The sequence below is a fragment of the Oncorhynchus mykiss genome, chromosome 7 (genome assembly GCF_013265735.2).
Source record: "Oncorhynchus mykiss isolate Arlee chromosome 7, USDA_OmykA_1.1, whole genome shotgun sequence".
Lineage (NCBI taxonomy): Eukaryota > Metazoa > Chordata > Actinopteri > Salmoniformes > Salmonidae > Oncorhynchus > Oncorhynchus mykiss.
This window is the reverse complement of record NC_048571.1, coordinates 5,197,704-5,341,882: the sequence shown is the minus strand read 5'-3', so window position 1 is coordinate 5,341,882 and position 144,179 is coordinate 5,197,704. Positions and strand designations below refer to the sequence as shown.

Here is a 144,179-nt window from a genome sequence, read left to right as displayed (position 1 = left end):
CCTGTCAGGCCTGGTTCTGTATAGTAGTCATTTAACACAGCCCTGTCAGGCCTGGTTCTGTATAGTAGTCATTTAACACAGCCCTGTTGACCCCTGTCAGGCCTGGTTCTGTATAGTAGTCATTTAACACAGTCCTGTTGACCCCTGTCAGGCCTGGTTCTGTATAGTAGTCATTTAACACAGCCCTGTCAGGCCTGGTTCTGTATAGTAGTCATTTAACACAGCCCTGTTGACCCGTCAGGCCTGGTTCTGTATAGTAGTCATTTAACACAGCCCTGTAGACCCCTGTCAGGCCTGGTTCTGTATAGAAGTCATTTAACACAGCCCTGTCAGGCCTGGTTCTGTATAGTAGTCATTTAACGCACCCCTGTCAGGCCTGGTTTCTGTATAGTAGTCATTTAACACAGCCCTTTAGACCCCTGTCAGGCCTGGTTCTATATAGTAGTCATTTAACACAGCCCTGTCAGGCCTGGTTCTGTATAGTGGTCATTTAACACACCCCTGTCAGGCCTGGTTCTGTATAGTAGTCATTTAACACAGCCCTGTTGACCCCTGTCAGGCCTGGTTCTGTATAGTAGTCATTTAACACAGCCCTGTCAGGCCTGGATCTGTATAGTAGTCATTTAACACACCCCCGTTGAACCCTGTCAGGCCTGGTTCTGTATAGTAATCATTTAACACAGCCCCGTTGACCCCTGTCAGGCCTGGTTATGTATAGTAGTCATTTAACACACCCCTGTTGACCCCTGTCAGGCCTGGTTCTGTATAGTAGTCATTTAACACAGTCCTGTTGACCCCTGTCAGGCCTGGTTCTGTATAGTAGTCATTTAACACAGCCCTGTCAGGCCTGGTTCTGTATAGTAGTCATTTAACACAGCCCTGTTGACCCGTCAGGCCTGGTTCTGTATAGTAGTCATTTAACACAGCCCTGTAGACCCCTGTCAGGCCTGGTTCTGTATAGAAGTCATTTAACACAGCCCTGTCAGGCCTGGTTCTGTATAGTAGTCATTTAACACACCCCTGTCAGGCCTGGTTTCTGTATAGTAGTCATTTAACACAGCCCTTTAGACCCCTGTCAGGCCTGGTTCTGTATAGTAGTCATTTAACACAGCCCTGTCAGGCCTGGTTCTGTATAGTAGTCATTTAACACAGCCCTGTTGACCCCTGTCAGGCCTGGTTCTGTATAGTAGTCATTTAACACAGCACTGTCAGGCCTGGTTCTGTATAGTAGTCATTTAACACACCCCTGTCAGGCCTGGTTCTGTAAAGTAGTCATTTAACACAGCCCTGTTGACCCCTGTCAGGCCTGGTTCTGTATAGTAGTCATTTAACACAGCCCTGTAGACCCCTGTCAGGCCTGGTTCTGTATAGTAGTCATTTAACACAGCCCTGTTGACCCCTGTCAGGCCTGGTTCTGTATAGTAGTCATTTAACACAGCCCTGTTGACCCCTGTCAGGCCTGGTTCTGTATAGTAGTCATTTAACACAGTCCTGTTGACCCCTGTCTGGCCTGGTTCTGTATAGTAGTCATTTAACACAGTCCTGTTGACCCCTGTCAGGCCTGGTTCTGTATAGTAGTCATTTAACACAGTCCTGTTGACCCCTGTCAGGCCTGGTTCTGTATAGTAGTCATTTAACACAGCCCTGTTGACCCCTGTCAGGCCTGGTTCTGTATAGTAGTCATTTACCACACCCTTGTCAGGCCTGGTTCTGTATAGTAGTCAATTAACACAGCCCTGTTGACCCGTCAGGCCTGGTTCTGTATAGTAGTCATTTAACACAGCCCTGTAGACCCCTGTCAGGCCTGGTTCTGTATAGAAGTCATTTAACACAGCCCTGTCAGGCCTGGTTCTGTATAGTAGTCATTTAACACACCCCTGTCAGGCCTGGTTTCTGTATAGTAGTCATTTAACACAGCCCTTTAGACCCCTGTCAGGCCTGGTTCTGTATAGTAGTCATTTAACACAGCCCTGTCAGGCCTGGTTCTGTATAGTGGTCATTTAACACACCCCTGTCAGGCCTGGTTCTGTATAGTAGTCATTTAACACAGCCCTGTTGACCCCTGTCAGGCCTGGTTCTGTATAGTAGTCATTTAACACAGCCCTGTCAGGCCTGGATCTGTATAGTAGTCATTTAACACACCCCCGTTGACCCCTGTCAGGCCTGGTTCTGTATAGTAATCATTTAACACAGCCCCGTTGACCCCTGTCAGGCCTGGTTCTGTATAGTAGTCATTTAACACACCCCTGTTGACCCCTGTCAGGCCTGGTTCTGTATAGTAGTCATTTAACACAGTCCTGTTGACCCCTGTCAGGCCTGGTTCTGTATAGTAGTCATTTTACACAGCCCTGTCAGGCCTGGTTCTGTATAGTAGTCATTTAACACAGCCCTGTTGACCCGTCAGGCCTGGTTCTGTATAGTAGTCATTTAACACAGCCCTGTAGACCCCTGTCAGGCCTGGTTCTGTATAGAAGTCATTTAACACAGCCCTGTCAGGCCTGGTTCTGTATAGTAGTCATTTAACACACCCCTGTCAGGCCTGGTTTCTGTATAGTAGTCATTTAACACAGCCCTTTAGACCCCTGTCAGGCCTGGTTCTGTATAGTAGTCATTTAACACAGCCCTGTCAGGCCTGGTTCTGTATAGTAGTCATTTAACACAGCCCTGTTGACCCCTGTCAGGCCTGGTTCTGTATAGTAGTCATTTAACACAGCACTGTCAGGCCTGGTTCTGTATAGTAGTCATTTAACACACCCCTGTCAGGCCTGGTTCTGTAAAGTAGTAATTTAACACAGCCCTGTTGACCCCTGTCAGGCCTGGTTCTGTATAGTAGTCATTTAACACAGCCCTGTAGACCCCTGTCAGGCCTGGTTCTGTATAGTAGTCATTTAACACAGCCCTGTTGACCCCTGTCAGGCCTGGTTCTGTATAGTAGTCATTTAACACAGCCCTGTTGACCCCTATCAGGCCTGGTTCTGTATAGTAGTCATTTAACACAGTCCTGTTGACCCCTGTCTGGCCTGGTTCTGTATAGTAGTCATTTAACACAGTCCTGTTGACCCCTGTCAGGCCTGGTTCTGTATAGTAGTCATTTAACACAGTCCTGTTGACCCCTGTCAGAACTGGTTCTGTATAGTAGTCATTTAACACAGCCCTGTTGACCCCTGTCAGGCCTGGTTCTGTATAGTAGTCATTTACCACACCCTTGTCAGGCCTGGTTCTGTATAGTAGTCAATTTAACACAGCCCTGTTGACCCCCTGTCAGGCCTGGTTCTGTATAGTAGTCATTTAACACAGCCCTGTTGACCCCTGTCAGGCCTGGTTCTGTATAGAAGTCATTTAACACAGCCCCGTTGACCCCTGTCAGGCCTGGTTCTGTATAGTGGTCCTTAAACACACCCCTGTCAGGCCTGGTTCTGTATAGTGGTCCTTAAACACACCCCTGTCAGGCCTGGTTCTGTATAGTAGTCATTTAACACAGCCCTGTTGACCCGTCAGGCCTGGTTCTGTATAGTAGTCATTTAACACAGCCCTGTAGACCCCTGTCAGGCCTGGTTCTGTATAGAAGTCATTTAACACAGCCCTGTCAGGCCTGGTTCTGTATAGTAGTCATTTAACACACCCCTGTCAGGCCTGGTTTCTGTATAGTAGTCATTTAACACAGCCCTTTAGACCCCTGTCAGGCCTGGTTCTGTATAGTAGTCATTTAACACAGCCCTGTCAGGCCTGGTTCTGTATAGTAGTCATTTAACACAGCCCTGTTGACCCCTGTCAGGCCTGGTTCTGTATAGTAGTCATTTAACACAGCACTGTCAGGCCTGGTTCTGTATAGTAGTCATTTAACACACCCCTGTCAGGCCTGGTTCTGTAAAGTAGTCATTTAACACAGCCCTGTTGACCCCTGTCAGGCCTGGTTCTGTATAGTAGTCATTTAACACAGCCCTGTTGACCCCTGTCAGGCCTGGTTCTGTATAGTAGTCATTTAACACAGCCCTGTTGACCCCTGTCAGGCCTGGTTCTGTATAGTAGTCATTTAACACAGTCCTGTTGACCCCTGTCAGGCCTGGTTCTGTATAGTAGTCATTTAACACAGTCCTGTTGACCCCTGTCAGAACTGGTTCTGTATAGTAGTCATTTAACACAGCCCTGTTGACCCCTGTCAGGCCTGGTTCTGTATAGTAGTCATTTACCACACCCTTGTCAGGCCTGGTTCTGTATAGTAGTCAATTTAACACAGCCCTGTTGACCCCCTGTCAGGCCTGGTTCTGTATAGTAGTCATTTAACACAGCCCTGTTGACCCCTGTCAGGCCTGGTTCTGTATAGAAGTCATTTAACACAGCCCCGTTGACCCCTGTCAGGCCTGGTTCTGTATAGTGGTCCTTAAACACACCCCTGTCAGGCCTGGTTCTGTATAGTGGTCCTTAAACACACCCCTGTCAGGCCTGGTTCTGTATAGTGGTCCTTAAACACACCCCTGTCAGGCCTGGTTCTGTATAGGGGTCCTTAAACACACCCCTGTCAGGCCTGGTTCTGTATAGGGGTCCTTAAACACACCCCTGTCAGGCCTGGTTCTGTATAGTGGTCCTTAAACACACCCCTGTCAGGCCTGGTTCTGTATAGTGGTCCTTTAACACAGCCCTGTCAGGCCTGGTTCTGTATAGTGGTCATTTACCACACCCCTGTCAGGCCTGGTTCTGTATAGTGGTCATTTACCACACCCCTGTCAGGCCTGGTTCTGTATAGTGGTCCTTAAACACACCCCTGTCAGGCCTGGTTCTGTATAGTGGTCCTTAAACACACCCCTGTCAGGCCTGGTTCTGTATAGGGGTCCTATCCGCAGACACATTCAAGTTGAATGAATGGATGTTATTCAAGTTCACTCAACAGGGGTTTCCTGGGCGTTCATTCATAGTTTTGCTGAACGAGTGTTTCACTTAATCCATACTGTTGTGTCAGAATCATTCAGAGGGCCTCAGTCTGAGCTCTGTCTATGGTGAGGCTCCCCACCTCTGTACTAGAACAGAACTGCTAAGTTAGCAAAGCTGAGGAACAGGCTCTAGAGGTGATCACAGTGGTTCAGTGTCCGGTCTCCTACAAAGCTGAGGGACAGGCTCTAGAGGTGATCACAGTGGTTCAGTGTCCGGTCTCCTACAAAGCTGAGGGACAGGCTCTAGGGGTGATCACAGTGGTTCAGTGTCCGGTCTCCTACAAAGCTGAGGGACAGGCTCTAACCTCACACACATGGTTATGGGTTTAACAACAGTATCCACCTCACACACATGGTTATGGGTTTAACAACAGTATCCACCTCACACACATGGTTATGGGCTTAACAACAGTATCCACCTCACACACATGGTTATGGGTTTAACAACAGTATCCACCTCACACACATGGTTATGGGTTTAACAACAGTATCCACCTCACACACATGGTTATGGGTATAACAACAGTATCCACCTCACACACGTGGTTATGGGTTTAACAACAGTATCCACCTCACACACATGGTTATGGGTTTAACAAAAGAAGACACCTGTATCATGTCAGATATAGAGTTGAAATGTATTGCAAAGTAACAATGTTTATTGTAACCACAGGAGCAGGCAAACGACAGGTCAGGTCAGGCAGGGGTCGATAATCCAGAGCAGAGACCAAGGTACAGGACGGCAGGCAGGCCCAGGGTCAGGTCAGGCAGTGTTCAGGCGGCTGAGAACAAGGTCAGGACAGGCAAAGGTCAAAAACCAGGAGGACGAGAAAGAGAGACTAGGGGCAAACAGGAGCTGAGACAAACCACTGGTAGGCTTTAACAAACAGAGACTAGGGGTAAACAGGAGCTGAGACCAACCACTGGTAGGCTCTAACAAAGAGAGACTAGGGGTAAACAGGAGCTGAGACCAACCACTGGTAGGCTTTAACAAACAGAGACTAGGGGTAAACAGGAGCTGAGACCAACCACTGGTAGGCTCTAACAAAGAGAGACTAGGGGTAAACAGGAGCTGAGACCAACCACTGGTAGGCTCTAACAAAGAGAGACTAGGGGTAAACAGGAGCTGAGACCAACCACTGGTAGGCTCTAACAAAGAGAGACTAGGGGTAAACAGGAGCTGAGACAAACCACTGGTAGGCTCTAACAAAGAGAGACTAGGGGTAAACAGGAGCTGAGACAAACCACTGGTAGGCTCTAACAAAGAGAGACTAGGGGTAAACAGGAGCTGAGACAAAACACTGGTAGGCTTTAACAAACAAGACGAACTGGCAACAGACAGACAGAAAACCCAGGTATAAATACCCAGGGGATAACGGGGAAGATGGGCGGCACCTGGAGGGGGGTGGAGACAATCACAAGGACAGGTGAAACAGATCAGGGCGTGACAATTACACTTTATATACATCACAGAAGACTGAAATATAACAAAACATTTTGACAAAAGAAACCCTGGATTTCAAATCAAATCAAATTTGTCACATGCACCGAATACAACAGGTGTAGGTAGACCTTATCGTGAAATGCTGAATACAACAGGTGTAGGTAGACCTTATCGTGAAATGCTTACTGACAAGCCCTTAACCAACAATGCAGTTCAATAAATAGAGTTAAGAAAATATTTACAAAATAAACTAAAGTAAAACATTTAATAAAAAGTAACACAATAAAATTAAATGACAATAACGAGGCTATATACAGAGGGTACTGGTACTGAGTTAATGTGCGGGGATACAGGTTAGTCGAGGTCATCTGTACATGTAAGTAGGGGTGAAGTGACTATACAAAGATAATAAACAGCGAGTAGCTCAATGTAAATAGTCCGGGTGGCCATTTGATGAATTGTTCAGCAGTCTTATGGGGGTAGAAGCTGTTAAGAAGCCTTTAGGACCTGACCTTGGTGCTCCGGTACTGCTTGCCGTGCGGTAGCAGAGAACAGTCTATGACTTGGGTGACTGGAGTCTTTGACAATTTTTTGGGCCTTCCTCTGACACTGCCTTGTATACTGTGTATAGGTCCTGGATGGCAGGATTTTCAGCTGGTTTAAACAATATATGTTTATTAACCCCCAGAGTCGATTGATGCACCGGTACGTCAACATATACGGTACATAACAAACAAATCCCTGTAAAAATCAGTCAGTTAAAGATATTAGAGATAAGTGTTTTTGCATGGACTGCCTCTCAAACCACCTCATCCACATCTGAGGTGAAAGGTGACAGAGAGGTGTTTATCAGACCTCTTCCACATCTGAGGTGAAAGGTGACAGAGAGGTGTTTATCAGACCACTTCCACATCTGAGGTGAAAGGTGACAGAGAGGTGTTTATCAGACCACTTCCACATCTGAGGTGAAAGGTGACAGAGAGGTGTTTATCAGACCACTTCCACATCTGAGGTGAAAGGTGACAGAGAGGTGTTTATCAGACCTCTTCCACATCTGAGGTGAAAGGTGACAGAGTGGTGTTTATCAGACCTCTTCCACATCTGAGGTGAAAGGTGACAGAGTGGTGTTTATCAGACCTCTTCCACATCTGAGGTGAAAGGTGACAGAGAGGTGTTTATCAGACCACTTCCACATCTGAGGTGAAAGGTGACAGAGAGGTGTTTATCAGACCTCTTCCACATCTGAGGTGAAAGGTGACAGAGAGGTGTTTATCAGACCTCTTCCACATCTGAGGTGAAAGGTGACAGAGAGGTGTTTATCAGACCTCTTCCACATCTGAGGTGAAAGGTGACAGAGAGGTGTTTATCAGACCTCTTCCACATCTGAGGTGAATGGTGACAGAGAGGTGTTTATCAGACCTCTTCCACATCTGAGGTGAAAGGTGACAGAGAGGTGTTTATCAGACCTCTTCCACATCTGAGGTGAAAGGTGACAGAGAGGTGTTTATCAGACCTCTTCCACATCTGAGGTGAAAGGTGACAGAGAGGTGTTTATCAGACCTCTTCCACATCTGAGGTGAAAGGTGACAGAGAGGTGTTTATCAGACCTCTTCCACATCTGAGGTGAAAGGTGACAGAGAGGTGTTTATCAGACCTCTTCCACATCTGAGGTGAAAGGTGACAGAGAGGTGTTTATCAGACCTCTTCCACATCTGAGGTGAAAGGTGACAGAGAGGTGTTTATCAGACCTCTTCCACATCTGAGGTGAAAGGTGACAGAGAGGTGTTTATCAGACCTCTTCCACATCTGAGGTGAAAGGTGACAGAGAGGTGTTTATCAGACCTCTTCCACATCTGAGGTGAAAGGTGACAGAGAGGTGTTTATCAGACCATGAGACATCTGAGGTGAAAGGTGACAGAGAGGTGTTTATCAGACCTCTTCCACATCTGAGGTGAAAGGTGACAGAGAGGTGTTTGTCAAACCACTTCCACATCTGAGGTGAAAGGTGACAGAGAGGTGTTTATCAGACCTCTTCCACATCTGAGGTGAAAGGTGACAGAGTGGTGTTTATCAGACCTCTTCCACATCTGAGGTGAAAGGTGACAGAGTGGTGTTTATCAGACCTCTTCCACATCTGAGGTGAAAGGTGACAGAGAGGTGTTTGTCAGACCATGAGACATCCCCAAAAATCTGTCTTCTCACAAAAAACGCCTGGAGCATCTGAACGGTTGGACCTATTAAAAACGATTATGACTACTCTATCTCACAAACACAATGATGTGTTCATGATGGGACTCGTCTGAAGGTAACCGGGACTGGATTAAAACAACTAATAGGAGTCGAAGGTAGTTTGTGCCTACTCCCGAAAAGGGGTTAAAAACTATATGTGATTTAGGACTGACACTTCCAAATCTTGTTTCTTATAATAGATTTTTTGACAGTACTTTTTTTCCATGTCTGAATGTGTTATTCAATTACTTTCTATCGGCTTTAGTACTAAAGGCAAAAATATACATTTCTGTCTGATAAAGCTATTCCTGGAATACCTGATAGTTATGTCAGAACATGAGAGAGAGAGAGAGAGAGAGAGAGAGAGAGGCTGATTCTTCTGTGACTATAGAGCAGCCCCCTCTTGTGGCAGATCTCGTAACTTCATCTTCCTGGAATCAATCACATGCAGCATCACTAATGGAGGTCTCTCTGTCTCTGTCTCTCTCTGTCTCTCTCTCTCTCTCTCTCTCTCTCTCACACTCTCTCTCTCACACTCTCTCTCTCACACTCTCTCTCTCACACTCTCTCTCTCATTCTCTCTCTCACTCTCTCTCTCAGGGTGTTATCTAAGTTGCAATGATATCAAGCAGCTACATAATGATAACAACTCAAAAACAGCCATTTCCTGAAAGGACATTAAAAGGGATGGTTTACGATGTTATTGTTCGTCCTGTCAGTCATGACACTAGAATATTAATCTCTGGTGTAACAGTGACAAGTGAGGGAACTCCTCTGTGTTTTGGCCTGAAGTCACAGACACTTGATATTCGGGTAAACAGCCTGTGTCCCAAATGGCTTCTTATTCTCTATAGAGTGCACAAACGTTGACTAGGGTTCATAGTGCTCTGGTCAAAAGTAACCTAGTGCACTCAATAGGACATAGGGTGTCATTAGGAACGCAGACATTGTCACCTGATCCTGAGGCAGACATGGAGGGAGTGATACGGTTACGCGGGCGATGCACTGAAAGCCTGAACAGGTTGAACAGGTATCCTTCCACCACGGCCTAGGGGCCACACAGGAAGTGACTCTATAATACTGGAGGTCAGTCAGGTAAACACAGACAGAAGAAAGAAACACCCCATGTGACTTTTTGGTCACTAGGCAACACCTTTTAGCAGTTTCATCTCTCTGGATACTCCTGCAATACACATTCAGTCCAAAATAAACGACAACTCCATTCTGAGGTAAAGAGATTTAAAAAATATATATATAGTGTACTGACAAAATGCAAAAAGTCCATTAGTTGTTTTGTTTTAGTAGACCAATAAAATGAAACCCAAAGCATATGATGATATAGTGATATAAAATGAATGAGTTGAACAAGATGGAAAACCCCCCACAATCCCTTTCAGCTGTTCTCCTGCTGATTCATTTACTGAGACAGAAATACAATACTGGGGACTGCAGGTACTGGGGTCAGATATCTGTTATCATATTGTTGTAATAACAAGTTTAATAATCAACTTTGCCTTGATCTGATCGATACTTATCTCCCTTTAGGGCCCAAAGGTGCATGTCTTGCAGTTTCCATCCTGCCTGTAATAGTCCCTGCGTCTGATAAGGTGTCAGCTACAACCTAGAGGCCAATTAAGACCTGCCGTATATTTTTTAAATCATGTTCCCCTGCTGAAGTACAGCTGAAGTACAGCTGAAGTACAGCTGAAGTACAGCTAAGGACACAGGAAACCAAACCGTTGGGAATTGATCTGTTAAAATGAGTTTCCTTCCCTGTGTTAATAAAGTAGTTCCTTATAAACAATCTATTAAAGGCTTATTGACGAACAATAAATATATTGTTATAGAAATATAAAGTATTTTTGTTAAGTGTTATAAAGTATCTATGTTTTGGGAAAAGTTTGCTAAACATTTGCAGTGGTGCATTTGAGATGACTAACTGTTAAAAATCCAAACATTTGTGCAGTCATTTCCTGCATTGAACAGAGCTAATATCAAATCAAATCAAATGTATTTATACAGCCCTTCGTACATCAGCTGATATCTCAAAGTGCTGTACAGAAACCCAGCCTAAAACCCCAAAACAGCAAGCAAAGCAGGTGTAGAAGCACGGTAGAAGCACGGTGGCTAGGAAAAACTCCCTAATACATTTTAAGTTTGGTTTGAGTTCCTTTTAGGGCATGTCCCAAATGGCACCCTATTCCCTACACAGTGCACTATGGGCCATAGGGCCCTAGTCAAAAGTAGTGCACCACATAGGGAACATGGTCAAATTTGGGACAAAGTCTTAATGGATGTTTTTATGGCCACACAGTACTGATGTACTTTAGTGCAGCTGGACCAGGAGATCAGGGTTATACGACCTAGCTGCCATCAGCTGTCTCAATAACCTCTAGTAGTACTGGTAGCTGTGTGGATATTGTAGTATATAACCACGAGATTCAGCCGCGGGAGGCTTTTTTCTTCAGCTGATGGTCAGGGGGTCAGAACATAATGACACATCATTTGTAGACTGCAAATTGACAGCATTTTGAATCCCAGATATAATATTTGAATACAACGTAATCATTTCAAACCTTGCTTACATTTGTACAGTATAAGATCACATACATCTCTCACGTTCGTCGTAATGAGAAGACCAAGGTGCAGCGTGACCAAAGTTCCACATGTTTTTAATAAAGAGAAACTCACCAAAACAAAAACAATAAAGTTTAAACGAAACGTGAAGCTACTGGTGTGCACTCAGGCAACTCAATGTAGACAAGATCCCACAAACACAAATGAGGGAAATGGCTACCTAAATATGATCCCCAATCAGAGACAACGATAAACAGCTCTCTCTGATTGGGAACCATATCAGGCCAACATAGACATACAAAAAACCTAGATGACCCACCCTAGTCACTATCACGCCCCAACCAACACAGAGAATAAACAGCTTACTATGGTCAGGGCGTGACATATACGTGGGAATAGATTTCCAAAATTAAAATCACTTGGAGCCGTTTTGCTGGTGCTTTGACAGTATTTTAAGTAAAATAAAATAAATAATAATTGGCTGAGAGAACTTGAGGGGACATATAAAATCCCTGTGGGCCAAATTCGGCTCGCGGGCCACCAGTTGGGGAACCCTGCGGTATATATTGTTTTTATATTTATTTATTGTCATGTGTTCAATGTGTTTCCACTATGTGCTGCAAAATGAATTGCCCCCTGTGGATAATAAAGACTCTACTCTACTCTGTTCTACTCTACTCTACTCTATTCTACTCTGTTCTATTCTACTCTATTCTATTCTACTCTACTCTACTCTGTTTTGTTCTATTCTATTCTGTTCTACTCTGTTCTACTCTACTCTGTTCTACTCTGTTCTATTCTGTTCTACTCTAATCTGTTCTATTCTATTCTATTCGACTCTACTCTGTTCTATTCTATTCTATTCTACTCTGTTCTATTCTACTCTACTCTGTTCTATTCTATTCTATTCTACTCTGTTCTATTCTACTCTGTTCTATTCTACTCTGTTCTATTCTATTCTACTCTACTCTGTTCTATTCTATTATATTCTACTCTACTCTGTTCTATTCTATTCTACTCTGTTCTATTTTATTATATTCTATTCTACTCTACTCTGTTCTATTCTATTCTACTCTACTCTGTTCTATTCTATTCTACTCTGCTCTACTCTGTTCTATTCTATTCTACTCTACTCTGTTCTATTCTACTCTGTTCTATTCTATTCTACTCTGTTCTATTCTACTCTGTTCTATTCTATTCTACTCTACTCTGTTCTATTCTATTCTACTCTGCTCTACTCTGTTCTATTCTATTCTACTCTACTCTATTCTATTCTACTCTGTTCTATTCTATTCTATTCTACTCTGTTCTATTCTAATCTACTCTGTTCTATTCTACTCTGTTCTATTCTATTCTACTCTACTCTGTTCTATTTTATTCTGTTCTATTCTATTCTGTTCTATTCTACTCTACTCTAGTGTGATGGGTTTGGCACACACACACACACACACACACACACACACACACACACACACACACACACACCTCAAACGTGTACATGTTCACTGTCTCAGCGCAGAAGTTACAGCAAGACTTAGAAACTGTCAGTAACTTCAAGACAATGTTATAGTTGTAGAACAAAGGCAATGTTATGTTTGAGATAGTAGCCCATCTGCCGTGCGATAGCTGGCCCTCTGACGTACACTGTACCCTTCTATCCACCCATCGGTGTATAAAGGACAAGATACACGCTGGAGTTATGACTCTGACCAAAGGGCGAAGACAGCTCTTATAGTTAGATATGAGTGAGTAAGAAACTGAAGCGGTCTCAGTGTGACCGTGGAGGACATTCATACAGGATGTCTATGACCAGGCTTCTTCTAGTGGGGCTGATTGCTGTGGCCTGTGTGGCAGCACAGTCAGACTTAGAGAGAAGGGCACAGGAGTTTCTGGACCAGTTTGATGGGAACGCTACTCATCTCATGTATCAGTATTCCCTGGCATCATGGGCGTACAACACAGATATTTCCCAGGAGAATTTAGACAAACTGGTGAGTTTTCTGGTAGATTTAAAGTGGCACTAATGAAAGGCAGAGTTTCAAAGCCATCTTCAGAGACCTCCTATGGCCTATAGCTGGGGGTCCACAAGACTGAATTGAGAAACACGGTGGATCTATGGTTCTGGTTCTGAACAATGTCAATAATGGTATATTGCTGTCAATTTTGAATTAGTAGGCTACATCTCAACACATAACTCCAGACAGACAACTAGTTATTTGATATGGTCTATTGTATTGTATTGTTAATATTATGAATCAAATGTAATTTCTGTCAATGTTTTGTTAATGGTTTCAGGGTGTACAGAGCACAATCTGGGGAGAATACTACAGCACAGTATCCAAGGAGTCGGAGAAGTTTCCAATCGATCAGATCAGTGATCCATTGATCAGACTCCAGCTGATTTCCCTCCAGGACAAGGGCTCTGGGGCCTTGTCCGCAGACAAAGCGGCACATGTGAGACACATTCTTTCACTGCTACCTCTCTTCTATTAGTCTGACTGTCCTCATCTCTTCTATTAGTCTGACTGTCCTCATCTCTTCTATTACCCTGACTGTCCTCATCTCTTCTATTAGCCTGACTGTCCTCATCTCTTCTATTAGTCTGACTGTCGTCATCTATTCTATTAGTCTGACTGTCCTCATCTCTTCTATTAGTCTGACTGTCCTCATCTCTTCTATTAGTCTGACTGTCCTCATCTCTTCTATTAGTCTGACTGTCCTCATCTCTTCTATTAGTCTGACTGTCCTCATCTCTTCTATTAGTCTGACTGTCCTCGTCTCTTCTATTAGCCTGACTGTCCTCGTCTCTTCTATTAGTCTGACTGTCCTCATCTCTTCTATTAGTCTGACTGTCCTCATCTCTTCTATTAGTCTGACTGTCCTCGTCTCTTCTATTAGTCTGACTGTCCTCATCTCTTCTATTAGCCTGACTGTCCTCGTCTCTTCTATTAGTCTGACTGTCCTCATCTCTTCTATTAGTCTGACTGTCCTCATCTCTTCTATTAGTCTGACTGTCCTCATCTCTTCTATTAGTCTGACTGTCCTCATCTCTTCTATTAGTCTGACTGTCCTCATCTCTTCTATTAGTCTGACTGTCCTCATCTCTTCTATTAGTCTGGCTGTCCTCATCTCTTCTATTAGTCTGACTGTCCTCATCTCTTCTATTAGTCTGACTGTCCTCATCTCTTCTATTAGTCTGACTGTCCTCATCTCTTCTATTAGTCTGACTGTCCTCATCTCCTCTATTAGTCTGACTGTCCTCATCTCTTCTATTAGTCTGACTGTCCTCATCTCTTCTATTAGTCTGACTGTCCTCATCTCTTCTATTAGTCTGACTGTCCTCGTCTCTTCTATTAGCCTGACTGCCCTCGTCTCTTCTATTAGCCTGACTGTCCTCATCTCTTCTATTAGTCTGACTGTCCTCATCTCTTCTATTAGTCTGACTGTCCTCATCTCTTCTATTAGTCTGACTGTCCTCGTCTCTTCTATTAGTCTGACTGTCCTCATCTCTTCTATTAGCCTGACTGTCCTCATCTCTTCTATTAGCCTGACTGTCCTCATCTCTTCTATTAGTCTGACTGTCCTCATCTCTTCTACTAGTCTGACTGTCCTCATCTCTTCTATTAGTCTGACTGTCCTCATCTCTTCTATTACAGGCTAGTCAAATACTCACGGGAACAGGCAACATAGCATAACTTGTTGTTCTTTTTGTTGTTGTTGATGTTGTTGTTGTTAATGTTGTTGTTGTTAATGTTGTTGTTGATGTTGTTGTTGTTAATGTTGTTGTTGTTAATGTTGTTGTTGATGTTGTTGTTGTTAATGTTGTTGTTGTTAATGTTGTTGTTGTTAATGTTGTTGTTGATGTTGTTGTTGTTAATGTTGTTGTTGTTGATGTTGTTGATGTTAATGTTGTTGTTGTTAATGTTGTTGTTGTTAATGTTGTTGTTGTTAATGTTGTTGTTGTTAATGTTGTTGTTGTTAATGTTGTTGTTGATGTTGTTGTTGATGTTAATGTTGTTGTTGTTAATGTTGTTGTTGTTAATGTTGTTGTTGTTAATGTTGTTGTTGATGTTGTTGTTGTTGTTGTACTTCATGTCAGCTGAACAAAGTGATGAATGAGATGAGCTCCATCTACAGTACAGGCACGGTGTGCAAGAGAGAAGACCCCTTAGACTGTCAAACCTTGGAACCAGGTAAAGGCCAGAGTCCCACATGGCCCTGGGGGAAAGTAGGACACTAAGTAATGAATAGGGTGCCATTTGGTATGGGTACAAAGTACCAACTGTCAGCTCGGCTGTGGCAACCTGACTTTACGACCGACTGCCCTTTTACGGATGTCCAAGGTCATTGACTGAGTCCCAAACGGCACTCTATTCCCTATATAGGGCACTACTTTTGACCAGGGCCTTAGTAGTGTCAAACGTAGAGCAAAATATAGGGTAAAAAGTAGTGTACTAAATTGTGTACCAGTGGGATGCAGACCCTAGACTTGAATAAAAACTGTATATCGCAAGACTACTAGTCACTCTGTCAGATACTTCAACAACAAAAAACCCTGGCGAAAAACTCCCCTAGTTTTGAAGGAATAGTATTTATTGTAAAACCTCACTTCAGGTTTTGGATGTTTTGGATGTCTTGGATGTCTTGGATGTCTTGGATGTCTTGGATGTCTTGGATGTTTTGGATGTTTTGGATGTCTTGGATGTCTTGGATGTCTTGGATGTCTTGGATGTTTTGGATGTTTTGGATGTCTTGGATGTCTTGGATGTCTTGGATGTCTTGGATGTCTTGGTGAGGGAGATGGCTTCAGAAATCTGAGGTCAGATAGTGGTTTAATGTTGTGTATGAAAAAAGGAACCCCAGCTCAATGATATTCCTGTATGCGAGGATACATAAAATAATAACAAAAATACAAGGGAATGGACAAGAATACTGGTGTGCTGGAGTTTCTCTTTCCAATATGAACTAGCCTTTTGTCAACTGGTTTACTGCTGTGTCTAACGTCTAGGGCTGGAGAGTATAATGGCCAACATGGACAGTGACTACTATGAGCGTCTACATGTATGGGAGGGCTGGAGAGTGGAGGTAGGGAAGAAGATGAGGCCTCTGTATGAAGACTATGTGGACCTTAAGAACGAAGCTGCCAAACTCAATGGTAGACCTACTAATACTACTACTACTACTATACTGCTACTACTACAACTACTATATACTGCTACTACTACTACTACTACTACTATACTGCTATTACTACTATGAGTACTACTACTATACTGCTACTACTACTACTACTACTACTACTACTACTACTACTATACTGCTATTACTACTACTACTACTATACTACTACTACTACAACTACTATACTGCTACTACTACTACTATACTGCTATTACTACTACGAGTACTACTACTATACTGCTACTACTACTACTACTACTACTACTACTATACTGCTAATATTACTATGAGTACTACTAGTATATTGCTACTACTACTACTATACTGCTAATATTACTACGAGTACTACTACTATATTGCTACTACTACTACTACTATATTGCTATTATTACTACGAGTACTACTATTAGTACACTACCATACTACTACTGCGCATCTACTATACTACTACTACACTACTACTACTACTACTAGTATCATAGTGCTACTCCTACTACTACTACTGCTATAATTACTACTACTATTACTACTATACTAGTACTACTACTACTAATACTATTACTACTATATTACTGCTACTACTATTACTACTATACTAGTACTACTACTACTACTACTACTACTACTACTACTACTACTAATACTATTACTCCTATATTACTACTACTACTACTATTATATTACTATTACTACTACTACTATATTACTACTACCACTACTACTGTACTACTACTACTGCTAGTGTATTACTACTATACTACTACTACTACTACTACACTACTACTATATTACTACTACCACTACCACTGTACTACTACTACTGCTAGTGTATTACTACTATACTACTACTACTACTACTACTACACTACTACTATATTACTATACCACTACTAATATATTACTACTATACTACTACTACACTGCTACTATATTACTACTACTACTACTACTACTGCTAGTGCATTACTACTATACTACTACTACTACTACTACACTACTACTATATTAATATACCACTACTAATATATTACTACTATACTACTACTATCTTACTATACTACAAATAATATATTACCAATATACTACTACTATATTACTACTACTACTACTACTACTACTGTACTACTACTACTGCTAGTGTATTACTACTATACTACTACTACTACTACTACTACACTACTACTATATTACTATACCACTACTAATATATTACTACTATACTACTACTACTACTGTACTACTACTACTGCTAGTGTATTACTACTATACTACTACTACTACTACTACTACTACACTACTACTATATTACTATACCACTACTAATATATTACTACTACTACTACTACTACTACTGTACTACTACTACTGCTAGTGTATTACTACTATACTACTACTACTACTACTACTACTACTGTACTACTACTACTGCTAGTGTATTACTACTATACTACTACTACTACTACTACTACTACTGTACTACTACTACTGCTAGTGTATTACTACTATACTACTACTACTACTACTACTACTACACTACTACTATATTACTATACCACTACTAATATATTACTACTACTACTACTACTACTACTGTACTACTACTACTGCTAGTGTATTACTACTATACTACTACTACTACTACTACTACACTACTACTATATTACTATACCACTACTAATATATTACTACTATACTACTACTATCTTACTATACTACAAATAATATATTACCAATATACTACTACTATATTACTACTGCACAACTACTATACTACTACTACAAACCTGTCCAACTACTACTACTATATCTATCGCCACAGATTATGAGGACTACGGAGATTATTGGCGGTCCAACTATGAAACTATCGATGACAGCCCATACAACTACGCCAGGGGCCAACTGATGACCGATGTGAGGCGCATTTACAAAGAGGTACGTTGTCGACTGTTGTGGTGCTTCAACTACACTGAGCTTTTCTCACATACAAATGAAATGTATTGTTTTTATGTAGCAAAAACACTTTTAATAAAATATTATTGATACTATTTTGTATTATTGGATGCATTTGTTATTGTATATATTACTGTATTGTACAAGTTAGGGTTTTACTTTCTAAATGTAATCCGTTACAGTTACTAGTTACCTGTCCAAAATTGTAATCGGTAATGCACATTTTGGATTACCCAAGTGTAACGGATGTGAAACGTCTAGTTTAGTTAGCGGTGGTGCGCGCTAAATAGCGTTTCAATCGGTGACGTCACTTGCTCTGAGACCTTGAAGTAGTAAGGGCCGCGGCTTTTGTGGAGCGATGGGTAACGATGCTTCGTGGGTGACTGTTGTTGATGTGTGCAGAGGGTCCCTGGTTCGCGCCCGGGTATGGGCGAGGGAACGGTCTAAAGTTATACTGTTAACCAAACTCAATAACGTAATCCGAATCCTTTCAGTTACTTTTAGACACTTAAGAAGCACAGGTTAGCGTTTTTTCGTCATGAATCTTCTTATGAAGGCAGCGCTGCAAAGTGGCCACTAGCTGGCACAGCCACAAAGTCATCAAATCTGATTTTAAACCTAACCCTAATGTTAACCCTAACCTTAACCACACAGCTAACCCATAATGTCTAACCCTAACCTTAACCACACTGCTAACCCATAATGCCTAACCGTAACCGTAAATTAAGAATATAGCCCATCTAGCTGAAATCGCTCAGTTCTGCCTCCAGGACAAGACTCATCCCAATAAACGTCAACCATTTTATTAACGTCAATCTGTTTAAAGAGGCATTAGAAGAAGACAAAAAATATTATTACCAATTGAACAACATCTACTGCAGGATAAGTTCATGTTAAAGTTTACATAGCTGGCCATATATGGATGTTAAATTTGACTTAATGGGTTGGTTATGTAGGCTTCTTCTAACCCGTTGCTTTCTACTACTGTATAGAATATAATAGGATTAGGCTATATTTTTACATTAAACACCAGAGTCTGTCATATTCCTGTCATTCCAATTCATGTTATACCCCTTGATCTTAAAGAATAGGACTTGGAAATATGTAAATATAGATTAGTCAAATAGTTTTACCCGAATATAACCCAATAACTAAGGACTAATCAGCCTACTCTGTTGTTTATGATTTTGTTGTCATCGACGACTGATTGGGCTTTCTCGTGGTCCACTTAATTATTATTTTTATTTTTTTGCCAATATGTAGAAAAATACGACGGGGGCGTTGAGAAGGGAGGAACTGCCTCAAACTGTTATTCCATAGGCTGGGATCCGCACTATGAAGTGGTTGCAAGAACGCATTTTATACTGGCATATTCATTACGCCGATTCTGTTGCAAAACGTTTCTTAAAAGGAAGCAAACTGGACATAACGGGGAGGGACCTACCTCAATTTGTCCAATAGAAACGATTGTTTTGCTCTGTTTGCTTCCGTTTGGTTCTGTCACAAAAACCACAATTGATAGGCAGCTTAAACTTCTTATATTCAACCATTATTGGGTTAAAATACACATATACATTTGTGAACAGCCACCCACATTCACAACATCCACAATCCGTAAGGCGCAAATAGCTAAATGAGATCGCTGCAGTGTGACTCACATCCATGCGTTTGCAGCCTAGATATCAGTAATAAGTGATGTCCATATCGCCCGTTGAGCTACACCACTGTTGTCATCCTGACCTCCATGCGTTTATTGAAGTTGGATAACCTTTGAATGCCGACAGCAGTCACTCCATCAGAAGACATAGTTTGGACTGTAGCATACAAAAACATATTCCTGCGATCCATCAAACGCATTTGTTGTGTCATCATAGTGGTCTCTAATTTGTGGTCAGACTCGCTCAGGCAGAACAAATAAAAATGACCGAGGTAAAGACAGTTTAAAGTTGGATATTCGCGCTTTCAAACTTCAATGGCTTTCAAACCATTTGAGCCACAGACCTCCAAATAAGTGTCATGATGTTGGAAAAATTGCGCGCACCAGATTTGGACATTGATTCGCTTTCCAAAGCTAATAAACATGTGAAAATGTGAGCAGCATTTTGTATTCCTAGTTGGATTAGTTAGGGAGCATAAACAAAGTACAAACTTTTTTTTACATTTGAATTTCAATAGCTCCTTGGTCATGTGACTTAATGACTTCAAACAAGGTTCAGAATGTCCACTGACTACCCTTCTATATTGCACACCCTTTAGTTTGTCCATTTTCATCTCACAAGATATTACATACATTTTTCTAAATTAAAAATGTATATCTTACAGGCCTACATCTTCTCTCACTTCGTTGGTGTGTCACCTCACCAAATCTGAATACCATGATGTTGACATATTTGCTATATTTGCTCGGCCTTTTTTGTCGTCTAAACATGTATTTGGCCTTACATGACTGAAAGGTGCCGAAGCACAGAGGTAAGGTGAGGCTTTTTTCAGGCTGTGACTAGCTTTGATATGCTTGTATTTGAATGTCAAGGTGCAACATGGGTTGACCTTATTACATTCAGAATACAGCACGTCTGTCCGTGGCTGGTGTAGATTTCAGGTACCTGGTAAAGGCTTTATTTCCTGCCACCTGTCCATCTTAATAGAAATGGAAAATGACTTTGCCCCTGGTCTGGTCATTCTTTTAGCACGGCTCACTTGTTCTGTCCCTCTGTCTCCCTGGAGTACTCTTTGTCACTTTGTGCTTGTATGTCATCTTTCCTGTCCTCTAGAGTCTCTTCCTCACCTTCTGTCCCTCTGTCTCCGTAGTACTCTTCATCACTTTGTGCTTGTATGTCATCTTTCCTGTCCTCTAGAGTCTCTTCCTCACCTTCTGTCCCTCTGTCTCCGTAGTACTCTTCATCACTTTGTGCTTGTATATCATCTTTCCTGTCCTCTAGAGTCTCTTCCTCACCTTCTGTCCCTCTGTCTCTGGTGTAAGGATCTAGATGGTGTTGACTGAATTTCTGGCCATCATCAATATTTCTCTTTCCATCGTCGTCTTTATTTGCCAGTTTCATGACACGCTCTGTTTCCAATGTGTTGTTAACTCACCGTGTTGTTGTTGTTGTTGTTGTATGCTTTCTGTAATGTCATTAAAGTTAATTCATCACTATGTCAATACATTTCCGTCACTCAATACACAAAGCTATCAGAATGTAAGTTGATCACCGCACAGGAAAAAACTGTAGTTTCAACGTGTAGTTGTGGTGTGAATGTTATACATTTTGGTGTCACACAAAAAGACATAGGAATGTATTTTCCCAGTTAGAAATAGTAGGCCATGCATCAAATAACTATTTTCATCAGAAAAACAAACCCTCAAAATGCACTATTGCATTTTGTATACGTTGTCTGCAGGTGGCTTGTTGTGAATGCTCTCAAATATCAAGTCATTATCAGGTTATGTAAACTGCGTGCAACGTAGAAGGATTTGTCTTAATGTACAGTATATGAAAGTGATGCTATGAAAAAGATTCTTTCACGTTATCAAGCTCACTCTGACTGACAAATCACTGCCTATTACTGTGATTAAAAAGAGCATATGAAACATTGTTTTTCATGAGGCCTACCTGTGTGCCTTCCTTTAACATCTTCGGGATCAGTGCTGTCCTGGGAAATGTTCTTGTTACGTACAACCTAATGCTAATCGCATTAGCCTACGTTAGCTCAACCGACCCGCGGAAGGGACACTGATCCCGAAGAAGTTTTAAGCACCTCTGTTCAAACACCTCTCCTGTCCTTGATCCAAACCACATACAGCCATTTGCAGATCTTTCAGTGTCCATGTGAAAGATAGTTATTGCGAGGCTGGAACATTTGTTAACTTAATTTTTATTTATTTTTAAGACCAATGTAAAATGAAGGCCTGCAAAGCTTTCAGATTTAATCTAATAACATGAGATGAAAATGGACAAACTAAAGGGTGTGCAATATAGAAGGGTAGTCAGTGGACATTCTGAACCTTGTTTGAAGTCAGTAGGTCACATGACCAAGGAGCTATTGAAATTCAAAAATGTACATAAATCATTTAAAATAGTACGAGGTGTAAATGGACAAAAAAAAAAGTGTGTGCAATGTGTGTCTATGCCATCGGGTTATCTACAATCAGTTTTGAAAGTTGTAGGAGTAATGGTTAAAGAGCTATTGAAATGTGAAAATTTTAATTTGTCACTATGTTGACGGTCCCTAACTTTCTGTTGGTGGACGTAAGGAAAACTACAGGCGAATGAATATCTGTCGAATATCCAGCCTGAAACTGTCTTAACCTCGGTATAAAAAAAAGTGTCCCTTTTTTTCCAATGCTGATTTGAATGTCATTGAGAAACAGAAACGTGTCAAATAATTTGTTTGTTTCCTTTCTAAATGTAAAAGTAATACTAGAAGTAATCATATCTGTATCTGTAATCTGATTACAATATTTTTGCTGGTAACACAACGAATTAGAGTTAGATGTTTGGAATCCGTTATATGTCATCCTTTACTCCCCAACCAGTGTGCTTTATTTGCATTATGCAAATCGGACTTGCCACATCAAAGATATTGTGTTTTTATATTTTATTGCACACCATCAACTCTATTGTGTCTTTCCAGATCCTCCCCCTCTACAAAGAGCTGCATGCCTATGTGAGGTCTAAGCTGCAGGCCAAACACCCTGAACACATCCACCCAGAGGGGGGCCTACCCGCACATCTACTGGGTAAGGTCACTGGACAGGGCTCAGCTTTCGCTCCAACACTGCTGGAACATGACTGAGTCAGTTTATGAAGGTCTTCTCTCTCTCTGTCTCTCTCTCTCTCTCTCTCTCTCTCTCTCTCTCTCCTCTCTCTCTCTCTCTCTCTGTCTCTCTCTCTCTCTCTCTCTCTCTCTCTCTCTCTCTCTCTCTCTCTCTCTCTCTCTCTCTCTCTCTCTCTCTCTCTCTCTCATTACCTTTTTCAGGTGACATGTGGGGAAGGTTTTGGACAGGTCTTTACCCCATCTCAACCCCTTTTCCAGAGAAAACCGACATTGATGTGACGGAAGCTATGATCGCACAGGTTGAGTGAAAATAAATCATGAATCATGAATCATCAATCTGCTATTGTACGTATCCAACATAAACGTTGAAAATTGTAGACTAGGAATCGTGGATCTGAAGGAAACAAGTGTGACTTTAATAGTGACTTCTGTTACTTTCAATTCTTACCTCCTAAAATACCCTGTGAGTTAAACACCTTTTCTCTATTTCCCAGAAATGGCCTAAGGACAGACTGTTCCAAGAAGCAGAGAAGTTTTTCATGTCGGTGGGTCTATACAAGATGTTCGACAACTTCTGGAAGGACTCTATGCTGGAGAAACCTACTGATGGCAGGAAGGTAGTGTGCCACCCTACAGCCTGGGACATGGGGAACAGAGAGGACTTCAGGTAACAGGAATCGTATTCATCCTGCATTTAACTAATCTAGCAGGTAAGGGCATTGGGCCAGTAACCAAAAGGTTGCTGGTTTGACTCCCTGAGCAGGCAAGGTGGAAAACTCTGCTGTTCTGCCTTTGAGCAAGGCACTTAACCTCCGACAACAACTGCTTCCCGGGTGTTGATGACGTGGACGGCGATTAAGGTCGGCCCTCCGCTCCTCTCTGATTCAGAGGGGTTGGGTTAAATGCTGAAGACACGTTTCAGTTGAATGCATTCAGTTGTACAACAAACTAGGTATCCCCTCTCCCTTTACTTAGCCCAGGATATGCAGAGTGACAAGCCTTACGGAGGGACAGAGAGGACTTCAGGTAACAGGAATCATGTCCGTACTGTATTTATCCCTGGATACACAGTAAGTAGAGCCTTATTGAGGGACAGAGAGGACTTCAGGTAACAGGAATCATGTCCGTACTGTATTTATCCCTGGACATGCAGAGTGACAAGCCTTACGGAGGGACAGAGAGGACTTCAGGTAACAGGAATCATGTCCGTACTGTATTTAGCCCTGGACATGCAGAGTGACAAGCCTTAGGGACAGAGAGGACTTCAGGTAACAGGAATCATGTCCGTACTGTGTTTATCCCTGGACACGCAGTAAGTAGAGCCTTAGGGAGGGACAGAGAGGACTTCAGGTAACAGGAATCATGTCCGTCCTGTATTTATCCCTGGACACGCAGTAAGTAGAGCCTTAGGGAGGGACAGAGAGGACTTCAGGTAACAGGAATCATGTCCGTACTGTATTTAGCCCAGGACATGCAGAGTGACAAGCCTTACGGAGGGACAGAGAGGACTTCAGGTAACAGGAATCATGTCCGTACTGTATTTATCCCTGGACACGCAGTAAGTAGAGCCTTACGGAGGGACAGAGAGGACTTCAGGTAACAGGAATCATGTCCGTACTGTATTTATCCCTGGACACGCAGTAAGTAGAGCCTCAGGGAGGGACAGAGAGGACTTCAGGTAACAGGAATCATGTCCGTACTGTATTTATCCCTGGACACGCAGTTAGTAGAGCCTTAGGGAGGGACAGAGAGATTGCAGGCACTAACTACTGATATAGAATTCAGTTCCTGTTAGTCACAGCAGCATGTCATAAAGATATGAAGGAATTCTGTTGTGAAACATAAGTCATCAAGGTAAAAATCCACAGCACGTTGAACTGCTTTTCAAAATGCTGTACACACATGTAGAATTACATCGGATGGAGTTGATCTGATTTTGTAGGCTATACCTCCTTACACTCAGCATCAATTGTAATGATTAAATATTCATCATAAATATGAACTTATTATACGGTATTGTACTGTATTATATACTGTATTATACGGTATTGTACTGTATTATATACTGTATTATACTGTATTATACTGTATTATATACTGTATTATACTGTATTATATACTGTATTATACTGTATTATACTGTATTATATACTGTATTACTGTATTATACTGTATTATACTGTATTATATACTGTATTATATACTGTATTATATGTATTATAATGCATTATACTGTATTATATTGTATTATTCTGTATTATACTGTTTTATAATGTATTATACCCTATTATACTGTATTATACTGTACTTCCCTGACTTTGTCTACTTCTTAAATTTCCCCCATTTCCAGGATCAAGATGTGTACGGAGGTGAACATGGACCACTTCCTGACAGCGCACCATGAGATGGGACACAACCAGTACCAGATGGCCTACAGGAACCTGTCCTACCTGCTGAGAGACGGGGCTAACGAGGGCTTCCACGAGGCCGTGGGGGAGATCATGTCCCTGTCCGCTGCCACCCCCAAACACCTGAAGGCCCTGGGACTCCTACCAGGCGACTTCGTAGAGGATAAAGGTGACACCTGAGTAAGGGGTAGGGGCAGGTAGTGGTAGAAGCAGATCTAGATCTGAGGATAACAGTTAGACAACAGTTGTTGTTGTTGTTATAGCTGGTCTATGGAATACCTGAGTTACACCTGAACAGAATCAGGGTCAGGAACAGGGTCAGGGTCAGGGACAGGGACAGGGACAGGGACAGGGTCAGGGACAGGGACAGGGACAGGGACAGGGACAGGGTCAGGGACAGGGACAGGGACAGGGACAGGGTCAGGGTCAGGGACAGGGACAGGGACAGGGACAGGGTCAGGGACAGGGACAGGGACAGGGACAGGGTCAGGACAGAGCCAGGGTCAGGGACAGGGTCAGGGACAGGGACAGGGTCAGGACAGGGACAGGGTCTGGACAGAGCCAGGGTCAGGGTCAGGGACAGGGACAGGGTCAGAGACAGGGTCAGGGTCAGGGACAGGACAGGGCCAGGGCCAGGGCCAGGGCCAAGGCCAGGGACAGGGTCAGGGACAGGGCCAGGGCCAGGGCCAGGGTCAGAACAGGGCCAGGGTCAGAACAGGGCCAGGGTCAGGGACAGGGCCAGGGTCAGGGCCAGGGACAGGGACAGGGTCAGAGACAGGGACAGGGCCAGGGACAGGGTCAGGGACAGGGCCAGGGTCAGGGACAGGGTCAGGACAGATTCAGGGCCAAGGCCAGGGCAGGTATGAGCAGATCTACATGTATATCTGATGGGGATAATTGACACTGAGTGTTGTAGGTTTTGTTTCACGTTGTTTCATCAAAATGGCTCCTCTAGTGACTCCCTGTCTCGGATAACACCCGAGAAGTGCCCTACTCTTTGACCAGAGACCACTACACTCTGTTTTCTATACAGTGTCAGCATTCTAGATGTACCCTCTCTCAAACAGCACTTATTCCTCTTCCTCCCGCTCCAACGCAGAGACTGAGATCAACTTCCTGATGAAGCAGGCCCTGACCATCGTGGCCACCCTGCCTTTCACCTACATGCTGGAGGAGTGGAGGTGGCAGGTCTTCCTGGGGACCATCCCCAAGGACCAGTGGATGCAGCGCTGGTGGGAGATGAAGTAAGGAAGGACCTCTTCTGGAGCTTCTTCCGCTTGTCATAGGTCACAGTTGATTTAGCTTTAGCTGATGGGAGATAAAGAATCATAAACAATATATCAGTGTTGTATATCAATGTAAAGAAGCAGCTCTAGTGGAGGTTTAGTGTTTTTACCTCATAGTTGGTTTCGCAATACACTATAGGGACATCACAATGCTAACTATTGATGCTAACTCTGTTACCAGGAGGGATATGGTCGGTGTAGTGGAGCCCTTACCCAGAGATGAGACATACTGTGACCCGCCTGCTCTGTTCCACGTGTCCGGAGACTACTCCTTCATCAGGTCTCATCTCAACACCCCTCACATCCAGTCATTCTCACTACTCCTTCATCAGGTCTCATCTCAACACCCCTCACATCCAGCCATTCTCACTACCCCTCACATCCAGCCATTCTCACTACCCCTCACATCCAGTCATTCTCACTACCCCTCACATCCAGCCATTCTCAACACCCCTCACATCCAGCCATTCTCAACACCCCTCACATCCAGCCATTCTCACTACCCCTCACATCCAGCCATTCTCACTACCCCTCACATCCAGCCATTCTCAACACCCCTCACATCCAGCCATTCTCAACACCCCTCACATCCAGCCATTCTCAACACCCCTCACATCCAGCCATTCTCAACACCCCTCACATCCAGCCATTCTCACTACCCCTCACATCCAGCCATTCTCACTACCCCTCACATCCAGCCATTCTCAATACCCCTCACATCCAGCCATTCTCAACACCCCTCACATCCAGCCATTCTCACTACCCCTCACATCCAGCCATTCTCACTACCCCTCACATCCAGCCATTCTCACTACCCCTCACATCCAGCCATTCTCACTACACCTCACATCCAGCCATTCTCAACACCCCTCACATCCAGCCATTCTAAATACCCCTCACATCCAGCCATTCTCACTACCCCTCACATCCAGCCATTCTCACTACCCCTCACATCCAGCCATTCTCACTACCCCTCACATCCAGCCATTCTCACTACCCCTCACATCCAGCCATTCTCAATACCCCTCACATCCAGTCATTCTCACTACCCCTCACATCCAGTCATTCTCACTACCCCTCACATCCAGCCATTCTCACTACCCCTCACATCCAGCCATTCTCAATACCCCTCACATCCAGCCATTCTCAACACCCCTCACATCCAGCCATTCTCACTACCCCTCACATCCAGTCATTCTCAACACCCCTCACATCCAGTCATTCTCACTACCCCTCACATCCAGTCATTCTCACTACCCCTCACATCCAGCCATTCTCACTACCCCTCACATCCAGCCATTCTCACTACCCCTCACATCCAGTCATTCTCACTACCCCTCACATCCAGTCATTCTCAACACCCCTCACATCCAGCCATTCTCACTACCCCTCAAATCCAGCCATTCTCACTACCCCTCACATCCAGCCATTCTCACTACCCCTCACATCCAGTCATTCTCAACACCCCTCACATCCAGTCATTTAGCTTTAGGTGGTGGGAAATGATGAAGCATAGACATGTATCTGACCCAGGACTCTGTCTGTCATATATACTTCATAGATACTTCACCAGGACTGTCTCTGTCTGTCATAGATACTTCACCAGGACACGTACTGTACTTGACCCAGGACTGTCTCTGTCTGTCATAGATACTTCACCAGGACATGTACTGTACTTGATCCAGGACTGTCTCTGTCTGTCATAGATACTTCACCAGGACATGTACTGTATCTGACCCAGGACTGTCTCTATCATAGATACTTCACCAGGACATGTACTGTATCTGACCCAGGACTGTCTCTGTCTGTCATAGATACTTCACCAGGACACGTACTGTACTTGACCCAGGACTGTCTCTGTCATATATACTTCACCAGGACATGTACTGTATCTGACCCAGGACTGTCTCTGTCTGTCAAAGATACTTCACCAGGACATGTACTGTATTTGGCCTAGGACTGTCTCTGTCTGTCATAGATACTTCACCAGGACATGTACTGTACTTGACCCAGGACTGTCTCTGTCATAGATACTTCACCAGGACATGTACTGTACTTGACCCAGGACTGTCTCTGTCTGTCATAGATACTTCACCAGGACATGTACTGTACTTGACCCAGGACTGTCTCTGTCTGTCATAGATACTTCACCAGGACATGTACTGTACTTGACCCAGGACTGTCTCTGTCTGTCATAGATACTTCACCAGGACATGTACTGTATCTGACCCAGGACTGTCTCTGTCATAGATACTTCACCAGGACATGTACTGTACTTGACCCAGGACTGTCTCTGTCATAGATACTTCACCAGGACATGTACTGTACTTGACCCAGGACTGTCTCTGTCATAGATACTTCACCAGGACTGTCTATCAGTTCCAGTTCCAGAAGGCTCTCTGTGAGGCAGCTGGCCACTCTGGACCCTTATTCAAGTGTGACATCACCAACTCTACAGCAGCCGGGGACAAGCTCAGGTGCTCCTACCAAATCTGTTTGTTGTTGCATCTGTCATGTCTACTTCTAAGAATGCAGATTTGCCAATGAACAAGTAAACAAACTAACTAATCTCATTTTACAGGACGATGCTGGAGTTCGGGAGGTCAAAGTCGTGGACCAGAGCCCTGGAGACGATTTCAGGAAATGCCAAGATGGACTCCGCCCCTCTCCTGGACTACTTCAAGGACCTCCACGTTTGGCTCATAGAAGAAAACAGGAAGAACAACAGGAAGTCAGGATGGAGAGCAGCTGAGGACCCATGTGAGTACCTATATAGTCGTGTCCCTATCCATACTAGGGCACTATCTAGTGTGCATAGCCAATATATCGCTTCACACCAAGTAGTACAAAAGTACAGTGGACCCATGTGAGTCCAGATTCTGTATCTAGCTCACTATCCAGTATGCATAGTCAATACATTGCTCCATACTATGTTCTATGACATTTTAGATATAGTTAAAAGTGATATATTCTATAAATAATGCATATTTCCTATCTGTTCAACAGTCTCAGCGAATGCCTACAAAGTGAGGTTGAGTCTGAAAGCAGCTATGGGTGACAAGGCAGTGAGTACACTAAGCTGAACGTGGTTGTAAAACGGCTCCACTACCTTTTCGTTTGGACGATCTCTTCATATAATCCAGTTGAACTGACTTGAATTGTTTCTCTTCCAGTACATGTGGAACGCCAACGAGATGTACCTGTTCAAAGCCAACATGGCCTACGCCATGAGACAGTATTACCTTGAGGTCAACAAGACGGCAGCTCTTTTCACGTAAGTGTTTCACAATAAAAGTCCACCTAGACGTCACTCACTCTCAGCTTTGCTTCTCTTTATGTCAGTCACTCCCATCACATTCCAGAATGAAAATGTATGTATATATATTGTATCAATATTATTTATTAGAATCTTCTTGTGACATCACATCATTTTATTATCTTTGTTCCAGGACAGAGAACATCCACACCTACAAGGAGACAGCCAGAATCTCTTTCTACTTTGTGGTGACTGACCCTGCCAACTCTGCCGTGGTCATTCCCAAAGCTGAGGTAGAGGCTGCTATCAGGTAAAGGAGTCAACCCTTGAACGTGAGCTGATTACACATGCTAAAACAAACCTTGCCCGATCATATCTGCCAAACTGAGTGAGCGACACCACAAGACTGTCTGAAACAGAGTAATAACACTCTGTGTAGCATTCGTGATGTGGGTTCTGAAACTAAAGCCATAAACAAAGTTGCATTTTCCAACCAGCATTCAGTAAATCCTCTTATGGATGTTTTATTCCAGTATTTGTACATGAAACATTACCCATAACCCCATGACTCAAGCCATTGTTCATCTCACTAGGATGTCCAGAGGTCGAATCAATGACGCATTCAAACTGGACGATAAAACTCTGGAGTTCGAGGGTCTCCTAGCAACGCTGGCCCCGCCCGTGGAGCAGCCGGTCACCGTCTGGCTGGTGGTGTTTGGGGTGGTCATGGGACTGGTGGTCTGCATGGGCTGTTACCTCATCATCTCTGGCTTCAGAGACAGGAAGAAGTGAGTCTGGGCCATATTCATAACAGGGTTGATCATCTCTGGCTTCAGAGACAGGAAGAAGTGAGTCTGGGCCATATTCATAACAGGGTTGATCATCTCTGGTTTCAGAGACAGGAAGAAGTGAGTCTGGGCCATATTCATAACAGGGTTGATCATCTCTGGTTTCAGAGACAGGAAGAAGTGAGCCTGGGCCGTATTCATAACAGGGTTGATCATCTCTGGTTTCAGAGACAGGAAGAAGTGAGTCTGGGCCGCATTCATAACAGGGTTGATCATCTCTGGTTTCAGAGACAGGAAGAAGTGAGTCTGGGCCGTATTCATTATAGGATTGCAACCCTATTCATAAAGCATACCAGAATAAGAGTGCTGATCTAGGATCAGGTCCTCCCTGTCCATGTAATCAGATATTCATCATGATCTAAAAGGCAAACCTGATCCTAGGTCAGCGCCAACTGTGAGATGCTTTATGTTGTTTTAAGGAATGAAAAGAGTAGAGGTTCAAATACAGTTTGAACCAAACTTAATCCTAAAATCTAGTCGACCTAAATCAACAACTTCAAGTATTTGACACGTATTCGACCCAGGTCTGGAAGAGACTAATTAATTACTACATGTTTAATTAACAACCTCACAATTTGCAAAATGTTAATTTAAGCAATTTTTAAAAGACACATGACAGTTCTTTCTCTTCTATATCTCCAGGAAATCTGCAGCGAAAGCTGAAGAGAATGCAGAGAACCCCTACGGCGTGACCAACAAAACATTTGAGAGGGAAGAGGATGAACAGACAGGGTTCTGAGTCGCTGATTGTCAGTGTGAAAGTTTGACAGACGACTTGACAGATCTGAAAACCCCCTACAACAACAACAGCTCTTTAAAGAAGACCACATTAGAAGTAGGATCATTCGTTTAAATTATGTATAAATTCAAGACATTTGTAGAGTTTTAGAATATATTTTTATTCTAAATAAAAAAAGACTTAAGTCACAGAAAAACATAAAAGCATTACTCATCTGACTAAACGATCAATAACTGAAAACTACAAACAAATGCTAATTATTTGTGTATGATACATAGCTACTTCTCTCTGCAATAGCAGAATAACAGGCCACTGCTGCATTATTGTATTACAAACACACACACACAGTAATATCAGTACACATCCATTCTTTTCCTGGGCTCTGTTTCTCTACATTCAATGAATCTACAGTACATTTATGGTAGCCAGTATAGCCCACTCAGCAATCATCATTGTTTTCCAGGGACTCATAGGATCAATACAAAATTACATGGTATAAAATGGTGGTATAAAATGGTGGTATAAAATGGTGGTATAAAAACACACTACAGAAACTACATAGAGAAACATAACATGCAGAAACAACAAACCCTCATCATTTATGGATGACAAAGAAGAATGACTGGTCCCCCATCATCCCCTGGGGTTTCCCCAAAACTACTTTGGTCTCGTTAGAAGTGTGGATGAACCAGCCCTGGCAGTAGGCGGACTCAAACCGGCGCTGTTTGCTCATTTCAGCCTTCATGTAGAAGACAAACGCCTGGATCTCCTCATCATCCTTCCTGATGCTTTTCAGTCTGTGTTGGTCACAAGTCTGAAAGGATATGTACAGGTTAAAGATATTATTATTCAACAATTCCGTTTAGTCCTTGTGCACATCTACCGAAATCTGCTTTTAAAGCCTGAATGGACCTGTGCAGTATTGGGAACACTATTCACGACTCAAATTCAACATGGAATAACAATAACACAACAGAGAATAACAATAACAGGGAATAACCATAACACAACATGGAACAACAATAACACAACAGGGAATAACCATAACACAACATGGAACAACAATAACACAACAGGGAATAACCATAACACAACATGGAACAACAATAACACAACAGGGAATAACAATAACAGGGAATAACAATAACAATAACAGGGAATAACAATAACAGGGAATAACAATAACAACATGGAACAACAATAACACAACAGGGAATACCAATAACACAACAGGGAATACCAATAACACAACAGGGAATACCAATAACACAACAGGGAATACCAATAACACAACAGGGAATAACAATAACACAAAATGGAACAACAATAACACAACAGGGAATAACAATAACACAACATGGAACAACAATAACACAACAGGGAATAACAATAGTCCTTGGTCTCATTTCCTTTACTGACTACTATGAAGTTATTTGAAAAATATGCAAATTAGTGGTGAACTAAAAATACATATAGTAGCAATTATATTGAACACATCTTAAAGTCTTAATCCTTAACAGTCTATTGAACACATCTTAAAGTCTTAATCCTTAACAGTCTATTGAACACATCTTAAAGTCTTTATCCTTAAGAGTCTATTGATGCACATCTGTGTGTCAAGCTAGTGAACGTAATTTAAAAAATCCCCATCTAAATCCGTCAGCTTAAGCTAGAGATATTTGCATGGGCTGAGTCTCCATCCCCCACATCCGCCTGTGTTGCCCTTCTGCGTCTGCGGTGGAAGGTGGCCGAGCTCCAGCTGTGTTTGTCAGACCATGAGCCATCCCGAAAATCAGTTCTCTCACGAAAAACGTCTGTAGCATCCGAACGGTTTGGCCTACTAACTCTATGGAAAGATGACTCTCACAAACACGATGGTGTTCTCTGTTTTGCTTTACGACCCCCACAAGAGTCTTTGAGAATCGTCTGAAGGGAACTCATACAAATAAATGGAACGGAATTAGCTTTGTGCCAACAAAGATAAGGGGTTAAATATGTGTCCAAAAACTTCCTGACATCTCGTCGATATAGGACAGATCACTTCAAAACAACCATGTTATAAAATGATGGTATATAAAAAAAACTAGAGAAACATAACATGCAGAAACAACAAACCCTCTTCATCATTTATGGATGACAAAGAAGAATGACTGGTCCCCCGTCATCCCCTGGGGTTCCCCCAAAACTACTTTGGTCTCGTTAGAAGTGTGGATGAACCAGCCCTGGCAGTAGGCGGACTCAAACCGGCACTATTTGCTCATTTCAGCCTTCATGTAGAAGACAAACGCCTAGATCTCCTCATCATCCTTCCTGATGCTTTTCAGTCTGTCACAAGACATGATGTTGATGTTTTTGATGTTTTTTGACCATTTCTGAATGTTAGTCCATGTGTTTCTTTGGGCTATAATAGTAAAGGCCAAATTCAATATTTTATCAAATAAACCTAAAGATGTCCTAAAATTCTACATCAAATATCTAAATGATCCATGGTATGACCATATTAAAACAATTCCATATGTTAGTTTAGTAGATCCTGGACTAAATGTTGTGTTAAGTTAAACCCAGGAATGATCCTGGATAAAGTAAGGTCCATCTGGGTGAGAACTCAAGGTAATAAATGTCAGATTATTAAAAGTATTACTATGTATTTTGGGCACTAGACCCGTGGTAAATATCCCTTTATTATACTGTTTAGAAATTATTTTATGACCTGAACCTAAATACATGCAAATTATGTGAATTTCAAAATGCAAATATACCCGAAGCGCTCACCAACAATATAGTGCCATCTATTTTTAAATCTGTTAAAAAACATGGGAGCCTCTTAATTGTAAAGAGCAGGCTGTTGAGACTGAAGACAAATGGTCTCTGGACTACCAAGTAGCTCAGAGTTGTAGGAGTTCTCTCAAGATGAGTAAATGGAGTACTTTCCTAAATCACAAGTTCACGGGACACCATCTGGCCAAAGGGTGGTTCCCTGGACCGAGCAAGAATCAAACGCCGCCACAAAAAGTCATTTGAAATGAAACACGGTCGGGACCGTGACCAAATGCCTCCTGACATTAACATTATTTTCTAGTTTGGCTAATTTGAAAACACCAGACTTCAGTGGTTGAATCTCAAACACAACATGCATCAACTAGATGAGGAACTGGAGTCACAAAGATCTCAAATTCAAGACCTCATCCAACGGGCCGTATGCCTCCCCCGACAGAACACGCTCCGTAGTAGGGGAAAACTAACCAGGTGATGTCGACCAGGTTCACCGGTTGGGAAGAGAAACTGCTGTCAGGGGACATGTAGTGAAATGTGCTAGGCTAAACCCCGCAACTCTCCTACCTATCCCAACGACACCATCCATCCCTGCTGTCTAGACGTGATGGTGACATCGTCACTGCCAACCAGGACTTGTGTGACGTGCCTCTGTTAAATGCTGACTTAGTGTCATATACAGGTGGGTCATCCTACCTGGACCAAATGGGAAATAGATGGGCGGGGCCCGCGGTAGTCACAGACCACACATGGCTAGGGTCTGCTCCGTTACATCCTGGTACCTCAGCACAGTTGGCAGAGGGGACGGCGCTGACGCACGCGTTGATGCTGACAGAGGGATGGTGCCTCGATCTTCACCATCAGCGTTATTACGCAAAAAGGTACGCAGCATCATCTGGATGTGTGCAACAACAGTTCAACATTCCCCTTCTGCTACCACTTCTGTCAAGTCGTCTACGCATGCAGTTTTACACCAACATACCACACAGAACGCACTGCAACGCACTGCAACGCACTGCAGCAAGGCAAAGGCAGCGTTCCATTGGAAATTAATGTACTTCTGATGTACCAAAACGTCATGACGCCGTCGGTGTGATGGAGGCGTAAGAAGGTGACAATCTATACTGATTCAAGGTATGTGTGTGGTGTTTGCCAGGACTTCAGGAGGTTGTGGAAACGGCGTGGGTTTATGACGTTGTTAAACACGACGGTATGTATGGAGCGGTGGCGTTACCCAACGCTGGTGCCATTATTAAATGTGCCGCCCACTTTTAGGGCCGATTCTGTTACGAAAGGGGATGCCAGTGCTGACATGGCTGCGAAAGCAGCAGCGGCCATGGTTCCTCCCCCCCTCACGGGACTCACCCACGGTTCCTCCCCCCCTCACGGGACTCACCCACGGTTCCTCCCCCCCCTCACGGGACTCACCCACGGTTCCTCCCCCCCCTCACGGGACTCACCCACGGTTCCTCCCCCCCTCACGGGACTCACCCACGGTTCCTCCCCCCCTCACGGGACTCACCCACGGTTCCTCCCCCCCTCACGGGACTCACCCACGGTTCCTCCCCCCCTCACGGGACTCACCCACGGTTCCTCCCCCCCTCACGGGACTCACCCACGGTTCCTCCCCCCCTCACGGGACTCACCCATGGTGACTGTACATACTTCTACTGGTGCTGTTAATATGCAAAACAATGCCGTTGAAAAGTGGTGTTTGATGTCTTCAGGCTGAAAACCCGATGATGACGGCGTCTGGCGCCCCCCAGACGGCCGCACGCCACTCATACTACTTCCCCATCTTGCACACATACGTATAGTATCATGGAACGACGCATGAGTCCAAGGAGAGATGTGAGGAATGTGTAGGAAAGAATGGTGTTGTCCCAAATTTGGGCCAATTTGCAACAACAAAATGGTTAAAAAGATCTGAAACACAACATGAAAACAACCACTCCAGTTACTGGGATGGGAACCAGATCACTACCATTGGAACCCTTTGGAAAGCTTCAAATCAATGTCATCTGTTTACCACCAAGTGAAGGGTCAAAAATATTGTTTGTATTAGATACGTTCTGGGGGCGGAGGGGGTGACTGCCAACTTGACCTTTGAGCACAAGTGTTCCCGCCTCATCAATCAGACGGAGACCGCTCAGGCTCTGTAGGATGATAGTGCCACATGGTAACACTGTCTTGGGGAGGGACAGATGTGGTAAAAATGTGATATTCTGGGCATCCCGGGTGGCGCAGTGGTCTACGGCACTGCATCGCAACGCTAGCTGTGCCACCAGAGACTCTGGGTTCGAGCCCAGGATCTGTCGTAACCGGCCGTGACGTCCGTGGGGTGACGCACAATTGGCCTAGCGTCGTCCGGGTTAGGGAGGGCTTGGCCAGTAGGGATATCCTTGTCTCATCGCACACCAGCGCACGTCAACCAAGGTTGCCAGGTGCACGGTGTTTCCTCCGACACATTGGTGTGGCTGGCTTGCGCACTGTGTTAAGAAGCAGTGCGGCTTGGTTGGGTTGTGTTTCGGAGGACGCATGACTTTCGACCTTCGTCTCTGTAGTTCTGCCCCTGAACAGGCAGTTAACCCACTGTTCCTAGGCTGTCATTGTAAATAAGAATGTGTTCTTAACTGACTTGCCTAGTTAAATAAAATAGCAACCTTTTGGTTACTGGCCCAATGCACTAACCACTAGGCTACCTTCCCTAGAACAACTGAACATACCTGTTCTGTATATTCCCACTATCCTTAAAGAACTCGCTGAGTTGCATGAATTGACTGAGTCTGCCGTGCCCATATCACCCAGTTGAAGGCTAACCACCATTATACATTCCTCTGTAAATGTCAAGGTGAAAGCTGCAATTGGTTCCTTTAGCAGTGAAAGGGGGACTGGTGAACAGACTGACCTCTAGTAAACAACAATCCTGGGATGACTCACTGGTGGTGAATGCCTGTAAACTGACTGTAGTTGTGCTCCGTACCTTTCATATGGGTTATGACCCGATGTCTGTGCTGCCTAGTGCCGGGTGGTACAGAGGGCAGGTATGATGTCACTACTGATTGTGAAAATGCTGGTAAAAGTGACCCCTTCGACGATGGACCGAGACGTCACTCCCTACCTTGTACCACTAGGAGCCAGAGGACTATAGCTCGCCTGAAATACCTGACCGCAATGTCTATTAGAGGGCCCTGAACCACCTGACCGCAATGTCTATTAGAGGGCCCTGAACCACCTGACCCCAATGTCTATTAGAGGGCCCTGAACCACCTGACCGCAATGTCTATTAGAGGGCCCTGAACCACCTGACCGCAATGTCTATTAGAGGGCCCTGAACCACCTGACCCCAATGTCTATTAGAGAGCCCTGAACCACCTGACCCCAATGTCTATTAGAGGGCCCTGAACCACCTGACCCCAATGTCTATTAGAGGGCCTTGAACCACCTAACCCCAATGTCTATTAGAGGGCCCTGAACCACCTGACCCCAATGTCTATTAGAGGGCCCTGAACCACCTGACCCCAATGTCTATTAGAGGGCCTTGAACCACCTAACCCCAATGTCTATTAGAGGGCCCTGAACCACCTGACCGCAATGTCTATTAGAGGGCCCTGAACCACCTGACCCCAATGTCTAGAGGGCCCTGAACCACCTGACCGCAATGTCTATTAGAGGGCCCTGAACCACCTGACCCCAATGTCTATTAGAGGGCCCTGAACCACCTGACCGCAATGTCTATTAGAGGGCCCTGAACCACCTGACCCCAATGTCTATTAGAGGGCCCTGAACCACCTGACCCCAATGTCTATTAGAGGGCCCTGAACCACCTGACCCCAATGTCTATTAGAGGGCCCTGAACCACCTGACCGCAATGTCTATTAGAGGGCCCTGAACCACCTGACCCCAATGTCTATTAGAGGGCCCTGAACCACCTGACCGCAATGTCTATTAGAGGGCCCTGAACCACCTGACCCCAATGTCTATTAGAGGGCCCTGAACCACCTGACCCCAATGTCTATTAGAGGGCCTTGAACCACCTGACCTTAATGTCTATTAGAGGGCCTTGAACCACCTGACCCCAATGTCTATTGGAGGGCCTTGAACCACCTGACCCCAATGTCTATTAGAGGGCCTTGAACCACCTGACCCCAATGTATATTAGATAGCCTTGAACCAATGTCTATTAGAGGGCCTTGAACCACCTGACCCCAATGTCTATTAGAGAGCCTTGAACCACCTAACCCCAATGTATATTAGAGGGCCTTGAACCACCTGACCCCAATGTATATTAGAAGGCCTTGAACCACCTGACCCCAATGTCTATTAGAGGGCCTTGAACCAATGTCTATTAGAGGGCCTTGAACCACCTGACCCCAATGTCTATTAGAGAGCCTTGAACCACCTAACCCCAATGTATATTAGAGGGCCTTGAACCACCTGACCCCAATGTATATTAGAAGGCCTTGAACCACCTGACCCCAATGTCTATTAGAGGGCCTTGAACCACCTGACCCCAATGTATATTAGAAGGCCTTGAACCACCTGACCCCAATGTCTATTAGAGAGCCTTGAACCACATGACCCCAATGTCTATTAGAGGGCCTTGAACCACCTGACCCCAATGTCTATTAGAGGGCCTTGAACCACCTGACCCCAATGTCTATTAGAGAGCCTTGAACCACCTAACCCCAATGTATATTAGAGGGCCTTGAACCACCTGACCCCAATTTCTATTAGAGGGCCTTAAACCACCTGACCCCAATGTATATTAGAAGGCCTTGAACCACCTGACCCCAATGTCTATTAGAGGGCCTTGAACCACCTGACCCCAATGTCTATTAGAGGGCCTTGAACCACCTGACCCCAATGTCTATTAGAGGGCCTTGAACCACCTGACCCCAATGTATATTAGAGGGCCTTGAACCACCTGACCCCAATGTATATTAGAAGGCCTTGAACCACCTAACCCCAATGTCTATTAGAGGGCCTTGAACCACCTGACCCCAATGTATATTAGAGGGCCTTGAACCACCTGACCCCAATGTATATTAGAAGGCCTTGAACCACCTAACCCCGCTTTTGACACCTTGTTGAGTCCATGCCCCGACAAATTGAGGCTGTTCTGAGGGAAAAAGGGGGGACTGGGGGTGCAACTCAGTATTAGAAAGGTGTTCCTAATGTTTGGTGTAGTCAGGGTATAGTCAGGGTGTAGTCAGGGTATAGTCAGGGTATAGTCAGGGTATAGTCAGGGTATAGTCAGGGTGTAGTCAGGGTGTAGTCAGGGTGAAGTCAGGGTGAAGTCAGGGTGAAGTCAGGGTGAAGTCAGGGTATAGGCAGGGTATAGGCAGGGTATAGGCAGGGTATAGGCAGGGTATAGGCAGGGTATAGGCAGGGTATAGGCAGGGTATAGTCAGTGTATAGTCAGTGTATGCTGTGACCTTGTGAGGAGTTATTTGTGTATCTGTAAAAAATATCCTCTCTTTAGGGAAGTAGTATTGAGAGTCTGTTGTACTGTTTTGCTGCCCTGCAATAAATACAGTATGAGAACCCAACTTGATACTCTCCTTTTGTAGTTTGGTTTGTCAGGGCCTTGCTAACATTAGTCTTAGCAGCAGAAAGCAGAAGGGTATGTGCTCACCCCAACACAGAGAGAGACTCGCTCTCCGTCCTTAACACACTTGAGGAAACAGTTAGAGCTGGTGAAGTTGAGCACCACAGGGACCCCCCGAAACTCTCCATCCACACAGTCAGACTTGTAGTGATAGATGGTGATCTTCTCTAGAATAAATCAATCAATAAACAAAAATCAGTAATCAGTTATTACCATAGTAACAAAAAACATTGGGATAAAGTTAGCGTTCGCAGTCTGTAGTCCAGACTGTCCATCATCAAGTTAATATTTGTACACTAATTACCATTGCAACGTTTCATAAACAGTTTTATAATTGTTATTATGATAAAAGAATAAGAAAATCGACGACATAATACAAAAACACAATATTTTATAACAAACCTGGAGTTGCTGACAAACTAGGAATACTCCACATCTTACGTGTGAGTCTACGCCGAAGGTACATGCGGCATAAATAGTTTTCAATAAAGAGGTTGTCCAACTGTTGTACTTTTTCCAAGTTGCCCATTCCTCGTGACACTGAACACAAAGAGAGAGAAACAAAACACACAAAACGGTCATCAGAAAATACAATGAAGAAGATGAGGAAGCACACCTCAACAAGCTCTTCGTTTGGATGACGTCATTGTTTGGGACCCATGGCAGAGCATTGGCGAAGCAGCACAATGAAATAATCCCATGGTGCTGAGAGTGGAGGAGATGTGGACGGGATCCAGTCTAGTTTATAACTATGTGGAGGAGATGTGGAAAAGATCCAGTCTAGTTTATAACTATGAGGAGGAGATGTGGACGGGATCCAGTCTAGTTTATAACTATGAGGAGGAGATGTGGAAGGAATCCAGTCTAGTTTATAACTATGTGGAGGAGATGTGGAAAGGATCCAGTCTAGTTTATAACTATGTGGAGGAGATGTGGACGGGATCCAGTCTAGTTTATAACTATGTGGAGGAGATGTGGACGGGATCCAGTCTAGTTTATAACTATGTGGAGGAGATGTGGACGGGATCCAGTCTAGTTTATAACTATGTGGAGGAGATGTGGAAGGGATCCAGTCTAGTTTATAACTATGTGGAGGAGATGTGGAAGGGATCCAGTCTAGTTTATAACTATGTGGAGGAGATGTGGAAGGGATCCAGTCTAGTTTATAACTATGTGGAGGAGATGTGGACGGGATCCAGTCTAGTTTATAACTATGTGGAGGAGATGTGGACGGGATCCAGTCTAGTTTATAACTATGTGGAGGAGATGTGGAAGGGATCCAGTCTAGTTTATAACTATGAGGGGGAGATGTGGAAGGGATCCAGTCTAGTTTATAACTATGTGGAGGAGATGTGGAAGGGATCCAGTCTAGTTTATAACTATGTGGAGGAGATGTGGAAGGGATCCAGTCTAGTTTATAACTATGTGGAGGAGATGTGGAAGGGATCCAGTCTAGTTTATAACTATGTGGAGGAGATGTGGAAGGGATCCAGTCTAGTTTATAACTATGTGGAGGAGATGTGGAAGGGATCCAGTCTAGTTTATAACTATGTGGAGGAGTGGAAGGGATCCAGTCTAGTTTATAACTATGTGGAAGGGATCCAGTCTAGTTTATAACTATGTGGAGGAGATGTGGAAGGGAACCAGTCTAGTTTATAACTATGTGGAGGAGATGTGGACGGGATCCAGTCTAGTTTATAACTATGTGGAGGAGATGTGGAAGGAAACCAGTCTAGTTTATAACTATGTGGAGGAGATGTGGACGGGATCCAGTCTAGTTTATAACTATGTGGAGGAGATGTGGAAGGGATCCAGTCTAGTTTATAGCTATGTGGAGGAGATGTGGAAGGGATCCAGTCTAGTTTATAACAATGTGGAGGAGATGTGGAAGGGATCCAGTCTAGTTTATAACTATGTGGAGGAGATGTGGAAGGGATCCAGTCTAGTTTATAACTATGTGGAGGAGATGTGGAAGGGATCCAGTCTAGTTTATAACTATGTGGAGGAGATGTGGAAGGGATCCAGTCTAGTTTATAACTATGTGGAGGAGATGTGGACGGGATCCAGTCTAGTTTATAACTATGTGGAGGAGATGTGGACGGGATCCAGTCTAGTTTATAACTATGTGGAGGAGATGTGGAAGGGATCCAGTCTAGTTTATAACTATGTGGAGGAGATGTGGACGGGATCCAGTCTAGTTTATAACTATGTGGAGGAGATGTGGAAAGGATCCAGTCTAGTTTATAACTATGTGGAGGAGATGTGGACGGGATCCAGTCTAGTTTATAACTATGTGGAGGAGTGGAAGGGATCCAGTCTAGTTTATAACTATGTGGAGGAGTGGAAGGGATCCAGTCTAGTTTATAACTATGTGGAGGAGTGGAAGGGATCCAGTCTAGTTTATAACTATGTGGAGGAGTGGAAGGGATCCAGTCTAGTTTATAAATACGTGGACATGGTGATTGTGATATGGTATTCATGACCAGGGTTTCACTTCTCTGTCGGAAAGGTCATGGGAGCCAGTAATGAGGGAAGTGTATTTTACATTACACAAAATAACCTGTATTTACTCAGAAATTATGTGATTAAATGGTTCATTCACAGTAATAAATATGAAAACAAAATATAGCTTCTATAAGCACCGCTAGCCACGATTTGGAACCAGTTAGAGATAAATACATTGTAATTATACTGTAATAAAATATAGCTTCTATGAGCACCGCTAGCCACGATTTGGAACCAGTTAGAGATAAATACATTGTAATTATACTGTAATAAAATATAGCTTCTATAAGCACCACTAGCCACGATTTGGAACCAGTTAGAGATAAATACATTGTAATTATACTGTAATAAAATATAGCTTCTACAAGCACCGCTAGCCACGATTTGGAACCAGGTAGAGTTCAGTAAGTACCAGAAAGTATCTGTTGTCACCATACAATGTCTTCTTAAAATGGCAGGCAAAAACCAGTTACAACAGTAGAATAAAATGCTGCAGAAGCACTGGTCGGTTGGCCATACCGATACTGTTAATAAAAGGAACAGCCTACTTACCAACCAGACGCGTTGAATCTTCTGAAGTAAGCACCAGAACATACCCAGGGTACACCCTGGTTAGATGAAAATGAAGGGTGGCCTGCTGTGGTCTAGCTTGTGGTTATATGCTGCCACTCCCCAGTGCTCATGTATTGTGTCTGCCTGGGTACGAAACCATCCCACTATCTATTGAACACAATCTTCTCCTGTCTTTCCTGTCCCCTCTACTCACTGTCCTATCAATTAAAAGTCAAAAATACAAGTGTGCTGGGAACTGCCCCACTGCTTACAAATACATATTATTAAAAGTTACCCAGGGTGACTTTGCTGGACTCTGCGACCATGACAACCTCGTTGAAGTTACAATCCGACTTGCCACAGTTGTGACAAGAGCTCCCGTCACCGCAGCCACGCCCCCTCACCACAGAGATTCTGGTGTTCGTCATGGCAACCAGGAACAGATCGTCAACCTCCCCATCGGCTTTGTTGACATCCTCTTCTGTGAGGTCCTCCATGGGGCGGTAGGAGTCACTTTGTTCAGGGACGATACATGACGTTATACATTTTATATGGAGATTTGTGTGAGGCCAGCGGTCCATTAAAACAGGGTTTCCCCAAACTAGGTCCCGGGGCCCCCTGGGTGAACGCTTTGGTTTTTACCCCAGCACTACACAGCTGATTCAAATAATGAAAGCTTGACGATGAGTTGGGTATTTGAATCAGCTGTGTTATGCTACGGCAGAAACCTAAACGTGCTCGGGGTTTGGGAAACATTAAATTACATTCTACACTAAATATAATATGTGTGTCAACACACGTTCCAGGAATATACAGTGAGCTCTAAAAACATTGGAGTGTGACATATTTTTTGGGGGAATTTGACTCTGTACTCCAGCACTTTGGATTTTAGATGATACAATGACTGTCAGCTTTAATACAGCTAATGTATTATTTACTATTCAATTCTACTGGGCACAAAATCATCTAAAAAAACTACCAAAACAAACAGCAAATGCATCCAACAAATTTGTAGAGTCACAAGTTTCATGTAAATCATTACGTGCCAGGAATATGGGACCACATACTTAAATATGTATTAAAGTAGTAAAAAGTTAAGTACATTTGTCCCAATACTTTTGGTCCCCTAAAATGTGGGGACTATGTACAAAAAACAGTTAATGGATGATTGACTGACTGATTGAGTGATACTGACTGATTGAGTGATACTGACTGACTGATACTGACTGAATGATACTGACTGACTGATTGAGTGATACTGACTGACTGACTGATTGATTGAGTGACTGACTGACTGACTGAGTGATACTGACTGACTGATTGACTGATACTGACTGACTGATTGACTGATACTGACTGACTGACTGATACTGACTGACTGACTGATACTGACTGACTGACTGATACTGACTGACTGACTGACTGACTGATTGAGTGATACTGACTGACTGATACTGACTGACTGACTGACTGACTGACTGATACTGACTGACTGACTGATTGAGTGATACTGACTGACTGACTGACTGAGCCCACCTCTCCAGGTCGTCCAGGTCATCCTCTCGTCTCATCTCCAGGCTGAAGCGGAGTATGGTGTTCTCCTTGGAGACCGGGTGGAGAGCCCTGGCCTCAGCCCCCTCCTCTGGGCATCTCTCTGGTGGAGGAGCCCTGCTGGCTTGGTGGACAGTCTAGAGAGATGGGAAGATAACAGACAATCTGAATAACAACACTGATGTCCTTCCTCTTCCTCCCTGGAGAGGTGAAGAAACCTGTGCACCATAAACAACGGCATCACCGCTGTCAATTTAAGGGACTTCATTAACATGGGAAACATATGTTGACATTGCCAAAGCAAGTGAAATAGATACAATTAAAATAAACAATAAAACATTTACATCACACTCACAATAGTTCCAAAAGTATAAAGACATTTAAAAAGTCATGATGTCTAGATTTACAGTGTTGTAATGTTATGCAAATAGGTCAAGTACAAAAGGGAAATAAATAAGCATAAATATGGGTTGTATTTACAATGGTGTTTGTTCTTCACTGGTTGCCCTTTTCTTGTGGCAACAGGTCACACATCTTGCTGCTGTGATGTCACACTGTGGTATTTCACCCAGTAGATGTGGGAGTTTATCAACATTGGGTTTGATTTCAAAAATCTTTATGGTTCTGTACAATCTGAGGGTGTCTCTAATATGGTCATACATTTGGCAGGAGGTTAGGAAGTGCAGCTCAGTTTTCACCTCATTTTGTGGGCAGTGTGCACATAGCCTGTCTTCTCTTGAGAGCCAGGTCTGCCTACGGCGGCCTTTCTCAATAGCAAGGCTATGTTAACGGAGTCTGCACAAAGCTTTCCTTAAGTTTGGGTCAGTCACAGTGGTCAGGTATTCTGCCACTGTGTACTCTCCGTTTTGGGCCAAATAGCATTCTAGTTTGCCCAGTTTTTTTGTTAATTATTTCCAATGTGTCAAGTAATTATCTTTTTGTTGTCTGATGATTTGGTTGGGTCTAATTGTGTTGCTGTCCTGGGGCTCTGTGGGGTGGGTTTGTGAACAGAGCCCCAGGACCAGCTTGCTTAGGGGACTCTTCTCTCTGTAGTGGTTTGCTTAGGGGACTCTTCTCCAGGTTCTTCTCTCTGTAGTTGTTTGCTTTGTATCCTTTTCATTGCTTTTTTCTGAATTTTGATCATTAGCGGGTATCAGCCAAATTCTGCTCTGCATGCATTATTTGGTGTTTTATGTTGTACACTGAGGATAGTTTTGCAGAATTAAGCATGCAGAGTCTGAATTTGGTGCTTGTCCCATTTTGTGAATTCTTGGTTGGTGAGCGGACCTCCCAAACATAAAAGGTAATGGGTTCTATGACTGATTCAAGTATTTTTAGCCAAATCCTAATTGGTATGTTGAATTTTATGTTCCCTTTGATGGCACACGTTCCTCGCCTCGTCTCTCAGATCGTTCACAGCTTTGTGGAAGTGACCTGTGGTCCCGATGTTTAGGCCGAGGTATGTATAGTTTCCTGTGTGCTCTAGGGCAACAGATGGAATTTGTATTTGTGGTCCTGGCGACTGGACCTTTTTTGGAACACCATTATTTTTTGTCTTACTGAGATTTACTGTCAGGGCCCAGGTCTGACAGAATTCCCCTGTCGCTCGCTCTCTCTCTCTCTCTGACTAATATTCAGATTAATGGGTTCAAACGGTGACTCAAAACATCAATCAATGTTAGTCACTTCTGGTAAATATCTTATTCATGAGGTTGCACCTCAGTCATGCAATTGTTATGAAAATGATCACGCCGCCCTCTATCATCAGCCCTCTATCATCAGCCCTCTACCATCAGCCCTCTACCATCAGCCCTCTACCATCAGCCCTCTACCATCAGCCCTCTACCATCAGCGTTTTCCTTCTAAATTGGGCTACAATGAAAATGATGTCATGGGTAAAATGTATTGGTTGCAGGTTTTTGGGCTACTTTTAAAATGCCTATGTAGGCTACTGTAGCCTACCATTTTATACAAGAAATATGTTGAAATGACAATATGACTGGAGTCATTGCAAATCAAGTAGTTTTTTTTACATTTATGGATAGCCAGGGGTTATCTCCAACATTCAGACATAATTTAGAAACAAAGCACGTGTGTTTAGTGAGTCCACCAGATCAGAGGCATTAGGGATGACCAGGGATGTTCTCTTGATAAATGCGTGAATTAGACACTTTCTGTCCTTAAAGCATTCAAAAATGTAAAGAGTACTTTTGTCAGGGAAAATATATGGTGTAAAAGTACCTACTTTTTTTATTTTAGGAATGTAGTAAAGTAAAAGTTGTCAAAAATATAAATAGTAAAGTACAGATACCCTAAAAAACAAAGTAATACTGAAGTATTCTTACACCACTGGATTTAATAAATAGGCTATATTATAACTTCAGTTTATTGTTGTTATACAATTATGAATGGCCATGTTTAGATAATGAAGTTGGATGTTATCAATTGTGATCATGGTCACAGTGCTAACTCAATTGTGATCATGGTCACAGTGCTAACTCAATTGTGATCATGGTCACAGTGCTAACTCAATTGTGATCATGGTCACAGTGCTAACTCAATTGTGATCATGGTCACAGTGCTAACTCAATTGTGATCATGGTCACAGTGCTAACTCAATTGTGATCATGGTCACAGTGCTAACTCAATTGTGATCATGGTCACAGTGCTAACTCAATTGTGATCATGGTCACAGTGCTAACTCAATTGTGATCATGGTCACAGTGCTAACTCAATTACCAATCAGCTGTTTGTTGTTATTGATTATATTGAAAGTAAATCAGTCAGATTAGACTACAGGTAAATAAATAAAAACACTGGCTGTTGTTGACAAGCATAGGTCTATCGTTCACATTTGGTTCAGTGATTGAAATTACGACCCCATCCTCAGTAGCCTATTCGGCAACTGAAGCACTTATTACCTTGAAAATCGCCTCGATATTCATGTTGAATGAATTAGTCTGTCAATTCGAACTAAGCAAGCTGCTAAATCGTTCATGTTACATCTTGCCTAGGCTACTGTAGGTTATCTGAAATGAGATGTAGGCCTATAAGCTACCTGCATCCAGCTACCCAAACCATGACGAAGTTGAATTACAATCATAAACCTGGATTTTAGTCATTAGGCCTAGCCTACGCTGATTGAAATGACAAGTCAATCTCGCAAAGTGGCCATTTATAATGGTTTGTAGTCTTAACATCTGGCACATTTTCCAGAAAATAGCCCTACATTCGTTTTTTAAGTTTAATAAGGGCAAATTATCTTTTCTCTCACAAAATATAAGATGAACGTTTTACATGCTCCTAACCAACTGAGCTATTTTGTTCGTTTGTTTGCGTTGTTTGTTACTTGTTTTTTTTACTTATTTTGTACATAATGTTACCGTCTCTTACGACCAAAAATATCTTCTGGACATCAGAACAGCGATTACTCACCTCGAACTGGAAGAAGCTTTTTCCTTTAACAAGTCCAACGAGATGGATATACTGCTTTCCCGGGAACAGGCCCAAATCCCCGTTATTTGCGTGAAGAAACGATGGGGGAAAAGAAGGTGCTGAGAATCCGTAGACCGAGCGAGTAAACTCCCACTGTTATCTGTTCTACTTACTGACATGCAATCATTGGAAAATAAAATTAATGACCTACGATTACGTTTATCCTACCAACGGGACATTAAAAATGGTAATATCTTATGTTTCACCGAGTCGTGGCTGAATGACGACACGGACAATATAGAGCTGGTGGGATTTTCCATGCACCGGCAGAACAGAGAAGAAGCTATGTCTGGTAAGAGAAGGGGTGGGGGTGTGTGTCTTTTTTGTCAATAACAGCTGGTGCGCGATGTCTAAAATATTAAAGTCGTCTTGAGGTATTGCTCGCCTGAGGTAGAGTACCTTATGATAAGCTGTAGACCACACTATCTACCAAGAGAATTCTCATCTATATTGTTTGTAGCCATCTATTTATCACCACAGACCGATGCTGGCACTAAGACCGCACTCAACCGACTCTATAAGGCCATAAGCAAACAAGGAAATGCTCATACAGAAGCGGCGCTCCTAGTGGCCGGGGACTTTAATGCAGGTAAACTTAAATCAGTTGGACCAATTTTTTTACCAGCATGTCACATGTACAACCAGAGGGGGGAATAAAATACATTTAAAAAAAAAAACTCTAGCCCAACTTTACTCCACACAGAGATGCATACAAAGCTCTCCCCCGCCCTCCATTTGGCAAATCTGACCATAATTCTATCCTCCTGATTCCTGCTTTACAAACAAAAACTAAAGCAGGAAGTACCGGTGACTCGCTCAATACAGAAGTGTTCCAGGATTCATCCATTGGCGTTGAGGAGTCATCGGCTTCATCAATAAGTGTATCGACGACGTTGTCCCCACAGTGACTGTGCATACATACCCCAACCAGAAGCCATGGATTACAGGCAACGTCGGCATCGAGCTAAAGGCTAGAGCTGCCGCTTTCAAGGAGCGGGACACTAATCTGGACGCTTATAAGAAATTCCACTGTGCTCTCAGACGAACCATCAAACAAGTAAAGCATATATACAAGATTAACTTTGAGTGTAGGGGGCAGTATTTCAGTTTTTTGGCAAAAAAAAAAACATACCCATTTGAAACTGCCTATTTCTCAGGCCCAGAAACTAGAATATGCATATAATTGTCAGATTAGGATAGAAAACACTCTAAAAAGTTTCCAAAACTGTCAAAATATTGTCTGAGTATAACAGAACTGATATTGCAGGCGAAAACCTGAGGAAAATCCAACAAGAAAGGTGCTGTTTTTCCTGAAAGCTCTCTGTTCCATTGGATGCCTTGCCTCCATTTAAAGGGATATCAACCAGATTCCTTTTCCTATGGCTTCCTCAAGCTGTGAACAGTCTTTAGATATAGTTTCAGGCTTTTATTTAGAAAAATTAGCGAGAAAGAACCCATCGCGTCAGTGGATGGCTGGGTGCCAGCAGAGTTTTTCATGCGCAACAGCCATTTTCTCTCTTTCGCCTATGGAAGAAGCTACATTCCGGTTGACATATTATCGATTATATATTGTAAAAACAACCTGAGGATTGATTATAAAAAACATTTGACATCTTTCTACGCACTTTACAGATACTACTACAAAGGGAAACCCAGACGAGAGCTGCCCAGTGACATGAGCCTACCAGACGAGCTTAATGCCTTTTATGCTCGCTTCGAGGTAAGCAACACTGAAGTAGGCACGAGAGCACCAGCTGTTCTGGATGACTGTGCGATAACGCTCTCGGTAGCCGATGTGAGCAATACCTTTAAACAGGTCAACATTCACAAAGCTGCGGGACAGATGGATTACAAGGACGTGTACTCAAAGCATGCATGGCCCAACTGGCAAGTGTCTTCACTGAGATTTTCAAACTCTCCCTGACAGAGTCTGTCATACCTACATGTTTCAAGCAGACCACCATAGTCCCTGTGCCAAAGGGAGTGAAGGTAACCTGCCTAAATGATTACCGCCCTGTAGCACTCACATCAGAAGCCATGAAGTGCTTTGAAACGCTGGTCATGGCTCACATCAATAGCATCCACCCAGATACCCTAGACCCACTCCAATTCACATATCGCCACTCCAATTCACATACCGCCCCAACAGATCCACAGATGACGCAATCTCAATCAACACTGCTCTTTCCCACCTGGACAAAAGGAACACATGTGAGAATGCTGCTCATTGAGTACAGCTCAGCATTCAACACCATAGTGCCCACGAAGCTCATCACTAAGCTAAGGACTAAACACCTCCCTCTGTAACTGGATCCTGGACTTCCTGATGGGCTGCCCCCAGGTGGTGAGGGTAGGCAACAACACATCTGCCACACTGATCCTCAACACTGGGGCCCCTCAGGGGTGTGTACTTAGTCCCCCCCTGTACTCCCTGTTCACCCACGTCTGCATGGCCAAACACGACATCAACACCATCATTAAGTTCGCTGACGACACAACAGTGGTAGGCCTGATCACCAACAACGATAAGGGAGCCTATAGGGAGGAGGTCAGAGAACTGGCAGTGTGGTGCCAGGACAACAACCTCTCCCTCAATGTGAGCAAGACAAAGAAGCTGATCGTGGACTACAGGAAAAGGAGGGCCGAACAGGCCCCCATTAACATTGACGGGGCTGTAGTGGAGAGGTTCAAGAGTTCAAGTTCCTTGGTGTCCATATCACCAACGAACTATCATGGTCCAAACACACCAAGACAGTCATGAAGAGGGCACGACAAAACCTTTTCCCCCTCAGGAGACTGAAAAGATTTGGGTCCCCAGATCCTCAAAAAGTTCTACAGCCGCACCTTCGAGAGCATCCTGACCAGTTGCATCACCGCCTGGTATGGCAACTGCTCGGCATCTGACCGTAAGGCGCTACAGGTTCGCTAACTACTTCTCAGATAGAGTTCAGTGTGTCAAATTGGAGGGCCTGTTGTCCGGACCTCTGGCAGTCTCTATGGGGGTGCCACAGGGTTCAATTCTCAGGCCGACTCTTTTCTCTGTATATATCAAGGATGTCGCTCTTGCTGCGGGTGATTCTTCGATCCACCTCTACACAGACGACACCATTCTGTATACATCTGGCCCTTCTTTGGACACTTAACAAACGAGCTTCAATGCCATACAACACTCCTTCCGTGGCCTCAAGCTGCTCTTAAATACTAGTAAAACGAAATGCATGCTCTTCAACCAATCGCGGCTCGCACCTCCGACTAGCATCACTACTCTGGACGGTTCTGACTTAGAATATGTGGACAACTATAAATACCTAGGTGTCTGGCTAGACTGTAAACTCTCCTTCCAGACTCACATTAAGCATCTCCAATCCAAAATTGGACATGCTTAATCTAGAATCGTCTTCCTATTTCGCAACAAAGCCTCGCTTCACTCATGCTGCCAAACATACTCTCGTAAAACTGACTATCCTACCAATCCCAGACTTCGATGTCATTTACAAAATAGCCTCCGACACTCTACTCAGCAAATTGGATGCAGTCTATCACAGTGCCATCCGTTTTGTCACCAAAACCTCATATACTACCCACCCCTGCGATTTGTTGGCTGGTCCTCGCTACATATTCGTCGCCAAACCCACTGGCTCCAAGTCATCTATAAATCTTTGCTAGGTAAAGCTCCGCCTTATCTCAACTCACTGGTCACCATAGCAACACCCAACCGTCACACGTGCTCCAGCAGGTATATTTCACTGGCCATCCCCAAAGCCAACACCTCTTTTGGCCGCCTTTCCTTCATGTTCGCTGCTGCCAATGACTGGAACTAATTACAAAAATAAAAATCACTGAAGTTGGAGACATATCTTCCTCACTAACTTTAAGTGTCAGCTGTCAGAGCAGCTTACCAATCGCTGCAGCTGTACACAGCCCATCTGTAAATAGCCCATCCAACCAACTACCTACCTCATCCCCATATTTGTTTTTCTGCTCTTTTGCACACCAGTATTTCAACTTGTACATATCACTCCAGTGTAAGTTGCTAAATTGTAATTACTTCGCCACTTCGCCTATTTATTGCCTTACCTCCTTACTTCATTTGCACACAGTGTACACAGATTTTTCTATTGTGTTATTGACTGTACGTTTGTTTATTCCATGTGTAACTGTGTTGTTTTTGTCGCACTGCTTTGCTTTATCTTGGCCAGGTCGCAGTTGTAAATGAGAACTTGTTCTAAACTGGCCTACCTGGTTAAATACAATTTTTAATTAAATACAAAGCTGGTGCGTATGGCCCAACACGTCACTGGGGCCAAGCTTCCTGCCATCCAGGACCTATATACCAGGCAGTGTCAGAAGAAAGCCCATAAAATTGTAGGAGACTCCAGTCACCCAAGTTATAGACTGTTTTCTCTGCTACCGTACAGCAAGCGATACCGGAGCGCCAAGTCTAGGACCAAAAGGCTCCTCAACAGCTTCTACCCCCGAGCAATAAGACGGCTGATAGATTTTCTTCTTCTTGAACTACACTGGTTAAGGGCTTGTAAGTAAGAATTTCACAGTAAAGTCTACACTGTTGGTTAAGGGCTTGTAAGTAAGAATTACACGGTAAAGTCTACACTTGTTGTATTCGGCGCATGTGACAAATAAAATTAGATTTGATATTCAAATTCCTTAGCTAGTCATATTAGTTCAATAATTAGTATTTGATGGAAAACAGAATTTTGTTTCTTAAGTCTTTAGAAGTTAAGTCGATATTCACTCGATAACGTTAATGAAAAAATGGTTTATTTGCTAATTGTGCCAACTCCTTTCTTGCTGCGAAAAAAACTAACAATTGTTAGTGTTTAGGGCCTTGTGGGTGGGTTTTGAGTAATCAATTTCTGCCAGACCTGGCAACCCTGACCGGCGGCGTAATAGTGGTGCCCTAAAGTCGTGATAAGCCCAGTCATTCTGGACGGAGGGTACGGCTGTTTAGTCTAAATTAGACTATAGTGCCTGGAAATAAGATGACATTGCTAAACGAGTCAAATTTTTTGTAAGAAACAACTTTTCCAGCATTATCATGTCGTCAAATTTACTTTAGACAGATGGCAATGTTGTCATTAGCTAGCAAAGTTCGTCAAAAAATAGCTAGCAATGCTAACGGCAGCTACCTCAATTTTAGCTAACGTTATACTGCATCTAAAGTCAATCTGGCGACATCAAAATGAGGACAAAAGGTTTTGCTACTAATTATTTGCATCCTTTTGAATGGCATTGTATTTCTAAGCCACTGTAACGCACTTTTGATGAAATCTTAAATCAGTGCTCATTGACAATACATTTTAGTAGAATGCTCAGTGGGGCATTAGTTCAAAACAATATTGTGATGAAACACGCAACCCATGAAGAGAGTGGAGTGATATAAGAACTCTCCTCCAGCTATATCACTCACCAACATGGGGTTTCCTTCCGTCAGAATCTTGGCGAAGGCCTCTGGGGATAGATCCTGTAGGTCCACTCCATTGATCGTCAGGAGCTTGTCTCCTTCACTGAGGAACAACAACACCACCACATACCTGTTTTATATATATTTGTATATATTTATTATGTTTTTTCATTGCAACTGCCAACCACAGGAGGACTCTCAATGAGTGTAAACTGCCTGCTGCCGCTCTGCTAATCATCAGATGGGGGAAGGACAGGAGGTGGAGGGCCCACGTGGGCAACTGTGGGTGCCCTGCCTTGATTGGGTAACTTATTAATAAAATAATTAAAATAAACTGCACAATCAATACATGTGACTGGTCAATATGTCGGTATGACATTTTTGTATTCTTATAATTAAAAAAATATTTTTTTTATCCAACCACCAGAGCCCGATCTCAATGTTAAAAATACACCAGAGATTTAGCGATGAAAATCGATAGATTATTATTTATTTTTTAAACTGTGAATTAAGTTTTATCACAAGCACATACAGGTGTCTGCCAAAATAAAGGAAACACCAACATAAAATGTCTTGAAGGGTGTTGTGCCACCACGAGCTGCCAGAACAGCTTCAATGTGCCTTGGAATAGATTCTACAAGTGGACCTAAACCACGTCAGGAAATTGCACCTGACGCCATAACATGTCATTTGTAGCAAACTATAGGCTACAGATTGTTGCTTGTGGCCATAGACATACAATCCATAGAAGGATTTTATAACCTCTTACCCTGGCAATTTAAACTCATGGGTACACTAGCAATGGATGCCAGTCCTGACTGAAATGGGAACTGCCATCTATGGATTATATTTCTATGTTTGGTTCCGGATGTCGGTTTGCCCTTTTTGCACATTTCAAAATACAATATTGCGGGAAAAACAAAAACGTACAGTTTGGAAAGCAAATGTAAAGAGAAGTGCTGAAAAGAGAAGACTCATCTCTCTGTAGAACCAATAGAACAACACCCAACGTGTAGCTCATCTTGAGACAGGCTTTCTGTAGAACCAATAGAACAACACCCAACGTGTAGCTCATCTCGAGACAGGCTTTCTGTAGAACCAATAGAACAACACCCAACGTGTAGCTCATCTCGAGACAGGCTTTCTGTAGAACCAATAGAACAACACCCAACGTGTAGCTCATCTCGAGACAGGCTTTCTGTAGAACCAATAGAACAACACCCAACGTGTAGCTCATCTCGAGACAGGCTTTCTGTAGAACCAATAGAACAACACCCAACATGTAGCTCATCTCGAGACAGGCTTTCTGTAGAACCAGTAGAACAACACCCAACGTGTAGCTCATCTCGAGACAGGCTTTCTGTAGAACCAGTAGAACAACACCCAACGTGTAGCTCATCTCGAGACAGGCTTTCTGTAGAACCAATAGAACAACACCCAACGTGTAGCTCATCTCGAGACAGGCTTTCTGTAGAACCAATAGAACAACACCCAACGTGTAGCTCATCTCGAGACAGGCTTTCTGTAGAACCAATAGAACAACACCCAACGTGTAGCTCATCTCGAGACAGGCTTTCTGTAGAACCAATAGAACAACACCCAACGTGTAGCTCATCTCGAGACAGGCTTTCTGTAGAACCAGTAGAACAACACCCAACGTGTAGCTCATCTCGAGACAGGCTTTCTGTAGAACCAATAGAACAACACCCAACGTGTAGCTCATCTCGAGACAGGCTTTCTGTAGAACCAATAGAACAACACCCAACGTGTAGCTCATCTCGAGACAGGCTTTCTGTAGAACCAATAGAACAACACCCAACGTGTAGCTCATCTCGAGACAGGCTTTCTGTAGAACCAATAGAACAACACCCAACGTGTAGCTCATCTCGAGACAGGCTTTCTGTAGAACCAGTAGAACAACACCCAACGTGTAGCTCATCTCGAGACAGGCTTTCTGTAGAACCAATAGAACAACACCCAACGTGTAGCTCATCTCGAGACAGGCTTTCTGTAGAACCAATAGAACAACACCCAACGTGTAGCTCATCTTGAGACAGGCTTTCTGTAGAACCAATAGAACAACACCCAACGTGTAGCTCATCTTGAGACAGGCGTTTGCTACGACGGGCACATCGGTCATCACAGTGAGTAGCCTATGGCTTCATCTTCATCATTAGGAAAGTCAGTGTGCCACTGGAAATTGTATTTAGCAGCCTACTGTAGCCTATGATATATATATATATATATATATATACTGTACATTGCCTCCAAATATTGTACAATCTGTGTGTCGCTTCATTGGCTGGGGCTATTGTTTGCTTGAATTCATGACCAGATTGATCTCAGTTTGTCAGTGTCAGAGTAGCCGGTCATTTCGGTCATTTGTGTGGTATTAAAAAAGATTCAGCTAATGTCTTCTGGCATTTAAATTATGTAGATTTGCATGATATACATTTTTAAAAAGGCAGATTTTTTTAAAGGGGATCTCAATTAAAAAAAAAACAAAGCCCTGGGGCCTATGATTTCTTAATATGGCCCTGCACAGACCCCGTGGTTCAATCTACACAGACCTCGTGGTTCAATCTACACAGACCTCGTGGTTCAATCTACACAGACCTCGTGGTTCAATCTACACAGACCCCGTGGTTCAATCTACACAGACCTCGTGGTTCAATCTACACAGACCCCGTGGTTCAATCTACACAGACCTCGTGGTTCAATCTACACAGACCTCGTGGTTCAATCTACACAGACCTCGTGGTTCAATCTACACAGACCCTGTGGTTCAATCTACACAGACCCCGTGGTTCAATCTACACAGACCCCGTGGTTCAATCTACACAGACCCCGTGGTTTAATCTACACAGACCCCGTGGTTCAATCTACACAGACCCCGTGGTTCAATCTACACAGACCCCGTGGTTCAATCTACACAGACCCCGTGGTTCAATCTACACAGACCCCATGGTTCAATCTACACAGACCCCGTGGTTCAATCTACACAGACCCCGTGGTTCAATCTACACAGACCCCGTGGTTCAATCTACACAGACCCAGTGGTTCAATCTACACAGACCCTGTGGTTCAATCTACACAGACCCCGTGGTTCAATCTACACAGACCCCGTGGTTCAATCTACACAGACCCCGTGGTTCAATCTACACAGACCCCGTGGTTCAATCTACACAGACCCCGTGGTTCAATCTACACAGACCCCGTGGTTCAATCTACACAGACCCCGTGGTTCAATCTACACAGACCCCGTGGTTCAATCTACACAGACCCCGTGGTTCAATCTACACAGACCCCGTGGTTCAATCTACACAGACCCCGTGGTTCAATCTACACAGACCCAGTGGTTCAATCTACAGAGACCTCGTGGTTCAATCTACACAGACCTCGTGGTTCAATCTACACAGACCCTGTGGTTCAATCTACACAGACCCCGTGGTTCAATCTACACAGACCCCGTGGTTCAATCTACACAGTCCCCGTGGTTCAATCTACACAGACCTCGTGGTTCAATCTACACAGACCTCGTGGTTCAATCTACACAGACCCCGTGGTTCAATCTACACAGACCCCGTGGTTCAATCTACACAGACCCCGTGGTTTAATCTACACAGACCCCGTGGTTTAATCTACACAGACCCCGTGGTTTAATCTACACAGACCCCGTGGTTCAATCTACACAGACCCCGTGGTTTAATCTACACAGACCCTGTGGTTCAATCTACACAGACCCCGTGGTTCAATCTACACAGACCTCGTGGTTCAATCTACACAGACCCCGTGGTTCAATCTACACAGACCCTGTGGTTTAATCTACACAGACCCCGTGGTTCAATCTACACAGACCCCGTGGTTCAATCTACACAGACCCAGTGGTTCAATCTACACAGACCCCGTGGTTTAATCTACACAGACCCCGTGGTTCAATCTACACAGACCCCGTGGTTCAATCTACACAGACCCTGTGGTTTAATCTACACAGACCCCGTGGTTCAATCTACACAGACAAGGAGAAAAACAATACAGCTTTTTATGACATTCAGGGGTGGAATTACCAAATTAAATAACTCTGTGACCTCACCCCTGACATTAGATCAAAAACTATTTCCTTACATCATAAAGGAGTTTTACTATGGGAAGTCCCTCTTGTTTCCCTCATAAATGTCTCAACTCCTCTATCCTTAAAAGGTTTCAACCTACAGTATATTCAAATTCTTCACAGATAAACAGAGGTTATCAGAGGTTACCTGGCGAAGGCTCCTCCTCCTTGTCCTCCTTTCTTGAACTTGAGGATCTTCTCCACTTCATAGTGGTGTTTCCCATCCTCCTCTGTGTGAAGTATAGAGATACCTCCCTTCACAGGTGAATCCTATGGACCGGAATGGAAATCATAGCAACTCACATTACCATACATGGTTGAAAACTAAGCCTTAGCCTCCACGTGACGACTACTACTGTATACATTGTTGAAAAGACCAAAGAGCATATCCCTGATCCCTCACATTTCTACTACCCTACCCTACATTGTTACAATTCAAATAGAAAACTACAACATAAACTGGAAGGGAAGTGATGCAGTCATATCACTTACTGTGATATCCATATCCTTCTCTAGGTCTCCCCACTGGTAGTATGTAGGCAGTCTTCCTACTGGTAGTGTGTAGGCAGTCTTCCTACTGGTAGTGAGTGTTAGCAGTCTTCCTACTGGTAGTGTGTAGGCAGTCTTCTGACTGGTAGTGAGTGTTAGCAGTCTCCCCTCTGGTAGTGTGTGGGCAGTACAACAAGTCCTGACTTAAATAGCTTTTTATAGGAGGGTTGACCAAGCACTTCTGCATCATGTGAACCGAGCAGCCAGAGAGGAAGTAGGTACACGCACACAAGAGGGACTATTATTTTGCCAAAAGAGGATCTTCTGCAGAACGAGGAACTGGTCATGAGTTGTAAAATGGAAAAACAATAGATTACAAGAACACAGCTGTTTGAGTGTTAAATGGACAATTCACAGTCTGCTTGTGCTATCCACTCATTAAACTCCTGCCTGTGTTGAAAATGTTGGCTTTCCAGGTATGGCATGGCATCAACGTCATCACCACACACAGTTCTGTGGCTTCGGTAGCTCCTTGTTAGCCTGGTCCCTGATTACTGTGTGCCGTCAGGACCAACTACTATGGTCATTGTTTGGCAAGACAGCACACACAGACCTGGAAGCAGGCTAGCTCTCTGTTGCAACAGGAAGAAATTACTCACTACATACAATTGAAGTCGGAAGTTTACATGCACTTAAGTTGGAGTCAATAAAACTCGTTTTTCAACCACTCCACACATTTCACACAACCACTCCACACATTTCTTAATGACAACAAAGTCAAGGTATTGGAGTGGTCATCACAAAGCCCTGACCTCAATCCCATAGAAAATGTGTGGGCAGAACTGAAAAAGCGTGTGCGAGCAAGGAGGCCTACAAACCTGACTCAGTTACACCAGCTCTGTCAGGAGGAATGGGACAAAATTTCCCCAACTTATTGTGGGAAGCTTGTGGAAGACTACCCAAAACATTTGACCCAAGTTAACAATTTAAAGGCAATGCTACCAAATACAAATTGAGTGTATGTAAACTTCTGACCCACTGGGAATGTGATGAAATAAATAAATCATTCTCTCTACTATTATTCAGACATTTCACATTCTTAAAATAAAGTGGTGATCCTAACTGACCTAAGACAGGGAATTTTTACTAGATTTAAATCCAGGAATTGTGAAAAACTGAGTTGAAACGTATTTGGCTAAGGTGTATGTGTCACACCCTGACCATAGAGAGCCCTTGATTCTCTTATAGTGTTGTAGGTCAGGGCGTGACTTGGCATGTGTTCTAGTTTTTCCTATTTCTATGTTGGTGAGCTTGGTATTGTTCCCAAGTAGAGGCAGCTGATTATCGTTGTCTCTAATTGGGGATCATACTTAAGTTCTCCATTGTTCCCACCTGGGTTGTGAGATATTGTTTGTGTTTGGCCACTACGTCGTCACGGTCTTTGTAGTTTTGTTGTTTTTGTGTCAAGTTTCACTTTGTATTAAAAAGACGTGGAAATCAATCCACGCTGCGCCTTGGTCCGCTCATTTAGAAGAACGTTACTGTAGGTAAACTTCAGACTTCAACTATACATTGCAATAGAGATGGCTTGGTCCGCTCATTTAGAAGAACGTTACTGTAGGTAAACGTCAGACTTCAACTGTACATCACAATAGAGATGGCTTGGTCCACTCATTTAGAAGATAGTTACTGTAGGTAAACGTCAGACTTCAACTGTACATCACAATAGAGATGGCTTGGTCCACTCATTTAGAAGATAGTTACTGTAGGTAAACGTCAGACTTCAACTGTACATCACAGTAGAGATGGCTTGGTCCGCTCATTTCGAAGAACGTTACTGTAGGTAAACGTCAGACTTCAACTGTACATCACAATAGAGATGGCTTGGTCCACTCATTTAGAAGATAGTTACTGTAGGTAAACGTCAGACTTCAACTGTACATCACAATAGAGATGGCTTGGTTCACTCATTTAGAAGATAGTTACTGTAGGTAAACGTCAGACTTCAACTGTACATGACAGTAGAGATGGCTTGGTCCGCTCATTTAGAAGAACGTTACTGTAGGTAAACGTCAGACTTCAACTGTACATGACAGTAGAGATGGCTTGGTCCGCTCATTTAGAAGATCGTTACTGTAGGTAAACTTCAGACTTCAACTATACATCGCAATAGAGATGGCTTGGTCCGCTCATTTAGAAGAACGTTACTGTAGGTAAACGTCAGACTTCAACTGTACATCACAATAGAGATGGCTTGGTCCACTCATTTCGAAGAACGTTACTGTAGGTAAACGTCAGACTTCAACTGTACATCACAATAGAGATGGCTTGGTCCACTCATTTAGAAGATAGTTACTGTAGGTAAACGTCAGACTTCAACTGTACATCACAGTAGAGATGGCTTGGTCCGCTCATTTCGAAGAACGTTACTGTAGGTAAACGTCAGACTTCAACTGTACATCACAATAGAGATGGCTTGGTCCACTCATTTAGAAGATAGTTACTGTAGGTAAACGTCAGACTTCAACTGTACATCACAATAGAGATGGCTTGGTTCACTCATTTAGAAGATAGTTACTGTAGGTAAACGTCAGACTTCAACTGTACATGACAGTAGAGATGGCTTGGTCCGCTCATTTAGAAGAACGTTACTGTAGGTAAACGTCAGACTTCAACTGTACATGACAGTAGAGATGGCTTGGTCCACTCATTTAGAAGAACGTTACTGTAGGTAAACGTCAGACTTCAACTGTACATGACAGTAGAGATGGCTTGGTCCGCTCATTTAGAAGAACGTTACTGTAGGTAAACGTCAGACTTACACTGTACATGACAGTAGAGATGGCTTGGTCCACTCATTTAGAAGAACGTTACTGTAGGTAAACGTCAGACTTCAACTGTACATCACAATAGAGATGGCTTGGTCCGCTCATTTAGAAGAACGTTACTGTAGGTAAACGTCAGACTTCAACTGTACATCACAGTAGAGATGGCTTGGTCCACTCATTTAGAAGAACGTTACTGTAGGTAAATGTCAGACTTCAACTGTACATGACAGTAGAGATGGCTTGGTCCACTCATTTAGAAGATAGTTACTGTAGGTAAACGTCAGACTTCAACTGTACATCACAATAGAGATGGCTTGGTCCGCTCATTTAGAAGATAGTTACTGTAGGTAAACGTCAGACTTCAACTGTACATCACAGTAGAGATGGCTTGGTCCGCTCATTTAGAAGATAGTTACTGTTGGTAAACGTCAGACTTCAACTGTACATCACAATAGAGATGGCTTGGTCCGCTCATTTAGAAGATAGTTACTGTAGGTAAACGTCAGACTTCAACTGTACATCACAATAGAGATGGCTTGGTCCGCTCATTTAGAAGATAGTTACTGTTGGTTATCGTCAGACTTCAACTGTACATCACAATAGAGATGGCTTGGTCCGCTCATTTAGAAGATAGTTACTGTAGGTAAACGTCAGACTTCAACTGTACATCACAGTAGAGATGGCTTGGTCCGCTCATTTAGAAGATAGTTACTGTAGGTAAACGTCAGACTTCAACTGTACATCACAATAGAGATGGCTTGGTCCGCTCATTTCGAAGATAGTTACTGTAGGTAAACTTCAGACTTCAACTGTACATCACAGTAGAGATGGCTTGGTCCACTCATTTCGAAGAACGTTACTGTAGGTAAACGTCAGACTTCAACTGTACATCACAGTAGAGATGGCTTGGTCCACTCATTTCGAAGAACGTTACTGTAGGTAAACGTCAGACTTCAACTGTACATGACAGTAGAGATGGCTTGGTCCACTCATTTAGAAGATAGTTACTGTAGGTAAACGTCAGACTTCAACTGTACATCACAGTAGAGATGGCTTGGTCCGCTCATTTAGAAGATAGTTACTGTAGGTAAACGTCAGACTTCAACTGTACATGACAGTAGAGATGGCTTGGTCCGCTCATTTAGAAGAACGTTACTGTAGGTAAACGTCAGACTTCAACTGTACATGACAGTAGAGATGGCTTGGTCCACTCATTTAGAAGAACGTTACTGTAGGTAAACGTCAGACTTCAACTGTACATGACAGTAGAGATGGCTTGGTCCGCTCATTTAGAAGAACGTTACTGTAGGTAAACGTCAGACTTACACTGTACATGACAGTAGAGATGGCTTGGTCCACTCATTTAGAAGAACGTTACTGTAGGTAAACGTCAGACTTCAACTGTACATCACAATAGAGATGGCTTGGTCCGCTCATTTAGAAGAACGTTACTGTAGGTAAACGTCAGACTTCAACTGTACATCACAGTAGAGATGGCTTGGTCCACTCATTTAGAAGAACGTTACTGTAGGTAAACGTCAGACTTCAACTGTACATGACAGTAGAGATGGCTTGGTCCGCTCATTTAGAAGAACGTTACTGTAGGTAAACGTCAGACTTACACTGTACATGACAGTAGAGATGGCTTGGTCCACTCATTTAGAAGAACGTTACTGTAGGTAAACGTCAGACTTCAACTGTACATCACAATAGAGATGGCTTGGTCCGCTCATTTAGAAGAACGTTACTGTAGGTAAACGTCAGACTTCAACTGTACATCACAATAGAGATGGCTTGGTCCGCTCATTTAGAAGAACGTTACTGTAGGTAAACGTCAGACTTCAACTGTACATCACAGTAGAGATGGCTTGGTCCACTCATTTAGAAGAACGTTACTGTTGGTAAACGTCAGACTTCAACTGTACATCACAGTAGAGATGGCTTGGTCCACTCATTTAGAAGATAGTTACTGTAGGTAAATGTCAGACTTCAACTGTACATGACAGTAGAGATGGCTTGGTCCGCTCATTTAGAAGATAGTTACTGTAGGTAAACGTCAGACTTCAACTGTACATCACAATAGAGATGGCTTGGTCCGCTCATTTAGAAGATAGTTACTGTTGGTAAACGTCAGACTTCAACTGTACATCACAATAGAGATGGCTTGGTCTGCTCATTTAGAAGATAGTTACTGTAGGTAAACGTCAGACTTCAACTGTACATCACAATAGAGATGGCTTGGTTCACTCATTTAGAAGATAGTTACTGTTGGTAAACGTCAGACTTCAACTGTACATCACAATAGAGATGGCTTGGTCCGCTCATTTAGAAGATAGTTACTGTAGGTAAACGTCAGACTTCAACTGTACATCACAATAGAGATGGCTTGGTCCGCTCATTTAGAAGATAGTTACTGTAGGTAAACGTCAGACTTCAACTGTACATCACAATAGAGATGGCTTGGTCCGCTCATTTAGAAGATAGTTACTGTAGGTAAACGTCAGACTTCAACTGTACATCACAATAGAGATGGCTTGGTCCGCTCATTTAGAAGAACGTTACTGTAGGTAAACGTCAGACTTCAACTGTACATCACAGTAGAGATGGCTTGGTCCGCTCATTTAGAAGATAGTTACTGTAGGTAAACGTCAGACTTCAACTGTACATGACAGTAGAGATGGCTTGGTCCGCTCATTTAGAAGATAGTTACTGTAGGTAAACGTCAGACTTCAACTGTACATCACAGTAGAGATGGCTTGGTCCGCTCATTTAGAAGATAGTTACTGTAGGTAAACGTCAGACTTCAACTGTACATCACAGTAGAGATGGCTTGGTCCGCTCATTTAGAAGATAGTTACTGTAGGTAAACGTCAGACTTCAACTGTACATCACAATAGAGATGGCTTGGTCCGCTCATTTAGAAGATAGTTACTGTAGGTAAACGTCAGACTTCAACTGTACATGACAGTAGAGATGGCTTGGTCCACTCATTTAGAAGATAGTTACTGTAGGTAAACGTCAGACTTCAACTGTACATCACAATAGAGATGGCTTGGTCCGCTCATTTAGAAGATAGTTACTGTTGGTAAACGTCAGACTTCAACTGTACATCACAATAGAGATGGCTTGGTCCGCTCATTTAGAAGATAGTTACTGTAGGTAAACGTCAGACTTTAACTGTACATCACAGTAGAGATGGCTTGGTCCGCTCATTTAGAAGATAGTTACTGTAGGTAAACGTCAGACTTCAACTGTACATCACAATAGAGATGGCTTGGTCCGCTCATTTCGAAGATAGTTACTGTAGGTAAACATCAGACTTCAACTGTACATCACAGTAGAGATGGCTTGGTCCACTCATTTCGAAGAACGTTACTGTAGGTAAACGTCAGACTTCAACTGTACATGACAGTAGAGATGGCTTGGTCCACTCATTTAGAAGATAGTTACTGTAGGTAAACGTCAGACTTCAACTGTACATCACAGTAGAGATGGCTTGGTCCGCTCATTTAGAAGATAGTTACTGTAGGTAAACGTCAGACTTCAACTGTACATGACAGTAGAGATGGCTTGGTCCGCTCATTTAGAAGAACGTTACTGTAGGTAAACGTCAGACTTCAACTGTACATGACAGTAGAGATGGCTTGGTCCGCTCATTTAGAAGAACGTTACTGTAGGTAAACGTCAGACTTACACTGTACATGACAGTAGAGATGGCTTGGTCCACTCATTTAGAAGAACGTTACTGTAGGTAAACGTCAGACTTCAACTGTACATCACAATAGAGATGGCTTGGTCCACTCATTTAGAAGATAGTTACTGTAGGTAAACGTCAGACTTCAACTGTACATGACAGTAGAGATGGCTTGGTCCGCTCATTTAGAAGAACGTTACTGTAGGTAAACGTCAGACTTCAACTGTACATCACAGTAGAGATGGCTTGGTCCACTCATTTAGAAGAACGTTACTGTAGGTAAACGTCAGACTTCAACTGTACATGACAGTAGAGATGGCTTGGTCCGCTCATTTAGAAGATAGTTACTGTAGGTAAACGTCAGACTTCAACTGTACATCACAATAGAGATGGCTTGGTCCGCTCATTTAGAAGATAGTTACTGTTGGTAAACGTCAGACTTCAACTGTACATCACAATAGAGATGGCTTGGTCTGCTCATTTAGAAGATAGTTACTGTAGGTAAACGTCAGACTTCAACTGTACATCACAATAGAGATGGCTTGGTTCACTCATTTAGAAGATAGTTACTGTTGGTAAACGTCAGACTTCAACTGTACATGACAGTAGAGATGGCTTGGTCCGCTCATTTAGAAGAACGTTACTGTAGGTAAACGTCGGACTTCAACTGTACATGACAGTAGAGATGGCTTGGTCCACTCATTTAGAAGAACGTTACTGTAGGTAAACGTCAGACTTCAACTGTACATGACAGTAGAGATGGCTTGGTCCGCTCATTTAGAAGAACGTTACTGTAGGTAAACGTCAGACTTACACTGTACATGACAGTAGAGATGGCTTGGTCCACTCATTTAGAAGAACGTTACTGTAGGTAAACGTCAGACTTCAACTGTACATCACAATAGAGATGGCTTGGTCCGCTCATTTAGAAGAACGTTACTGTAGGTAAACGTCAGACTTCAACTGTACATCACAGTAGAGATGGCTTGGTCCACTCATTTAGAAGAATGTTACTGTAGGTAAATGTCAGACTTCAACTGTACATGACAGTAGAGATGGCTTGGTCCACTCATTTAGAAGATAGTTACTGTAGGTAAACGTCAGACTTCAACTGTACATCACAATAGAGATGGCTTGGTCCGCTCATTTAGAAGATAGTTACTGTAGGTAAACGTCAGACTTCAACTGTACATCACAGTAGAGATGGCTTGGTCCGCTCATTTAGAAGATAGTTACTGTTGGTAAACGTCAGACTTCAACTGTACATCACAGTAGAGATGGCTTGGTCCGCTCATTTAGAAGATAGTTACTGTAGGTAAACGTCAGACTTCAACTGTACATGACAGTAGAGATGGCTTGGTCCACTCATTTAGAAGATAGTTACTGTAGGTAAACGTCAGACTTCAACTGTACATCACAGTAGAGATGGCTTGGTCCACTCATTTAGAAGAACGTTACTGTAGGTAAACGTCAGACTTCAACTGTACATCACAATAGAGATGGCTTGGTCCACTCATTTAGAAGATAGTTACTGTAGGTAAACGTCAGACTTACACTGTACATGACAGTAGAGATGGCTTGGTCCACTCATTTAGAAGAACGTTACTGTAGGTAAACGTCAGACTTCAACTGTACATCACAATAGAGATGGCTTGGTCCACTCATTTAGAAGATAGTTACTGTAGGTAAACGTCAGACTTCAACTGTACATGACAGTAGAGATGGCTTGGTCCGCTCATTTAGAAGAACGTTACTGTAGGTAAACGTCAGACTTCAACTGTACATCACAGTAGAGATGGCTTGGTCCACTCATTTAGAAGATAGTTACTGTAGGTAAACGTCAGACTTCAACTGTACATGACAGTAGAGATGGCTTGGTCCTCTCATTTAGAAGATAGTTACTGTAGGTAAACGTCAGACTTCAACTGTACATCACAATAGAGATGGCTTGGTCCGCTCATTTAGAAGATAGTTACTGTTGGTAAACGTCAGACTTCAACTGTACATCACAATAGAGATGGCTTGGTCTGCTCATTTAGAAGATAGTTACTGTAGGTAAACGTCAGACTTCAACTGTACATCACAATAGAGATGGCTTGGTTCACTCATTTAGAAGATAGTTACTGTTGGTAAACGTCAGACTTCAACTGTACATGACAGTAGAGATGGCTTGGTCCGCTCATTTAGAAGAACGTTACTGTAGGTAAACGTCGGACTTCAACTGTACATGACAGTAGAGATGGCTTGGTCCACTCATTTAGAAGAACGTTACTGTAGGTAAACGTCAGACTTCAACTGTACATGACAGTAGAGATGGCTTGGTCCGCTCATTTAGAAGAACGTTACTGTAGGTAAACGTCAGACTTACACTGTACATGACAGTAGAGATGGCTTGGTCCACTCATTTAGAAGAACGTTACTGTAGGTAAACGTCAGACTTCAACTGTACATCACAATAGAGATGGCTTGGTCCGCTCATTTAGAAGAACGTTACTGTAGGTAAACGTCAGACTTCAACTGTACATCACAGTAGAGATGGCTTGGTCCACTCATTTAGAAGAATGTTACTGTAGGTAAATGTCAGACTTCAACTGTACATGACAGTAGAGATGGCTTGGTCCACTCATTTAGAAGATAGTTACTGTAGGTAAACGTCAGACTTCAACTGTACATCACAATAGAGATGGCTTGGTCCGCTCATTTAGAAGATAGTTACTGTAGGTAAACGTCAGACTTCAACTGTACATCACAGTAGAGATGGCTTGGTCCGCTCATTTAGAAGATAGTTACTGTTGGTAAACGTCAGACTTCAACTGTACATCACAGTAGAGATGGCTTGGTCCGCTCATTTAGAAGATAGTTACTGTAGGTAAACGTCAGACTTCAACTGTACATGACAGTAGAGATGGCTTGGTCCACTCATTTAGAAGATAGTTACTGTAGGTAAACGTCAGACTTCAACTGTACATCACAGTAGAGATGGCTTGGTCCGCTCATTTAGAAGATAGTTACTGTAGGTAAACGTCAGACTTCAACTGTACATGACAGTAGAGATGGCTTGGTCCGCTCATTTAGAAGAACGTTACTGTAGGTAAACGTCAGACTTCAACTGTACATCACAGTAGAGATGGCTTGGTCCACTCATTTAGAAGAACGTTACTGTAGGTAAACGTCAGACTTCAACTGTACATGACAGTAGAGATGGCTTGGTCCGCTCATTTAGAAGATTGTTACTGTAGGTAAACGTCAGACTTCAACTGTACATCACAATAGAGATGGCTTGGTCCGCTCATTTAGAAGATAGTTACTGTAGGTAAACGTCAGACTTCAACTGTACATCACAATAGAGATGGCTTGGTTCACTCATTTAGAAGATAGTTACTGTTGGTAAACGTCAGACTTCAACTGTACATCACAGTAGAGATGGCTTGGTCCGCTCATTTAGAAGATAGTTACTGTAGGTAAACGTCAGACTTCAACTGTACATCACAATAGAGATGGCTTGGTCCGCTCATTTAGAAGATAGTTACTGTAGGTAAACGTCAGACTTCAACTGCACATGACAGTGGAGATGGCTGTTGAAGTGAACCCATGAAAGACCACAGGCTTTTGTTTGACCGAGCTTACGATTAGAGTTGTTTATACATTGAAATGCATCCCTTTAGTGACTAGGCGTTGACTGTTTGAAAGTAGAGTGCGTTGTTGTTATTTCCAGAAGTGGGATTTATAAAAAGCAGAAGCATTTGAAGTTCTAGATCATTGAAGGTATAGGTACAGGTGGTGGCTGAATTTAAGTACAGAAGTGAAGATTAGGGATGTTGATTTAAACAATGAAAGGTTTATGCATACAGGTGAGTGAACACACACGCGCGCACATACACTAACACATACAAACACAATGACACACTGCCTCACCAACACCATACAGAGACATGGTCCTTCACCTCCATGGGAAAGCCTAGAAAGGGGAACATCGAGGGGAACTGAGATGATGACCCTGTAGACAGGAAATTACATCACAATCGCAGCTTCCTCTGTGAAGTCAACTGAAAATATGAGGTTCTCCCAGATTAACTTGACCATGTTGACCGTTCACGATGTGTGTGTCTGTGTGTGTCTGTGTGTGTCTGTGTGTGTCTGTGTGTGTCTGTGTGTGTCTGTGTAAGATACTTACACTACTGTTCAACAGTTTGGCATCGCTTAGAAATGTCCTTGTTTTTTAAAGAAAAGCAAATGTTTTGTTCATTAAAATAACATCAAATTGATCAGAAATACAGTGTAGACATTGTTAATGTTGTAAATTACTATTGTAGGTGGAAACGGCTGATTTTTTAATGGAATATCTACATAGGCGTACAGAGGCCCATTATCAGCAACCATCACTCCTGTGTTCCAATGGCACGTTGTGTTAGCTAATCCAAGTTTATCATTTTAAAAGGCTTATTGATCATTAGAAAACCTTTTGCAATTATGTTAGCACAGCTGGAAACTGTTGTTCTGATTAAAGAAGCAATAAAACTGGCCTTCTTTAGACTAGTTGAGTATCTGGAGCATCAGCATTTGTGGGTTCGATTACAGACTCAAAATGGCCAGAAACAAAGCACTTTCCTCTGAAACTCTTCAGTCTATTCTTGCTCTGAGAAATTAAGGCTATTCCATGTGAGAAATTTCCAAGAAACTGAAGATCTCGTACAACACTGTGTACTACTCTCTTCACAGAACAGCGCAAACTGGCTCTAACCAGAATAGAAAGAGGATTAGGAGGCCCCGGTCCCCAACTGAGCAAGAGGACATTAGTGTCTAGTTTGAGAAACAGACCCCTCACAAGTCCTCAACTGGCAGCTTCATTAAATAGTGCCCGCAAAACACTAGTCTCAACGTCAACAGTGAAGAGGCGACTCCGGGACGCTGACCTTCTAGGCAGAGTTTCTCTGTCCAGTGTCTGTGTTCTTTTGCCCATCTTAATCTTTTCTTTTTATTGGCCAGTCTGAGATATGGCTTTTTCTTTGCAACTCTGCCTAGAAGGCCAGCATCCCGGAGTCGCCTCTTCACTGTTGACGTTGAGACTGGTGTTTTACGGGTACTATTTAATGAAGCTGCCAGTTGAGGACTTATGAGGCGTAACATAACATAACGTAAATCTGGGACACTCAAGTTAGTATGATATGTTACGTTTGGTACAGTTACTTAAAACAGAAGGTTACTTAAGGCAAAACAATAGGAGGGTGGTCGGTCGGGGTGGATGGGTCGTTTTTTATAACGAGAATGTCGAGCAACTCAAAGGTTACGTGTTTGAATATACTGTAATTACGGACAACTTCAGCATTTTAGCCAATGAGGAACTTTTCAAGCACTTACGACTTTGTTGCTATTTTTCAACTGCTTAGCATTCTAGCTAACCCTTACCCATAACCCTAACCCTAACCCTAACCCCAACCCTAACCCCAACCCCAACCCTAACCATAATGCTTTTAGCTATCCTTTCCCCCGAACCCTAACCCTAACCCCAACCCTAACCCTAACCATAATCCTAACCCTAACCCTAACCCCAACCCTAACCCTAACCCAAACCCTAACCCTAACCCCAACCCTAACCATAATGCTAACCATAACCCTAACCCCAACCCTAACCCCAACCCTAACCCTAACCCCAACCCTAACCCTAACCCCAACCCTAACCCTAACCCCAACCCTAACCCTAATGCTAACCATAACCCTAACCCTAACCCCAACCCCAACCCTAACCCTAACCCTAACCCTAACCCTTACCCTAACCCTAACCCTTACCCCAACCCTAACCCTAACCCTAACCCCAACCCTTACCCCAACCCTTACCCCAACCCTAACCCTAACCCTAACCCTAACCCTAACCCTTACCCTAACCCCAACCCTAACCCTTACCCCAACCCTAACCCCAACCCTAACCCTAACCCTAACCCCTAGCCTAGCTAACATTAGCCACCTAGCAAACATTAGTCACAACAAATTGGAATTTGTAACATAATGTACGCTTAGCAAATTCGTAACATATTATACGTTTAGCAAATTCGTAACATGTCATACAAGTTGTAATGCGTAACATATCATACAAAATGGGTGCTGGACATCCACAAAATAATACATACCATACGAAACGTAAAATATCATGCTAAATGGAATGTCTCGGACTTACGTAAAGAATAATATGAAATGCTCTGAGACCAGGTTGTGTGTTTACACATTTATCACATTTATAGGACGTCTCTATAGTGCAATTGGTAGGTAGCCTAGAGGTTAGAGCGAAGGACTAATAGCCAGAAGGTTGCTGGTTAGGGTCTAGTGGTCTAAAAAATGACTGAAGTGCTGTTATATCTTTTTTCAATATCAATCCTATGATATTACAGGTTCAGGGAGCAGCATTGGTGCACAGTATCAAGTCAGTTTAGATAACAGTGGTACTAAGCTGTGAGAGTGTGAGAGAGTTCAGAGCACCCCCCACCTTTACGGCAAGGCTATTTTGAGAGCCCTCCTGGTAGCCAATGACACTCAACTGTGTCTGTAGATGCCTGAGGTAGATAGGGTTACAGCCCTGACCAGCTCTGGGCTGGCTACCACCATTTTTATCTTCAGTTGTTTTCAGCCTTAATTGATTTCCGCCTTAGTATTCGTTGTTTTCCGCCTTAGAATATGTTGTTTTCAGCCTTAGTATATGTTGTTTTCAGCCTTAGTATATGTTGTTTTCAGCCTTAGTATATGTTGTTTTCAGCCTTAGTATATGTTGTTTTCAGCCTTAGTATTCATTGTTTTCAGTCTTAGTATTCATTGTTTTCAGCCTTAATTGTTTTCAGCCTTAGTATTCATTGTTTTCAGCCTTAATTGTTTTCAGTCTTAGTGTTCATTGTTTTCAGCCTTAGTATATGTTGTTTTCAGCCTTAGTATATGTTGTTTTCAGCCTTATTATTCATTGTTTTCAGCCTTAGTATATGCTGTTTTCAGCCTTAGTATTCATTGTTTTCAGTCTTAGTATATGTTGTTTTCAGCCTTAGTATTCATTGTTTTCAGTCTTAGTATATGTTGTTTTCAGCCTTAGTATTCATTGTTTTCAGCCCAAGTATTCATTGTTTTCAGCCTTAGTATATGTTGACTGTTTTATGTTGACACACTGTGACTGTTGGAGGCTTTGCGTATTTTGACCAACTGAATTGACAGATACTGGAATCTTAATAAGGTACTGTGTTTTGTTTTTGTGTTTGACAAACTGAGTTGACAGATACTGAAAGTTCAACGAGGTACTGTTATGTGTTTACTTGGTCTTGGTACTTTTTAGGTAGCTAAATGACTAACTAGCCTATGGTAAGTGAAAATATATCTGAAGCAGTAGGCTTGTAGTGTTGGCATGACATCTTAAACTGCCACACATTCCTGTAGGGTAGAGATCCTTCTGGAAGGCTTTGTGGTCTCAAAATCACTCACTGTTTTGCTCGGTAGTACTTTGCATTGGAGAGTTAGAGATTGACATTGTGTGTGTGTGTGTGTGTGTGTGTGTGTGTGTGTGTGTGTGTGTGTGTGTGTGTGTGTGTGTGTGTGTGTGTGTGTGTGTATGCCTGCATATGTGTGTGTTATATGAACAGTTTCTACTCCCAAGCCTGCTGTTACTGTTTATTATCTATCCTGTTACCCCTACCTACAGTATACTGTTGTTACTGTTTACTATCTATCCTGTTACCCCTACCTACAGTATACTGCTGTTACTGTTTATTATCTATCCTGTTGACTAGTCACTGTATCCCTACCTATATGTACATATCTACCTCAATTACCTTGTACCTGTGCACATGGACTCAGTACTGGTACTCAGTGTAAACAGCCAAGTTATCATTGACTCAGTACTGGTACTCTGTGTATACAGCCAAGTTATCATTGACTCAGTACTGGTACTCTGTGTATACAGCCAAGTTATCATTGACTCAGTACTGGTACTCAGCCAAGTTTCTCATTGGGCATTTATTCCTTGTGTTATTATCTTTCTGTTATTTCTCTTTCTGTTTCTCCGTATGGTTGGGAAGGACCGTCAGGAAGCATTTCACTGTTAGTCTACACCTGTTGTTTACCAAGGACTATAATGTTTTTTAAAATTTGATTTAGATTTTGTAACTTTTTTTCTGTGCTGGTGTTTGTCTCATGCCAGCCGTGTGATGTTGGACGTCCTGATAATAGGCGGAGGACCCCAGGCCCTGACCCTGGCCACCCTGCTGTCCTGTCCAGACCAGGCCCTGTCCCCACCTCCCCCCAACACAGACATCCTCCAGGGGATCCAGCTCAGCCAGGGCAGGGCCAAGACCAGCCGCTCTAAGAGCAAGAGAAGAGGAGCTACCAGTGAGGATAACTACACTGCAGCTCAATGTTTTAACGTGGGCTTTTCATAAAGGGCCCAGATGAAGCCTGTTCCCAGACTAAAGAGGGAATGTTTATTAAAAGGATGGTCAGGGGCTCGACGTCGGCGTGATCTGGGTCCAGGAAAACATCCCAGAAAGTAGACCGATGTTTTTCCTCACATTTTGGCCTTTCTTGATTTCAGTTAGGAGAGACATTCCTCTCTAATCTCCCTACACATATAGTGTTACAGCATGCTGTTGGTGCTCTCTGTTTGACAGGTCTCTAATCTCTCCCCATCCCCATGACAACAGCCAGCTGAGGAGCAGGCCACTCCAAGCCGGGCCCAGATCCAGTCTCTAGACTAAAAAGAAAATCTCCATTGAAAGTGGTTTTTAGTCGAGGTTGAAGGTGTAGGCTTAATTTGACTGTATAGACTGTATTTTAGTCTCTCCAGTTCACACCGTTCTGCTGGCGACGCTGTCTGGTTGACAGGTGTGTAATATCTCCCAGGACAGCAGACAGCCGAGCCCGAGGAGCAGGCCGCTCCAGACCCAGAGTCAGTTACATCCTGCCCTCCGCTGGCCTTCAGAGTGGTGGACTCATACGGAGCATGGACCTCGCTGTGGGAGAGCCAGTTCAGAGCACTCAACATCCCTCACCTTCGCTCACACACCCTGGTGCACACAGACCCACTCAATAAGGTACATCCCTCACCTTCGCTCACACACCCTGGTGCACACAGACCCACTCAAAAAGGTACATCCCTCACCTTCGCTCACACACCCTGGTGCACACAGACACGCACACTCAACAAGGTTGATGGTCCCTGCTGTAGGGTTGAATGAATGGTTCCTTCTGGACAACGCGAGTTGAGGTCACTTCAGTTTTCAATCCAGTCAATTCAGGCAGTGTACTTGTTCTTGCCTATAAGCCCTTTGTCTTGGTTCCTCCCAGAGGGCTTTGCAGGAGTTTGTTCTGGAGAAGGATCGGACAGCGGAGCTACACTGCCTCCCTGATCACACCTTCATTCTGGATGAGAATGCCTTCTTCAACGACATGCGTCTGGGCCAGAAGGACAGGAGGAGACTGAGCAGCAGCAGAGGCCTACAGAAGAGCCTGTACTTTAGCCTGCCAGGCACCAGGCTCAGTGTGGACTTCTTCATGCAGCAGGTCGGAGATGGAGATGCACGCTGGCCGTGGCTTGAGTTGAGTTGAAGTGAAAAGGCACCATGCCATCATTGGGGTGAATTCCATTTCAGTTCAGTCAATTCAGGAAGTAAACTGAACTTCCAATTGGAATTGAAATGGAATTGACCCCAACCCTGCACCATACTAAACATACTATGTGAGTCCCTCCACTACACAAAATTGTGCAATAACAGTGATGCTTCTCTGTGTGACACAAGTAGGACTTACCTGGGAGTGGTCAACTAACCCTCCTGCTGGAGAGCTACTGGGGTTGCAGGCTTTTGTTCCAGACCTGCACTAATACACTTGATGACTACTAATGATAGTGAATGTGAGTTTTACAGTGAATGCTTGCTCTATTGTAGGGTTTATGTACAGTTGCAAGAAAAAGTTTGTGAACCCTTTGGAAATTCCCGGATTTCTGCTCCAGTCTCATCTCATTGATTGGACTCCAGGTTAGCTGACTCCTGACTCCAATTAGCTTTTGTAGAAGTCATTAATACCTCTTCGGGCTAGGGGGTGGTATTTTCACGTCCGGATGAAAAGCGTGCCCAAAGTAAACTGCCTGCTACTCAGGCCCAGAAGCTAGGATATGCATATAATTGGTAGATTTGGATAGAAAACACTCTAACGTTTCTAAATCTGTTAAAATGATGTATGTGAGTATAACAGAATTTAGTTGGCAGGCGAAACCACAAACCATCCAGGGATTTTTTATTTAGAGCTCACTCTCTTTTCAATGGGTTTCTATGTGGGTCTAGATTTCTAAGGCACTTGTTTGCAGTACATATCGCTTCCACTGGATGTCAACAGTCTTTAGAAATTGGTTGATGTTTTTCCTTTGAGTAATGAAGAAGTAGGGCTGTTCAGAATGAGGGTCGAGTCTAGTGTACTGTTGTGGTTGGGGCCCGTGACCCTAAAGCTCGCTCCACATTTTTTTTATCCGCTATTGAACACAGTTTATCCCGTCTTAAATTGTATCGATTATTTACGTTAAAAAATACCTAAAGTTGTATTAGGAAAGTTGTTTGAAATGTTTGGATCAAGATTACAGGTAATTTATTAGATATTTTGTAGTCATGTTATGCAAGTTGGAACCAGTGTTTTTTTTTTAATCAATGGACATTTTGGATATATAACGACGGAATTAATCGAACAAAAGGACCATTTATGATGTTTATGGGACATATTGGAGTGCCAACAGAACAAGATCTTCAAAGGTAAGCATGAATTATATAGTTATTTCTGAGTTTTGTGTCGCGCCTGGCGGGATGAAATATGATTGTCTGTGTTTGTTTGATGGGATGCTGACCTCAAATAATAGCATGGTTTGCTTTCGCCGCAAAGCCTTTTTGAAATCTGACACAGTGGCTAGATTAGCAAAAAGTTCAGCTTTAATTTGGTGTGTTGGACTTGTGAATGTATGAAAGTTAAATATTTTTTATATCTATTTTTTTATTTCGCGCTCTGCCATTTCACCAGATGTTGTCGAAACATTCCGCTAGCGTTTTCCAACCTACACTGTGAATGTTTAAATGATGTATTCAATATAGACAAGATGAATACAATAATTTGTGTGTTATTAGTTTAAGTACACTATGTTTGTCTGTTGTGACTAAGATGAAGATCAGATCAAATTTGATGACCAATTTATGCAGAAATCCAGGTACAGTTGAAGTCGGAAGTTTACATACACTTAGGTTGGAGTCATTAAAACTCATTTTTCAACCACTCCACACATTTCTTGTTAACAAACTATAGTTTTGGCAAATCGGTTAGGACATCTACTTTGTGCATGACACAGATAATTTTTCTAACAATTGTTTACAGACAGATTATTTCACTTATAATTCACTGTATCACAATTCCAGTGGGTCAGAAGTTTACATACACTAAGTTGACTGTGCCTTTAAACAGCTTGGAAAACTCCAGAAAATTATGTAATATCTTTAGAAGCTTCTGATAGGCTAACTGACATCATTTGAGTAAATTGGAGGTGTACCTGTGGATGTATTTCAAGGCCTACCTTCAAACTCAGTGCCTCTTTGCTTGACATCATGGGAAAATCAAAAGAAATCAGACAAGATTTCAGAAAATCTTCAGAAAAATAATTGTAGACCTCCACAAGTCTGGTTCATCCTTGGGAGCAATTTCCAAACGCCTAAAGGTACCACGTTCATCTGTACAAACAATAGTACGCAGGACAACAAAGTCAAGGTATTGGAATGGCCATCACAAAGCCCTGACCTCAATCCTATAGAATATTTGTAGGCAGAACTGGTAAAGCATGTGCGAGCAAGGAGGCCTACAAACCTGACTCAGTTACACCAGCTCTGTTAAGAGGAATGTGCCAAAATTCCCCCAACTTATTGTGGGAAGTTTGTGGAAGGTTACCCGAAACGTTTGACCCAAGAAAAATAAGGCAATGCCACCAAATACTAATTGAGTGTATGTAAACTTCTGACCCACTGGGAATGTGATGAAAGAAATAAAAGCTGAAATAAATCATTCTCTCTACTATTATTCTGACATTTCACATTCTCGAAGTGGTGATCCTAACTGACCTAGGACAGGACATTTTTACTAGTATTAAATGTCAGGAATTGTGAAAAAACTGAGTGTAAATGTATTAGGCTGAAGGTGTATGTAAACTTCTGACTTCAACTGTAATTCCAAAGGGTTCATATACTGTTTCTTGCCACTGTAGTTGTTCATTAAAATCTATGAACTTGTGATATATAGTGTAACATGTGTGTGCATGTAATCTATTAGCCATCCACTCAAATCACCCAGAGCAAAATAACTATACAACAACAATACTCTATCCAGGTGGACAAATATGGCCTGGACAGTGTCCTGACAAAGGGCACAGTGGACAGACTGACCCCTGTGATGTCAGAAGGAATTGTGACATCATTCAGGGTATTCCTTCAGAACGGGGACGTCCTCGAGGCAAGGCGGGTAGTCATGGCGACCGGGCCGACCCGTGCCCAGATGGCCAACATTCCTTTCTGGGTGTCGTCCATAGCGGAGAGCTACCCTGAGGAACGCCTGCAGCACACCGTGCAGCTCATGCACCACCACTCACGGTCAACACGGCAACAGGAACCAAGAAGCCAGAACCAGGAACAGGAAGAGAGTTCTTCTTCTCTCTCATCAGGTCGGTTGAGATGAGAATACTCTGCTATTGATAGCTATCTGTATAGATGGACCATATGTCTCCACATGATACTGTACAATACCGCCCTCTCCTGGTGTAGAGGTGACATGACATGACACTGTGCTATAATGGCCTCTCCTGGTGTTGAGGTGACATGACACTGTACAATAATGCCCTCTCCTGGTGTTGAGGTGACATGACATGATACTGTACAATAATGCCCTCTCCTGGTGTTGAGGTGACATGACACTGTACAATACCACCCTCTCCTGGTGTTGAGGTGACATGACACGACACTGTACAATTACCGCCCTCTCCTGGTGTTGAGGTGACATGACACTGTACTATAATGCCCTCTCCTGGTGTTGAGGTGACACGACACTGTACAATAATGCCCTCTCCTGGTGTTGAGGTGACATGACATGACACTGTACTATAACGCCCTCTCCTGGTGTTGAGGTGACATGACATGACACTGTACTATAACGCCCTGGTGTTGAGGTGACATGACATGCTGTCAAGCCAAAGGCTGCAATACTGCAATATCACACTGACTGGGCATCTGTTTGAGTTATCAAATGTAGAAATTAACTTAATTACTTAGTACTTATTTGTGTTGGACATTCTGTTCCTGTTAAGAGTCAGTGGGGTGTCACTAACTCTGTCTCCATCCAGCAGGTCCCTATGTGGTGTCACTAACTCTGTCTCCATCCAGCATGGTGTCACTAACTCTGTCTCCATCCAGCAGGTCTCTGCATGGTGTCACTAACTCTGTCTCCATCCAGCAGGTCTCTGCATGGTGTCACTAACTCTGTCTCCATCCAGCAGGTCTCTGCATGGTGTCACTAACTCTGTCTCCATCCAGCAGGTCTCTGCATGGTGTCACTAACTCTGTCTCCATCCAGCAGGTCTCTGCATGGTGTCACTAACTCTGTCTCCATCCAGCAGGTCTCTGCATGGTGTCACTAACTCTGTCTCCATCCAGCAGGTCTCTATGTGGTGTCACTAACTCTGTCTCCATCCAGCACGTCCCCATGTGGTGTCACTAACTCTGTCTCCATCCAGCAGGTCTCTATGTGGTGTGTGAGCGTGGCCAGAGGGTGGTGGTGGTTGGTGGAGGCCTGACCAGCGCTCACGTCATCTCCATCGCTCTGCAGCAAGGAGCCAGTCATGTGACCTGGGTGATGCGCAAACACTTACAGGTCTGTTTCTGTTTAAATCTATGGCCATATGTCCCAATTATCTTTCCTTCCTCCCGAAGTGGAAACTTGTTAGTTCTGGGAATTATCACATAGGAACTTCATTTGGAGGATCTAGGAGGTTTTAATGTGCTTTTACATTTGTAGCACAAACCATTGTTTTGAAAACCATGGTGAAAATGTACACATGCCTCCTGTAAGACCCTATGATCTGTGAACCGTACATGATACTGTCACGCCTTCCACCGAAGGTGGCTCCTCCCCCTGTTCGGGAGGCGCTCGGCGGTCGTCGTCGTCGCCGGCCTACTAGCTGCCACCGATCCCTTTTCTTTTTCGTTTGGTTTTGTCTGTCTTGTGTTCACCTGTGTCTAGTTTAGGCTAATCAGTGGGGTATTTAATCTCGCCCTACCCTCTAGGTTTTGTCTGTCTTGTTGTTCACCTGTGTCTAGTTTAGGTTATTAGTGGGGTATTTCATCTCCCCCTACCCTCTAGGTTTTGTCTGTCTTGTGTTCACCTGTGTCTAGTTTAGGTTATTAGTGGGGTATTTCATCTCGCCCTACCCTCTAGGTTTTGTCTGTCTTGTGTTCACCTGTGTCTAGTTTAGGGTAATCAGTGGGGTATTTCATCTCGCCCTACCCTCTAGGTTTTGTCTGTCTTGTGTTCACCTGTGTCTAGTTTAGGTTATTAGTGGGGTATTTCATCTCGCCCTACCCTCTAGGTTTTGTCTGTCTTGTGTTCACCTGTGTCTAGTTTAGGCTAATCAGTGGGGTATTTCATCTCGCCCTACCCTCTAGGTTTTGTCTGTCTTGTGTTCACCTGTGTCTAGTTTAGGTTATTAGTGGGGTATTTCATCTCCCCCTACCCTCTAGGTTTTGTCTGTCTTGTGTTCACCTGTGACTAGTTTAGGCTAATCAGTGGGGTATTTCATCTCGCCCTACCCTCTAGGTTTTGTCTGTCTTGTTGTTCACCTGTGTCTAGTTTAGGTTATTAGTGGGGTATTTCATCTCCCCCTACCCTCTAGGTTTTGTCTGTCTTGTGTTCACCTGTGTCTAGTTTAGGGTAATCAGTGGGGTATTTCATCTCGCCCTACCCTCTAGGTTTTGTCTGTCTTGTGTTCACCTGTGTCTAGTTTAGGTTATTAGTGGGGTATTTCATCTCCCCCTACCCTCTAGGTTTTGTCTGTCTTGTGTTCACCTGTGTCTAGTTTAGGCTAATCAGTGGGGTATTTCATCTCGCCCTACCCTCTAGGTTTTGTCTGTCTTGTGTTCACCTGTGTCTAGTTTAGGTTATTAGTGGGGTATTTCATCTCCCCCTACCCTCTAGGTTTTGTCTGTCTTGTGTTCACCTGTGTCTAGTTTAGGCTAATCAGTGGGGTATTTCATCTCGCCCTACCCTCTAGGTTTTGTCTGTCCTGTGTTCACCTGTGTCTAGTTTAGGCTAATCAGTGGGGTATTTCATCTCGCCCTACCCTCTAGGTTTTGTGCAAGATTGTTTGTGTTACTGTCGTTGGCTTGGGTTGCGGTTTTCTCTGTTAAGCAGGTTTATTTCACAGGACTGTTTTTCCAGCACGTTAGTTTAGTCAGAGGAGTGTGTTCCTCCGTTTTCGACTAGACTGGGTTCCTGTTTTCTAGTGGCTGCTTTTGTGGTCCTCTACCTTGTTGGTGGACCAGTAAATAAAACGCCCTTCTTGAAATTCTTGCTCTCCTGCTCCTGACTCCACACCCACCTCTCCTAGGGAGATACTGACAGATAGACAACATCTTGGTCTCCTGCTCCTGACTCCACACCCACCTCTCCTAGGGAGATACTGACAGATAGACATCATCTTGGTCTCCTGCTCCTGACTCCACACCCACCTCTCCTAGGGAGATACTGACAGATAGACAACATCTTGGTCTCCTGCTCCTGACTCCACACCCACCTCTCCTAGGGAGATACTGACAGATAGACATCATCTTGGTCTCCTGCTCCTGACTCCACACCCACCTCTCCTAGGGAGATACTGACAGATAGACATCATCTTGGTCTCCTGCTCCTGACTCCACACCCACCTCTCCTAGGGAGATACTGACAGATAGACAACATCTTGGTCTCCTGCTCCTGACTCCACACCCACCTCTCCTAGGGAGATATTGACAGATAGACAACATCTTGGTCTCCTGCTCCTGACTCCACACCCACCTCTCCTAGGGAGATACTGACAGATAGACAACATCTTGGTCTCCTGCTCCTGACTCCACACCCACCTCTCCTAGGGAGATACTGACAGATAGACAACATCTTGGTCTCCTGCTCCTGACTCCACACCCACCTCTCCTAGGGAGATACTGACAGATAGACAACATCTTGGTCTCCTGCTCCTGACTCCACACCCACCTCTCCTAGGGAGATACTGACAGATAGACAACATCTTGGTCTCCTGCTCCTGACTCCACACCCACCTCTCCTAGGGAGATACTGACAGATAGACATCATCTTGGTCTCCTGCTCCTGACTCCACACCCACCTCTCCTAGGGAGATACTGACAGATAGACATCATCTTGGTCTCCTGCTCCTGACTCCACACCCACCTCTCCTAGGGAGATACTGACAGATAGACATCATCTTGGTCTCCTGCTCCTGACTCCACACCCACCTCTCCTAGGGAGATACTGACAGATAGACAACATCTTGGTCTCCTGCTCCTGACTCCACACCCACCTCTCCTAGGGAGATACTGACAGATAGACAACATCTTGGTCTCCTGCTCCTGACTCCACACCCACCTCTCCTAGGGAGATACTGACAGATAGACAACATCTTGGTCTCCTGCTCCTGACTCCACACCCACCTCTCCTAGGGAGATACTGACAGATAGACAACATCTTGGTCTCCTGCTCCTGACTCCACACCCACCTCTCCTAGGGAGATACTGACAGATAGACAACATCTTGGTCTCCTGCTCCTGACTCCACACCCACCTCTCCTAGGGAGATACTGACAGATAGACATCATCTTGGTCTCCTGCTCCTGACTCCACACCCACCTCTCCTAGGGAGATACTGACAGATAGACAACATCTTGGTCTCCTGCTCCTGACTCCACACCCACCTCTCCTAGGGAGATACTGACAGATAGACAACATCTTGGTCTCCTGCTCCTGACTCCACACCCACCTCTCCTAGGGAGATACTGACAGATAGACAACATCTTGGTCTCCTGCTCCTGACTCCACACCCACCTCTCCTAGGGAGATACTGACAGATAGACAACATCTTGGTCTCCTGCTCCTGACTCCACACCCACCTCTCCTAGGGAGATACTGACAGATAGACAACATCTTGCTCTCCTGCTCCTGACTCCAAACCCACCTCTCCTAGGGAGATACTGACAGATAGACAACATCTTGGTCTCCTGCTCCTGACTCCACACCCACCTCTCCTAGGGAGATACTGACAGATAGACAACATCTTGGTCTCCTGCTCCTGACTCCACACCCACCTCTCCTAGGGAGATACTGACAGATAGACAACATCTTGGTCTCCTGCTCCTGACTCCAAACCCACCTCTCCTAGGGAGATACTGACAGATAGACAACATCTTGGTCTCCTGCTCCTGACTCCACACCCACCTCTCCTAGGGAGATACTGACAGACAACATCTTGGTCTCCTGCTCCTGACTCCACACCCACCTCTCCTCGGGAGATATTGACAGATAGACGACATCTTGGTGTCATTACTCTCTTCGTAGAGTGCTCTAAAATATGGAGTATTTATATACGTATTTAATATAGTATGTCTATATTGTGAACTACAATTTTACACATTAATTTATTCAACATTATAACTAATAATATGAATACCTTAAAAGTACCCTTTTAGATTTTGTTCATTTGTAGACATGTTGTTTAAATATATACTCTAGAAATATATCACATCTCCAGAGTCCCCCCGTCCCCCCCCGTCCCCCCCCAGCTGATGTTAAGAGAATGTTATAGTCAGACCACCATGATCTCCAACCGCAAACCCCTCTGCCTCGGTCCTCTCCCCCAGCTGAAGCAGTTTGACGTGGGTGACGTGGAAAGCCTGGTGGGCCGGTACTCCCATGTGGAGCATGGCATCAAGATGGACGGCCTGGCCTACCTGCGCCAGTTCTACAACGAGAGCAGCGTCCATAAGAGACTGGCCATGATCAGACAGGCCAGGAAGGGAGGGGCAGTTACACCTGAGGCCTACGCAGCCCTGCAGCCCTACATCCAGACTGGACAGCTATCTGTCCGAGCATACTGCCAGGTACAGAAATAATATAGTAATGCTGCTAGTCAGAATAATACTGCTAGTAAATAGATATCAATAATATGAATATTGACGTTAATACTAACATTTGGAACTAACGTTTGGAACTAACATTTGGAACTAACGTTTGGAACTAACGTTTGGAACTAACGTTTGGAACTAACGTTTGGAACTAACGTTTGGAACTAACGTTTGGAAACATAAAACAACACAATGTGGTGAAAGAGAGAAAGCAGAGCCAAGGTATTCACGACCTGTTGTGTTCTACAGGTGACTGAAGCTAAGTGGTGCTATGAAAGCCAGGTGTGGAGACTGTCACTGTGTGGACAGAATGGTTGTGAGACTTGGACTGGGGACAGGATATGGCTGGCTACAGGATGCAAACTAGACGTCAACCAAGACCCTATGCTCTCTTCTGTCATCAAGGAATTCCCTATTCAGGTGTGCTGCTATCACATCATATCTCAACCTCTGCAAGAATCTTTCATGTATCTTTAATCAAATCTGTGTCCACAAAATGACTATACTTCTATACTATACGACAGTGGTGTAAAGTACATAAGTAAAAATACTTTAAAGTACTATTTAAGTATTTTTTGGGCGTATGTGTACTTTACTTTACTATTTATATTTTTTTACTACTTTTACATTTACTTCACTACATTCCTTAAGAAAATATTGTACTTTTTACTCCATACATTTTCCTTGACACCCAAAAGTACTTGTTACATTTTGAATGCTTAGTAGGACAGGAAAATAGTCCAATTCACGCACTTATCAACCGAACATCCCTGGTCATCCCTACTGCCTTTGATCTGGAGGACTCACTAAACAGAGAACATCCCTGGTCATCCCTACTGCCTCTGATCTGGCAGACTCACTAAACAGAGAACATCCCTGGTCATCCCTACTGCCTCTGATCTGGGGGATTCACTAAACAGAGAACATCCCTGGTCATCCCTACTGCCTCTGATCTGGTGGACTCACTAAACAGAGAACATCCCTGGTCATCCCTACTGCCTCTGATCTGGTGGACTCACTAAACAGAGAACATCCCTGGTCATCCCTACTGCCTCTGATCTGGAGGACTCACTAAACAGAGAACATCCCTGGTCATCTCTACTGCCTCTGATCTGGTGGACTCACTAAACAGAGAACATCCCTGGTCATCCCTACTGCCTCTGATCTGGAGGACTCACTAAACAGAGAACATCCCTGGTCATCCCTACTGCCTCGGATCTGGTGGACTCACTAAACAGAGAACATCCCTGGTCATCTCTACTGCCTCTGATCTGACAGACTCACTAAACAGAGAACATTCCTGGTCATCTCTACTGCCTCTGATCTGGCAGACTCACTAAACAGAGAACATCCCTGGTCATCTCTACTGCCTCTGATCTGACAGACTCACTAAACAGAGAACATCCCTGGTCATCTCTACTGCCTCTGATCTGGAGGACTCACTAAACAGAGAACATCCCTGGTCATCTCTACTGCCTCTGATCTGGTGGACTCACTAAACAGAGAACATCCCTGGTCATCTCTACTGCCTCTGATCTGGAGGACTCACTAAACAGAGAACATCCCTGGTCATCTCTACTGCCTCTGATCTGGAGGACTCACTAAACAGAGAACATCCCTGGTCATCTCTACTGCCTCTGATCTGGCAGACTCACTAAACAGAACATCCCTGGTCATCCCTACTGCCTCTGATCTGGCAGACTCACTAAACAGAGAACATCCCTGGTCATCCCTACTGCCTCTGATCTGGAGGATTCACATCAACAGAGAACATCCCTGGTCATATCTACTGCCTCTGATCTGGTGGACTCACTAAACAGAGAACATCCCTGGTCATCCCTACTGCCTCTGATCTGGGGGATTCACTAAACAGAGAACATCCCTGGTCATCCCTACTGCCTCTGATCTGGAGGATTCACATCAACAGAGAACATCCCTGGTCATCCCTACTGCCTCTGATCTGGTGGACTCACTAAACAGAGAACATCCCTGGTCATCCCTACTGCCTCTGATCTGGTGGACTCACTAAACAGAGAACATCCCTGGTCATCCCTACTGCCTCTGATCTGGAGGACTCACTAAACAGAGAACATCCCTGGTCATCCCTACTGCCTCTGATCTGACAGACTCACTAAACACACATGATTTGTTTGTAAATTATGACTGAATGTTGGACAAGAAAATGGTGCCATCTGGTTTGCTTAATATAAGGAATTTAGAAGGATTTACACTTTTACTTTTGATACTTAAGTATATTTTAAACCAAATACTTTTATACCGTTACTCAAGTAGATTTTACTGGGTGACTTTTACTTTTACTGGAGTCATTTTCTATTAAGGTATCTTTACATTTACTCAAGTATGATAGTTGGGTACTTTTTCCACCACTGCTATACCACCATACTATACTAATATAGGCTACTACTATACTATACCACCATACTATACTAATATAGGCTACTACTATACCACCATACTATACTAATATAGGCTACTACTATACTATACCACTATACTAATATAGGCTACTACTATACTATACCACCATACTATACTAATATAGGCTACTACTACACCATACCACCATACTATACTAATATAGGCTACTACTATACTATACCACCATACTATACTAATATAGGCTACTACTATACTATACCACCATACTCTACTAATATAGGCTACTACTATACTATACCACCATACTATACTAATATAGGCTACTACTATACTATACCACCATACTATACTAATATAGGCTACTACTATACCACTATACTATACTAATATAGGCTACTACTATACTATACCACCATACTATACTAATATAGGCTACTGCTATACTATACCACCATACTATGCTAATATAGGCTACTACTATACTATACCACCATACTATACTACTATACCACTATACTATGGGATACTACCATACTATACTACTATACTACCACACTATACTATACTACTATACTGCCATACTATACTACCATACTATACCACCATACTATACTATAATACTATACTGCTATACTATGGGGTGCTACCATACTATACTATACTACTATGGTATGGACTACTACTAAACTATACCACTATACTAATATAGGCTACCACTACACTTTAGGCTACTACTATACTTTACCACTATACTATAGGCTACTACTATACTATACTAGACTACACTACTATACTATAGGTGACGACTACACTACGCTACTACACCCCACTACTATAGGCTATTACTATCCTATACCATACTACCCTACTATACTATTATATTATAGGCTACTACTATAATACCATAGGCTACTACTATTTTATACTACCATGCTATATGCTACTACACTACTATACTATTATATTATGGGCTACTAATATACTATACTACTATACTACTATAGGCTACTACTATACTATACTACCATGATATATGATATATGCTAATATACTATACTACTATAATATAGGCTACTACTATACTAAACCACTATTCTATAGGCTACTACTATGCTATACTACTATACTATACTACTATAGGCTACTACTATGCTATAGGCTACCTCTATACTATACTACTATACTATAAGCTACTACTATACTATACTTCTATACTATAGGCTACTACTATACTAATATAATATAGGCTACTATACTATAGGCTACTCCTATACTAAACCACTATTCTATAGGCTACTACTGTGCTATGCTATACTACTACACTTCTATACTATAGGCTACTACTATACTAATATAATATAGGCTACTATACTATAGGCTACTACTATGCTATAGGCTACCTCTATACTATACTACTATACTATAAGCTACTACTATACTATACTTCTATACTATAGGCTACACATATACTATCATAATATAGGCTACTACTATACTACGCCACAATACAACTATACTATCGGCTACTACTATACTATACTACTTTAATATACTAATATAGGCTACTACTATAATACTATACTACTATAGGCTACTACTATGCTACTATACTACTATAGGCTACTATTGTACTATACTTTAGGCTACTACTAGGCTACTATACTATACTCCTATAGCCTACTACTATACTATACCATAATACTATAAGCTACTACTATACTATGCCACACTATGCCATACTATACTACTATAGGCTACTACTATACTATACTATAGGCTACTTATATATGGCTATAATATACTACTATAGGCTACTGCTATACTAAGCTACTATACTATAGGCTACTACTATACTATAGGCTGCTACTATACAACTATACTATACGCCTATAGGCTACTACTATACTGTACTACTATACTATAGGTTACAACTATACTGCGCTACTATACTATACTACTATAGGCTACTACTATACCATAGTACTATATGCTACTACTATACTATAGGCTTCTCCTATACTATTGTAGGCTCCTACTATTATATAATACTATAGGCTACTACTATACTACTATACTATAGGTTCCTACTATACTATAGTAATATAGGCTGCTACTATACTGATGTGGGCTACTACTATACTACTATAGGCTGCTACTATACTACTATACTATAGGCTGCAACTATACTACTATGAGCTACTACTATACTATACTACTATACTATAGATGGCTACTGTACTACTATAGACTACTATTATACTACTATACTATGTTATACCACTATACTATATCTCTGTATCTCAACTTTAGGTCCTGGATGGCTGGCCTTGTATATCTGAGAGCTTGCAGTGGGCTCCAGGCTGTCCTCTGTACCTGATGGGACAGTACACAGCACTTCAGGTATATTGGTATTTTTTGCTAATCACACAAATGAAAACATTTTGTAGAAATAATAGAATGGAATGTCAGAGGGAGAATATTTCATTCATTCATATTGCTGGGAATTTGTCAAAGCATTGACAGACACAAGTAATGAAAAAAATGGTAATGGATTAAAAAAACAAGTAGCTTTTCAGGGTTTTGGAGGGGTGGAATGATAACCCAATGAATGATAACCCAATGGAGTGTTGGCAAAAACGCAGCAGAGCAGGGACAGCCTTTTGATATATTTATAAGCTTGTATTTTCTTTAGTCTTTCAAGGCCGCAATATAGGCTCTGAAATATAGGCAACATATGGCTTGGAAAGTAGACCTATGTGAGAATCTCTTTTGTAGGGTACTTGTCGATAGAGAGTCCGTTGGTTATGTAATACTGTACAGTCAGTGTGACTCAGCTGTATTCCCTTTGTTGTCACAAACAGGTTGGTCCGCACGCGCTGAATCTGGCAGGAGGACAGGCTGCAAGCGCGCGCATCGCGAAGGACATAATATTCCAGCACAACCGGAGTGGTTACGGAGGGACAGGGACACAAACCACCGTGGAGAGAGCACACACAGAAGAATACATTCAGCAGATGCACGGGCTGATGTGGTTATGATTAAATACCTTAGCGCAAGTAATGTTTTGATGTCAAAGGGAGATTTACGCAGCGATAGATCATGGATTCAGCTGCCTTCCTAGCTGAGAATAAACTTCACCTCACCCCTTCCTAGCTCAGAATAACCCCCCCCCCCCCCCCCCTCCTAATAAACTACACCTCACCCCTTCCTAGCTCAGAATAAACTCCCCCCCCCCTCCTAATAAACTACACCTCACCCCTTCCTAGCTCAGAATAAACTCCCCCCCCCCCTCCTAATAAACTACACCTCACCCCTTCCTAGCTCAGAATAAACTCCCCCCCCCCCCCCTTCCTAATAAACTGCACCTCACCCCTTCTTATCTGAGAATAACCTACACCTCACCCCTTCTGAGCTCAGAATAAACTCCCCCCTTCCTAATAAACTGCACCTCACCCCTTCTTATCTGAGAATAACCTACACCTCACCCCTTCCTAGCTCAGAATAAACTCCCCCCTTCCTAATAAACTGCACCTCACCCTTTTTATCTGAGAATGAAAAATAACCCTCCCTCTTTTTTTATTCAAACGAATCCCTTGCGGTTAATCACGCCCTTCATGTCCGTACATGCGCAACAGATGCAGTGTTGGCAACCGCGACAACAACATGACTGCGCTTGGAAGATGATAGGTTTATAATTCTGTTGTTGCCTACACACTGGGAGGATTTGACAGCCTACAATACGTGCTTGTCTGATTCTAGTTGATATTCGGAGTAAATTAGTCTTGTTGAGTCCACATCCAACTTCTGCAAGGTTAGTGACATTGAGTTTCGTGTATCAAAGTAAACTCTACTCCACGGAGAAGTCCGCTTAACTTAATTTATCCTAGCTAGAGACCGATGCTGTTATTGCTCTGTCATGTTGTATTTTTACTCCATATTATCCCAATAAAAGTCTTAGCCAAATAAGAAATATTGTAACATCTAATAACAAAACACTCGTTATAGTGTTTGGTATTAACGTGATGTTTTGTATTGACGTTGAACAATAACGGTGGGTATTTGAAGGCTTAGGCTATATATTCAATGCAGTTATTTTTCCTTTTCTCTTCAGTATTTTTGTTCAAGGTGTACCATAATAAATAAGGTACTACTAGTAAATAACCCTATCCTCTACAATGAGGATAAGAAGAGTTGTGAAGACGGTGTTGAGTGTGGAGCAGGTAGAAGGTGTGGGAGCACATGTCCGCAGAAGCATAGGAAGAAAGGAGGTGAGTTACTGTCATACTGTCTGTCTTACATCTGCCTAGTTTATCATGTTTAATAATATCCTTTTAAAATACCAAACTAAACCACATATTATGACATGGTAGGCTGATATATTGTCCATCCATGTATTTCAGCTGATTAACCTGGATCCTTTCTTGATGTTGGATGAGTTCAAAGTCAAAAAGCCATCTGGCTTCCCCGATCACCCCCACAGAGGATTTGAGACCGTGAGTAGGCTATCTATTCTCTCTCTCGCTCTCTCTCTCTCTCTCTCTCTCTCTCTCTCTCTCTCTCTCTCTGTCTCTGCCTGTCTAGCTAGCGCGATGCAGCATCTACACTGTCTCTCTCTATCTGGAGTGATACAATGTTGTGTTCTGACTGAAGCCCTGGCAGATCGGACCGTCATGTGGAATAACAGGTTCATATGAGGCCGTTGAGGGAAGGTGAGGCACGTACCATTAATGATGAGGGAGGATGAGGCACATACCATTAATGATGAGGGAGGATGAGGCACATACACCATTAATGGTGAGGGAGGATGAGGCACGTACACCATTAATGATGAGGGAGGATGAGGCACGTACACCATTTAATGATGAGGGAGGGTGAGGCACGTACACCATTAATGATGAGGGAGGGTGAGGCACGTACACCATTAATGATGAGGGAGGGTGAGGCACGTACACCATTAATGATGAGGGAGGGTGAGGCACGTACACCATTAATGATGGAGGGTGAGGCACATACACCATTAATGATGGAGGGTGAGGCACGTACACCATTAATGATGGAGGGTGAGGCACGTACACCATTAATGATGAGGGAGGGTGAGGCACGTACACCATTAATGATGGAGGGTGAGGCACGTACACCATTAATGATGAGGGAGGGTGAGGCACGTACACCATTTAATGATGAGGGAGGGTGAGGCACGTACACCATTAATGATGAGGGAGGGTGAGGCACGTACACCATTAATGATGATGGAGGGTGAGGCACATACACCATTAATGATGAGGGAGGGTGAGGCACGTACACCATTAATAAGATGAGGGAGGGTGAGGCACATACACCATTAATGATGAGGGAGGGTGAGGCACGTACACCATTAATGATGAGGGAGGGTGAGGCACGTACACCATTAATGATGATGGAGGGTGAGGCACATACACCATTAATGATGAGGGAGGGTGAGGCACGTACACCATTAATGATGAGGGAGGGTGAGGCACATACACCATTAATGATGAGGGAGGGTGAGGCACGTACACCATTAATGATGAGGGAGGATTTTATTTGTATTTTTTTATTTCACCTTTATTTAACCAGGGCGGCTAGTTGAGAACAAGTTCTCATTTACAACTGCGACCTGGCCAAGATAAAGCATAGCAGTGTGAACCAACAACAACACAGAGTTACAGATGGAGTAAACAATAAACAAATCAATAACACAGTAGAAAAAAAAGTCTATATACATTGTGTGCAAAAGGCATGAGGAGTTGGGCAAATAATTACAATTTAGCAGATTAACACTGGAGTGATAAATGAACAGATGGTCATGTACAGGTAGAGACACTGGTGTGCAAAAGAGCAGAAAAGTAAATAAATAAAAACAGTATGGGGATGAGGTAGGTAAATTGGGTGGGCTATTTACCGATGGACTATGTACAGCTGCAGCGATCGGTTAGCTGCTCAGATAGCAGATGTTTAAAGTTGGTGAGGGAGATAAAAGTCTCCAACTTCAGCGATTTTTGCAATTCGTTCCAGTCACAGGCAGCAGAGAACTGGAAGGAAAGGCGGCCAAATGAGGTGTTGGCTTTAGGGATGATCAGTGAGATACACCTGCTGGAGCGCGTGCTACGGGTGGGTGTTGCCATCGTAACCAGTGAACTGAGATAAGGCGGAGCATTACCTAGCATGGACTTGTAGATGACCTGGAGCCAGTGGGTCTGGCGACGAATATGTAGCGAGGACCAGCCGACTAGAGCATACAGGTCGCAGTGGTGGGTGGTATAAGGTGCTTTAGTAACAAAACGGATGGCACTGTGATAAACTGCATCCAGTTTGCTGAGTAGAGTATTGGAAGCTATTTTGTAGATGACATTGCCGAAGTCGAGGATCGGTAGGATAGTCAGTTTTACTAGGATAAGTTTGGCTGCGTGAGTGAAGGAGGCTTTGTTGCGGAATAGAAAGCCGACCCTAGATTTGATTTTAGATTGGAGATGTTTGATATGAGTCTGGAAGGAGAGTTTACAGTCTAGCCAGACACCTAGGTACTTATAGATGTCCACATATTCTAGGTCGGAACCATCCAGGGTGGTGATGCTAGTCGGGCGTGCAGGTGCAGGCAGCGAACGGTTGAAAAGCATGCATTTGGTTTTACTAGCGTTTAAGAGCAGTTGGAGGCCACGGAAGGAGTGTTGTATGGCATTGAAGCTCGTTTGGAGGTTAGATAGCACAGTGTCCAAGGAAGGGCCAGAAGTATACAGAATGGTGTCGTCTGTGTAGAGGTGGATCAGGGAATCGCCCGCAGCAAGAGCAACATCATTGATATAAACAGAAAAAAGAGTCAGCCCGAGAATTGAACCCTGGGGCACCCCCATGGAGACTGCCAGAGGACCGGACAACATGCCCTCTGATTTGACACACTGAACTCTGTCTGCAAAGTAGTTGGTGAACCAGGCAAGGCAGTCATTAGAAAAACCGAGGCTACTGAGTCTGCCGATAAGAATATGGTGATTGACAGAGTCGAAAGCCTTGGCCAGGTCGATGAAGACGGCTGCACAGTAATGTCTCTTATCGATGGCGGTTATGATATCGTTTAGTACCTTGAACGTGGCTGAGGTGCCCCCATGACCAGCTCTGAAACCAGATTGCACAGCGGAGAAGGTACGGTGGGATTCGAGATGGTCAGTGATCTGTTTGTTGACTAGGCTTTCGAAGACCTTAGATAGGCAGGGCAGGATGGATATAGGTCTGTAACAGTTTGGGTCCAGGGTGTCTCCCCCTTTGAAGAGGGGGATGACTGCGGCAGCTTTCCAATCCTTGGGGATCTCAGACGATATGAAAGAGAGGTTGAACAGGCTGGTAATAGGGGTTGCGACAATGGCGGCGGATAGTTTCAGAAAATAGAGGGTCCAGATTGTCAAGACCAGTTGATTTGTACGGGTCCAGCTTTTGCAGCTCTTTCAGAACATCTGCTATCTGGATTTGGGTGAAGGAGAACCTGGAGAGGCTTGGGCGAGTAGCTGCGGGGGGGCGGAGCGGTTGGCTGAGGTTGGAGTAGCCAGGCGGAAGGCATGGCCAGCCGTTGAGAAATGCTTGTTGAAGTTTTCGATTATCATGGATTTATCAGTGGTGACCGTGTTACCTAGCCTCAGTGCAGTGGGCAGCTGGGAGGAGGTGCTCTTGTTCTCAATGGACTTCACAGTGTCCCAGAACGTTTTGGACTTAGAGCTACAGAATGCTAATTTCTGCTTGGACTTCCCTGAACAGTTGCATATCGCGGGGACTATTCGATGCTATTGCAGTCCGCCACAGGATGTTTTTGTGCTGGTCGAGGGCAGTCAGGTCTGGAGTGAACCAAGGGCTATATCTGTTCTTAGTTCTGCATTTTTTGAACGGAGCATGCTTATGTAAGATGGTGAGGAAGTTACTTTTAAAGAATGACCAGGCATCCTCAACTGACGGGATGAGGTCAATATCCTTCCAGGATACCCGGGCCAGGTCGATTAGAAAGGCCTGCTCGCCATATACCATTAATGATGAGGGAGGGTGATGCACATACACCATTAATGACGAGGGAGGATGAGGCACATACGCCGTTAATGATGAGGGAGGGTGAGGCACATACACCATTAATTATGAAGGAGGGTGTGGCACATACACCATTAATGACGAGGGAGGGTGAGGCACATACACCATTAATGATGAGGTAGGGTGTGGCACATACACCATTAATTATGAAGGAGGGTGTGGCACATACACCATTAATGACGAGGGAGGGTGAGGCACATACACCATTAATGATGAGGTAGGGTGTGGCACATACACCATTAATGATGAAGGAGGGTGTGGCACATACACCATTAATGATATGGAAGGGTGTGGCACATACACCATTATTGATGAGGGAGGGTGTGGCACACATACACCATTAATGATGAGGGAGGGTGAGGCTCATACACCCTTAGTGATGCGGGAGGGTGAGGCACATACACCATTGATGCACTTCCTGCTAACGACCAGCAGATGGCACTAACAGGCCTACTGTAGTGTAAGCCTCGTCCAGAGAAAGCTTCTCAATAGGTTTGTTATACATAGCATTAGCTTGCTTTTGTATACTGGGGTTTGAATGAAAACCCACCAATATCACATATTTAGACAGAGGGGAGGAGGGAAATTAAACTTCTGCTTTGGAAGTGGTGTTGGTGAATCACGGTTTCCTCAACCATAAAGGCGATGGTCCACAGTGGGAATTTATAGAGTCAAAACAAGTGTTTTTAATAGAAAAGTCTCTACCTGTTTTTGATACTGTAGATACATGTGTAACCAAACATACCATGGCCCAGACCAGATGAGGCCATAGGCCCAGCCGATACTGTAGATACATGTGTAACCTAACATAGCGTCTACCATGGCCCAGACCAGATGAGGCCATAGGCCCAGCCGATACTGTATATGTGTAGCTTAGTGTCCATCTGGCCGCGGACTGGACCAGACCTGACGGGGGCAGGGCTGAAGCGCCCACGGCCCAGCATTCCATGCAGCAGGTGTGTTGGCTCACTGTTACATCTCAGAGCTCAAAGCCGCGTGCGCTGCCAGATCAGAGAGAGGCTCTCGCCCCCCTGGCTGGAGGTTTAGAAGCCTCTCTGAGAGACAGATGTTTACCTCTAACCTCTATAGCTTTCTACTTCCTGTCCGTTTTGACCTCAGTCCATGTGGCAGTGGAATGGACACGGGGAGTGAACACGTGCTCTTGTCTGTCCTGCTCAACGGACACTGCATTACACACACACACACACACACACACACACACACACACACACACACACACACACACACACACACACACACTGTACATATTTAATCTGTTAGACTTGCACGAGGAAAATATGAAATAAATAATTTACCATACTATGCTTTCCAGTCTTACAACCTTTATGATGAGATTTCCTTCCCAAACCATTCATGTTTACAACCGAGATTCATTCATCTCTTTCCTCATCTCAACCTCAATATGCAAAGACTTAGAGAAAGTTGTTTTCCACTTCTCTAGACACGGTTGGTATTTCGGGGGAGGGGTAACTGCAGAGCACAGTTCATGTTTTGTTTTGCCTCTCAAGCTGTTATATAAAATCAGCAGTGGCTCATCGGTGGGTTTGTGAATATATTTGGATCTGTTTCGTCTTTGTTTAGGTGACCTACGTTCTGAAAGGCGTTTCAGCCCATGAGGATTTCTGTGGCCACTCTGGACTACTGAAACCAGGGGATTTACAGGTAGAGAAACACCTAGTGGGCACTCACAGTACGGTATGTAGGTTCCTACTCTTCACCATACTCCCACCAGAATCAATGAAGCATCGTGCCTTCAGGAGCATTTCCTGTGTTTTTCCCATGCAGCAGTCGTAAAGCTGTTGTCCCTGGTCAGTCAGTCAGTCAGCATCAACCAGGAAGTGGTTTAATAGGCACTAAATAGACACTAATGCCACTGGCATTAAACAAAGCATGTGTGTCTATGTATGCTGATGATTCAATCGTATACACATCAGAAACCACAGCTAATGAAGTCACGGAAACCCTTAACAAAGAGTTGCAGTCTGTTTTGGAATGGGTGGCCAGTAATTAACTGGTCCTGAACATCTCTAAAACTAAGAGCATTATATTTGGTACAAATCATTCCCTAAGTTCTAGACCTCAGTTGAATCTGGTCATGAACGGTGTGGCTGTTGAACAAGTTGAGGACACTAAATTATGTCATGTTTTGTGTGGACCCAGTAAGAGGAGCTGCTTCTTTCTCAACAGCTAACAGGGATCCTAATAAAATACCAAGATACTACTACAAGAGACTTGGTGTGTGTGTGTGTGTGTGTGTGTGTGTGTGTGTGTGTGTGTGTGCAACAGCTAACAGGGATCCTGATAAAATACCAAGATACTACTACAAGAGACTTGGTGTGTGTGTGTGTGTGTGTGTGTGTGCAACAGCTAACAGGGATCCTGATAAAATACCAAGATACTACTACAAGAGACTTGGTGTGTGTGTGTGTGTGTGTGTGCAACAGCGAGAGAGAGAGAGAGCGGGAGAGACAAACACCATTGGGGGGGGGGGGGGGCTGGAGCTACTAACCCAGGGCAGACGGGTTTCCTCACAGTGGAACAGGAGGGGAAAGCTGCTGACGAAAGTTTTAAGTGTTATTGCTCAATTAGCTTCCCACAGCAACGCTGCATAATCACCCTCAGGGCACTGAAAAGTTGCATCAGAAATGACTCCCTATTCCCTATATAGTGCACTACCTTTGGCTAAAACCCCATATTCCCTGAGCCCTTATTCTCTAGACCAGGGGTACTCAACTCTTACCCTACGAGGTCTGGAGCCTGCTGGTTTTCTGTTTTACCTGATAATGAATTGCACACAGCTGGTTTCCCAGGACTAAATCAGTCCCTGATTAGAGGGGACGTAGAGAACACGCAGTGGAACTGGCTTCGAGGTCCAACGTTGAGTTTTGAGGGCTCTAGACCCTATTTAGTGCACAGCTTAGCCCCTGGACCAAAAGTAGTAGCGGCCATTTTGAACACAACCTTCCAGTGTGTTCTTTTAATGTTAGCGGAGCTTTGAGAAGAACAATGAACATCCACTAGCTACATATCACAGCACTGGGGAAGATAAGACATCCACTAGGTACATATCACAGCACTGGGGAAGATAGACATCCACTAGCTACATATCACAGCACTGGGGAAGATAGACATCCACTAGGTACATATCACAGCACTGGGGAAGATAGACATCCACTAGGTACATATCACAGCACTGGGGAAGATAGACATCCACTAGCTACATATCACAGCACTGGGGAAGATAGACATCCACTAGGTACATATCACAGCACTGGGGAAGATAGACATCCACTAGGTACATATCACAGCACTGGGGAAGATAGACATCCACTAGGTACATATCACAGCACTGGGGAAGATAGACATCCACTAGGTACATATCACAGCACTGGGGAAGATAGACATCCACTAGCTACATATCACAGCACTGGGGAAGATAGACATCCACTAGCTACATATCACAGCACTGGGGAAGATAGACATCCACTAGGTACATATCACAGCACTGGGGAAGATAGACATCCACTAGGTACATATCACAGCACTGGGGAAGATAGACATCCACTAGGTACACTGGGGAAGATAGACATCCACTAGGTACACTGGGGAAGATAGACATCCACTAGGTACATATCACAGCACTGGGGAAGATAGACATCCACTAGGTACATATCACAGCACTGGGGAAGATAGACATCCACTAGGTACACTGGGGAAGATAGACATCCACTAGGTACATATCACAGCACTGGGGAAGATAGACATCCACTAGGTACATATCACAGCACTGGGGAAGATAGACATCCACTAGGTACATATCACAGCACTGGGGAAGATAGACATCCACTAGGTACATATCACAGCACTGTGGAAGATAGACATCCACTAGGTACATATCACAGCACTGGGGAAGATAGACATCCACTAGGTACATATCACAGCACTGGGGAAGATAGACATCCACTAGGTACATATCACAGCACTGGGGAAGATAGACACCCACTAGGTACATATCACAGCACTGGGGAAGATAGACATCCACTAGGTACACTGGGGAAGATAGACATCCACTAGGTACATATCACAGCACTGGGGAAGATAGACATCCACTAGGTACACTGGGGAAGATAGACATCCACTAGCTACATATCACAGCACTGGGGAAGATAGACATCCACTAGGTACATATCACAGCACTGGGGAAGATAGACATCCACTAGGTACATATCACAGCGCTGGGGAAGATAGACATCCACTAGCTACATATCACAGCACTGGGGAAGATAGACATCCACTAGGTACACTGGGGAAGATAGACATCCACTAGGTACATATCACAGCACTGGGGAAGATAGACATCCACTAGCTACATATCACAGCACTGGGGAAGATAGACATCCACTAGGTACATATCACAGCACTGGGGAAGATAGACATCCACTAGGTACATATCACAGCACTGGGGAAGATAGGCATCCACTAGGTACATATCACAGCACTGGGGAAGATAGACATCCACTAGGTACATATCACAGCACTGGGGAAGATAGACATCCACTAGCTACATATCACAGCACTGGGGAAGATAGACATCCACTAGCTACATATCACAGCACTGGGGAAGATAGACATCCACTAGCTACATATCACAGCACTGGGGAAGATAGACATCCACTAGGTACATATCACAGCACTGGGGAAGATAGACATCCACTAGCTACATATCACAGCACTGGGGAAGATAGACATCCACTAGGTACATATCACAGCACTGTGGAAGATAGACATCCACTAGGTACATATCACAGCACTGGGGAAGATAGACATCCACTAGGTACATATCACAGCACTGGGGAAGATAGACATCCACTAGGTACATATCACAGCACTGTGGAAGATAGACATCCACTAGGTACATATCACAGCACTGGGGAAGATAGACATCCACTAGGTACATATCACAGCACTGGGGAAGATAGACATCCACTAGGTACATATCACAGCACTGGGGAAGATAGACACCCACTAGGTACATATCACAGCACTGGGGAAGATAGACATCCACTAGGTACACTGGGGAAGATAGACATCCACTAGGTACATATCACAGCACTGGGGAAGATAGACATCCACTAGGTACACTGGGGAAGATAGACATCCACTAGCTACATATCACAGCACTGGGGAAGATAGACATCCACTAGGTACATATCACAGCACTGGGGAAGATAGACATCCACTAGGTACATATCACAGCGCTGGGGAAGATAGACATCCACTAGCTACATATCACAGCACTGGGGAAGATAGACATCCACTAGGTACACTGGGGAAGATAGACATCCACTAGGTACATATCACAGCACTGGGGAAGATAGACATCCACTAGCTACATATCACAGCACTGGGGAAGATAGACATCCACTAGGTACATATCACAGCACTGGGGAAGATAGACATCCACTAGGTACATATCACAGCACTGGGGAAGATAGGCATCCACTAGGTACATATCACAGCACTGGGGAAGATAGACATCCACTAGGTACATATCACAGCACTGGGGAAGATAGACATCCACTAGCTACATATCACAGCACTGGGGAAGATAGACATCCACTAGCTACATATCACAGCACTGGGGAAGATAGACATCCACTAGCTACATATCACAGCACTGGGGAAGATAGACATCCACTAGGTACATATCACAGCACTGGGGAAGATAGACATCCACTAGCTACATATCACAGCACTGGGGAAGATAGACATCCACTAGGTACATATCACAGCACTGTGGAAGATAGACATCCACTAGGTACATATCACAGCACTGGGGAAGATAGACATCCACTAGGTACATATCACAGCACTGGGGAAGATAGACATCCACTAGCTACATATCACAGCACTGGGGAAGATAGACATCCACTAGGTACATATCACAGCACTGGGGAAGATAGACATCCACTAGGTACATATCACAGCACTGGGGAAGATAGACATCCACTAGGTACATATCACAGCACTGGGGAAGATAGACATCCACTAGCTACATATCACAGCACTGGGGAAGATAGACATCCACTAGCTACATATCACAGCACTGGGGAAGATAGACATCCACTAGGTACATATCACAGCACTGGGGAAGATAGACATCCACTAGCTACATATCACAGCACTGGGGAAGATAGACATCCACTAGGTACATATCACAGCACTGGGGAAGATAGACATCCACTAGCTACATATCACAGCACTGGGGAAGATAGACATCCACTAGCTACATATCACAGCACTGGGGAAGATAGACATCCACTAGGTACATATCACAGCACTGGGGAAGATAGACATCCACTAGCTACATATCACAGCACTGGGGAAGATAGACATCCACTAGGTACATATCACAGCACTGGGGAAGATAGACATCCACTAGGTACACTGGGGAAGATAGACATCCACTAGGTACATATCACAGCACTGGGGAAGATAGACATCCACTAGGTACATATCACAGCACTGGGGAAGATAGACATCCACTAGGTACACTGGGGAAGATAGACATCCACTAGGTACATATCACAGCACTGGGGAAGATAGACATCCACTAGGTACATATCACAGCACTGGGGAAGATAGACATCCACTAGCTACATATCACAGCACTGGGGAAGATAGACATCCACTAGGTACATATCACAGCACTGGGGAAGATAGACATCCACTAGGTACATATCACAGCACTGGGGAAGATAGACATCCACTAGGTACATATCACAGCACTGCGGAAGATAGACATCCACTAGGTACACTGGGGAAGATATACATCCACTAGCTACATATCCCAGCACTGGGGAAGATAGACATCCACTAGGTACATATCACAGCACTGGGGAAGATAGACATCCACTAGCTACATATCACAGCACTGGGGAAGATAGACATCCACTAGGTACATATCACAGCACTGGGGAAGATAGACATCCACTAGCTACATATCACAGCACTGGGGAAGATAGACATCCACTAGGTACATATCACAGCACTGGGGAAGATAGACATCCACTAGCTACATATCACAGCACTGGGGAAGATAGACATCCACTAGGTACATATCACAGCACTGGGGAAGATAGACATCCACTAGGTACATATCACAGCACTGGGGAAGATAGACATCCACTAGGTACATATCACAGCACTGGGGAAGATAGACATCCACTAGGTACATATCACAGCACTGGGGAAGATAGACATCCACTAGGTACATATCACAGCACTGGGGAAGATAGACATCCACTAGGTACATATCACAGCACTGGGGAAGATAGACATCCACTAGCTACATATCACAGCACTGGGGAAGATAGACATCCACTAGGTACATATCACAGCACTGGGGAAGATAGACATCCACTAGGTATATATCACAGCACTGGGGAAGATAGACATCCACTAGCTACATATCACAGCACTGGGGAAGATAGACATCCACTAGGTACATATCACAGCACTGGGGAAGATAGACATCCACTAGGTACATATCACAGCACTGGGGAAGATAGACATCCACTAGGTACATATCACAGCACTGGGGAAGATAGACATCCACTAGGTACATATCACAGCACTGTGGAAGATAGACATCCACTAGGTACATATCACAGCACTGGGGAAGATAGACATCCACTAGGTACATATCACAGCACTGGGGAAGATAGACATCCACTAGGTACATATCACAGCACTGGGGAAGATAGACACCCACTAGGTACATATCACAGCACTGGGGAAGATAGACATCCACTAGGTACACTGGGGAAGATAGACATCCACTAGGTACATATCACAGCACTGGGGAAGATAGACATCCACTAGGTACACTGGGGAAGATAGACATCCACTAGCTACATATCACAGCACTGGGGAAGATAGACATCCACTAGGTACATATCACAGCACTGGGGAAGATAGACATCCACTAGGTACATATCACAGCGCTGGGGAAGATAGACATCCACTAGCTACATATCACAGCACTGGGGAAGATAGACATCCACTAGGTACACTGGGGAAGATAGACATCCACTAGGTACATATCACAGCACTGGGGAAGATAGACATCCACTAGCTACATATCACAGCACTGGGGAAGATAGACATCCACTAGGTACATATCACAGCACTGGGGAAGATAGACATCCACTAGGTACATATCACAGCACTGGGGAAGATAGGCATCCACTAGGTACATATCACAGCACTGGGGAAGATAGACATCCACTAGGTACATATCACAGCACTGGGGAAGATAGACATCCACTAGCTACATATCACAGCACTGGGGAAGATAGACATCCACTAGCTACATATCACAGCACTGGGGAAGATAGACATCCACTAGCTACATATCACAGCACTGGGGAAGATAGACATCCACTAGGTACATATCACAGCACTGGGGAAGATAGACATCCACTAGCTACATATCACAGCACTGGGGAAGATAGACATCCACTAGGTACATATCACAGCACTGTGGAAGATAGACATCCACTAGGTACATATCACAGCACTGGGGAAGATAGACATCCACTAGGTACATATCACAGCACTGGGGAAGATAGACATCCACTAGCTACATATCACAGCACTGGGGAAGATAGACATCCACTAGGTACATATCACAGCACTGGGGAAGATAGACATCCACTAGGTACATATCACAGCACTGGGGAAGATAGACATCCACTAGGTACATATCACAGCACTGGGGAAGATAGACATCCACTAGCTACATATCACAGCACTGGGGAAGATAGACATCCACTAGCTACATATCACAGCACTGGGGAAGATAGACATCCACTAGGTACATATCACAGCACTGGGGAAGATAGACATCCACTAGCTACATATCACAGCACTGGGGAAGATAGACATCCACTAGGTACATATCACAGCACTGGGGAAGATAGACATCCACTAGCTACATATCACAGCACTGGGGAAGATAGACATCCACTAGCTACATATCACAGCACTGGGGAAGATAGACATCCACTAGGTACATATCACAGCACTGGGGAAGATAGACATCCACTAGCTACATATCACAGCACTGGGGAAGATAGACATCCACTAGGTACATATCACAGCACTGGGGAAGATAGACATCCACTAGGTACACTGGGGAAGATAGACATCCACTAGGTACATATCACAGCACTGGGGAAGATAGACATCCACTAGGTACATATCACAGCACTGGGGAAGATAGACATCCACTAGGTACACTGGGGAAGATAGACATCCACTAGGTACATATCACAGCACTGGGGAAGATAGACATCCACTAGGTACATATCACAGCACTGGGGAAGATAGACATCCACTAGCTACATATCACAGCACTGGGGAAGATAGACATCCACTAGGTACATATCACAGCACTGGGGAAGATAGACATCCACTAGGTACATATCACAGCACTGGGGAAGATAGACATCCACTAGGTACATATCACAGCACTGCGGAAGATAGACATCCACTAGGTACACTGGGGAAGATATACATCCACTAGCTACATATCCCAGCACTGGGGAAGATAGACATCCACTAGGTACATATCACAGCACTGGGGAAGATAGACATCCACTAGCTACATATCACAGCACTGGGGAAGATAGACATCCACTAGGTACATATCACAGCACTGGGGAAGATAGACATCCACTAGCTACATATCACAGCACTGGGGAAGATAGACATCCACTAGGTACATATCACAGCACTGGGGAAGATAGACATCCACTAGCTACATATCACAGCACTGGGGAAGATAGACATCCACTAGGTACATATCACAGCACTGGGGAAGATAGACATCCACTAGGTACATATCACAGCACTGGGGAAGATAGACATCCACTAGGTACATATCACAGCACTGGGGAAGATAGACATCCACTAGGTACATATCACAGCACTGGGGAAGATAGACATCCACTAGGTACATATCACAGCACTGGGGAAGATAGACATCCACTAGGTACATATCACAGCACTGGGGAAGATAGACATCCACTAGCTACATATCACAGCACTGGGGAAGATAGACATCCACTAGGTACATATCACAGCACTGGGGAAGATAGACATCCACTAGGTATATATCACAGCACTGGGGAAGATAGACATCCACTAGCTACATATCACAGCACTGGGGAAGATAGACATCCACTAGGTACATATCACAGCACTGGGGAAGATAGACATCCACTAGGTACATATCACAGCACTGGGGAAGATAGACATCCACTAGCTACATATCACAGCACTGTGGAAGATAGACATCCACTAGGTACATATCACAGCACTGGGGAAGATAGACATCCACTAGGTACATATCACAGCACTGGGGAAGATAGACATCCACTAGGTACATATCACAGCACTGGGGAAGATAGACACCCACTAGGTACATATCACAGCACTGGGGAAGATAGACATCCACTAGCTACATATCACAGCACTGGGGAAGATAGACATCCACTAGCTACATATCACAGCACTGGGGAAGATAGACATCCACTAGGTACATATCACAGCACTGGGGAAGATAGACATCCACTAGGTACATATCACAGCACTGGGGAAGATAGACATCCACTAGCTACATATCACAGCACTGGGGAAGATAGACATCCACTAGGTACATATCACAGCACTGGGGAAGATAGACATCCACTAGCTACATATCACAGCACTGGGGAAGATAGACATCCACTAGGTACATATCACAGCACTGGGGAAGATAGACATCCACTAGCTACATATCACAGCACTGGGGAAGATAGACATCCACTAGGTACATATCACAGCACTGGGGAAGATAGACATCCACTAGGTACATATCACAGCACTGGGGAAGATAGACATCCACTAGGTACATATCACAGCACTGGGGAAGATAGACATCCACTAGGTACACTGGGGAAGATAGACATCCACTAGGTACATATCACAGCACTGGGGAAGATAGACATCCACTAGGTACACTGGGGAAGATAGACATCCACTAGGTACATATCACAGCACTGGGGAAGATAGACATCCACTAGGTACATATCACAGTACTGGGGAAGATAGACATCCACTAGCTACATATCACAGCACTGGGGAAGATAGACATCCACTAGGTACACTGGGGAAGATAGACATCCACTAGGTACATATCACAGCACTGGGGAAGATAGACATCCACTAGGTACACTGGGGAAGATAGACATCCACTAGGTACATATCACAGCACTGGGGAAGATAGACATCCACTAGGTACATATCACAGCACTGGGGAAGGAAAGGTGTAAATGTGAAGTTAATATCCTCCTGGAAACCAGTTAGTTCCAGTATTAAGTCCACATGGGTGATTTATTATGGAAATCATATGAGACAACACTGATTTCATGTATATTATACTGTACAATTCTCCTTTATGTGGTTAGTAATTGTGTTTTGTGTGTGTGTGTGTGTGTGTGTGTCTGTCCCTCTCTGTATCTGTGTATGTGTGTTTCTGTGTCCGTCTCTGTGTGTCTATGCCTCTCTGTATCTGTGTGTGTGTGTTTCTGTGTCCGTCTCTGTGTGTCTGTCCCTCTCTGTATCTGTGTGTGTGTGTTTCTGTGTCCTTCTCTGTGTGTCAATGTCTCTCTGTATCTGTGTATGTGTGTTTCTGTGTCCGTCTCTGTGTGTCTATGCCTCTCTGTATCTGTGTGTGTGTGTTTCTGTGTCCGTCTCTGTGTGTCTGTCCCTCTCTGTATCTGTGTGTGTGTGTTTCTGTGTCCGTCTCTGTGTGTCTATGCCTCTCTGTATCTGTGTGTGTGTGTTTCTGTGTCTGTCTCTGTGTGTCCTTGTCTCTTCATAAGTGGATGACGGCAGGTCGAGGGGTGGTCCATGCAGAGATGCCCGTGTCTGAGGAGCCCGTCCAGGGCCTGCAGCTGTGGGTCAACCTGAGGAGGGAGGACAAGATGGTGGAGCCCCAGTACCAGGAGCTGAAGGACAGCCAGGTCCCCAAGCCCAGCAGGGAGGGGGTCACTGTGGCCGTCATCTCTGGACAGGCCCTGGGGGTACAGGTGAGGAGCACCATACTAACCATAACCCTAGTTGTACAGGTGAGGAGCACCATACTAACCATGACCCTGGGTGTACAGGTGAGGAGCACCATACTAACCATGACCCTGGGTGTACAGGTGAGGAGCACCATACTAACCATAACCCTGGGTGTACAGGTGAGGAGCACCATACTAACCATAACCCTGGGTGTACAGGTGAGGAGCACCATACTAACCATAACCCTGGGTGTACAGGTGAGGAGCACCATACTAACCATAACCCTGGGGGTACAGGTCAGGAGCACCATACTAACCATAACCCTGGGTGTACAAGTGAGGAGCACCATACTAACCATAACCCTGGGTGTACAGGCCAGGAGCACCATACTAACCATAACCCTAGTTGTACAGGTGAGGAGCACCATACTAACCATAACCCTGGGTGTACAGGTGAGGAGCACCATACTAACCATAACCCTGGGTGTACAGGTAAGGAGCACCATACTAACCATAACCCTGGGTGTACAGGTCAGGAGCACCATACTAACCATAACCCTGGGTGCACAGGTGAGGAGCACCATACTAACCATAACCCTGGGGGTACAGGTGAGGAGCACCATACTAACCATAACCCTGGGTGTACAGGTGAGGAGCACCATACTAACCATAACCCTGGGTGTACAGGTGAGGAGCACCATACTAACCATAACCCTGGGGGTACAGGTGAGGAGCACCATACTAACCATAACCCTGGGGGTACAGGTGAGGAGCACCATACTAACCATAACCCTGGGTGTACAGGTGAGGAGCACCATACTAACCATAACCCGGGTGGTGGTAGTGGGTGTGGCCAGTTGTGCGGTTTTAGAGGCCCTCTTCTTGGCCGCAGAGACAAACTGCTGCTGTTTTAAAGCAAATTTCCTGCAATTCTATACATTTTGCCGCGGGGCAGAGAGAACATTGTGCTATTTTTTTTTAAAGCTAATTTCATGCCATTCAAAAAAAATGTGCCATAGGGCTGAGAGAAGATTTTAAAGCTAAATTCCTTCAATTCTACACATTTTATCATGGCTTATGCCTTGTTCTTATGCTATCTGAATGACTCAAACAGTATAACAAAATCAATGGGGGCCCCATGACATGATATTTCTTACATTTTGGATTCTCCCCGACTGTTTATTTTTTATTTGTGGGGATTGTTAGTTCTCAAAGGTAATCATTAAAATATATATATATATTGCTCTATTATATTTTCTACATATTTTATCTGGGTTTTAGTTATTTAAGTTTATACAAGTTCTTATGGATGTTTGTTCTAACTTCCACATGGCATCAACCAGTGTTTCCCCTATATGCGCTTAGCAGCGGTGCACCACGGGATGGTAAAATCATTTCTTATTTTTATATAAGTTTTTCGGTGGCGTCCACGAATTAGCAACGGCAGTACGCCGCTACTAAACGCATTTAGGAGAAACACTGGTTGATGTCATGTGGAAGTCATAACAAACAGCCATAAGAACATGTATAGATTTATATATTTCTCACCCTACAATGTAACGCATTTGTAATCACAGGTCCAAAACCACAGTGGATGAAAAGGGGGGGGGGGGGGGAGTTTATCATCTCCATCATTGTCATCATCATTGTTCCTTTGTCACTGTATTATACAGAATGAATACTTAGTGTCGGCTGTTGATATGATGTGCTGGGGTCTTGCCCATATCAAAGCCAGAAAACTTTATACAATACAATGACTGAGATGTTGAAAGCCTCAGGCCTAGATATGACTCGCCAGAAATCCCAACCAACCACAAGACATTCAGCTTCATCATGTGACGTTTGCAGGCAATTACGTCTTCACGAGTATCCATCCTCTTTCTCCCCCCCCCTCCTTCTCCTCCTTATTTTCTCTGTGTCTGTCTGCTGAGTTAGACGAGACAGGAAATGAGTTGCAGGTTTCTGGGGAAGTGGGTTTGTCATGTTTCAGATGTAAATTTGACCAGGGCCGGTTGGGTTTGAGGTTACTCTAGGGCAGGAGTGGAGACTGACAGACAGAGTTTCTAATGACGTCTATAAGGTTTGTCATTTTACAGATGAAAATGTGTTGAAGCTAAGAAAGGGGCGGGGCATCGCTGGGACCGTATTGCCTGGCGGGGTTACTCTAGGGCAGGAGTGGAGACAGACAGAGTTTCTAATGACGTCCATAAGGTTTGTCATTTTACAGATGAAAATGTGTTGAAGCTGGGAAACGGGTTGCCTCTGGTTACTACAGGGCAGGGGGAGACACTACAGACAGGCAGAGAGGCTAACGATGTCCAACAGGGTAATAGACAGGTAACTGTCAAAATAAAGGAAACACCAAAATAAAGGAAACACCAAAATAAAGTGTTTTAACATGTCATTGGGCTCCACGAGCTGCCAGAACAGCTTCAATGTAGATGTAGATTCTACAATGTAGATAGAATCTACAATGTAGATGTAGATTATACAGCTTCAATGTAGATTCTACAAGCTGAGGGATGCGACACCATTTTTCCACTAGAAAGTCCATAATTTTGTGTTTTGTTGATGGTGGTGGAAAACGCTGTCTCCGGCGTTGGTCCAGAATCTCCAGTAAGTGTTCAATTGGATTGAGATCTGGTGACTGAGACACAACACACATTATACAGAACCCTAAGCATGATGGGATGTTAATTCCTTAATTAACTCAGGAACCACACCTGTGTGGAAGCACCTGCTTTCAATATATTTTCTATTCCTCATTTGTGTTTCCTTCATTTTGGCAGTTATCTGTATGTAAATGTATTGGGACTGGGCTGGGGCTGGGTGGGACTGAGCTGGGACTGGGCTGGGGGTGGAACTGGGACTGGGGCTGGGGGGGACTGGGCTGGGGGTGGGACTGGGACTGGGGCTGGGTGGGACTGAGCTGGGGGTGGGACTGGGACTGGGTGGGACTGAGCTGGGACTGGGCTGGGGGTGGAACTGGGACTGGGGCTGGGTGGGACTGGGCTGGGGGTGGGACTGGGACTGGGGCTGGGTGGGACTGAGCTGGGGGTGGGACTGGGACTGGGTGGGACTGGGTGGGACTGGGCTGGGTGAGACTGGGACTGGGGCTGGGTGGGACTGGGACTGGGGCTGGGTGGGACTGAGCTGGGTGGGACTGGGGCTGGGTGGGGCTGGGTGGGACTGGGACTGGGGCTGGGTGGGACTGAGCTGGGTGGGACTGGGGCTGGGTGGGACTGGGACTGGGGCTGGGTGGGACTGGGGCTGGGTGGGACTGGGGCTGGGTGGGGCTGGGTGGGACTGGGACTGGGCTGGGTGGGGCTGGGTGGGACTGGGACTGGGGCTGGGTGGGACTGGGACTGGGGCTGGGTGGGGCTGGGTGGGACTGGGGGTGGGTGGGACTGGGACTGGGTGGGACTGGGTGGGGCTGGGGGTGGGACTGGGTGGGACTGGGTGGGGGTGGGACTGGGTGGGGCTGGGGGTGGGACTGGGCTGCACAGCTAAATTTGATTGGTAAAACACACTGTGATTGTTCAATTTCACACTTTTTAAGTGTTTATATGAGAACCACCAGAAAGTGTTGAATTTACACTTTTCAAAGTGTTGCCCTTTTAACACTGGTACTTTCCAACACCAGTGGCATTAAAATGTTACACTAACTCACTGTTATGGTGATCACTGAATAAACACTGAGAGTGTTCAATTTAACACTGGCCCAGTGTCTATACTGGTCCACACTTTCAGTGTTAAATGAGCACACTGCTTAGTGTAAAGCCTTATTCTCCAGAGTGCCTTGCCTTTCGAGTGACTTGTTGAGTTACGACCCATGCCTGTATCTGTTAGTGACAGAGACATGAGCAGCAGAAGTTTGATGAGAGTGGATAGAAATTCATTGTTTTAAACTAATTATGACAAATGTTAAAGAAATGTTGAGCAATGTAATAAAGTAATGACCTTTCAAATAAGTTATGTTATGCTGGCTTCCAAATTGTTAGCTACGCTAGCCTTACATCATTACAACAATTGCTTGTATGTGCTGGTATGTTAGCTAGCTACGTAATGTTAGTTGGCTACTAATACATTGAACTTTCCAGTACATTAACTATATGCTATCTAAGTTCCTACCCAACATTTATTAACTTGATTATTCACTTCATTCTTAGCTTAGCTAAGTGGTATATTCTTGGTGCGTACTGAAGTCGTAAGATGTCTATGCTAACAAACTAGCAAGAAGTTACATAGCAACAGCATCAACTTCCGGTAGACAGGCGAAGCGCTACTACACTCAACTGAAAGGATACCGTTTGTTTACAGTATACTAAAATAGACTTATATGATGTAGTATATATACTCGTTAAGTATGTAGTTTACAGTATGTTAGTACGGGTATTCAAACACAGCTATGGTTGATGCGTTCATCCATTTTCCGTCCTGTGGCCTTCACCAAGTGAGATCCTAAGCGATTATGTTATCATTATAATTGTATTATTTAACACAAAACAACACATAATTCACAAGGCCTTATTTTTGAGGGCTTCGTTTTACCCTAATAAAGTGGCCTGAAACTCATGGTTTACAGGAAAAATGTAGGCCTGCAAATCACATTATGCTGGCTTGCAAAGTGATGTGTAATTCCTATTGGAATCCAGCCAGAGTGGGGATATCCAACATTTTCTAATTTTTATTCACCTGCAACCTGATTCAGAATGACTGCTGGGATCGGAAGAATACCTTAAGCATCTAAACTGGATCAACCATTTCAGTAATGGGTGCAATGAATCCATATAACAGATTGGATTAGCTTAGAAAAATGTATGTTATTTATATTTAATTAATTCATCGATGTACATTCAAAAACAGAGATATTGAAACAAACAATTCTAAAAAAAAATCTAACTGCAGTAGAGCATGCTGGGAAATATGATAATGATGGCTGTGGTTTTAGTTCAACACTGGGTATTAACACCAACACTGGGTTTCTTCTAAACCAATGAGTGTTTAACACTTACAGAGCTACTTTAACACCTTAATCAACACTAGAAAAGTTACACTGAAAAATCAGCACCAGGTAACACTGACTAACACCCTGACCGAACAACAGTATTTTTTAACAACCGCAACACCAGCTGGGCGTTCAGTCCGTTCTTAGTAACACTAAGTAACACTACATCAACACCTAAACTGCTTAGACCAGGAAATGAACCCTGACCATTTACTGTGTGGTAGAGTTACTCTAGGACGGGAGAGGATACAGACAGCGAGACAGAGTAATGACTGGGTTTGGCCTGTCGCTGACTGACAGGGAGACAGAGTAATGACTGGGTTTGGCCTGTCGCTGACTGACAGGGAGACAGACTAATGACTGGGTTTGGCCTGTCGCTGACTGACAGGGAGACAGACTAATGACTGGGTTTGGCCTGTCGCTGACTGACAGGGAGTCGGGGTAATGACTGGGTTTGGCCTGTCGCTGACTGACAGGGAGTCGGGGTAATGACTGGGTTTGGCCTGTCGCTGACTGACAGGGAGACGGAGTAATGACTGGGTTTGGCCTGTCGCTGACTGACAGGGAGACGGAGTAATGACTGGGTTTGGCCTGTCGCTGACTGACAGGGAGACAGAGTAATGACTGGGTTTGACCTGTCGCTGACTGACAGGGAGACAGACTAATGACTGGGTTTGGCCTGTCGCTGACTGACAGGGAGACAGAGTAATGACTGGGTTTGACCTGTCGCTGACTGACAGGGAGACAGAGTAATGACTGGGTTTGGCCTGTCGCTGACTGACAGGGAGACAGAGTAATGACTGGGTTTGACCTGTCGCTGACTGACAGGGAGACAGAGTAATGACTGGGTTTGACTGCGGGTGATAAAGGGCAACTCCTCCAGCTGATCAGGGTGTTAAAAGAGGAACTGGGAAGGGTAACACCAACAGATCAGGGTGTTAGGTGTTAAAAGAGGGAGTGGGAAAGGTAACACCAACAGATCAGGGTGCTAGGTGTCTGTCTCGCAGAATCTGCAGACGGAGTATATAGACAAAGAATTTACACAAATAACATACAGCAATAAACACTATTCTTTGTAACACTCCATGAGAGAACTCAATGGTTGGGGTGCTGCCTGGAATGTTGGGGGTCAATGGAATGTTGGGGGTCAATGAAATACTATAAATGTCTTGTCCTGTTTTTTGTCCAGTCAAAAATCTTCACCCGGACTCCAACACTCTATCTGGACTTCAAGCTGGATGGAGGAGCCAAGCATGTACAACCAGTTCCTTCAGGTGAAACCATCTTTACTGAATAGGCCTTCTGTGGCTCTGGTCCAGGGCGTTACGTGCTCCTTGAAGAAAGCTCAAGCTGCATGTAACACCATGGACCAGAGCTTGGTCTACTGTAGCGATATTGTTCTGTGTGCTCCATTCATCCACAATCTGGCACTAAATCTGTTAACCTTTTCAGTAAAGTTAGCAGAACCTTTCAACTCAAACCCTAGCTAAGTGCTGTGTGGTGTGTATGACACACGCTTTCTCATTGTGGGAACTGTACTGTACCTGACGTTGGTTTGTAGTGGGAGAAAGTTGCTATCTACTGTCTGTGACAAACAGATGTCCTCCAGGGGTTGGGAGTCTTCTAAAGTTTATACAACTGGCTTGGTTTCCATGGTCACCCTGCCTGTACTCTATGGAGTCTGGTGCTGTGTGGTTGCTATGGAGTCAGTGGTGCTGTGTGGTTGCTATGGAGTCAGTGGTGCTGTGTGGTTGCTATGGAGTCGGTGGTGCTGTGTGGTTGCTATGGAGTCGGTGGTGCTGTGTGGTTGCTATGGAGTCGGTGGTGCTGTGTGGTTGCTATGGAGTCAGTGGTGCTGTGTTGAATGGTCACATTATACCATACGTAAGACGTTAAGTAGTCCATTACTTTGTGAGTGTGTGTGTGTGTGTGTGTGTGCGTGCACACAGTCAGTGGCTCCCACGTCATCGTATTACAGGGCCCTATGGTGGATTAGATATGAGACCATCTCAGTGTTATGGCCCACAGCTCACATGGCAAGACGTCGGTATACCAAGTGGTCAGACTCGCCCACCAAGTCACATCATTTAGAATATGAGGCTTTATAAATGTCGTGATTGTTGTGTATACTGTGACAGTTAACTTGTTAATGAGGTAACAAAATGCATTATCAATGCCAGTCCAAAACAACAGTTTTTCTATCATCTCTGCTAGGATGGACCTCGTTTATCTACACACTGGCAGGATCTGTCTGTCTTGGTGAGTTTCCTCTATTTAGTTCCTGTTGAACAGTTTTCCATTAGTTCCTAACTGCCCTGCAGCCTCATGTTGATGGTCACCCAGAACAGTGTTGTGTTTGGTAGTGGTTCAGAAACACTCTGCATCTTGTTGCTGTCCCTCGTCCAGAGAGAGAGACAATCAAACAGAGCAGGTGCATTTATTTAATAATGTTCCCTTCCTCTTCTCCTCTCCTCCGTCCTCTCTGGGATGTTCCCTTCCTCTTCTCCTCCGTCCTCTCTGGGATGTTCCCTTCCTCTTCTCCTCTCCTTCGTCCTCTCTGGGATGTTCCCTTCCTCTTCTCCTCTCCTCCGTCCTCTCTGGGATGTTCCCTTCCTCTTCTCCTCTCCTCCTTCCTCTCTGGGATGTTCCCTTCCTCTTCTCCTCCGTCCTCTCTGGGATGTTCCCTTCCTCATCTCCTCCGTCCTCTCTGGGATGTTCCCTTTCTCTTCTCCTCTCCTCCGTCCTCTCTGGGATGTTCCCTTCCTCTTCTCCTCTGTCCTCTCTGGGATGTTCCCTTCCTCTTCTCCTCCGTCCTCTCTGGGATGTTCCCTTCCTCATCTCCTCCGTCCTCTCTGGGATGTTCCCTTCCTCTTCTCCTCCGTCCTCTCTGGTATGTTCCCTTCCTCTTCTCCTTCGTCCTCTCTGGGATGTTCCCTTCCTCTTCTCATCTCCTCCGTCCTCTCTGGGATGTTCCCTTCCTCTTCTCCTCTCCTCTGTCCTCTCTGGGATGTTCCCTTCCTCATCTCCTCCGTCCTCTCTGGGATGTTCCCTTCCTCTTCTCCTCCGTCCTCTCTGGGATGTTCCCTTCCTCTTCTCCTCTCCTCTGTCCTCTCTGGGATGTTCCCTTCCTCTCCTCTGTCCTCTCTGGGATGTTCCCTTCCTCTTCTCCTCTCCTTCGTCCTCTCTGGGATGTTCCCTTCCTCTTCTCCTCTCCTCTGTCCTCTCTGGGATGTTCCCTTCCTCTTCTCCTCCGTCCTCTCTGGGATGTTCCCTTCCTCTTCTCCTCTCCTCCGTCCTCTCTGGGATGTTCCCTTCCTCTCCTCTGTCCTCTCTGGGATGTTCCCTTCCTCTTCTCCTCTCCTCCGTCCTCTCTGGGATGTTCCCTTCCTCTTCTCCTCTCCTCTGTCCTCTCTGGGATGTTCCCTTCCTCATCTCCTCCATCCTCTCTGGGATGTTCCCTTCCTCTTCTCCTCCGTCCTCTCTGGGATGTTCCCTTCCTCTTCTCCTATCCTCCGTCCTCTCTGAGATGTTCCCTTCCTCTCCTCCGTCCTCTCTGGGATGTTCCCTTCCTCTTCTCCTCTCCTCCGTCCTCTCTGGGATGTTCCCTTCCTCATCTCCTCCGTCCTCTCTGGGATGTTCCCTTCCTCATCTCCTCTTCTCTGTCCTCTCTGGGATGTTCCCTTCCTCTTCTCCTCTCCTCCATCCTCTCTGGGATGTTCCCTTCCTCTTCTCCTCTCCTCCGTCCTCTCTGGGATGTTCCCTTCCTCATCTCCTCCGTCCTCTCTGGGATGTTCCCTTCCTCTTCTCCTCTCCTCTGTCCTCTCTGGGATGTTCCCTTCCTCTTCTCCTCTGTCCTCTCTGGGATGTTCCCTTCCTCATCTCCTCTGTCATCTCTGGGATGTTCCCTTCCTCTTCTCCTCTCCTCCGTCCTCTCTGGGATGTTCCCTTCCTCTTCTCCTCTCCTCCGTCCTCCCTGGGATGTTCCCTTCCTCTTCTCCTCTCCTTGGTCCTCTCTGGGATGTTCCCTTCCTCTTCTCCTCTCCTCCGTCCTCTCTGGGATGTTCGTTCCCTTCCTCTTCTCCTCTCCTCTGTCCTCTCTGGGATGTTCCCTTCCTCTTCTCCTCCGTCCTCTCTGTAATGATCCCTTTCTCTTCTCCTCTCCTCTGTCCTCTCTGGGATGTTCCCTTCCTCTTCTCCTCTCCTCCGTCCTCTCTGGGATGTTCCCTTCCTCTTCTCCTCTCCTCTGTCCTCTCTGGGATGTTCCCTTCCTCTTCTCCTCTCCTCCGTCCTCTCTGGGATGTTCCCTTCCTCTTCTCCTCTCCTCCGTCCTCTCTGGGATGTTCCCTTCCTCTTCTCCTCTCCTCCGTCCTCTCTGGGATGTTCCCTTCCTCTTCTCCTGTCCTCCGTCCTCTCTGGGATGTTCCCTTCCTCTTCTTCTCTCCTCTGTCCTCTCTGGGATGTTCCCTTCCTCTTCTCCTCTCCTCTGTCCTCTCTGGGATGTTCCCTTCCTCTTCTCCTCTCCTCCGTCCTCTCTGGGATGTTCCCTTCCTCATCTCCTCTTCTCTGTCCTCTCTGGGATGTTCCCTTCCTCATCTCCTCTTCTCTGTCCTCTCTGGGATGTTCCCTTCCTCTTCTCCTCTCCTCCATCCTCTCTGGGATGTTCCCTTCCTCTTCTCCTCTCCTCCGTCCTCTCTGGGATGTTCCCTTCCTCATCTCCTCCGTCCTCTCTGGGATGTTCCCTTCCTCTTCTCCTCTCCTCTGTCCTCTCTGGGATGTTCCCTTCCTCTTCTCCTCTGTCCTCTCTGGGATGTTCCCTTCCTCATCTCCTCTGTCATCTCTGGGATGTTCCCTTCCTCTTCTCCTCTCCTCCGTCCTCTCTGGGATGTTCCCTTCCTCTTCTCCTCTCCTCCGTCCTCCCTGGGATGTTCCCTTCCTCTTCTCCTCTCCTCCGTCCTCTCTGGGATGTTCCCTTCCTCTTCTCCTCTCCTCTGTCCTCTCTGGGATGTTCCCTTCCTCTTCTCCTCTCCTCCGTCCTCTCTGGGATGTTCCCTTCCTCATCTCCTCCGTCCTCTCTGGGATGTTCCCTTCCTCTTCTCCTCTCCTCTGTCCTCTCTGGGATGTTCCCTTCCTCTTCTCCTCTGTCCTCTCTGGGATGTTCCCTTCCTCATCTCCTCTGTCATCTCTGGGATGTTCCCTTCCTCTTCTCCTCTCCTCCGTCCTCTCTGGGATGTTCCCTTCCTCTTCTCCTCTCCTCCGTCCTCCCTGGGATGTTCCCTTCCTCTTCTCCTCTCCTCCGTCCTCTCTGGGATGTTCCCTTCCTCTTCTCCTCTCCTCCGTCCTCTCTGGGATGTTCGTTCCCTTCCTCTTCTCCTCTCCTCTGTCCTCTCTGGGATGTTCCCTTCCTCTTCTCCTCCGTCCTCTCTGTAATGATCCCTTTCTCTTCTCCTCTCCTCTGTCCTCTCTGAGATGTTCCCTTCCTCTTCTCCTCTCCTCCGTCCTCTCTGGGATGTTCCCTTCCTCTTCTCCTCTCCTCTGTCCTCTCTGGGATGTTCCCTTCCTCTTCTCCTCTCCTCCGTCCTCTCTGGGATGTTCCCTTCCTCTTCTCCTCTCCTCCGTCCTCTCTGGGATGTTCCCTTCCTCTTCTCCTCTCCTCCGTCCTCTCTGGGATGTTCCCTTCCTCTTCTCCTGTCCTCCGTCCTCTCTGGGATGTTCCCTTCCTCTTCTTCTCTCCTCTGTCCTCTCTGGGATGTTCCCTTCCTCTTCTCCTCTCCTCTGTCCTCTCTGGGATGTTCCCTTCCTCTTCTCCTCTCCTCCGTCCTCTCTGGGATGTTCCCTTCCTCTTCTCCTCTCCTCTGTCCTCTCTGGGATGTTCCCTTCCTCTTCTCCTCTCCCCTGTCCTCTCTGGGATGTTCCATTCACTTCTCCTCTCCTCCATCCTCTCTGGGATGTTCCCTTCCTCTTCTCCTCTCCTCTGTCCTCTCTGGGATGTTCCCTTCCTCTTCTCCTCTCCTCTGTCCTCTCTGGGATGTTCCCTTCCTCTTCTCCTCTCCTCTGTCCTCTCTGGGATGTTCCCTTCCTCCTCTCCTCCGTCATCTCTGGGATGTTCCCTTCCTCTTCTCCTTTCCTCTGTCCTCTCTGGGATGTTCCCTTCCTCCTCTCCTCTGTCATCTCTGGGATGTTCCCTTCCTCTTCTCCTCTCCTCTGTCCTCTCTGGGATGTTCCCTTCCTCTTCTCCTTTCCTCTGTCCTCTCTGGGATGTTCCCTTCCTCCTCTCCTCTGTCATCTCTGGGATGTTCCCTTCCTCTTCTCCTCTCCTCCGTCCTCTCTGGGATGTTCCCTTCCTCCTCTCCTCCGTCCTCTGTGGGATGTTCCCTTCCTCTTCTACTCTCCTCTGTCCTCTCTGGGATGTTCCCTTCCTCCTCTCCTCCGTCCTCTCTGGGATGTCATGTCAACGTTGGGATGTAGCCTTCTGATCTGAAGCCAATAGCAACTCTAGGAATGGTTTAGGAATGGGACAAAATCCCACTTGAACCCTTCATGTTGTGATTCATGTTTCAGGGCAACCTTTCCCTATATAGTGCCCTATGGGGCCTGGCCAAAAGTAGTGCACTATGTAGGGAATAGGGTGCCATATGGGACACAGGAATAGATTGTATGTCTTATGGTACTATACCTGTAACAAATGGTTTCACCTACAGTCCTGTGACACCCTGCTATACAGAGTTGGACTGTTCCCTACAGTCCTGTGACACCCTGCTATACAGAGTTGAACTGTTCCCTACAGTCCTGTGACACCCTGCTATACAGAGTTGAACTGTTCCCTACAGTCCTGTGACACCCTGCTATACAGAGTTGGACTGTTCCCTACAGTCCTGTGACACCCTGCTATACAGAGTTGGACTGTTCCCTACAGTCCTGTGACACCCTGCTATACAGAGTTGAACTGTTCTCTACAGTCCTGTGACACCCTGCTATACAGAGTTGGACTGTTCCCTACAGTCCTGTGACACCCTGCTATACAGAGATGGACTGTTCCCTACAGTCCTGTGACACCCTGCTATACAGAGTTGGACTGTTCCCTACAGTCCTGTGACACCCTGCTATACAGAGTTGGACTGATCCCTACAGTCCTGTGACACCCTGCTATACAGAGTTGGACTGTTCCCTACAGTCCTGTGACACCCTGCTATACAGAGTTGGACTGATCCCTACAGTCCTGTGACACCCTGCTATACAGAGTTGGACTGATCCCTACAGTCCTGTGACACCCTGCTATACAGAGTTGGACTGTTCCCTACAGTCCTGTGACACCCTGCTATACAGAGTTGGACTGTTCCCTACAGTCCTGTGACACCCTGCTATACAGAGTTGGACTGATCCCTACAGTCCTGTGACACCCTGCTATACAGAGTTGGACTGATCCCTACAGTCCTGTGACACCCTGCTATACAGAGTTGGACTGTTCCCTACAGTCCTGTGACACCCTGCTATACAGAGTTGAACTATTCCCTACAGTCCTGTGACACCCTGCTATACAGAGTTGAACTATTCCCTACAGTCCTGTGACACCCTGCTATACAGAGTTGAACTGTACCCTACAGTCCTGTGACACCCTGCTATACAGAGTTGGACTGTTCCCTACAGTGTTTGTCTATACAGGACACGTTAATTCTGTCCTTTTTCATGTGTAAAAATTTAACGTTTCTTTTGTTTGTCAATGGGAAGCACATATTTGAATAGGAGGAGTTGTATTTTCATTATGATAGATGTTAGCTAGCGTGAGAAGGAGTTATTTCACGCTCTTCACTCATTTAGAAAGGGCTTTTGTTACATTTCACTCATAGTTGATATTTGTTTCTACAGGAAGTTGCATTATGATCTGATTAAATGGAATCGTTGCTTCGTAGGATCTCACGGAAAACTCCTTTTTAATTGTAGACAGATGTTTTGAAACCAGAATCAAGTTGAACCGTTCGCTGTAACTAAGATTAAGGTGGGTTTGAACCGAGATGCCACTGAATCGACAGAGTGTGTAGTCTGTAAGGCAAATCAAGCACAGCTGTGTCTGAAAAATACATCCACCACAACTTGAAGCGTTTGGCGTTTCTGCATTTCTGTTGACCTTTAGTATTCAGATGAAGGAAGCAGACTTCACCATGTCAGATGGAGAGGAAATGCACATTTTCTTTGGTTCTTGATTGCAGTGTTTCCCTCGGGTTAAAATCTCGACAGAAATTCCTCAAATTAAAGTTGTATTGTTTGCCATTTCTTTTGAGGTAATAATCTTGTTTTCATCCCAGGCGGGCCGTCTGTAGAGTTTATTCTGTTTTCCATTGCTCTTTCAGGTCCAGATGCAGAGCAGCAGAAAGTGGAGCCACATCACACCATCGTGTTTGATGATGGAGACTGCATAGCCGTAGAAAACAAGGTAGGCTGTCTGAACTTCTTACAGACTCCTAACACAGTTTTCGGGAATTGTAAATTTACTACAACTCAAACTCCTTTCTCCAGACATCAGAGGTTTGCCATTTTGTCTTGATTGCGGGACAGCCGATCAATGAGCCGGTGGTCCAGCATGGTAAGACCTTCATTTCTTTACATCACTGACCTCCAGTCAGTTACCACAGTATTGGATCGTTCATGTGTAACGTGACACACTACACTTTCCTTGTTCTCTCCAGGTCCGTTTGTGATGAACACGGAAGAGGAGATCAACCAGGCAGTCAGAGACTACAGGACAGGGACCAATGGGTTCGAGAGGGCTACGTCTTGGAGGTCTAAGATCAGGGATTCCTTCTGAGAATCGGCAGACATCTTCTAATCATGTTATAGGTCTTGTCTTGTTTTGGTCATGTGACCCAAGTGTATTTTAATCATGAACCAGCTTGATGTGTTGTTTGTCTCTTTTTAAATCATTAAGTTGTCATTTTATACTGGTTTTCTTTTTCTGAAATAGATGTTTTGTTACTGTGCCTCCAAACCATTAAACTGAAATGTAAATGATGAAAAAGGCTCTTTTAATTTAACCTCAATAAAACTATCCTGCCGTGATGTCTCCAGAAGCGATCTAATGGAACCACTGATTAGTTCCAGTCATTATGTCCTTGGACAGACCTCAGAGGAGATGCAGGTATCTGTTACGAGAAGGAGGGAAACCAACCACGTCTCACATTTCAGGGCCATTTGCATCTGGCAGAATGACGTCTCATACTGCGAAACAGCGGGTCTCCCCTCCCTCTCTATCACATCTCCTGTTTCTCCCTCCTCCTCCCTCCCTCTCTATCACATCTCCTGTTTCTCCCTCCTCCTCCCTCCCTCTCTATCACATCTCCTGTTTCTCCCTCCTCCTCCCTCCCTCTCTATCACATCTCCTGTTTCTCCCTCCCTCTCTATCACATCTCCTGTTTCTCCCTCCATCCCTCCCTCTCTATCACATCTCCTGTTTCTTCCTGTTTCTCCCTCCTCCTCCATCACTTCTCCCTCCTCCCTCCCTCTCTATCACATCTCCTGTTTCTCCCTCCTCCTCCCTCCCTCTCTATCACATCTCCTGTTCTCCCTCCCTCTCTATCACATCTCCTGTTTCTCCCTCCATCCCTCCCTCTCTATCACATCTCCTGTTTCTTCCTGTTTCTCCCTCCTCCTCCCTCCCTCTCTTTCACTTCTCCCTCCTCCTCCCTCCCTCTCTATCACTTCTCCCTCCTCCTCCCTCCCTCTCTATCACATCTCCTCTTTCTCCTCTCCCTCCTCCCTCCCTCTCTATCACATCTCCTGTTTCTCCCTCTTCCTCCCTCCCTCTCTATCACTTCTCCTGTTTCTCCCTCCTCCCTCCCTCTCTCTCTATCACATCTCCTGTTTCTCCCTCCTCCCTCCCTCCCTCTCTATCACATCTCCTGTTTCTCCCTCCTCCTCCCTCCCTCTCTATCACATCTCCTGTTTCTCCCTCCCTCTCTCACATCTCCTGTTTCTCCCTCCCTCTCTATCACATCTCCTGTTTCTCCCTCCCTCTCTCACATCTCCTGTTTCTCCCTCCCTCTCTCACATCTCCTGTTTCTCCCTCCCTCTCTCACATCTCCTGTTTCTCCCTCCCTCTCTATCACATCTCCTGTTTCTCCCTCCCTCTCTCACATCTCCTGTTTCTCCCTCCCTCTCTATCACATCTCCTGTTTCTCCCTCCCTCTCTATCACATCTCCTGTTTCTCCCTCCCTCTCTATCACATCTCCTGTTTCTCCCTCCCTCTCTATCACATCTCCTGTTTCTCCTCTCCCTCCCTCCCTCTCTATCACATCTCCTGTTTCTCCCTCCCTCTCTCACATCTCCTGTTTCTTCCTGTTTCTCCCTCCTCCTCCCTCCCTCCCTCTCTATCACATCTCCTGTTTCTCCCTCCTCCTCCCTCCCTCTCTATCACATCTCATGTTTCTCCCTCCTCCTCCCTCCCTCTCTATCACATCTCCTCTTTCTCCTCTCCCTCCATTCCTCCCTCTCTATCACATCTCCTCTCCCTCCATCCCTCCCTCCGCAGACAATCAAACCCCTGGGCACACACTGGTTGAATCAATGTTTCCTCGTAATTAGACGTTGAAATGAGGTCTGTGCCCAGTGGGAAGTGAGTTTTGGCTGGGATGGGATAGGGGTGGGGTGGAGGGTGGGAGCGTCCCTCCCTGGCCCATGTATCCATGCTGCGTAGCTGAGGTCTGGATCACATTTAAAACACATGTTCATGCTGCTCCAGATAAGCTGAACTCTGTGGAAATACAGTGGCTTTGGATTTAACAGCCAAGGCAGGGACAGACAGAACAGACTTACAGACAGACAGAGCAAGGCAACATCAGACAGACAAACAGAACCAGGGAGACAAGGCAGGGGCAGACAGAACAGACTTAGACAGACAGAGCAAGGCAACATCAGACAGACAAACAGAACCAGGGAGACAAGGCAGGGACAGACAGAGCCAGGATGACATGGTGGGGACAGAGAGACAGACAGACAGCCCTCTCAACCCTGAAGGACGGGAACTAAGTGCGGGGCCATGCTCGCTCGATGTGACAAGCAGGCCCTTTAACGCAGAGGCTGAGACACAGTAGATAATGAGATCTGAAGAGGTCTGGACTAACTGGGGAGAAGAGAAGAGGGGGGATAGTCAAGACAGGCAAAAGAAAGAGAGACAGTCTTAAGAGTCCTTGCTTGTAGTTGGACCAATAGAGAGAGTCTTAAGAGTCCTTGCTTGTAGTTGGACCAATAGAGAGAGTCTTAAGAGTCCTTGCTTGTAGTTGGACCAATAGAGAGACAGTCTTAAGAGTCCTTGAGGCAGTCTCAAGTGACTGAGTGAAACTCTAAGTGTCCTTGCTGTGTGTAGTTGGGGGGATAGAGAGAGAGGTAGAGGTGTTTTAAATCCTCTTTAGCTGTTCCATTTGCTCTGGGGTGTCTGTGGCCAGACGGAGAGGGAGAGAGGGAGAGGTGTCTGTGACCAGGGAGAGAGAGAGAGAGTCTGTGACCCGGGGGGAGAGAGGGAGAGGTGTCCGTAACCACAGGGACTGTGACAGGAGCTTGTGTGTGGTCTGAGGAGTCAGCGCCGGTCTGAGAGGGGCTGGTCTGTAGAGAGGAGACTCCTTCCTCTGGCTCTGCTCTCTATTATAGAGGATTACCCAATACAGAAACATCTCCCTGTTACAGGGGATTACCCTGAGAGAAACGGCTCTCTGTTATACAACTTCTGTCCAGAGACTGAAAATTCACCGTACGGAGACAGAAGGAGAACTTTGAACACAAAAGAGACTGAGATACAGCATTGAACCAGAGGATGCAGAGGATGCTTGCTGCCGGTGTTGGAATGATGCTGGTGTTGGTGAGGTTGAACTTGGGAATGCCTAACAAGGTTCAAGATGATCCCAGCTCTCTCAGGGTAAGTGTCCGGTGTCTATGCACTTCATTTCTGTATGGCTTCAATGTCCAGACCAGGCACTGTTTCATCTGCAACTCATGTTCTGCTCAGGCTCTTATTCTGTGGATTAAATGCACGAGTCATCGTCATCAAGAAGCTATTTATTAATAACCGGTATGTCATCAAATGGGGACACATGTCTCCCACTGGAGGCACCAGGTTTGAGTCCATCTTTGTGTTCTTATGAACTGAATCAACTCTCCTTACAAGTGTCCATGAAGATCAGAGCTGACATGGTCTAATGAGCAGTGTGTGTGTGCCTCTTATGTAAACGGTGCAAATGTATTGGAAGTCCAAATGCATGCGTCACCATTAACAAGATCTCACCGACCTGGAAAGAGGAGCGTTTCAACTTCCTAAATTATCAATCACTTCTTTCTCTTTCTCTTCTTCGCTCTCTCCTCTCTCTTGTTCGCTGTCTGTCTCCCCCCCCCCCCCCCCCTCACTCAATCTCCCGATATCTCTCCCCTTGGGGCCCTGCTTTCCCCTGGGTCTAAATTGCAGAAGAGGGAAAAGAAAACTCCTTGTCTGTCTGGTTTACGAGGAAGCAGCCATCTACACCCTAACGTCACAATCCTCACATAGAGGAAGCATCCAGCTACACCCTAACGTCACAATCCTCACATAGAGGAAGCATCCAGCTACACCCTAACGTCACAATCCTCACATAGAGGAAGCAGCCAGCTACACCCTAACGTCACAATCCTCACATAGAGGAAGCATCCAGCTACACCCTAACGTCACAATCCTCACATAGAGGAAGCATCCAGCTACACCCTAACGTCACAATCCTCACATAGAGGAAGCATCCAGCTACACCCTAACGTCACAATCCTCACATAGAGGAAGCATCCAGCTACACCCTAACGTCACAATCCTCACATAGAGGAAGCATCCAGCTACACCCTAACGTCACAATCCTCACATAGAGGAAGCATCCAGCTACACCCTAACGTCACAATCCTCACATAGAGGAAGCATCCAGCTACACCCTAACGTCACAATCCTCACATAGAGGAAGCATCCAGCTACACACTAACGTCACAATCCTCACATAGAGGAAGCATCCAGCTACACCCTAACGTCACAATCCTGACATAGAGGAAGCATCCAGCTACACCCTAACGTCACAATCCTCACATAGAGGAAGCAGCCAGCTACACCCTAACGTCACAATCCTAACATAGAGGAAGCATCCAGCTACACACTAACGACACAATCCTCACATAGAGGAAGCATCCAGCTACACACTAACGACACAATCCTCACATAGAGCAAGCATCCAGCTACACCCTAACGTCACAATCCTCACATAGAGGAAGCATCCAGCTACACCCTAACGTCACAATCCTCACATAGAGGAAGCATCCAGCTACACCCTAACGTCACAATCCTCACATAGAGGAAGCATCCAGCTACACCCTAACGTCACAATCCTCACATAGAGGAAGCATCCAGCTACACCCTAACGTCACAATCCTCACATAGAGGAAGCATCCAGCTACACCCTAACGTCACAATCCTAACATAGAGGAAGCATCCAGCTACACACTAACGTCACAATCCTCACATAGAGGAAGCATCCAGCTACACCCTAACGTCACAATCCTCACATAGAGGAAGCATCCAGCTACACCCTAACGACACAATCTTCACATATTGAACAGATCAGCGGCGGCTCATGTCGTTACAACGACTGGGAGAAATGAAAGCAAGCTGTTTCTGTTTGACATGTTTCATATTACACGACAGTCCTTTTCCTCAGCCCCGCCTCTGACCCGGCCCCGCCTCTGACCCGGCTCCGCCTCTGACCCGGCCCCGCCTCTGACCCGGCCCCGCCTCTGACCCGGCCCCGCCTCTGACCCGGCCCCTCTCCTCTCCGTTGTTTATTCAACTCTCCATCTGTTCTGTGGGTTTCCCTTCCCGTCTCGTAAATGAATGGAAGTCCCTTATTCCCTCGTTATTTGTCTTTCTCAACAAATCCGACCACACCCTTTTTATATTGTAAATGTTTAAAAGGTTATTATGATTTTGAACTTTTACAATTGGCAACAATAGACTATTTAAATTGCCACATTTTGTTGTTAAATTGACATTACACCAACACAGTCATAATGTAATGTCTTCGTTTTTTGGGGGGTAATAGTGTGCAGAGAGTGAATTTAGTGTAAATATGATTTGAACACTATAAGTGGAGGCAGGGAGGAAGCCACAGCTCCATAGGACTGGTCAGCTGTAACACCAGACCGGTCTCCTCCAATGTGTTTGGAGTTGTACACATGACTGTTCCCTTTCTCCATGTTGGTGTGTAGGGCACCGAGAGAGATCACACAACACACGTCTAGCAATTATTGTGGTCTGATTTTCTGACCTGCTTCTTATCTGCAGTAACACAGTATATTAGTTAGTGATCTACCTGCTTGTTATCTGCAGTAACACAGTATATTAGTTAGTGATCTACCTGCTTATTATCTGCAGTAACACAGTATATTAGTTAGTGATCTACCTGCTTGTTATCTGCAGTAACACAGTATATTAGTTAGTGATCTACCTGATTATTATCTGCAGTAGTACTGTATATTAGTTAGTGATCTACCTGCTTATTATCTGCAGTAGTACTGTATATTAGTTAGTGATCTACCTGCTTATTATCTGCAGTAACACAGTATATTAGTTAGTGATCTACCTGCTTGTTATCTGCAGTAACACAGTATATTAGTTAGTGATCTACCTGCTTATTATCTGCAGTAGTACTGTATATTAGTTAGTGATCTACCTGCTTATTATCTGCAGTAGTACTGTATATTAGTTAGTGATCTACCTGCTTATTATCTGCAGTAACACAGTATATTAGTTAGTGATCTACCTGCTTATTATCTGCAGTAACACAGTATATTAGTTAGTGATCTACCTGCTTATTATCTGCAGTAACACAGTATATTAGTTAGTGATCTACCTGCTTGTTATCTGCAGTAACACAGTATATTAGTTAGTGATCTACCTGCTTATTATCTGCAGTAGTACTGTATATTAGTTAGTGATCTACCTGCTTATTATCTGCAGTAGTACTGTATATGTGTTAGTTTGTGGCCTACCTGCTTGTTATCTGCACTAGTACTGTATATGTGTTAGTTTGTGGCCTACCTGCTTGTTATCTGCACTAGTACTGTATATGTGTTAGTTTGTGGCCTACCTGCTTGTTATCTGCAGTAGTACTGTATATGTGTTAGTTTGTGGCCTACCTGCTTGTTATCTGCAGTAGTACTGTATATGTGTTAGTTTGTGGCCTACCTGCTTGTTATCTGCAGTAGTACTGTATATGTGTTAGTTTGTGGCCTACCTGCTTGTTATCTGCAGTAGTACTGTATATGTGTTAGTTAGTGGCCTACCTGCTTGTTATCTGCACTAGCCTGTGCAGCAGCAGTTGTAAGCTTGTCTCTGTGGGAAACAGTAGCTAGGTCTCCTAATATTCTGTGTCTCTCCTCCATCCTCTGCTCCATGGGAAGGAGGAGGCTTGTCTTCTCATAGCTCCTAGAGCTCCTCAACAGGTGGACCCTGGGAACTCCTGCCCCCCACTACCCCTTAATGTCACCCCAGCCAACTCCACATTCGCAGCTGTTATGTTGTCTATGGGCTGATGCCAGGGGATCTACTGTGCATTTGGGGTACAATGGGCATCCTCTCATCCCAGCTATGAACAGTCATGGGAATGAGAAGAAGTAATGATTACACACGTAGTACTATAATACTGTTGTACTATAATAATGTAGTACTATAATACTACAATACTGTAGTACTATAAAACTGCAGTACTGTTATACTGTAGTACTATAATACTGCAGTTCTACAATACTACAATATTGTAGTACTATAATACTACAATGCTGCAGTACTATAATACTTTAGTGCTATAATACTGTAGTGCTACAATACTGTAGTGCTATAATACTGTAATGCTATAATACTACATTACCGTAGTACTATAAAACTACAATACTGTAGTACTATAATACCACAATACTGCAGAACTATAATACTACAATACTGTAGTACTATAATACTACAATACTGTAGTACTATAATACTACAATAATATAGTACTATACTACTGTGGTGCTATAATACTATAATGCTGTAGTACTACACTACTGTGGTACTATAATACTGTAGTACTATAATACTACAATACTATAGTACTATAATACTGTACTACTATAATACTACACTACCTTAGTACTATAGTTCTATAATACTGTAGTACTATAATACCGTAGTGCTATAATACTGTAGTACTTTAATACTACAATACAGTGGTACTATAATACTGTAGTACTATACTATGTAGTGCTATAATACTATAATACACAGAAGCACGGATTGTTTTTGTATCTGTTGTGACCTAAATGATGATAGTCTTAAATCCCAGGACAGCTGTTAATGGTCTGTGGGACCTGGCGTTGGGCAATAATAGCACAGTCAGAGGTGGATGTGAGTGTGAGGAATCAGACTGACTTGCATGTATCATCAGCTCAGTCCAGTCCTTGTAAACCGGCCTCAATCGCATCTAAAGTTAATCCTGACTTGGATGTAAGAGTGCTGCCCTCTTGTGGTGAGACTGTTGACTCTCACAAACCAACTAACAATATTTTACCATACTTTACCAGCGTGTTGGAGCTTATTTTCTATCCTGTCTTTAAAACAACATACATCATTAAATGTTTTGTGTCCTCCTCCTCTGCTCCCTGCAGGTGATCAACCAGGAGAAGTGGGAGAGGGATGTGCGTTCGGCCTCCAGTCTGGACGAGCTGCTCATGCTGACAGATTTCCCTGACTGGAAGCTGTGGAAGTGTCGTCTAAAACTCAAACACCTGGAGACGTCTCCCTCATCCTCTTCCTCTCAGCAGCCCAACTACCGTTCCTCCTCCTCCTCCTCCTCCTCCTCCGCTGGATCTGGGTCACACCGCTCCACGCGCTACGCTGTAGCATCCTACAGCCTGGAGATACTCAAAGGTATGTGGGTTCGAAACCTGGGTCTCCTCAAAACTGTGTTGGCTCTCTAAGCTAAATCTTTGGTATTGTTTGTTGAGCTATGCTGCTGGCTCATACAGCCTCGGGATACTCAAAGGTATGTGGGTTCGATATCTGCGTCTACTGTGCACTGCAAGAATGTGTCTAGACCTCTAGGCTAAAGGCTGGGCATTATTCTCCCTGGAGATAGTCATAAAGTATGAGACAGACTGGTTTGAACCCTGGGTCTTCTCGAGACTGTGTTAACCCTCCAAGCAAAAGCCAAGACATTCATTCCAGGTTGCTAATGCATGTTTTGTGGTTAGAATGTGAGTGTACCCAGACGGAACCCAAAGCAAGTCTCTATGTTTGCTATTAGTTTTGTTCTGTGTGTAACTGTTGGTGTTGTGTGTATGTGATCATTAGCCATAGATGATGAATGGCAGAAGACCCAGTGCACGCCCAGAGAGACGTGTGTAGACGTGGCAAAGGAACTGGGCACCACGACCTCCATGTTCTTCAAGCCCCCCTGCGTGTCCGTCTTCAGGTGCAACGGATGCTGTAACAAAGAGGGTGTATCGTGCAGAAACACAAGTACTGCCTATGTTAATAAAACAGTGAGCATTTCCTCTTTAAATATCTGTTAGAAGGTGTATTACAAATAAAATGCATTATTAATATTATTCTTAATAAATGGCAATCATTTCTGGCAGGGGTCGGCAAAGGGCAACAGGCAACAGGGCCCAAAGTTTTTAGTAAATAAATATCATTTTTTTTAAATATGATTTTACTTTTTGGTCAAAAAAATACCTTTAAAATCCGCAGGAATTCAGCTAAAAATGAGTTTAATTTAGTAAATCTGTTCCCAAGTATTCCTACTAATTAAGAAAATAGATATTTAATCATGTCTCAATGTTATCAATGTATGAAATGATGTCTATTTTCATATACAACCTATTTTTGGATGTTTGCGGTGTACAAATGATTGTAACAATGTTTCGGCCCCCTGACCATCCGTTCCAACAAACATCACCCCGCTGCTATAGTTCCAGCCCCCTGACCATCCGCTCCAACAAACATCACCCCGCGGCTATAGTTCCGGCCCCCTGACCATCCGCTCCAACAAACATCACCCCGCGGCTATAGTTCCGGCCCCCTGACCATCCGCTCCAACAAACATCACCCCGCGGCTATAGTTCCGGCCCCCTGACCATCCGCTCCAACAAACATCACCTCACGGCTATAGTTCCGGCCCCCTGACCATCCGCTCCAACAAACATCACCCTGCGGCTATAGTTCCGGCCCCCTGACCATCCGCTCCAACAAACATCACCCCGCGGCTATAGTTCCGGCCCCCTGACCATCCGCTCCAACAAACATCACCCCGCGGCTATAGTTCCGGCCCCCTGACCATCCGCTCCAACAAACATCACCCCGCGGCTATAGTTCCGGCCCCCTGACCATCCGCTCCAACAAACATCATCCCGCGGCTATAGTTCCGGCCCCCTGACCATCCGCTCCAACAAACATCACCCCGCGGCTATAGTTCCGGCCCCCTGACCATCCGCTCCAACAAACATCACCCCGCGGCTATAGTTCCGGCCCCCTGACCATCCGCTCCAACAAACATCACCCCGCGGCTATAGTTCCGGTCCCCTGACCATCCGTTCCAACAAACATCACCCCGCGGCTATAGTTCCGGCCCCCTGACCATCCGCTCCAACAAACATCACCCCGCGGCTATAGTTCCGGCCCCCTGACCATCCGCTCCAACAAACATCACCCCGCGGCTATAGTTCCGGCCCCCTGACCATCCGCTCCAACAAACATCACCCCGCGGCTATAGTTCCGGCCCCCTGACCATCCGCTCCAACAAACATCACCCCGCGGCTATAGTTCCGGCCCCCTGACCATCCGCTCCAACAAACATCACCCCGCGGCTATAGTTCCGGCCCCCTGACCATCCGCTCCAACAAACATCACCCCGCGGCTATAGTTCCGGTCCCCTGACCATCTGCTCCAACAAACATCACCCCGCGGCTATAGTTCCGGCCCCCTGACCATCCGCTCCAACAAACATCATCCCGCGGCTATAGTTCCGGTCCCCTGACCATCCGCTCCAACAAACATCACCCCGCGGCTATAGTTCCGGCCCCCTGACCATCCGCTCCAACAAACATCACCCCGCGGCTATAGTTCCGGCCCCCTGACCATCCGCTCCAACAAACATCACCCCGCTGCTATAGTTCCGGTCCCCTGACCATCCGCTCCAACAAACATCACCCCGCGGCTATAGTTCCGGCCCCCTGACCATCCGCTCCAACAAACATCACCCCGCGGCTATAGTTCCGGCCCCCTGACCATCCGCTCCAACAAACATCACCCCGCGGCTATAGTTCCGGCCCCCTGACCATCTGCTCCAACAAACATCATCCCGCGGCTATAGTTCCGGCCCCCTGACCATCCGCTCCAACAAACATCACCCCGCGGCTATAGTTCCGGTCCCCTGACCATCCGTTCCAACAAACATCACCCCGCTGCTATAGTTCCGGCCCCCTGACCATCCGCTCCAACAAACATCACCCCGCGGCTATAGTTCCGGCCCCCTGACCATCCGCTCCAACAAACATCACCCCGCGGCTATAGTTCCGGCCCCCTGACCATCCGCTCCAACAAACATCACCCCGCGGCTATAGTTCCGGCCCCCTGACCATCCGCTCCAACAAACATCACCCCGCGGCTATAGTTCCGGCCCCCTGACCATCCGCTCCAACAAACATCACCCCGCGGCTATAGTTCCGGCCCCCTGACCATCCGCTCCAACAAACATCACCCCGTGGCTATAGTTCCGGCCCCCTGACCATCCGCTCCAACAAACATCACCCCGCTGCTATAGTTCCGGCCCCCTGACCATCCGCTCCAACAAACATCACCCCGCGGCTATAGTTCCGGCCCCCTGACCATCCGCTCCAACAAACATCACCCCGCGGCTATAGTTCCGGCCCCCTGACCATCCGCTCCAACAAACATCACCCCGCGGCTATAGTTCCGGCCCCCTGACCATCCGCTCCAACAAACATCACCCCGCGGCTATAGTTCCGGCCCCCTGACCATCCGCTCCAACAAACATCACCCCGCGGCTATAGTTCCGGCCCCCTGACCATCCGCTCCAACAAACATCACCCCGCGGCTATAGTTCCGGTCCCCTGACCATCCGCTCCAACAAACATCACCCCGCGGCTATAGTTCCGGCCCCCTGACCATCCGCTCCAACAAACATCACCCCGCGGCTATAGTTCCGGCCCCCTGACCATCCGCTCCAACAAACATCACCCCGCGGCTATAGTTCCGGCCCCCTGACCATCCGCTCCAACAAACATCACCCCGCGGCTATAGTTCCGGCCCCCTGACCATCCGCTCCAACAAACATCACCCCGCGGCTATAGTTCCGGCCCCCTGACCATCCGCTCCAACAAACATCACCCCGCGGCTATAGTTCCGGCCCCCTGACCATCTGCTCCAACAAACATCACCCCGCGGCTATAGTTCCGGCCCCCTGACCATCTGCTCCAACAAACATCACCCCGCGGCTATAGTTCCGGCCCCCTGACCTTCCGCTCCAACAAACATCACCCCACGGCTATAGTTCCGGCCCCCTGACCATCCGCTCCAACAAACATCACCCCGCGGCTATAGTTCCAGCCCCCTGACCATCCGCTCCAACAAACATCATCCCGCGGCTATAGTTCCGGCCCCCTGACCATCCGCTCCAACAAACATCATCCCGCGGCTATAGTTCCGGTCCCCTGACCATCCGTTCCAACAAACATCACCCCGCGGCTATAGTTCCGGCCCCCTGACCATCCGTTCCAACAAACATCACCCCGCGGCTATAGTTCCGGCCCCCTGACCATCCGCTCCAACAAACATCACCCCGCGGCTATAGTTCCGGCCCCCTGACCATCCGCTCCAACAAACATCACCCCGCGGCTATAGTTCCGGCCCCCTGACCATCCGCTCCAACAAACATCACCCCGCGGCTATAGTTCCAGCCCCCTGACCATCCGCTCCAACAAACATCATCCCGCGGCTATAGTTCCGGCCCCCTGACCATCCGCTCCAACAAACATCACCCCGCGGCTATAGTTGGGGACCCCTGACCATCCGCTCCAACAAACATCACCCCGCGGCTATAGTTCCGGCCCCCTGACCATCCGCTCCAACAAACATCACCCCGCGGCTATAGTTCCGGCCCCCTGACCATCCGCTCCAACAAACATCACCCCGCGGCTATAGTTCCGGCCCCCTGACCATCCGCTCCAACAAACATCACCCCGCGGCTATAGTTCCGGCCCCCTGACCATCCGCTCCAACAAACATCACCCCGCGGCTATAGTTCCGCCCCCTGACCATCCGCTCCAACAAACATCACCCCGCGGCTATAGTTCCGGCCCCCTGACCATCCGCTCCAACAAACATCACCCCGCGGCTATAGTTCCGGCCCCCTGACCATCCGCTCCAACAAACATCACCCCGCGGCTATAGTTCCGGTCCCCTGACCATCTGCTCCAACAAACATCACCCCGCGGCTATAGTTCCGGCCCCCTGACCATCCGCTCCAACAAACATCACCCCGCGGCTATAGTTCCGGCCCCCTGACCATCCGCTCCAACAAACATCACCCCGCGGCTATAGTTCCGGCCCCCTGACCATCCGCTCCAACAAACATCACCCCGCGGCTATAGTTCCGGTCCCCTGACCATCCGCTCCAACAAACATCACCCCGCGGCTATAGTTCCGGCCCCCTGACCATCCGCTCCAACAAACATCACCCCGCGGCTATAGTTCCGGCCCCCTGACCATCCGCTCCAACAAACATCACCCCGCGGCTATAGTTCCGGCCCCCTGACCATCCGCTCCAACAAACATCACCCCGCGGCTATAGTTCCGGCCCCCTGACCATCCGCTCCAACAAACATCACCCCGCGGCTATAGTTCCGGCCCCCTGACCATCCGCTCCAACAAACATCACCCCGCGGCTATAGTTCCGGCCCCCTGACCATCTGCTCCAACAAACATCACCCCGCGGCTATAGTTCCGGCCCCCTGACCATCTGCTCCAACAAACATCACCCCGCGGCTATAGTTCCGGCCCCCTGACCTTCCGCTCCAACAAACATCACCCCACGGCTATAGTTCCGGCCCCCTGACCATCCGCTCCAACAAACATCACCCCGCGGCTATAGTTCCAGCCCCCTGACCATCCGCTCCAACAAACATCATCCCGCGGCTATAGTTCCGGCCCCCTGACCATCCGCTCCAACAAACATCATCCCGCGGCTATAGTTCCGGTCCCCTGACCATCCGTTCCAACAAACATCACCCCGCGGCTATAGTTCCGGCCCCCTGACCATCCGTTCCAACAAACATCACCCCGCGGCTATAGTTCCGGCCCCCTGACCATCCGCTCCAACAAACATCACCCCGCGGCTATAGTTCCGGCCCCCTGACCATCCGCTCCAACAAACATCACCCCGCGGCTATAGTTCCGGCCCCCTGACCATCCGCTCCAACAAACATCACCCCGCGGCTATAGTTCCAGCCCCCTGACCATCCGCTCCAACAAACATCATCCCGCGGCTATAGTTCCGGCCCCCTGACCATCCGCTCCAACAAACATCACCCCGCGGCTATAGTTGGGGACCCCTGACCATCCGCTCCAACAAACATCACCCCGCGGCTATAGTTCCGGCCCCCTGACCATCCGCTCCAACAAACATCACCCCGCGGCTATAGTTCCGGCCCCCTGACCATCCGCTCCAACAAACATCACCCCGCGGCTATAGTTCCGGCCCCCTGACCATCCGCTCCAACAAACATCACCCCGCGGCTATAGTTCCGGCCCCCTGACCATCCGCTCCAACAAACATCACCCCGCGGCTATAGTTCCGCCCCCTGACCATCCGCTCCAACAAACATCACCCCGCGGCTATAGTTCCGGCCCCCTGACCATCCGCTCCAACAAACATCACCCCGCGGCTATAGTTCCGGCCCCCTGACCATCCGCTCCAACAAACATCACCCCGCGGCTATAGTTCCGGTCCCCTGACCATCTGCTCCAACAAACATCACCCCGCGGCTATAGTTCCGGCCCCCTGACCATCCGCTCCAACAAACATCACCCCGCGGCTATAGTTCCGGCCCCCTGACCATCCGCTCCAACAAACATCACCCCGCGGCTATAGTTCCGGCCACCTGACCATCCGCTCCAACAAACATCACCCCGCGGCTATAGTTGGGGACCCCTGATTTATGTTTTAAGACAATTGTGATTATGATAAGTGCTCCTAAATGACAAGGATTTTGGAGAATGTGAATATATACAGAACGTACAGACTACATAATGTACACTATGCACGTCATTGGGCCATCAATGAGTCAAATAAAATACAGCTCTCTCTACAAAGTGGATCTCTGACTCCAGAACCGGAGTAATGTGATCTGACACGTTCCGTCCTGCAGCTGCTGAGTGTGATACCGTTCAAATACGGACCTGAGCCGGTGTTGATAAAGGTAGCCAATCACACAGAGTGTAAGTGTATGGAACCACCCCTGATCCGACGGCAAGCCCATATACGCTCTCACAGGAGGAACGGGTGAGTCCAGATGTACAGATACACACACACACACACAAACACACTCTCTCGCTAGTCGTACCCTTAGCACTAACCAGGCGGTGTGTTTGGTTGCAGGTGCTCTCCGATGCGTCAGCTCTCTAAATCAGAGGACTCCAGGCGTCTGTGTGCCAGTGGGTTGATCTGGGACTGCATGTCCGACCGCTGTGTGTCCTACCCCTCCACTAAACAACCAGGTTAGTCTACCACTGTGTCCTACCCCTCTACTAAACAACCAGGTTAGTCTACCACTGTGTCCTACCCCTCCACTGAACAACGAGTCTACCACTGTGTCCTACCCCTCCACTAAACAACCAGGTCAGTCTACCACTGTATCCTACCCCTCCACTAAACAACCAGGTTAGTCTACCACTGTATCCTACCCCTCCACTAAACAACCAGGTTAGTCTACCACTGTATCCTACCCCTCCACTAAACAACCAGGTTAGTCTACCACTGTGTCCTACCCCTCCACTAAACAACCAGGTTAGTCTACCACTGTGTCCTACCCCTCCACTAAACAACCAGGTTAGTCTACCACTGTGTCCTACCCCTCCACTAAACAACCAGGTTAGTCTACCACTGTATCCTACCCCTCCACTGAACAACCAGGTTAGTCTACCACTGTATCCTACCCCTCCACTGAACAACCAGGTTAGTCTACCACTGTGTCCTACCCCTCCACTAAACAACCAGGTTAGTCTACCACTGTATCCTACCCCTCCACTGAACAACCAGGTTAGTCTACCACTGGTAGATGTATCAACTATCCAGCCCAGTAGATGCACTAGATTTAGCTGGTATGCAGCACTGGGTTTGGGCAGTGTTTGCACTTTGGGGACCATTCCATTGTAATGCGCTGGGGATGCTAAATCAGGGTGTTATTCAGGATATGATATAGCCTCTGTAGGAAGTGGTTATTCTGATGTGTTGTTCTCGCTCCATTTTCCCTGGTCTGGTCCCTGTAGTCATATTAAGTAATTCCTATGTTTTTCTCTCTGTTTGTTCCAGACTTCTCTCCCAATATGAGAACGGTGGACTGTGACATAGATGTTGACAGGTGTGACTGTGTCCCAGACCGCACTACACTGTCCCCACAGCCCACCTTAACCCAGGACCCAGATCATCCTACCCTGCATGTCACCTGAACCATACTGCCTGTGCTAACAACAAACAGCACTTCAACCATGCCTCTCGCAGGTAGAATGCAACTTGAGACACACCCCTTTTGACTAGTTAGTTTGATCGTTTTGATAGTAGATAATTGATAAATGTATCAGCTGACGTTCAAGGTCTGAATGAATCAGTCCCTGATGTACATCAGAAATGTTTGGGTCCTCAAGAGACCGTGGTTGAACAGCCATACCACAACACATGTAATAACACCTTTTCATTCTTTTGATCCGCAGATGCCAGTGATTACTAAGAAGAATATAACCTTTGACATCTGCTTGGCTTTGAAGTTTGGAAGCAGTGAAAAAGTTCATAATTTAATTTATATCGCTATTTATATATCTAACTTCAAATAAAATAGTTTATCTTTCTAACCTACATACATGACGTTTTACATGTTTTATTTACATATGTAAATAATTAGTATTTATATGCACTGAACATGTATTTTACGCTAAAGAACAATATTTTTGTAATAATTGCTGCCAACATTTTGTAAATATAATCGAAGTTTGTCCTTTCGGTGTCTATCCTTCTTATTTATAATTAAAGTTTTAACCGTTTTGTTCAAAGTTCTCTCACCTTGTAAAGTATAGGTCGCGACCAGACCTGTTAACGGTGGGTCGCGACGTGTTAGAGCAAATGTATCATTATTTCATTAATTCCTGGAATTGATTTGGCCAAGTACAAATGGTCTGTGTTCATTGCGCTCTGTCTGCTAAGCAGCCGTGTCAGTTCGGCAGCTGTGCGACTGAGAAGCCTGTGTGCTTCGCGGTTTACCGGATCTTTTTTTTTCTGCAGTTTTAATTGAAGATCACTCCGCAACCAACAACGGTGCAGCGCTGTAGTTCGGCAGCAGATGATGCGTCGTCCGCCAATGACTCGGTATTCTCACTCGCCAGCTGTCATCAAATGTAGTCAAGCTAGCCATACATTCTGACAGCTCAATCGTCATTAAACTGAAATACAGCGATACGTTTCTTTCTATTGGTTTCATACCAACTTTGAGAAATAACGAGGAGCGCACACAATGTCTTTTGTCCAGGGAAGTGCTTAGTAATGAGTCTCTCAAAACGAACACATAAAAACAACACATTCTGACCAAACATCCACAGCATGATGGTATACCCAGGGAGTTCTTTCAGAGCAGGGCTGAATGCTTCAGGAAACATCGCTTTGACAGTGGAAAAGTAAGTCAACTAGCTTATTGTCATTTTATAACAGGTAAGCAGAAATAAGGGAGCACAATCTCTTAAAGTAGTAACTTAGATGTGAGTTTCCCTTTCAAACAATTACATTGTACACAGCTATTAACGTTAGATTGCTAATATTAGCCAAAGCAAGCAAGCTAGCTAGCTACTGTGCTACCCTTAAGTTACAGTACTGTATATTTAGAATATAAAATGATCAGGCCTACTGCACAACTTACTGTAGAAATGATTGTTGAAAACAACAAGTCGAGGTTGGAACTGTTGCTGTTAAAATACAAGTTATCATTTTTATTCTGAACTGGAATAAAATTATTGATTGCTTTTTATTTTTTTTGCTCATCTACAGCAGGAAGCGGTCTCGTGCCTGACTGAGAAAGCAGTAGATGTTCTGGTCCAGTTTGGCACCACATACCTATATGAGTCAGGGTTCGTATCTCTGGCGTACTTAAAAAACAAGTACAGAAACAGACTCCATGCTGAGCATGACCTCAGGGTTGCACTGTTAAAAACTGAACCCAGAATAGAAATGCTTGTTGAAAGCATCAACCAGCCACACACCTCTCATTAGGACTGTGTGTGTTTTCTGCTCTACATCTGTGTGATGTGATCAATCAGCTTATTCCAGTTCAGAATTTAAATTATTTATTATATTTTAACAGCAACAGTTCCAACCTAGACAGTTGGGGAACAGAGCATTCGGAAAGTATTCAGACCCCTTCCCTTTCCCCACATTTTGTTAAGTTACAGCCGTAGTCTAAAATTGATTAAATAAATAAAAATCCTCATCAATCTATACCCAATACCCCATAATGACAAAGCAAAAGCAGGTTTTTGCAAAGGTATAAAAAAAAACAATGGAAATATCTTATTTGCATAAATATTCAGACCCTTTGCAATGAGACTTGAAATTGAGCTCAGTTGCATCCTGTTTCCATTGATCATCCTTGAGGTGTTTCTACAACTTGATTGGAGTCCATCTGTGGTAAATTCAATTGATTGGACAATTGTCTATATCTAAGGACCCACAGTTCATGTCAGAGCAAAAACCAAACAATAAGGTCAAAGGAATTGTCTGTAGAACTCCAAGACAGGATTGTGTCGAGGCACAGATCTGAGGAAAGGTACCAAAAAATGTCTGCAGCATTGAAGGTCCCCAAGAACTGTCACGACTTCTGCCTAAGTCGATCCCGCTCCTTGTTCGGGCGGTCGGTCAGCCTTACCTCAGGTTTTCACCCCGAGAGTAACGGGCAGGTGGAGAGAGTTAACCAGGATGTGGGAAGGTTTCTGAGGTCTTATTGCCAGGACCGGCCGGGGGAGTGGGCGGCGTTCTTGCCCTGGGCAGAGATGGCCCAGAACTCGCTCCGCCACTCCTCCACTAACCTTTCTCCCTTCCAGTGTGTCTTGGGGTATCAGCCGGTTCTGTCTCCTTGACATCAGAGTCAGACTGAGGCTCCTGCGGTGGACGACTGGTTCCGGCGCAAGGGGGAAACATGGGGCGCCGCACATGTCCACCTTCAGTGCGCCGTACTGCACCAGAAAAGGTGTGCAGACCGTCTCCTCAGTGAGGTCCCGGTGTTCGCACCGGGGGACAGGGTCTGGCTCTCGACCCGAAACCTGCCCCTCCGCCTGCCGGAAGCTGGGTCCGCGGTTTGTGGGGACATTTAAAGTCCTGAGGAGAGTGAACAAGGTATGTAACAGGTTCCAGCTTCCCCCGAGTACCGCATTAACCCCTCGTTCCATGTGTCTCTCCTCAGGCCGGTGGTGGCTGGCTCGCTCCAGGAGTCTGAGGTGTGGGAGGTTCCTCCACCCCCTCTGGACATCGAGGGGGACCCGGCGTACTCCGTTCGTTCCATACTGGATTCGATTCAGCCTTCGGTACCTCGTGGACTGGGAGGGGTATAGTCCGGAGGAGAGATGCTGGGTTCCGGTGGACGACGTGTTGGATCCTTCTATGCTGCGAGATTTCCACCGTCTCCATCCGGATCGCCCTGCGAGTCGGTCCGCGCGTCAGCGGGGGGGTACTGTCACGGGCGGTGTTCGGCGGTCGACGTCACAGATCTTCTTGCCATCACTGATCCATTTTTCTTTTTCCATTGGTTTTGTCTTGTCTTCCTTCACACCTGGTTCATATCACATCAATTACATGTTGTGTATTTAACCCTCTGTTTCCCCTCATGTCCTTGTTGGAGATTGTTTGATTGTATGTTAGTGCTAGTATGTGTTGGTGCGCGATGGGTTTTGTACCCATTTTATACATTTTTGTATATTTAGGTTTTTGGAGTTTGTTTGTGAGTTCTTATTAAATGACTCTGTTTATACCAAGTTTGTTCTCCTGCACCTGACTTCCCTGCCACCAACACGTACACCTTACAAGAACACATTGGCCTCCATCATTCTTAAATGTAAGAAGTGTGGAAAGGGGGATATTCAGTTGTACAATTGAATGCATTCAACTGAAATGTGTCTTCCGCATTTAACCCAACCCCTTTGAATCGGAGAGGTGTGGGGGGACTGCCTTAATGGACATCCACATCATCGGTGCCTGGGGAATATCATCAGCTCTGGGATTCAATCCAGCAACCTTTCTGTTACTGGCCCAAAGCTCCTACTCGCCAGGCTACCTGCGGCCCCAGGGGAGAAGGGTTTTGGTTAGGGAGGTGACCAAGAACCCGATGGTCACTCTGACAGAGCTTCAGAGTTTCTCTGTGGTGATGGGAGAACCTTCCAGAAGGATAACCATATCTGCAGCACTCCATCAATCAGGCCTTTATGGTAGAGTGGCCAGACGGAAGCCACTCCTCAGTAAAATGCACATGACAGCTCGCTTAGAGTTTGCCAAAAGGCACCTAAAGGTAACCATGAGAAACAAGATTCTCTGATGAAACCAAGATTGAACTCTTTGGCCTGAATGACAAGCGTCACATCTGGAGGTAACCTGGCACCATCCCTACGGTGAAGCATGGTGGTGGAAGCATCCCAGAGACTGGGAGACTAGTCAGGATCAAGGCAAAGAAACCTGCTCCAGAATGCTCAGGACCTCAGTCTGGGGCGAAGGTTCACCTTCCAACAAGACAACTACCCTAACCACACAGCCAAGACAATGCAGGAGTGGCTTCGGGGCAAGTCTCTGAATGTCCTTCAGTGGCCCAGCCAGAGCTCTGACTTGAACCCGATTGAACATCTCTGGAGAGACCTGAAAATACAGTTGAAGTCAGATGTTTACACACACCTTAGCCAAAAACATTTAAACTCAGTTTTTCACAATTTCTGACATTTAATCCTAGTAAAAATTACCTGTTTTAGGTCAGTTAGGATCACCACTTTATTTTAAGAATGTGAAATGTCAGAATAATAGTTGATAGAATGATTTATTTCAGTTTTTATTTATTTCATCACATTCCCAGTGGGTCAGAAGTTTACATACACTCCATTAGTATTTGGTAGCATTGCCTTTAATTTTTTTTTACTTGGGTCAAACATTTTGGGTAGCCTTCCACAAGCTTCCCACAATAAGTTGGGTGAATTGTGTCCCATTCCTCCTGACAGCTGGTGTAACTGAGTCAGGTTTGTAGGCCTCCTTGCTCGCACACGCTTTTTCAGTTCTGGCCACACATTTTCTATAGGATTGAGGTCAGGGCTTTGTGATGGCCACTCCAATACCTTGACTTTGTTGTCCTTAAGCCATTTTGCCACAACTTTGGAAGTATGCTTAGGGTCATTGTCCATTTGGAAGACCCATTTGCGACCAAGTTTTAACTTCCTGACTGATGTTTTGAGATGTTGCTTCAATATATCCACATACATTTCCTGCCTCACGATACCATCTATTTTGTGAAGTGCACCAGTCCCTCCTGCAGCAAAGCACCCCCACAACATGATGCTGCCACCTCCGTGCTTCACGGTTGGGATGGTGTTCGGCTTGCAAGCCTCCCCCTTTCGTCCCTCAAACATAACAATGGTCATTATGGCCAAACAATTATATTTTTGTTTCATCAGACAAGAGGACATTTCTCCAAAAAGTATGATCTTTGTCCCCATGTGCAGTTTCAAACCGTAGTCTGGCTTTTTTATGGCGGTTTTGGAGCAGTGGCTTCTTCTTTGCTGAGCGACCTTTCAGGTTATGTTGATATAGGACTCGTTTTACTGTAGATATAGAATATAGATACTTTTGTACCTGTTTCCTCCAGCATCTTCACAAGATCCTTTGCTGTTGTTCTGGGATTGATTTGCACTTTTTGCACCAAAGTGTGTTCATCTCTAGGAGACAGAATGTGTCTTCTTCCTGAGCGGTATGACGGCTGCATGGTCCCATGGTGTTTATACTTGTGTACTATTGTTTGTTCAGATGAAGGTGGTACCTTCAGGTGTTTGGAAATTGCTCCCAAGGATGAACCAGACTTGTGGAGGTCTACAAAAAATAATTCTGAGGACTTGGCTGATTTCTTTTGATTTTCCCATGAAAAGTTTGAATGGAGGCCTTAAAATACATCCACAGGTACACCTCCAATTGACTCAAATGATGTCAATTAGCCTATCAGAAACTTCTAAAGCCATGACATAATTTTCTGGAATTTTCCAAGCTGTTTAAAGGCACAGTCAATTTAGTGTATGCAAACTTCTGACCCACTGGAATTGTGATACAGTGAATTATAAGTGAAATAATCTGTCTGTAACATTTGTTGTGAAAAGTACTTGTGCCATGCACAAAGTAGATGTCCTAACCGACTTGCCAAAACTATAATTTGTTAACAAGAAATTTGTGGAGTGGTTGAAAATCGAGTTTTAATGACTCCAACCTAAGTGTATGTAAACTTCTGACTTCAACTGTAGCTGTGCAGCGACGCTCCCCATCCAACCTGACAGAGCTTGAGAGGATCTGCAGAGAAGAATGGGAGAAACTCCCCAAATACAGGTATGCCAAGCTTGTAGCATCATACCCCAAAAGACTTGAGGCTGTAATCTCTGCCAAAGGTGCTTCAACAAAGTAATGCGTAAAGGGTCTGAATGCTTATGTCATTTTTTAAAACATTTGCTAACATTTCTAAAAACCTTTTTTTGCTTTGTCGTTATGGGTATTGTCTGTAGAATGATGTGAGGAAAAAAACAATTTAATCCATTTTAGAATAAGGTTGTAACTTAACAAATGTGGAAAAAGTCAAAGGGTCTGAATTTTTTCAGAATGCGGTGTGTTTTTAATGGGGGAAAAATAAACATGAATAACTATTTATATTATTATATTTAATTGTTATTTGCTATTTATCTATATTGCATGTGTTTTATGCATAAGGGCAATGAAAAGTACCAATATTTATGTATAGTTGCATGTTTTCATAAGCGTAAATTGGGTCCCAGGCTGAAAAAGTTTAAGAACCCCTGATTTAAAGATTACATAATAACCATTCATTTATGTATAGTTGCATGTTTTCATAAATTGTTCATGCCTCCTCGATACAGCGTTTTTTAATGTTTGTTTTTTTAAATAGAATAAACATTTTGGTGTTGCTACGGCAACCAATTATTTCACAGAGAGGATTTCAGAGCACTCTCGTCTGTGTGCCAAAGTGCAGAATAAATTATGAATTTACAAATGCTCAACACCTGTTGAATATGGCCAGTGTCAGTAAACGTTGGCAAAAAAACGTAATTAAATTGTTGCCAGCACGGTTACAGTCACCAACGCTCTAGATAACATGAAAACAGCCGATGAGTAACATGGTCAGAGTGAGGTGTTCTCTCATTTGTGTCTGGAAGTAGCTCGCAAGCTAGCCAAATGGACAATCTGACAACGCTCTGAATATACAAACGTCCAGAGCGCACTCTGAGCGCACTCTGGCACTCCATATTGAATTTACCAACACACCACTTCTCTGAACAAATGTGTGGAATGTTGCTCCAGGTATCTAGAAACTAGCCTGGGTACCAGTCTGTTTGTGCTAACATTCCACTCGTTGTACTCTTTATCCTATGCCAAACGTGACTAGCTAGAAACCGAGGATGGAGACACTTTGCTCTGCTCCTAGTCATCTCATCTGTCCAAATATAGTTATAATGTCCCCCTCTGTTCAACTATAGGTCTAATGTCCTAGCCTGGGTACTAGTCTCTTTAGTTAATCCACTCCCTGTACTCCGTGTCATTGTGCCAAAGTGAATGGCTTTACTGCCATCTTGAAATATGAGTATTTTATCATTAATGAGCTGGAGGAGAATAGAGGACTTGATCCTGATTTGATCACCCTCAAAGCTATCCTCCAATCACAATGATTTTATGCAAATTTTGGAACTTTTTCTCCCCAAAACACCTTGGTATCCGGTTGCTCAGCAACCATTTTTTTGTTTGATCCAGAGAAAACCAGTACATCAATAGTTGCTAGCTCATATCTAAAATTCTCTAACAAAATACATACTGCAATTCCAACCACAGAACAAAATGTTAAGCCTCAAAATACAACAACTTGCCTAGCTAATAGCTAAATGTTTGATTTTAAAATTGTTATAAATTCTAATTATATTTGAAGCTCCACATGTTGTCCTGGAAAATATGAATGTTATTTCAATCAACCAATGAGCAACTCTTGAGGTAAATCCAGCGCATATTGAACGTTGCGATTGCCGAAAGGCCAGTCTCATGGGCAATGACAAGGAGTAGCAAGGAGTGAAATGTTAGCTGAAGAGACTGGTACAGACTACTAATGTCCCCCTCTGTTGAAATATATAGATATAAAGTCCCCCTCTGTTCAGATATGGCTAGGTCCAATCAAACTGTATGTGTCACATGCTTGGTAAACAACAGGTGTAGACTAACAGTGATTGGTTCCTTACTGGTCCAGTCTGTGCTAGCGAAACAGTCCTGTAGCTTCCTCTTTGTCGGATTTTCATATTGAGCGTGTCACTGGTTCTTCCTATTAGAGTTTTCTTGTAAACTGGACTTATGGTCTAATTTGCCAAAGGGAGGGTGAGGAAGTGCCTTGTATGCATTTCTGTGTGTGGAGGAAAGTGATCTAGAGTTTATGCATTTCTGTGTGTGGAGGAAAGTGATCTAGAGTTTATGCATTTCTGTGTGTGGAGGAAAGTGATCTAGAGTTTTTCCCCTCTAGTTGCACAAGGTGACATGCTGGTCAAAATTAGGTTAAACGGATTTCAGTTTCCCTGCATTAAAATCACTGGCCACGTGTGTGTTTTCTGAATGTGTCTGTGCTCAGTCGCACCTATAGCAAGCAAATGTCTGTGATAGCTTAGAGAAACCACTGTACTTCCAGCACCCATAGCTGGTAATGGTGTTAGAGGTTACAAGGGAGGGGGTAGGAGACATACATGTATCTACTGTATAGATTGTAGATATGTTCCTATACATGACTGATATGTTCAGCTGTCTAAACCAGATAACACATGGATTTCTACTGTATAGATTGTGTGTATTATACCACATACGACTGATGTATTTTAGTTGTCTGAACCAGAGGAGACCTTGATGTTTACGGTAGCCTGGACATGCTCTCTTTTCCTTTGATTCCTGGTGAGGAGATTCTTGATTAAGTCATAATCATGTCTTAATTACAGTATGTCATAAATGAACATAATTTGGGAAGCTAATTTCTTGGTTTTCGCGGCGTGCATTGTTTTCACCAGTCTTGGAAAATTAAAGCTTTATCCAGACTAGTAGTTATTCTTATAAGTCAAGACTTTAACCCCCTGGAGTCGATT

General features: G+C 44.9%; 5 protein-coding genes across 10 annotated transcripts; 4 read left to right on the top strand and 1 right to left on the bottom strand.

The window, feature by feature from the left end:
- The first annotated feature begins 12,899 nt into the window (after positions 1–12,899).
- On the top strand, positions 12,900–31,818 carry LOC110496986 (angiotensin-converting enzyme 2-like). The gene is made up of 18 exons (XM_036982151.1): positions 12,900–13,169; positions 13,474–13,632; positions 15,278–15,371; positions 16,187–16,333; positions 18,179–18,291; positions 22,942–23,047; positions 23,287–23,384; positions 23,580–23,752; positions 25,436–25,662; positions 26,593–26,737; positions 26,961–27,059; positions 29,134–29,256; positions 29,361–29,539; positions 29,786–29,844; positions 29,953–30,053; positions 30,229–30,345; positions 30,629–30,823; positions 31,526–31,818. The coding sequence occupies exons 1-18, from the start codon at positions 12,978–12,980 to the stop codon at positions 31,620–31,622; spliced, it is 2,424 nt and encodes an 807-aa protein (XP_036838046.1). The 5' UTR covers positions 12,900–12,977; the 3' UTR covers positions 31,623–31,818.
- il-1ra (interleukin-1 receptor antagonist) lies at positions 31,764–58,310 on the bottom strand. The gene is given in 8 exon segments (NM_001124396.2): positions 31,764–32,436; positions 40,033–40,172; positions 40,408–40,545; positions 43,358–43,575; positions 44,599–44,750; positions 53,537–53,633; positions 57,790–57,911; positions 58,134–58,310. Coding segments are annotated over 8 exon segments (1,098 nt in total). The 5' UTR covers positions 58,146–58,310; the 3' UTR covers positions 31,764–32,217.
- A 12,898-nt stretch (positions 58,311–71,208) lies between these two features.
- Positions 71,209–88,442, top strand: LOC110500297. Of its 2 annotated transcripts, none has more exons than XM_036982146.1 (10): positions 71,209–71,859; positions 72,820–73,007; positions 73,518–73,708; positions 73,962–74,177; positions 77,025–77,355; positions 78,421–78,557; positions 82,588–82,827; positions 83,101–83,271; positions 87,562–87,651; positions 88,113–88,442. In XM_036982146.1, exons 2-10 carry the CDS (start codon positions 72,827–72,829, stop codon positions 88,287–88,289), a joined length of 1,734 nt encoding a protein of 577 aa, XP_036838041.1. In that variant the 5' UTR covers positions 71,209–71,859; positions 72,820–72,826; the 3' UTR covers positions 88,290–88,442. The 2 variants fall into 2 exon arrangements, with proteins under 2 accessions (XP_036838041.1, XP_036838042.1); XM_036982147.1 differs by having other exon boundaries at positions 78,424–78,557; positions 88,113–88,441.
- A 171-nt stretch (positions 88,443–88,613) lies between these two features.
- Positions 88,614–119,543, top strand: LOC110521097 (pirin-like). 3 transcript variants are annotated; one of them, XM_036982148.1, is made up of 10 exons: positions 88,620–89,062; positions 89,363–89,519; positions 89,652–89,744; positions 94,936–95,016; positions 105,285–105,491; positions 111,665–111,749; positions 112,690–112,734; positions 118,821–118,903; positions 118,987–119,053; positions 119,157–119,543. In XM_036982148.1, the coding sequence occupies exons 2-10, from the start codon at positions 89,427–89,429 to the stop codon at positions 119,273–119,275; spliced, it is 873 nt and encodes a 290-aa protein (XP_036838043.1). In that variant the 5' UTR covers positions 88,620–89,062; positions 89,363–89,426; the 3' UTR covers positions 119,276–119,543. The 3 variants fall into 3 exon arrangements, with proteins under 3 accessions (XP_036838045.1, XP_036838044.1, XP_036838043.1); XM_036982150.1 differs by lacking the exon at positions 94,936–95,016 and having other exon boundaries at positions 88,614–89,062; XM_036982149.1 differs by lacking the exon at positions 112,690–112,734 and having other exon boundaries at positions 88,618–89,062.
- Positions 119,544–121,166: 1,623 nt separating this feature from the next.
- LOC110522577 (vascular endothelial growth factor D) lies at positions 121,167–138,800 on the top strand. 3 transcript variants are annotated; one of them, XM_036982145.1, is made up of 9 exons: positions 121,167–122,375; positions 127,163–127,424; positions 127,848–128,038; positions 133,943–134,076; positions 134,173–134,291; positions 135,106–135,294; positions 135,504–136,457; positions 137,874–138,019; positions 138,233–138,800. In XM_036982145.1, exons 1-6 carry the CDS (start codon positions 122,274–122,276, stop codon positions 135,240–135,242), a joined length of 945 nt encoding a protein of 314 aa, XP_036838040.1. In that variant the 5' UTR covers positions 121,167–122,273; the 3' UTR covers positions 135,243–135,294; positions 135,504–136,457; positions 137,874–138,019; positions 138,233–138,800. The 3 variants fall into 3 exon arrangements, with proteins under 3 accessions (XP_036838040.1, XP_036838038.1, XP_036838039.1); XM_036982143.1 differs by lacking the exon at positions 137,874–138,019; XM_036982144.1 differs by having other exon boundaries at positions 137,874–138,800.
- Positions 138,801–144,179: the final 5,379 nt, after the last annotated feature.

What these genes read in the sequence shown, in the direction of transcription:
- LOC110496986 (XM_036982151.1), top strand. Translation starts at nt 12,978, where the DNA reads ATGTCTATGACCAGGCTTCTTCTAGTGGGGCTGATTGCTGTGGCCTGT. An exon ending in GAGAGCAGCTGAGGACCCAT is followed by an intron (nt 29,540 to 29,785) that starts GTGAGTACCTAT and finishes TCTGTTCAACAG; the next exon opens with TCTCAGCGAATGCCTACAAA. An exon ending in AAGACGGCAGCTCTTTTCAC is followed by an intron (nt 30,054 to 30,228) that starts GTAAGTGTTTCA and finishes TCTTTGTTCCAG; the next exon opens with GACAGAGAACATCCACACCT.
- LOC110500297 (XM_036982146.1), top strand. Translation starts at nt 72,827, where the DNA reads ATGTTGGACGTCCTGATAATAGGCGGAGGACCCCAGGCCCTGACCCTG. An exon ending in ACACAGACCCACTCAATAAG is followed by an intron (nt 73,709 to 73,961) that starts GTACATCCCTCA and finishes GGTTCCTCCCAG; the next exon opens with AGGGCTTTGCAGGAGTTTGT. An exon ending in CTGTCCGAGCATACTGCCAG is followed by an intron (nt 82,828 to 83,100) that starts GTACAGAAATAA and finishes TGTGTTCTACAG; the next exon opens with GTGACTGAAGCTAAGTGGTG.
- LOC110522577 (XM_036982143.1), top strand. Translation starts at nt 122,274, where the DNA reads ATGCAGAGGATGCTTGCTGCCGGTGTTGGAATGATGCTGGTGTTGGTG. An exon ending in CAGCCTGGAGATACTCAAAG is followed by an intron (nt 127,425 to 127,847) that starts GTATGTGGGTTC and finishes TGTGATCATTAG; the next exon opens with CCATAGATGATGAATGGCAG. An exon ending in CCCCTCCACTAAACAACCAG is followed by an intron (nt 134,292 to 135,105) that starts GTTAGTCTACCA and finishes TGTTTGTTCCAG; the next exon opens with ACTTCTCTCCCAATATGAGA.
- LOC110521097 (XM_036982148.1), top strand. Translation starts at nt 89,427, where the DNA reads ATGAGGATAAGAAGAGTTGTGAAGACGGTGTTGAGTGTGGAGCAGGTA. An exon ending in TGAAACCAGGGGATTTACAG is followed by an intron (nt 95,017 to 105,284) that starts GTAGAGAAACAC and finishes TCTCTTCATAAG; the next exon opens with TGGATGACGGCAGGTCGAGG. An exon ending in GCATAGCCGTAGAAAACAAG is followed by an intron (nt 118,904 to 118,986) that starts GTAGGCTGTCTG and finishes TCCTTTCTCCAG; the next exon opens with ACATCAGAGGTTTGCCATTT.